Here is a 139145-nt window from a genome sequence, read left to right on the forward strand (position 1 = left end):
TTGCCTGCCGTAAACTGGCGCATGTCGCCTCGATATTCAAACGCAGAATTAAAAAAGCGGGGCGTTGTTGGCTACCTTTGGACTTATTTGTGTTTGTAGCTCATCAGGGTTTTGACGCCGACTTCATGTGGCCCATATGTCACAACGTGCGGAAAACCCAGGATAGAAACATCCCAGCCGATGACAGAATCAGAAACTTGGTTACCTCTATAGTCGCCAGCTGCGGAATTTTCCTTCGTCTCCCCTGTTTTCTTTTCCACGAAATATTTTTTTCCCTAATGTAATATTTAATATTATGGGAAGACGGGATGCGCTATGGTCTCCAAAATAAACCATAAAGTGAATGCCTCACAGTACAAAGGCCTAAACCGCCGCGACATCGTATTGCACTTTGCGTTGACTCGGATTTTGATTTAAAACCTTCGTATCTCGAACATAAAAGGACAAGCAGGAAGCAAAGCAAGGGAGAGCCATAGAGTGCGCAGAGGCAAACGTCCGGGAGCTACACAAATAAATATACCGGGTGCTTCAAGAAGCGTCCCCGGCTGAATAATTCGTAAACGGGAGCTGCTTTCGAAAGCTTTCTTTTCAGTAATGTTCATCATTGAAGGCCGCTCTCGACCGACTGGACGGTATTGAGCTTTAAAGGTTGTAAAAGTGTTAGGTGTGTGGTCCTTCAGCAAGAGGGATGCGGTCCTGACTGCGCTTGCGAATTTTATTGCACAGGGTTCGTTGGAATCAGTTTATTAGGTTAGGTTATTGTTGGCGCTGTATCGTATCTTTGCTGTTGCTATTGCGCTGTCGTTGATGTTGCGCACGTGTTATCGCTTTGTATATAATTGTGGTCCCGCGACTGCATTTTGGTGGGTGCGTGTGTGTGACGACACCGTTTCTGTTCTGTTCTATTTCTTTTTCATTATTATTTTTTTTTAATTGCAGAATGGGTCGGGTGCCAAATTCAATGTCTTCATTTTTTTTTTAATTTACTAATCAACTTATCAACCTTTTCTTTACAGTGAGCATCCCTGAGGCAAGAGAGAAACTGAGAAACTTTTCAGTGACTTTCATCTTTCATCCCTGAGACATCGGCCTAGAACTGAGCAGCGAGCGGCGCATTTGCATCGCTAATCAATTAAATAAAGCTTACGATTTGTAAATTTCACTTGGGACGTTTTCCCGATCTGGCCCTTGGCGAAAAATAGAGACCGTGTTTTAGTGCATCGTACGCTATCTCCTTTGCGTACGTAGGGTATAGTGTGGTTGTTCTGCGCACTGTGCGAAGCTCTTTTTATGTTTTGCGCGATCGCGGAACCACCAACGCTATCGCTTACGTACACAAGGAGTGTACGATGCACTAAAACTCTAAAACTCGCAAGTATTTCACAAAAATGTAACGTGTCGACACTAGTAATTAATTGGTTTTGATTTAATAGTGAGCTTTAATATAACGTACGCTGTCGCCTTTGCGTACGTAAGAGATGGCATGGTGGTTCTGCACAATGCAAAGCAAAGCTCTGCTTGTGTCTTATGGGTGCGCCAGCACCAACACGACCCCTTATGTATGTCTTTTCCTTTTCTTTTCTTCTTTGCCTTCCCTTTCTTTTCTTCTTCCCCTTGTCTTCTCTTCTTTTCCTTTTCTTTTCTTCCCCCATTTTCCATTTTTTTTAATTGCAAGCTGACCTCCGTCTGGCTGACATTTCCTTTCTTTTTTCTTAATAAAGATATCCCCCCCCCCCTTATGTATACACAAAGGCTATAGCGTACCATAGCATATCTCGTGCGGAGCAGCGGACCGATGCTCGCTACCATTTAAATGCTCGTCCGCCTGGTACACACACGGAAGAGATGGCGTACAGGATGTCCAAGAAAACGTGTATATTGAGTTATAATAAGGAAACTACGCCACCTAGAATCATGTGCTCAACGGCATTTGTTTTTACTAGGTTTTTGCCACTTCCTCGTGCGAATGTAACCTAACTTGGTTTTATTGCGTCAGTTCTTATTAACTGAACTCGAAGATTTGCCAAGTAAAGGTCGCTTATTTACTCCACCAATGCGAAGCGTGTGACGAAATAATTCAAGTTCATGACAATCGACACGGATATTTAGGAGCTATCCCACCCGAAAAAACAGCCGAACAACATGCTTTTCGGAGTACACAGAGCATGGCGCTGGACGAGCCGTTGCGCGCCTTCGTTTTCAGCCCGACGAAAAAAGGTTATTATGCTCAGCCCACACAGGAATGTGTGGGTTGCCCACACATTGATGCCCCCATTCAGCCCACACAGTGATGGCTTAATGCGTCCGGCTTCCGCTAGAATCATGCTTTCCCTCCCCCAACTTCAAGAACTATCACTTTTCTGCTATTCCTTTGTGGGTTGGGATTAGCAACCTCCTTTCGTCGGACTTCACGAGGGCGCTCCGAAAGTCGTCCAGCGCTATGCTCTGGGGGCCCCGAAAAGAATGATGCTCGTCTATTTTTTCCTATGGCATAGCTCCTCACTGTCCCTGTAATTTACCACGAACTTGAGTAAATTCAGCACGCACTTCAGATTAATGGGGTAAAAAAGTGACCTTTACTTGGGAAATTTTCCAGTTCAGTTCATAAAAATTGATGTGCTAAAATTTAACTTAGATGAAATTCACATCACGAGGTGGCAAAAACCGACTAAGAACAAATGTCGTTGATAGCGTGATTCTAGGTGGCGTACCGTATTTTCCGGTGTATAACGTGCACTCGTATATATATATATATATATATATAGTACTCGGCTGGGAGTGCACGATCAAATTCTAAACATATGCTCGACGTGCAGCCATAGAGCATTAGCTATTTTTCCTTTGTATATGTACTTGCTGGATTGCACTGCGGCCTCCACAGATGGCGCTGTCATCGTGGAACATTGACGTCTCGCCGAGACGCACTGTTAGTGCCGATCCAAGATCGTGTCACTTCCCTACGCCGAGCTGACGAGTCCCAAGTAGGCCGAAACAGCTGTACTCGGCTGGGAGTGCACGATCAAATTGTAAACATATGCTCGACGTGCAGCCAAAGAGCATTAGCTATTTTTCCTTTGTATATGTACTTGCTGGCTTGCACTGCGGCCTCCACAGATGGCGCTGTCATCGTGGAACATTGACGTCTCGCCGAGACGCACTGTTAGTGCCGATCCAAGATCGTGTCACTTCCCTACGCCGAGCTGACGAGTCCCAAGTAGGCCGAAACAGCTGTACTCGGCTGGGAGTGCACGATCAAATTGTAAACATATGCTCGACGTGCAGCCATAGAGCATTAGCTATTTTTCCTTTGTATATGTACTTGCTGGATTGCACTGCGGCCTCCACAGATGGCGCTGTCATCGTGGAACATTGACGTCTCGCCGAGACGCACTGTTAGTGCCGATCCAAGATCGTGTCACTTCCCTACGCCGAGCTGACGAGTCCCAAGTAGGCCGAAACAGCTATACTCGGCTGGGAGTGCACGATCAAATTGTAAACATATGCTCGACGTGCAGCCATAGAGCATTAGCTATTTTTCCTTTGTATATGTACTTGCTGGCTTGCACTGCGGCCTCCACAGATGGCGCTGTCATCGTGGAACATTGACGTCTCGCCGAGACGCACTGTTAGTGCCGATCCAAGATCGTGTCACTTCCCTACGCCGAGCTGACGAGCCCCAAGTAGGCCGAAACAGCTGTACTCGGCTGGGAGTGCACGATCAAATTGTAAACATATGCTCGACGTGCAGCCATAGAGCATTAGCTATTTTTCCTTTGTATATGTACTTGCTGGCTTGCACTGCGGCCTCCACAGATGGCGCTGTCATCGTGGAACATTGACGTCTCGCCGAGACGCACTGTTAGTGCCGATCCAAGATCGTGTCACTTCCCTACGCCGAGCTGACGAGCCCCAAGTAGGCCGAAACAGCTGTACTCGGCTGGGAGTGCACGATCAAATTGTAAACATATGCTCGACGTGCAGCCATAGAGCATTAGCTATTTTTCCTTTGTATATGTACTTGCTGGCTTGCACTGCGGCCTCCACAGATGGCGCTGTCATCGTGGAACATTGACGTCTCGCCGAGACGCACTGTTAGTGCCGATCCAAGATCGTGTCACTTCCCTACGCCGAGCTGACGAGTCCCAAGTAGGCCGAAACAGCTGTACTCGGCTGGGAGTGCACGATCAAATTGTAAACATATGCTCGACGTGCAGCCATGGAGCATTAGCTATTTTTCCTTTGTATATGTACTTGCTGGCTTGCACTGCGGCCTCCACAGATGGCGCTGTCATCGTGGAACATTGACGTCTCGCCGAGACGCACTGTTAGTGCCGATCCAAGATCGTGTCACTTCCCTACGCCGAGCTGACGAGCCCCAAGTAGGCCGAAACAGCTGTACTCGGCTGGGAGTGCACGATCAAATTGTAAACATATGCTCGACGTGCAGCCATAGAGCATTAGCTATTTTTCCTTTGTATATGTACTTGCTGGCTTGCACTGCGGCCTCCACAGATGGCGCTGTCATCGTGGAACATTGACGTCTCGCCGAGACGCACTGTTAGTGCCGATCCAAGATCGTGTCACTTCCCTACGCCGAGCTGACGAGCCCCAAGTAGGCCGAAACAGCTGTACTCGGCTGGGAGTGCACGATCAAATTGTAAACATATGCTCGACGTGCAGCCACAGAGCATTAGCTATTTTTCCTTTGTATATGTACTTGCTGGCTTGCACTGCGGCCTCCACAGATGGCGCTGTCATCGTGGAACATTGACGTCTCGCCGAGACGCACTGTTAGTGCCGATCCAAGATCGTGTCACTTCCCTACGCCGAGCTGACGAGCCCCAAGTAGGCCGAAACAGCTGTACTCGGCTGGGAGTGCACGATCAAATTGTAAACATATGCTCGACGTGCAGCCATAGAGCATTAGCTATTTTTCCTTTGTATATGTACTTGCTGGCTTGCACTGCGGCCTCCACAGATGGCGCTGTCATCGTGGAACATTGACGTCTCGCCGAGACGCACTGTTAGTGCCGACCCAAGATCGTGTCACTTCCCTACGCCAAGCTGACGAGTCCCAAGTAGGACGAAACAGCTGTACTCGGCTGGGAGTGCACGATCAAATTGTAAATATATATACGTATATATATACGTGTATATACAGGGTGTTCAAAATTAAGCTTTCACTAGCACTTTATAAATAGGCGAACAAAAGAAAACTGGTGCTATTTTTTCTCTTCCTTGAGTAAGAAACATGTGCTACATAATTAGCAGCACCTGTTTCTTACACAGGTAGCGTAAAGTTATCATCCAGTTTCCTGTCATCGCTGTGTTTGCGTAGCGCTCGTGAAAGCTTAATTTTGAACACCCTGTATACGCACCCCAAGAAACGGGTCGAATTCGAAAAATGCTCCATGTATAACCCCCACCGGTGCATAAACGCGCACCGCAATGGTGCTACAAACTTCTGTACTGCCACAAGTATACACAATAAACCAAAGCGGTGTATCATTTATGCATATTTGAAACGCATTTATTCAAATCCGGTGCAACATTGTCGGTGTCATTGTATACTTCAGCACGTCTCTGCTTTCCGTTTCGCGTACATTCTCAATCACGCAATTTTTCTGAAATGAATTCAAGATTAACCACTGAATAGCATTCTTAAGCAGCATCATTAATCTTTATGAAGTCCAGTGCCCTTTAGTAGGTTTTCTCAACTGACCCTAAGAGATATGGGAGAAAGCCACAGCACTCTCTGAAAGAAGCTACAATTTGTACGTCACCGACCTGAAAAGGAACCCTGCGGGAAAATATTTCCGCGTATAACGCGCAGGACCTCTTCAGAACACTTTTTTTTACTGTATAACGCGCGCGTTATACGCGGGAAAATACGGTAGTTACGTTAGTATAGTTCCTGGGACCCCCTGTATTACGACAAGCAACAGACGGGCTTTGGCATGCCTGCTCCTTCTCACTACAGTCACTAAATAAGGAGCAGAGTGGCGACACTGAGCCCGCCATCTGGAGTCAGGCGCGGTTGCGTCGCCTAGCAATGGGTCGCCAATCTACCACTTCTCCGGTGGAGAACAACACGCAGTCAAGCCAGATCGTAAACCACGGAACCGGTTTTGGATGGAGGTGACTCAACATGGACAGCGAGTTCTTGGAAAGAGAAACCACGTGACACAATCGGCCCAATCGCGGACACCGAACGGCGGCTCCGGCGCGGAAGAGGAATGCGATACTTTGTACCCCTGGAGTCACTAAATAAGCTACGCTTCAGAGTATCGACACTGAGTTCCAAGAGCGAGCATGCGCCATCTTGTTTCCGCGCCACGCGCACGCGTACTGCGCACTTTAGCGCACGATGCCATCTATCGTGCGCGGGTGAAATGTTTCTTTAGTTCACAAGCAGCAGCTGACGGCACTCGAGCTCACCTTGACATCTTCGGGACGCTCTAGTGGACAACACATGCATTATCGCGCAATAATCATACACGCTCCTCTGTGCCACAGGGAGCATTATGTTAGTCGTCTCTGATCCTCAACAGGGGTGGTACCTTTGTGATGCGGAAACAAGATGACCCTCCTGCTCTCCCTTGGTCCTCAGTGTCGATACTCTGAAGTGACGCTTATTTGGTGACTCATTGTACGCCTAGTTAGTGACTCTACTTCTCATCTGACTAGTACATAGCGTTCGCGGTGCATTCGCCATCATCAAGGCACGCTACCTACGGAACGACACCATCGCGAGCACCGTGGTCCCAGTCTCTCTTCCTCGGTCCATCGAGACCCTAATCCGCCGGTTTCGTCTGAAGGTCCCATACAGCCGTTGCTTTCTCCACATGACCGGAAAAGCTGCCTCCCCAAACTGCTCCATGTGCGGTGTTGTGGAAGATGTTGAGCACATTTTGATGTCCAGCGCACGATACACTGAAGCTCGTTGCCTTCAACAGTCGGAGCTGGCAGCAGTGGACGGCCGTCCGTTCAGCGTTTCAAAAGTATACTTGGGCCCTGGAATCACAGCGTCGGACACCGTGCGTTCTCCGACGTAGTTATATTTTTCCGGGACATTGATGCAGACAACAAGTTTTGAGCCCATGTGGGTTTTGTGGGTTTTGCTGTTCGACTGGTCGCGTGTTGTGTGTTTGCGCGTTCTGTGACATCTCATGTCGGAATCACCACCACCACTAATCATCATCACCATCATCGCCATCGTCATCATCCTCTTCATTGGCACCATCATTACACGAGTTTCCCACCAAACTAACTGGTAAGAAGGGAGAGGGTGCAGGAAAGCTGGTATAGACTCATGGTAAGGGTTTGTTGGTTCATGGTTGGTTCGTGTCTCTCGGTCCCCTACCAAAAGTAACTGGTGCAAGTGATGTGGAGTTGCGGCCCTCACGCTAGTGAAGCCAAAATCTCCATTTTATATTTTCTTAAAACCAACCAACCAACCAACTAGCACCGCGAGCTCTTTGTACAGGCTCATTCACACGCCCGTTTAAAAAATGTCACGCATCTTTTCTCACTCGGCGCAACCTTCAACTTTCAAGAACTGAAGAAATATATTTTGAACGCAGACCTTCGAAACTACTCTTCCCTCGAAGCCCTCTACCTGCAACTTTTTTTTATATATGTTGGTCGAGCGGCATGTTTCGATCAGTTGGCATGGAATGGCCCAGATCACTGCTGCGACAGTACTGCCTATGTATGACGGAAAGCCACCATAACAGGACACCATAACAGGACAAACGATTCTCACCGATAAGTTATTCGATTAAAAATTCGATAAGTTTACAAGTTGATAAGTAAATTTTAAAAGATACGGAGAAATTGAGTTCGACACTGAATGGTTCAACTGCATCTGGGTCTGTGTATTTGATGTGCCACAGAGCGGCAGAGAGCGAATGCCACGGCTGCCCCACAGAACACCGTCAGCAACATTGGAATTGGTATCCCTATAACGGCAGTTGGTATAATGCAATATGCAGCCCCATGTCTTGAAGGTCATGTACTGTAATTCAAAGGCCTGTCTCCAAGTCGTAACACAATTTTTCGGCAATGGCTGTACAGCGCCAATTGTACCAGAAATCAATCCTCACCGAATACGAGATGCCTACACACGCAGGCCATGACATATTAATTCGATAGATTGCTGAACATAAAAGCATAAGGGTCGACGAAGTTGCGGATGAGGTACCGGACTATCGTCAGGGAAACACCTGGCCATCCAAGTCAGACTTGTTGAAATTGCTGACGGATAAGGCGACAGTTATAAGGCCCTCCCCCCTACATCAGACAGACTCAGAGCTAAAACCTGAGCGTCAAGCGTATCATGACCTATTCAGGCACTTTTGCACTGAACGTCCAACAGTGTCGACAGTTGCTCCCTACATTCGCCCAACTTGTTGAACCGTGGGGAACACAGAGCATCTGCTGGTCACCTGTCGACACTTCGACTCTAGGGGGCAAACACTAACGAACGCCATTGCGAAACTTGACAATCGACATTTTAGTGTTCTGAAGGTAATGGGAAGCTGGCCAAAGCAGCACCAACAATCTGCGCTGTGTGCCCTGGCGAACTACCTCAAGGACATACGTGCTGGAATAATCTTTTAAATCACTCTGTATTTTCCCACAACAAGCGTCATGGAATAGCTGGTGCGACCTACGTTCCCTCTTTTTTTTTCCTTTCTTTCTTTCTTTCTTTCTTTCTTTCCTGCTTCTATTCTATTATATTCTCCCTACAGTGGGGAAAGCTGCAACATGGTACATGGGTGGTGGTCCAGTTCCTTTTGTCATGGTGTTACTGTTCTAGCTACACCACATAGCTAAGCATATCCCCCCCCCCATCCCCACCCCAGTTAAGAGAAGAAGAACAGTTTGTACTTGAGTATATGTTCCATCCAGTTCGCTTATCTTGGCCACGTCGGCTCAGTAGGTAGTTCTTGATGACAATACACACGTCGGACGCCGAGGCGCCTACACCTCATCAACCCTGACGTGTGAGACGTGTGGTGTATAGGGAGGTCATGCTAGCCATGCCACCATGTTAGAGACAGGCACCAGTGGTGTTGAAGTGCTTGTAGTCAGCCTTTCATCTGGCTTTACCACGTTGAAGAAAAGTAAATAGCGCACAACTAACAAAAAGAAACCCGTATTTTGCTTGAGAATCCAAACATGAGGAATATCTTTGGGCAGCTGTTGGCCACCCAAATTTAATCAGACCTTTGGCCATTTTGGTCAAAGGAACCGATCCGAACCGGAAATGTGATGTACAGCCAAATTTATTCCACGTATGGCCACTTTCGCTGGCCAAATTTGGGCCAACATCGGGCTACATTTGGCATGTCGCTTGGGAAGCAACTCGCTTTTTTTTTTAAACTGTATTGTAGCTAAAAAAAAAAAAACACCCGGCACGTAGATAAACATAGAACGTCCTAATCTAAACATAATACGAGTACTTGGCGCCTTTCCGACTCGTAAAACATAGGCATCCGCTTTTGCCAAGGACATCGGCGCGCACGCGCGTTCGAAGTCGAACTTGTGCGAACTTTTGCAAAGTCGAACCTTAAAAGGTTCGTGACTTCACTACATAAGAAAACACCTCACATCGGCCACTATGCGAAAGGAACGGGAATAAACACGCAGAGGGGCCCTTCTTTCACAGATATCCTATTCTCGTTCATACGGAAGTATGAGTTCGATAGGAAGGCTGCATGATGTGCAAACAAAACAGAAACTTCATGAAAGCGACGCTCTTGATGGTTTAACGAAATCCGGGCACTTTGAAGCCTTCCTCGACGCATCGATTGGCATCTCAAACGTAGCCTGATCGAGGACCTTTTGTTCGCCTTTCAGACAGAAGGGTCTTCTCACATAAATCGATGATTCCATACCAGGGAGTTTATTTGACAATGGAATGTTTCCATTGAGCAACATTTCCCCAGGAGAAAACAGCGTCAAGGCTCTCAGCGATGTTCCCTTTCGGATTCATTAGAGGCTGAAAATAACATCCTGAAGGCATGGTTCGTTACAACAATCGTTACAACATTCTGCTGTCGAAATAGTCGTAACGCTATCCTCAAACACGCATCCAGTTCCTGCAGAGAAATCCATGGCTATCTCCCTGCGTCGGTGTGATGCGGGAGTGAACCACCAGAAATTTCGCTACCCCTTAGGCAACATTCAGACGCGCCAACTTTCTGCACCAACTCGGACCAGCTTTGAAGTTGGTGGCGTCGGCCGACACCACCAGCCATGACCAACTCGGGATGGTGGGAATCGGTTGCCGGTCGCACAGGGGTGGGATCCAATGTATTGCTCCGTAGACGAATGCATCTTGGGCAGGTCCTGGTCTCACGTCACAGCAAACGTCAACGCACGCATGACCTTAAGGATGGCGGCGTCCGTGGTCGGCGACGAAACCGCTTGTAAACAATGAGGTTGTTGTTTCTGCAGGACGTTTTGGATGTTTTTCGATCACGGTAATTATTCTTATCCGATGATCTCGCAGAAAAACGCGCAGTTTTGCACATAAGGTCTCGTACTGTTGACGACTTCCAAAGATGTGATGACGACCGCGCGTTAAGACCCACTGAGCCGATGCGATGTACCTAAACTTACGAGAAATGGGCTACCGTGTTGAGGAAGAAGCACCGCATAGTTTACGCCGGCGAAATACGTTCATTTCTTGGCTTTATGACGACGGAAATATGTCGGTAAGCGGCAAAACGACATGTAAACAAAGTCTCATGACCTCAAAATGACGTTTTCTATGACGTGCGATCAGGACAAGATGGCAGTATTTTGCCAAAAACACCCTCTCGAGGGCATGGGTCGGCGCAATCATGATCGCAATGCCTTATCAAAGCCTGATGATCGCGATCATGAGTGCGATCACGAAGCACTGGCAAGGCTGCTGCGATCGTGATCGCGCCGACCTATGCTCGAGGGTAGTTACAACAATGGCGGGTTTATGTCACCCCTTTGGTTGGTCGTGCACCGCCGGACAGTAAGAGAGAGGAGCATTGCCACGTGACCGGATCACATCAACATCATAGACCCAAACTGCCGGAAGTCCAGTCTCGATGGCAATGCGATTTCGCCTCGTTGCGACTATGAACACGTGCGTAGCGTTCGGTATGTTTCGTGGCTGTTGCATATGTGATTTGCGAAGAATTGGGTGTAGAGGGGAAGAAGTGCTCTGTCATAGCGAGTATAAGTCGTGGGATGACAATGTGTCGTTATTTTCAGTGGAGGCGGGAGACCCTCGGAAGGGCCGCTTTTCGAGTGCTAAGGATAAAGTCCGCTTACTTCACGTTGAGAAGCGGTCAGCTTCAAAAAAGTAGGCAGGGGTTCACAAAGGCAATGTGTTAGCACGGTCCGTGGTGTTAGCCACCTCAACGACGAGCTGTGCTGTCAAACAACATAGCGCCTATCGCCTTTCCAAACTGCTCCGCACACCTCTCAAAGGCAAGGAAACAAAGGAGATAGCTCGCGGGCCGGAATCTTGTCGATGTGCCTTGAAGAAGGCGAGCGGCCACTGTATAGCTGATCTGCACAAATCGTTTCTGCTCCATCCGAGATGCCGGAGGCAGCCCTAGTGAACCAGCGAAACAGGTACATCATATGTAAAATGCAGATCGTGTACTGTCTCCAGCAGGCATGTGTGTAACAAACCGCTGTATTTTTTGAAAATGACTTCTTATACTTGTGGATGCTCGCGAAAGCGAATAATGCGCTGTATGCAGCATTAAGATGTAGGCTGTTGGGTGCATAAAAGCTTTGTAACAGTGTTAGTACTGATTCGGGGTGACTGAACCGCTATAACCAGACCACAGTGAGTCGCACTTTGAAAGCGGAGATGTATAATAAACGGGTATCTTGGCAGCGTCAAACGCTCACCCATGAAGAGTTGGATCCGGGCAATCGCTCACCACATTTGCAACGGCCTTTTGTCACCCAAGGGACACGTTAGGATAAAATTGGGTCCCTATAGTCCCGGTTTTTACTCTTTTGTTTCGTGTACCCGGCAGTCATTTTTATCGCTCTGACACTAGGTTTAAACTAGCACTGTATATGGGATGACGAAGAACATTTAAAAACAAAATGGTAGAAAATAAATCACGTAAAAACCAACTTTTCAAAAATAACCTGTCTATATTGGCGGCGGCAAGATAACTCGCAGAAAGAAAGTTGACAACTGATGCAGGCTGAAGGAAATATAGCCCGCGGCAAGAATAGGTTTGGGTTAGTCCATTATAACATCAGGCCGCCCCATGCAGGTGGAAAGAAGCAGCCCGGGGGCAGGAATATGTTATTTGGCAATGTTTATTTTGAGGGCGCGGATTCTTAGGCAGTTTACTTCGGAAAGTGGATTTTTTAACGATTTATTTTTAATTTATTTCGGCGTACACCTGATTGATGCAGGCACAGAGCAGTAGCTTTTGTCCGGCTTCAACGCTTCCAGGGTAAGATTTTGTCCGGTGAGTGATTGTCCGATCATCATCTCCCACGCTCCTACACAAAGCTCCAACATTACTTGTTTCTCGGCCTTCTTCCTGTGTGGAGTCACTGAGTTTAGCTCCACAGAACCATCACAATCTTTCGTGTAGTAAGCATTGTGCCAACTTACTTTTCGCGTTTAACCCTTGACACCGTGCGCTAGAGTTCTCTTTGGATGCGAGCGCCCCCTCAAGGGCAAACGCGGCGAAAGCGCCTGGTACCAGCCAGCAGCGTTGTGCCAATTTCGCCATTCGAAAGCAGCGATTCATTTGAAACTATCTGCATGCACAGTAAAATTAGAAGAAAGCTAATTCTTCCGAATATGTGAGAAGATGGCTAGGAGCACATTTATTTTAAAACGAGACTTTCGTGCACAAAGTCTGCACGAAAGTCTCGTTTTAAAACAGAAGCTGCTCCTAACCATATTCTCATTATTGTTGTACTACACCGAAACGTGGAATTTTGATATCGCCTTCAGCGAGTTTGTTGCGATTCCCGGAATGTGGTATGACGTCGCCCACAATGGATAGCGCCTTCCCATTTCTGTTGTTTCTAACTTTGTGCAGTCATTGTCAGTGTCAGGTTGATGATGGTGATGAGGAAAGGGATGTGAGTCCAGTTACCAGTTGAGCATCTGAATGCGGACTTATAGCACAGCAGCTTACATGAAACAATTACAAAGTCCACCGTCCTTTCAGCAGGATGAATGAATATAATAGACTAAAATTAAAGTTTATATGTGTCGGACACCAGCATTTATCGCTTTTACTCGGATCCAAATTTTGCGACTTTTAGACTCCCTTCGGTAATGCAGAGGGAATATTTCTGCCAGGGAACAAACAAAAAACCTTCATGCTGAAAGAGCAACATATGTGTGAATAGAATGCATCAAGCTGGGGAAATAGTGTTGCTATGACCGGTAATCAGAGTACGTGGGCCTTGCTAATCCTAGTGTTGTTGTCTTTTCTTCAACCATTTGACTGATCATCACGTTGCGCCATCGGGTTAACAGAACAGAAAGAAACGAAAAAATATTAATTCCTCAGTGCGATCTTTAGGTACTGGAAGTCTCCGGTCAAATGAGAACTTAACTTGAAACAAATACAAGATAGTTGTCTATGCAAGCTACACAGTTATCTTTCCCCCTGCGAGAACTTCTTCCCTGAGACATTTTACGTGTTTTGCACTGCGGTGGAAGTGCCTTTTCTTCACACCACTCCCACAGAAGTGTTCCCAGCGTTTAATAGAACCAAAACCGACACAGAAAATTCGAAACGCGCAACCGTACGCACCAAAACCCGCCACGCGAAGGCGTAGATACGGCGCGTCAGTACCAGGCCGTTGCGCATGAAATCACCACGGGTGTCGCTGTCGATCAAGCGACCACAGCTCTCTCTGAGTAGCGCACGGTGCCTATACAAGCGAAACTCAGACATCGTGGGCCACACATCAGTGACGAGATAAGTAACACGAGTTAATTCGCGCCACTGAAGCGTTACGAAGTCACAAAGCGGATAACAGAAGTAGTTGCTCCAGTGAGTGATGGAGGGTTTCGTAGCGCCCACTACAAGAGCATTTAAATCCCGCGTTCGCAGGGGCCTCCCCCCTCCGCTCAATCACATCTACACTAGCAGCACAATAGAACACTTGGAGCACTAATTGGACCGACTGAGAGGGGCGGTCTCCTCTCTCTTCTTACAACGTGACACAGACACGTTTTTTTGATGTACATTAAATACAGGGCGATTTCGGTTAAAAATTCTCAGGTGAGAAAAATCATTCTTTCCTTCGGGTGCGAAATCCTCTGCCGCTATAAGTTGTTCGGTCGTCAGACAAACTCATTTGATCTATGGTACAATGTAATCCAACATCTCGACGTATTCAATGAAAATGGCCTAGTGTTCCTCAATGTACTGTGTTCCATCGAAAATATCTCGATTCATACTATTCCAAATCTGACATGGAGAAAGTATCTGGAGCTGCACTGAGTGTCTTCTGTTCTGTGGAACGCAGGAAAATAACTCGTCACCCACCAACTGCGCAACCCCGAACAACACAGGAATGGCGTTTCTTCTAACGAACCAACATCCAACATATAGTGAAACCAGAGAGGCTGCTAAGACGAATTTCCGACACACCTGAGGGAATAAATAAAGAATGCTCCCATCCCGAATTCTCCTCCTTTTTGGCCACAAGATACTTGGGAACAAAAGAAACCGGAGAGGTCCAGGTGCTAGCTTTTGTGCCAATCACCGTTCTGTATAACAACATGGTTGCCGTGTTTGTATGTGTATGTTTTGGCATGGTTGTGCGTCCTTGGGAACCGTTCGGGCGACCAAACCGACATGAATGTAGTGCGAGAATTATCTGTATCCACTCAGTATCGTAGCAGTCACATCAGTTCCCCGTGAAAATACTTAAGAAGTTTCGTGCATGGAGAACAGGAAACAGCACTGCATTGAAAGTAAAATCTGGAAACGTGCTGTGACCAAGCTTCGTCCAAATATCTTAATTAGACAGAGAAGCGCCGAAAAATCACCGAGACTGAAAGACGTGACACGCAACAGGCGCTACTTCAAAAAGCACACTCAAGTATAATGGTGGTGTTTCACGAAGATCCCCTGGCTGAATAATTCATGAGCTTTCATTTTAGTCATCATCCCTGAGGCATAGGACACGAGCTTACGAGATAAAACTTTTTTTTTACTTCGGAGGCTTTCGGGACTGTGATTTACTGACCGGACTTTCAGCGAAAAATGTTGCAGAAAGAAACCGGCGGTGACACTTGCGGATTTTTTAGAGTAATTAATCGGTTTCGGATTTACATATTTCTTGAGCCACTGTCTGGCTTTTCGACGACTGCCATATTTGGACTTTACCCGGACATGTACGACGACGGGCGTTTCTCTTTTGTATCGCAAAATTCCGAAGGAAGTTTGCAGCGTCCTTTTAGCATTTCAGTTTGGGTTGCTAAAAAATTATACCATGTACTAGGGAGCCACGATCTTTCCTAAGAAGGCAATTTGTACTTCATCATTTCCTAGAAATGCAGCTTTTATTGTTATTGCTCTTCTCGTCTCGGATGGTTCAGTAGCCAGGCTTCTCATGTGGCTTGATAACTGAAGCACTTGACATGGGGCCTTGTACGGGAGTCGTCCTTAAGTTGTGCTGCCCCAAGTGCGGCAACACACTTCAGACCTACAGACTATCATATGCAAAGCAGCTCGTCCGTGCCTCTGTCTAAAAGCATTTCACTCGAAAGGCAAAACGCCCGTTCAAGTCCGCTATACGAAGATTTCGAGAGCAGAACGGAAACAAGTTCTGAGAACGCCGCGCTTCCGTTCCATGCCGGAAATTGTGATGTCATGTGCGACACATTGCCTTAGCAGACGACGGCATGCGGACCATATTCGTCTTTCGTCATTTTTTTTCCAAAAGGACGCAAGTAGACAAATCAACCATCATAATTCACGAGAGAATCCCACGGGAGCTGTACTATCGCAATTTATTTAAGTTATACCCTATGTAGATCAAGAGCCGCGTCAAACCATTTCATTTGAAACGCATGAATTCTTTCTTGGTTTTGAGAAAACGAGGAACCAACTTCAACTTCTTCTTAAGCTTCTTGGACTTTGCATCGCCGTCCGCTTGAACATGTGGCATCCTTGTGGCCACTTCTCCAACCAACCTTATCGCTCCAGCTTCCAGTTTTCCTTTAGAACCCGGAGGACTTGCCATCGGGGTCTCCCAAGCTTCAGTCTCCTATATCACAACAAATGACGGTTATATAGAAATTTGTGTCAGCGAAGAACGGCGGAGAACGTGAGTCTACTAATACTAAGCGTGTCGAGACGTTTAAGAGTCCAGAGTTGTTCATTTTATGATGACACTAGTATACTTTGTTACAGTTATCAGGAATTAGGCACACGTTCTCATGACCCGTTGACTAGAACGAATGTCTTGGCCCCAGTATAGTACCAATACACACATTGCCGCTCGTACCACTATTCACAATAGATGGCTCATATCACGGAGACACGGATTGGTGATAAACCTCACCTCAACTCACCCAAGAGTTGAAGTGAGGTATATATTTGGATGCAAAGACAGTCAAATGTTGAGGAATTTTCAAGAACTACGGCTTCTAAGGTTGCGAATTTTCTTAAATTTTTCTAAAGGGATGCCTCCATGTTACCTGGAACCGATAAAATCCTTGACTGGAGCTCGCTTCCATGCTCCAGAAGGAAGATCCTGAAGCTAGAATCGCGGCATCTTCTTCCGTTGTCGAAGGGCTTGGAACGTCTCTTTTTACTCTGGACGCCTTGCTTTGCAATGAAGTTGATGACAACAACGGCGTCGCTGTCACCACCGAACTCTCGGGTCTTGACTCGTTGTCTTCGTAGATGGCTTCATTCCAGAAACAAGGAATGCTCGGCGCCTCGTTAGTTGGTGAACCTTCACAAATTATGGCCATATTACAACGCCAGCCTTGGTAGTAGCAGGGAACCTCCACAAAGATTTTAGGAACACACATTAACCCCAGTGGAGATATCCGATAGTGAAAACAACATCGCTTCGGTGTTACTGAGTTGCAAAAGCAGAATACAGAAACCGACACTGAAGATTTTTGTTTAAGTTTAATTTGTACAAGGTTTCGCGTGGAGGTCCACACTTCCTCAGGTACGCTTCCTCAGGTACCTGAGGAAGCGTGGACCTCCACGCGAAAGCTTGTACAAATTAAACTTAAACAAAAATCTTCAGTGTCGGTTTCTGTATTTTGTTTATGTGATCTACAGGACTTGACTCCCTCTTCGTATACGCTTGTGTTGCAAAAGCAGAGAAAGAATGTCCCCATCTTTTCATTGACGTAGACAATCCCATTGGCTCTCGGATTATAAAAAAGAGGAAGTAGCCACCCGGACACCGGGATGACATCCGCGAGGACCCTTGCAAATATGCTGTATAGCAGATAGTCCTTCAATTTGCACTTTTTTTTTTTGGACGGAGTGACATTATGGCCAGACGCCAAGCATGGTTAATTTGTCGTGCTTTGCTCAATTCAAAATGATGAATGTTTTTATAATGTCGTATAAATGAACTAATTCAAATAAACTGTTTTGAACGAAAGAACCATTCTAGGCTAGAATATCGCTGGGACGCTTAAAGTACTGGCTCGGAACCAGTATACGTCTAGCGGAGGTAGTCGCCATAAGCTTATTAGCGTTGTTCACTGTTGGCATACAGCTGTGGTATAAATTTTACCACCCTCCGAAACCTTGCAAAAGTGGATAGCAGAATACCCATGACATCTTGAGGTACGTGAAAAAGCACTCTGGTTTCATATTCTTGGCCTGGTGTATGACGCGTGTTGGTGAACGAGACGACTGGAGTCTCTTGGACGAGATTAAGGCTCATCCGGGGTGTGGAGAAGGATCTCTTCAGATCCATCACCTTCACTGGGGTGTTCAGGCAAGAAGAAGATCGCTTCAGACTCCCAAGCTTGATCCCACTGCTGAGGCGCGTTTCCGTAACGTCATCGCACCCACGCTCTGCCTGCACAGGCAGAGAGGAGTTACCGATATGTAGGGGGAGCAGCTCTGCCGCACATTAGGAAAGATAGTCACTAAGGTCTTAAAATGTAAAGGCAGTGAACAAATACTGAAACTGAAGCAGCGATACTTTGAGGGAAAACGGAGCAAACGGAGGTGCTCCGTGACCTCCCTATACTCTCGAAAGCAACGAGAAATAAGATACCTTCGACAGCATATACACTTGCTCATGCACGCTCTTCGTCTTCCCGGCCAAACTCAATTTCGATCTGCACAGCATTTAGCCATCAGCTCATAATTTGAACATGTCGGAAAGAAAGGCTTCATCGAGGGAAGAGCATGCCAGGAAAAGCGCTGATGAACGCCAAAGCGATACGTTCAGTTTTTGTTTCTACTGGATGCGAATTGTCATGCTGGCGCCACTTAGTCACGCCAGCCCGTTTTTCATTTTCGTCCATGTTTGGAGACCTTCCTGCTCACAGGGCTGGACATCCTAAGACTAGGATCCTAAGAGAATCCTAAGGGCAAACTTCTCGGTAAGTATCTGCTTTCCTCCCTCTCTTTGTTGCACGAAACCCCTCATTGGAGATTCCACTTATTTTCTAGGAAGACCGTGCAAGGAAGAAAACAACATTCTATCGACCATTTGGTGGCGAATTTCGCGTGACACTGTTTTGAGACGTTCGAGTACCTGAGCAACGCTGTCGACTGTCTGCAGGTAGCGTCGATGAATAGGAGCAATGTCCGTGACGAAGGAGCTCAGGTGGCGGTCACTGAGCAGCTCATGCGTGGAGCCAGCACGACGACGACGACTTTCATTTACATACAAGTTGGCGGAGGCCGTGGAAGCTATGAAACCCGGGATGATTAAGAATGAGTAGAACGGGCTCACAGCGGCAGACAGTGCGACGGCAACGGAAAAGAACACCAGAAAGACGCCAGACCAGATGGAGATGGTGATCAGCATGGTTCTCTTGCTGAAGGCGAATAGGAAGTCAAAGGGCATGCTGGACAGATTTACGGAGACCTTTCCAAAGGACCACTGGGAAGCTTCACGAGACAGCGGGCAATATCACACTATAGCGTCTTCTTTTTTTTCATTTGAAAATAATGGTTATGCCGTTGCGGCTTACAGGTCCCTTCCAGGTCACACCGTGAGTAGCCGCAGCGGGGCCGCTTGCAGAACCGAGGATTGCAGAAAATTACCTTCGTCTTACCTGCCATCTATAATATCGGTATTAGGTTACGGAAGGACGCACACCGAGCCAAGGCGAAACTTACTTTTCGCGCGTCAGACTGAGAAGGAACCTGGTTTGGTCCGGCTGTGGTGGAATTCTCGTATGAAAAAAAAAAAAAAATACTTGTCCATGCTATAGACTCTCTAGAGAGAAAAGTTAAATTACCTGAACAAAGACATCTTAATGGAATTCTATAAAATTTAGGTAGATCTTTTCGAATTGCTTTGTACAACATATGGTTATTCGGGACAGACTTCCCTTTGACATTTTTCACAAGGATTTCAATATACATTTCGCTCCGGACCTCCTTTTGAAAGTGAACATACTTTGCTGTGAACATCGATCGACAGTCACCGGGCTTTTTTTTATTACTCCCCCCCCCCCCCACTGCACCCACTTTACGTAGACATCCCGTTCAAAAGAAAATTTATTCAACATTTATCTTTTGTCTCTCCATAGAAATGTCTTAATATAGGGGACATACTTTAGAGCTGCACCTCGCGGCTTTCTTCCCCGGCCCTGAATGGGCGCTGAATGGAAAATAAAACCATTGAATTAAACTGAATATTTTCTGTTGGAAAGCATTACATTTTATATTGCCGGAGCTTTGGCAAATTATTGACAGATGTTGAAAATTGGCCACCGCGTACCTCTTCGAGTTCTGTTGAGTTCCTGTTGTGTGAAAGTTTATCGATGTTTTTTAAACCTGCGCTGAGAAAGGAGTTGAAGGGTGCTGACTAGTTGGTGCATTACTGCGAAGAGGACGAAACTCGAGAAAGGGAGGAAAGACGGGTTTCGTCCTCTTCGCTTTGTTCAGAAGCAATACGTGGCCGTCACTGGCACACGTTTAGGATCGTCGAGGATGATCATTAGTGTCAATTGCAATCGCATAATTGTCCAGTGCTTTCAGGACGTCCACCTCTGAGCGCGTAGCTCGTGCAGTTAGAAAGGCATATACGAACTTTTTTAAGGAAAAAAACCTTCCCGAGAACAGCACCGCAAAGGATACTGCCCGGACGACCGTTTTGTAGGCCGAGCATCCAAAGACACAGCCCACAAGGGGCCGGACCGAGTTATCGAGGGGCCCTTCTCCAATATATGAAGCACCGGAACCCCTTTTCCGCTTTCCACCACGTACGCGCAATTGAAGCGGCACCTTCCATCCAAAAGAGAAAACAGATACCATATATTGCTTGTCTGGCGAGCTTCTGCAAATTCTAGTGTCCTGCTTGCCTCTGAGTCAGAACGGAGGGTAAGGTACCCCAGCTTAATTCAGTTACAAATACATCCAACACTGAAGTGAGGAACTGCTTGGAGTCAGAGCCGTAGCGGGGCAAGTCTGCGCCCAGGGAAGGGTAAACGCCCCCCCCCCCCCTCCGTCTTCGTCACTGCCGTCAGAAGCTCTGTAAACAAAGGAAGGAGAACACTTATTCGTACTGCCGAGATCGTAAATTCAAATTCTCTTAATTCCCGCTTTATACTGCCCAACCAACCTCCCAGGGCCTGCGAAAACCAGGGCCTGCCTCGGCGAAAATAGTAGAGAAACTACAATGCGATTGTGATCGGCGGCATGTTTTGTGGCTGGGTGTCCAGTTGTCGATGTGCAGTGCAAAGGGATCATCACGTTGTATACCTTCATAAACAACTTGGTCTTGTAGCGGCACTTGTCTTGTCTGGTTCCTTCAGAGCTATAAATTATTCGGGCCCTGCAGGAGGGCAAACGCAGTCCACAGACCGACCGCTGTGATGTCGCTCATGATCTCTGTTGTCTCGCGACGTAAACTCCCAATTCTTTTATCTATTTATTTATTTATTTATGATACTGTTGGTCCACAAGTGGGCCGTTAGAAACGGCTGGACTGCAAAACAGGTTCTAGAGTTGCAACAAAATTATACGTATCAACTTGGTTCACAATTATGGACGTTTGTAAACAAGTAAAGCGGTCTATAGTATCGGCGTCGATGGTGAGGTCTGGCTAAAGGGTGTAAAAACGGCTGAGGGCGTCGGATTGTTGGTTAAGCGAGCCTTTCGCATAGAGCCCATCTGTAGTGAACTCCCGGGGAGAGTACTTCTGGCTAGACGACGTGAAAGCGGCTAGAAGTTCTTTCTCGACAGTGACGATCCCCAGGAATCCTCGCATTTGTTGCACTATAGATGGAAGCACGAAGGTGCTGACAACCTGGACTTTAGATGGAAGCGGCCGAATGCCCTCCGGTGAAACCTGTATAGTATCCGAGAAACTCGAGGATCGAGACGCCGTATTCACGTTTCTCCAGGTTGATTAAAGTGCCGTGCTGATGTAGTCTATCGAAAACCGCGCGGAGATGCGTAACAAGTTCTTGCCGAGAGGAGCTGGAAATGAGGAGATCATCAATAGAAGTCATTACGCAGGGGAGGCTCCGCAAAGCGCTTGTCAATAAATCTTTGGAAATTTTTGGGCTCCGTTATGGAGGCCAAACGACATTCGTACGAATTCAAAAAGGCACGAAATGCCACGCGACTACTGACGGTTCTTCTCTTTTTCTTTATTACAGCGACCGTGAACTTTTATATGCACCACGGCTCTGGGGCTCTGGCCCCACAGTTCCCATGGCGCCATCTGCCGTCTGAGGCACGAGCTGAGTTTTCGGCGCAGAGAGGCAGGAATTTCTGAGGTGTTGGGGCAACAACGCCATCGCATTAAAACGGGGGCCATTGGTGCGCTTCTTAGAACTGAGTGCAATCCCATGAAGGTCGAGATTGTAACCCAGATAGGGAAGTCCACCTCGCGTTATTGATTACATTGAGACGAGAAAGGAGTAAGCCGTGTTTCTTTACATTTATATTTTTGTTCTCATCAAAAGGGGCAATGGTTTCGTGTGCAAAGGGTGTCATTATTGTTGCAGTAAAAATGCTCTGTCGAGTGTTCTGGCCATGGCTCATGCAAAGACAGCAGATATGACACGAGTCATCAAACTTATCGGCGAACTGCTTTGACGCCTCGCCGCAGGATAAGAGCTTGCCTTTCTAGCCAGGAACGCTCCCCTGCGTTGATGAAAAACGAGGAGACGTCCTTTTGCTGGAATGCGAATCTCGTTTTCCTGTACCGCCTAAGCAAGGCTAGTGGATAGTGTGTCGCTACTCAGTACCCTTCGCGCAGCAGATCATGCCTCGGGACGACCAAGTTTTCATAAAGCAATCATCTGATGCAGTGCAGCAAACTTCGTGCGGACGCTGTTCCGATACTATCACTCTCCAAGCTCTCACTTTTAAAAATGACGAAAGAACACGAAGGAAAAAAGCTAAGCAGCACATTAGATGAAGTTCACCATGAGCCGACTACTTTTTGCGCTGTTTGAAACTGCTCTCGACGGCCAAGACCACTGATATACCCAGACCCCCTCCAGCTGTTTGGCGACACGCCCCTTGTGCAACCGCTACATGGGGGCCTTTGTTATTTCTACTTGAGACACCTGTTGATAATGGCACGTCACACTCTTAAGACGTAACTGTAATAATGACCCCAGCCCATCCCACTCCCAGTTTTTCGCAACATCTCCAGTGCCTGCGATTCTGTACAAGTCGCTGGTCAAGACTCGATCACTCTGGAACCGCCCATCCCACAGTTTCGTACAAATTGGTGCTGATGGTGACGACCAGGACCAGTACATGAGGTGCATCACGTCCTGAGCTTCCTGTTCTGCAAAACACTAGCACAAACGCTGCTGAGATGAGTTTCCTGCTCATCTTCTCGTATCTACATTGTGCACCGGCTGTCAGTTCGGCTTCTTTCCTCTGGACAAGTTAATTGTTATCAATGTTATATTATGGATAACCCTGTAAATATTTCCTTCCGTATAGCTATATTACGTGATCACTTATGCTTCGCAGAATCAAGCTGAGGAGCAGAATGGCCGTGCATTTCTCCGCTGTGAGCGTCGAAAGTAAAGTACTACAAACAACCAAACGAAAGAAAAGTCTTTCCTGTCGGGCATTCTAGCCGCTGATAAGGAAGAATTACCAAAAACGCTCGACCTTCTCGGACGATAGGCGTGACATGATTGTAAGAGAACACTTGGCTATGAACGCTGTGGAGCCCAAGGCCCCTTACATGGCATAGGGTGTCTGCTGCATGCTCTCGAGCGTCGCAGGCGAACGGCGAGCAGACGACGGAACCGGAACACGAGCGACCACGATGTCCCTAGCGTGACACATTCTTGGCACCTACTTACTGGAGTGACAACTGTCACGTGGCTGCACCGGTCAGTCAACCTGCGGTTGCCACGTTGGACAATGCACCGTAATTAAAAAGCTTAATTGTATAGCCCCGCCTTTGTAGCGAGTACTTCAAATCGGTACGAAGCAACTACTTTATGTGCTCGTTGGCGGGCGGGGGGTCCCCGAAGTGCCACAGCTAAAGGGTTTGCGACAGGTCATCGTTTATCCCAGATAAACGTAACAGACGGCACACTGCACCGATTTTTTGCTGGGGTGACGTGGGGTCTGCCTGCCTAGACTGGCGGCACGTTGCTCCGGGAAGGGATAAAAGGGGAACCCTCGCATGTCTCATTCCGCAGCTTCCTGCACTATACAGCCGACCATGAGGGTACAATTTCCTATTTGGACCTGCATTGAAAGTTTCACAGCGAAGAGGATAAAATAGGCACCGCGAATACCAAAACTCACCATTGCATTGCACTCAGCATTGACGTCACAGCGTCCGCCAGTGAGGCTGCGCATGAGAAGTCACGTGCTTATGGCTGCCAATGGCAACCCTGAGGTCTCTGGTGTCTGTGCTTGCTCGGGGGTGTGTCCGAGGGCTTGTATCTCCTTAAGTACGACACGTAGAAGAATAATTTTGTTTCCTCAGTATTCTGGCGTGCAATACAATGCGTCCGTGATGTAATGAACCCCATGTATGAAAGTGTCCCAACCTCTTGAAGAATGAACCGGTTCGAAACCCCAACCTCTCACAGTCTAACGCCTGGCCAAGAAGCCGCCCAGAACACCCGTCGAGACCTGTATGGTAAGCAAAATTTGAAGTAATAGCCTACTTGGGGGCGCCCACGGCGGCGTCAAGCAGAGCCGTTTATACGGAGAGTTTGGCCATTAGGAGGAGCCTAACTTGAAGCGCGTCGTGCGACGTCACGGCTAAGCCACCTCCCTCGCCGTGCACTATTGTTGTCCCGTTGTCAGCCGGTCGCCGACGCCATATTGTTGCTGATCGTTGTTTACGATGCAAGGAGGGAAGACACGTCCGTACATTGTCCTTCGAAAGCCCTTCGTCCTTGAACTCTTTCAGTTTGGCAACAAAACCCCCCTTATCAGAGGCGGCTGTGATTCATAAGCCGGTTATTCCTGTAGATTGCATTCATTGCGACAACAAAGCTGACGGACAGCATTAATATGGCGCGCATCAGATGGCTGATAAGCGGATTCTGCTTGGATTCAGGCTTTTTGGGCGGAGCAACGACGACTCTGACGTCAAAATAGGCTCCACCCACGAGGCGGCAAAAGATCAGAGAATGGCCAAACTCTCCCTATAAACGGCTCTTGCGTCAAGGGCGTGCTTGACCGAGGGCATATCTTTCTCAAGCGTCGCGCTGTACACGACTGACCGCGTGCGGCGGCGCGGGACCGCAATAAGCCCCGCAGGTCCGAACCAGGCTTTACTGCAAGGTCTCACGTGACCACAATCCAACCAAAGTCGCTTCGTTTCGTGTTACTTCAGCGCGTCCGGCCCGCTATGCCAAACCGTCGCTAGAATGTGCATTTCATTCGCTAAAACGACTTCAATGAACATCGGAAACACGCAAAGCTAGCATTGCTCAGTGATACCCTACTTTGAAACACTGTCATTCTCAGACCTCGCAGCTTTGCGAGCATTGATTTTGCGATTTGGAATTTCGGTATTGTGGATTTTCGGGTCTCGGATTCTGCATGCTAGGATATCGTGGCGTACCCCGTACAGTTCGAGAAACATCAAACAGGCTACTTACCGCGTCCCTGCAGTAACGCAACATAAAATCCCAACGGTGCACCAAAACATTCACACAAACACAGCACACACTGAGAACACCTCAACATGGCAACATGAAATCCCGTGTCATCGTCTCTGAGCGAGACAACACAAAAACGTATTTGTCGAGCACGCAGAGAAACCGCAAAAGGAATGTGTTCCTTATCTTGGCCAGCAGCCACAATGACATTGGCACGTTTCTCCTTTCGAAGCTTGCTATCAATGCGTCAAAGAAGGCACATTCTTATCTTATGTGAATCACACGAGAGTATGCCTGGTTCACGCTGTTGCCTTTCACGCGTTACGGATGCGGCGCGGCAGGGTTGTTATGGTAACGAAGTATGGCGAACCAAAAAGCGTACGCACTGCAAGAGTTGGGCTCGACCGAACTCCATGCGGTACGGATTACTTCCGCCTACGCAGCTGACCAATGAGCGAAGGCGCACTGGAGATCAGACAGACAGACACAGATAGATTAGAGAGATAGAGATACATAGATAGAGACAGACAGAGAGATAGATAGAGAGGTAGATAGAGACTTAGAAAGAGTGGAGGCATGATTGGTCGAACACAGGCGCTTTCCGTATCAAGGGCGCATGTGTCTGCAGCGTGTCATAAGACAACCGCATCCGCGCTCGATCTGCACCGTACCCGCAACGGAGAGAAGTGACAGCGAACCAGGCCAAAGCCTCCTCCATCCACTTTGGCATCCACTCGTCTCTTTTTAGGGCAGCTAGCCACTTTTCTCGCACAGTCGCATCCACCGGCACCTCGTGGAATGATACGCCAGGCACCTTGAATTTTTCCATCTGACCGGCATCGCGGCACGCAGCAGTATGCCATTGAAGTTTGAAAATCCCGCTGCACGAAACAGCCTACACTGTGTTAGTCCGAATATACCGTACACAGCGTGCTGTTGTCACAGTCTGTCGCAGTTTCATTAAACGGAAACGTCTCCAGAAGAAAACAACAGAAAGACCTGAAAACGCACACGAAGAGAAAACCATCTAAAGCAAACGCTCAGTTCAGTCTATGGTCTTTGGTTCAGTACATCCCTACGATCCCTACGTGGCTGTCGACCTCTCGCGGCAGGCGGCGGCGTAACAAGTGCCGGGGCGAGGAGGAGCGAACGACCGGGCGAAACAGGATATCTGACAGGCACAGAGAGTATAGAGGAGGCTTTGACCAGGCATTAGATACATCCCACGCACAGCAATACGGTTTGCAACTTCAGCTGTCCTTTTCGTTTCAAGTCCTGTATCTAAACTTTGTCTTCTGGGTTCAATGGGGTGGGAAGCCACCCGTGAGGAATGAAGTAGATTTAAAGATAGCGTTGTCGATACTTCCCCATCAAGTACTCATGGTCCAACAAAACGCCCCTCATAAAGGGTACTCCCAACTTTCTCTTTCATGTGTTTATCGGAGTCCCCACTTTTCCACGAAAAAGGGCCCCAATCTTTGCGGTTCATCAACTGACAACAACACACACGGAGGCTCTATAACGTTTTTACTATAATTTTTTAAACTAAAAATGAGCACATGTAACTTGGTTATGCAGCTGTTTTTCTTTTCTTTTTTACCTGGCTGCAGACTCACATAGGACTTTTATTTGATTGTTTATAAAGAGCGGTGGTACAAAAGTCCCATCCGCTACTACATCAGAACACATTTCATCGCGTTGCCGTTTATGTACAGAAAACTATGACCACTGCAGTTACGAAATACTCTATTGCTCGATCGTGGATATTGGATTTGCTATACAGTTTACTCATCATGACGCAACAATATGCCTAAGAAGATTACACAGCAGCTAGCAGTACCAACTGGATGACGACTGGCAGCTCTTGAGCACGTACAAGAGGAACAGGTTGGCTAGTACTATACCCATGGAAAAGATGGTCAGCCTCCATATCTGGTCGACGCGCTTCGACAAGACGGTGACCTGGGTGCACACGCCGTTCAACTGCAAAATACAGCAAGTCGATAATTCAAAACATGTCTGCTGCTGCTTACGGTCAGTTACGATACGTGTGTAGAAAACATGTTTTATATACACGTTGCGTTTTGCATGAGATAAAATGATTGAGATATAAAAAAAATATGGAGATGTGTGTTTGGCAAATTTCAATGTTGGACATAGAGTTCTTGCAAATCAATCGAACTGTTGGTTGTATCTGTTGTAATCTTCAATGGAAGCTGACTTCCATTGAAGATTCTAAGCCTTACAATTTGTAATGCCTTGTAGCGTTACGGAAGGCACTCTTTTACAAAGCATTCGAGTGCTGCCACGAAGATGTTCTCGACGAATTAAAACCTCGATACTGAAGGACCCGACACGACACAAGCCTCGTGTCCTTTGTGTGTCTCACGTTTTAAGGTTTTCATTATGACTCGATGTCTGTCATCACCAGCCCGAGTTGATTCCTTGCCATCTTGTCCAAATCCAAGTTGCGATTACACTTTGTAGTACGTAATCATGTGGCGTGTATTGTGTGAGTCACTATATAAGCTAATAGTAGTGTCAACCTGTCAAGCAGCCTTCGAATTCAATGCCCGTTTAGAAGTTGGTACATATTAAGCTTTCTGGTGCTATACGTGCGTTTTTCAAGGCAGCTGGTTCCATCGGTCGTTGAATGCTGCCCGCGGAACAGAGGTATAGGGGGGGCTATATATAGTCAAGCTGGCTAACCCGTATAGAACAACTCTACAACGCACCTCCGAGAACAGTTCGCTTATACTGAAAGTTTTGTCGCCGTCTACTATTTCTAATTGCTCTAACTGCCATCGCTCTGTGTGTTTTTAGGGTGGAGGGGTGACTTACCTGCGTCTGAAGCTCCCCTGTCGTATCCTGAGATGTGTTACCCAACCGAATCAGCTCTTTCGAATCACCCAGCGCCTGCTGGGCCGCTGACTTGAGCATCGATCGTTCCCCCGTTGAGTCCAACTGAACTTCTTGAACTCCGTTATGATACCGACAGCGAAGCCTGCGTTGCAGAATGCATAAAGACCCAGGCACATATCTCTTGAATAGCGCGACAGCAATCCGTTCGATAAAATTCAAATTTCTATACCCAGGGTGACTATTAATTCTGTATAAAATGTGTAATTGCAACGCATTCTTCGCAGCTATGTCCTGCTACCAAGCCGGGAATACTAAACACACGATTCTTTAACAATGCTATAAGGTTGTTTTTTATAATAAGCCCAATATGGCCTGCTCGACAAAGCACACCCGCTTTCCAACACTTCTTACCAGTGGTGTACCCTATCGCTTCTCTCGCTGTCCTTTGCTGTTCTCGTCTTTTTTGACGGCTTTTTGAGTCGCGAGTTCATTAGTGATCCCAGCAAACGTGATATTATATCACAGTATCGATGCACCATGATACATAATTACTTTGTTGCACAAAATTCTTACGCTGTTCTTGTGTGTTTCTTTTATCTCTCTCTCTCTCTCTCTCTCTGTGTGTATTTATTTATTTTTATTTATTTATTTATTTCCTGGGAGGTTACGACGTTGCAGTTTTAACACTGCTCAGTAGCGGGGGAGGACTTTTGCCATGCCTAAGCAACAGCTTCTTCTGCCCGGTCTCCGCACTTGATCCTAACTGATTTTTTCTTTCCTTCTTGTTTTTCTTTCTTTTTCTTTTCTTTTTCTCTTTTATTTCTTTATTATTATTTCTATTTATTTTTTTTGTACAGCCGTTTCTTAGTGAAATGTGCTTCCAAATTGCCGAGTAAGATGCTGGAATTATTTCAGACGCGGTGGGAGTTGAAAATTGCCGTAAAGAGGAAAATAGCATAAAACATAGAAGGCGATTCATTTCGTTATACCTCGTTGGCAGGAGCAAGTATGTAGAACTCTGTAACGTTGTAGTACCCGCCGGCCGAGGCAATGAAACAAGGCAAGACCGGCAAGTACGAATAGAATAGCTTAAGTTGATGCCTTTTCATCGACAACCATCATTGGTTTCTACCTGTGTTCCTTGATGGCTTCCTTGGAGACCTTCTTCCAGTGATCGATCAGTTCTCGGGGGCTGAACTCCAAAGTATCGATTCCAGTTGTCATTATGAGCAGCTTGTCGGTTGGATGTAATTCCGAACCTGTACATACCATTCATGACCATCATTTTCGCAGACTGGAGGCCACCATTGTTATCTCAAAGATTGGTTGGAACAACCGAAGATTGACACTCTTCGGTTGTTCAGCTACCGGCTCGCCCAAATTTCCATTCTGACTGACAATGAACCATTTCAAGAACATTACGGACGGAATGGACGCTGTTGACGACAGCAGCTCCTTCGTAATCATTTCGACCATTTAAAGGGATGTCCAGGAACCCATCTACGAAACAAATACCTTAAACACCGGCCGACAATCTACTTGACATTTTTTTTTTTTTTCGTCCGAAAAGTACTTCGTTATGTTAAAACAGTACAAATGCAAAAACAAAGCTTTCGGTGGTTACATTTATTCGACTTTTTTTTTCTTAGAAGGTAACTGTAGAGTAAGTAAGGCAGGCTAACTATAACTGTAATTTAGTTACTTTTTTGTAATAACATACCCATGACTTGTAAGCAGAGGAAGTGGGCGACCAAGATAAATACCTCAAATTTGGTAAAACTAGGACAAAACGTTTTGTCTCGAATCGGTGGGCGGGCAAAACCCGGAATCGGCTGACAGTGACGTCACTGCCAATTTAATAATTGGTCCAGTCTGTCCAAATGTTTCCTCCCGCACTCATAAACCGTGCCCGGGAAGACAGGTACAAAATAGCGCGCAAAAGAATTTAAAATAAAATGCTAAATACTCCACGTAAAAGGTATTTAAAATGCAGTACAAAATACTCAAAACTGGAAGTGATTTGAGTAGACTACTAAACACTCTAAGAATTATATAAGATACTCTTTAAAGTACCTTAGTATTAGCAGTAAGCGAAACGCGTTTTCTGAACATACAAATGAAAGGGATAAACTTCGTGAATTCAACCAACTCAGAGAAGAACTCGTTAACGTCGGATAAACTTCATCCGCCATACTTAAGCATATCTTTTATTTGCAAGGCCTTGGTTTCAAGTAACGTTTGGTAAACTTTGGTGATATGTTCTGACCCAAAGGTTCGTAATACCTCCTGTATGTCAGCTCGGGTCCTTCAACGTGTGGCGCTTGTTTATTGGTTTTGGTGAACAAAGGAAATAAATGCCCGGGATTCTCTTGTACCTAATCTTCTCTTCTATACACGTCGTACCAGCACTCCCAAACATCAACGTTACTCATATACCTAATCTCCTGGGATTCACCTGGCAATAGGAATAGGAACCGTTTTCTGACGAAGTGGTCGGGCTATTGACAAGCGAGGCCAAGCGTATGGGACCAGCCCATTCTAATGAAAGATGAAGGAAGTACCCAAGGGAATTTAGGCTTCTTAGGCACTTGAGGCTTGGTATGTATTTGTCCTTTCTATGTGTTCTAGCATCAGAACATCAGTTCCCATCATGTTCATCCTATTGTAAACAAGGATAAATGACACGAATTCGCCCCCTCCCCCAAAGAAAAAAAAAAAAGAAAGAAAACTACACTCTTAAAAATGAACTTCACCGCATGGCACGCTCCTAGCCAACCATAACCCCGAATGATATCGTTATCTGCCCTGATTTGTTGAAAACGAGAGGCGTACGCCTTATTTGTGACAATTATGAACAGCATAAGTGTCACAAAAAAGGCGTACTCCTCCCGTTTTCATCAAATCAGGGCGGCTAACGATATCATTCGAGGTTATGGTTGGCTAGGAGCGTGCTATGCGGTGAAGTTCGTTTTTAAGAGTGTAGGGCAAAGCGGGAAAGTGTGCTGGATACGGCTTGACGAGGAAGGAAAGTATTTTCAGTACAGAGTAGCAAGTACTGAAAAAAGTATTTTAAATACTTTAAAAATACTTGTCGCAAGAAACTATTGAGTACAGTACCGAAGTTCCTACCACCGGCTGTGTTGTCTGAGGTTTTCCCTGGGTTTTCCGAAGACCTTCCAGACGAATGTCGGCACAGTTCCCCCTGAAGTCGGCCCAGGACGCATACTAACCCCCTGTCCCCCACTCCTTCCTGCTGTCCTCTCTCCATCTGTCCACGTCTGTACGGCGCTCATAGCCACAGTTGTTTCGCGGCGTTAATACGAAAAAAAACAATACCGAAGTACCGAAAAAAGCATTTAAAATACTGTATTTTGAGTACGTACTCCACGTTCGTACAAGCCTAACCGTGCGGCAGCATTTTTCTTTATTCTTTCTTTTTTTCTTTTGGACTACGATCTATACAGTCCAGTCTGTACATGCCTGACTTACCAGGATTCAGCGCCACGTTAACCTGAACGCTGTCGTTTGTGGGCACGATTCCAAAAAATGGTTTCACCTTGTACGCATCTATATTATTTGTTTTGATCTGAAATAAAGTAAAGATTGCGATGATGGAAAAAATACGCTCATGACAGCGTTACCTTAAAAGTCACGTGGCTTTTGGACGTGTTAGTGATGGTCAGAGTGGCGACGTTGCCTCCTAAATCGTCTCCGCCGAAAACTAAGTCCACTTCTGGTCTGTAAAAAAAAGTCATCTTATCGGGTCGAATATCTATCACAAATCCAGGGGGTGAACACAGTGCTATTAACACTGGTACTGTTTTTGTTTTGGTCTTTATCATCGGTCCCTATCCAATTTCTTATTCTTGTTTTTTTTTAATATTGTTAGTCGCAAAATCGCTCACATTCTAGCCGATCCACGTAACTTATGTAACAACATGTAAGTTATGCATTCCGTTGGTTAAAGTAGAAGGAATGCAAAGCCCCGCCCTTAAGGGAGCGTGGAAAGGCCGGAAAAAAATATCGATTAAGATCACAAGCCCTGAAACACACATGAAATCCTTCAATCCGACCTAGATAGCCTATACGGCTGAGCCTCAAAATGTCTGTCCTTCACCACTGGAACCTATCTGACTACACCACCCCTCATTCTTCCCTATATTAGTAGAATATATCAATACACGTACCTTGGTAGACATGTCTCATTAACTCAAGCTAATAAGTCCCTATAGGCTTCATCAGGCGTAACCTTCCTCAGAAACGACATTAATTCGACCACAACTGGAATATGCATCCATAATCACTTTTTCCAGCGTGTATTTCATCAAAGACTCGATCACCCACACAAAGTACTTGCTCCTCCCGGACGACCGCATCAGCTGGAACCATCATGTCTCAGAACCAAAATTTTATCCCTGTGCAGTGATATGTTTCATAGTAATTCAATTGTGTTCTATTTCTACCGTCTTTATATAACGTGTGCTCCCTCCTATATGTTGCAGGCCATCGGCATCGTTCACTGCCACTGGCATCCTGTCTGCGAGCGTTCGAGTTTTCATTCTTGCGACCATCGCCAGTAACTTCAGGATCCTGCCATGACCCCGGAGCTCCACCACCCTACTTCATCAGCATAAGTTATTGTTACAGTACAGCCCGCGAGTGGAAGTCTGACGCACCTTGTTGCTACCATGGTATCCGCTCGTCTACCGGCGCATGATACTTCTCTCCCAAGCTCCCCGGAGTCTAGAGTATGGCATCGATCACGACCCGATAAAATTGACCAGCCCTCCGCCTTTGCTGGTACCATTTGCAGTTTTGTTGCAGCAACACCCAACTATGCACAGCCTTGTCCCTGGACGAGAAACGCCAGTCCCGATAACTAAATGACGGCAAGTTTAGTCGGGGCATTTCAAAGCAGTCTATTCTACGTTGCCGATGCCATTTCTGGTCTACGTTTCCTCGTAGACACGGGAGCTGTGGTCAGCATCATTCCCCCACACCTGCCGACCGTAGACTGACTTCCTCCACCAGCGACCTCAAAGCCGCCAATTCCTCTGCCAGTGCATGTTTTGGACAATTCCCTTGGCTTTTCATCGTTGCCGGCGTCGTTCACCCCATACACGGTGGCGATGTTCTTCAGCATTTTGACCTTCTCGTCGATACCCAAAGAAAATGCATACTTAAAACTCCACTGATCTGGCCTGCTCTCCAAGTTGCGCTCTACTGGACTTTGTGTCGCAAAACCAGCAGTCCTCTCCCGTTTTGCCCCATGCTGCATCCGAAGCTCACTCACACACCTCCCATCGGCCCTCCTGTCCACGCGCTCCTACGATGGCTTCCTCCGGATGGCTTGGTCATCGCGAAGAGAGAATTTGAGTACGTACTCGAACTCTGCATTACCCGTCAGACATCAAGGCTTCGCCACTTCACATGGTCCCCAAGAATGCACCAGGGGTTGGCGTTCATGCGGTGACCACGGCGCGCTCAACAACATCACTGCACCGGACCGCTGTCACATACCCAGGACTTCACTTCCCTGCTACACTGTGCCACACTATTCTCTACGATCGACCTCGTAAAAGCATATCACCAGATACCCGTCGAGCCTTCCGACATACCGACGACGGCCATTAATACGTACTTCGGTCTCTCGGAATACATCCGTGTACACTTGGGCTCCGGAATGCTGCCCAAACTTCCAAGCGTTTCATAGATGCGGTGCTTTTATGCAGACATCTTCACGCCATGCAACCGTCTTCACAACAAACAGCTCCCAAGACGTCTGTTACAAGTTTCCATTTCAATTGCTCTTACAAGGAGAAGTCTTCACAACGTCGTTGATCTTCGGTAGACTTCCGTGAACGGTAGAACTCCTGAACTGCCTTCGTGTGAGGAATCCGTTCGTCGATTATCTGTCATCCAGGAGGATCAACATTAGATTCGTAGTCGTCTCTTCCAACTTTACTACAGGTTCAAACTAAGCTGACGTGTCCTCCGTCTGTGCACTGCATGACCAGACAACAGGGAGCAGCATCAGCGAGCGACCAGTGTAGCGCTCCAAAGTTGCTTTTCACTGTTCAGTGGCTGCTCCAGGTGTGTCTCCCCGATTTGAGTGCGTCAAAACAGGGGCGCTCACTTAACGCACTCGCTCATTTCACATGACCATCGCCAGTATATGATTGATTATCATTGCTGGCAGTCAGTCTGGTCTTTGACATATAGCTTTGATATAAATAAAAAAATGAAAGTAAATGAAACGAAATATCCGCAATAAAAAGAAAAAAAAAACGTTGTCAGAACGCATTCAAATGGCATTTTGTCTTTTGTGAAGCTGTCAAGGTCAGAAGCACGCTTCTGACCTTGCACCTATAGTTCACCTATAGTGCACCTATAGTTCTCGTTTCATAGACTGCGCCATACGTCGGACCACGTACACGGTACATTGGACTGTCGACTGCGCCATGTCAGGCATAAAAGGGATGACGACGTGGCCCCGCTGGTCGCTGATGGCCGGTTATGGCGAAAACGGTGGCCCAGATGATGTAACCCGTTTAGCCACCTCCTGTTTATTAAACTTATATATACCCCCCCCCCCCCCGTTTAGCCAGACGAGATGTTGAGAAATTAGGGCTTTAGGGTGGTAAATGGCCGAATTGGGAGTTCATGGAAGATGTTTAGTAGTCGACGATGCCCGATGAACACCCGTGGCGCTCGTTTTGTACCCACCTGTCGTTTGCCACGCTGCTAATGATGATGGGTCTGCGGAGGTGATGCTGATGACGTTGTCGCTCACAACGTGCAACGTAACGCCAGTCTGTGATATCATGTCTCCTCCTGCGCTATAGCGAGAAATCTTTTTTCTTCTTTTTTTTTTTCTTCTTCTTCTTTCGTAATGCGGTTGTACATGGCAGTGCCCGTCCCGTGTCTGAACTCTGAAGCATAGCAGTTCACAGGTTGCGTCGCTAGCAGTCGATTCTCGGCAACCAATAAAAAGTGCTCGACTGAGTTGCTGGGAGAGGTCGCCGCGCATTCCTGTAAAGCAATTCTTCTCAAGTGCCTTCAATGCTGCTTTAACGCAAATGACGTAATGGGTATACTGCAAAGTTGTCGGCTCGACCAACTTCCAGATATATGAACGCACCATGGGCTGAAAGAGTTTATTTTTAAGTTGCAGGTTTCACACGCGAAGAGTTTTTTTTTTTTTTTTCCCCTCAGATTATTATCGACAGAACCATTTCTACCACAAGTGTGGAATTTCCGAGAGTTGAACCCCGGCCTTTCGTGAAGTTCGTGTTCCTGCAGAACAAAACTGCAAGGGGAAAACCCATGTGTATGACGCAAACATTGAGTGATAAGTGCATGTCATACACAATTGTGAAGAAGTGGTGTGACAACTTTCAGCGTGGGAATTTTGACCGGCAAAACATGTTTTAAAACACGTGTGTATAACCAGTGTGACCGTGCCGTCATACAAGCAAGCGCTCTGACTATGTTTGACAACATGTTGTCAAACACACGACGATGTATTTGGGCACTGCCGAAAAATGGTGATGGACAAGTTGGATAACCGGGCGTATTCGCCACGACAGTTTTCGTTCGCACGAGTCAGTGTCAACAACATCGTGATGCCCGTGAGTTATTTTACACGAGTAAGTTGTAAGTCAGTGTTCGCGACATTGTGTTGCACGTACGTTCAAAATGGCGACCTCTTTGCCTGCGCACATGGAGCATGAAACAATCGAAAAGCAGCCAGTGCAGCCCCGTCTTCGTCGTCTTCGTGCATTTTGAATAGCGATGTCCGCGAATGGAAGCTATATAAACTTCTCGGTTGGTTACTGTGACACTGACGTGTGCCATACATCACGGTTTAAGCCACTCCCACTGTTCCTCCAGTCAAGTTGTATAACCAGTGTGACCGATGTTTGAACAACATATGTTCGGGACTATGTATAATCATACACGCGTTTGGACCAAACGATGTTGTCAAACAAGAATTGTATAACCAGTGTGACTGAGCATTATACATGCTCCATACATGTTTGAAGCACGTGTATAACCAGTGTGACTCCGGCCTTAATCGTCTTCGACGGGCCGCCACAAAGGATACGGCCCTCGATTTTTGTCGCATACAATCATTACGTCGTCATGCATATGGCAACTGACCGGAGTGCGCTCACCACCTGAGCAGACGACAGAAGCGTTTGTTTGCACATGTCCAATTCACTATCAATCAGAAAGCACTGAAACTTGTTCGTCGCCTTGGAACAGGCAATACTGAACTAGCGAAACGTCAAAGTGAGAGCAAAAGGAAGAACTTACTGAATCTTGACAAATGACGCAACGCCGGTGTGGCGCTGCGAGAACATCTTGAAGCGTGAACGGTAGAACTCCTGAACTGCCTTCGTGTGAGGAATCCGTTCGTCGATTATCTGTCATCCAGGAGGATCAACATTAGATGGATGATCCCTTATCGCTACTTGACGGATTACTGGGATTTAGCTCTGTGATTGCAAACTCTTTTCAGATAAGACTTTGTTGGGGAAAATTGGCGCCGATGATATATTCGAGAAGAAAAAAAGAAAAACAAGTACCGTACTCTGCGGTTTTGTTTTGCTTTTCATCTGTTTGCTTTTCTTCATTTGGTTTCTCTACAAGGATTCCTTTGTAGCAGCACAAGCGCGATTCTGTACCAGAGTAACGTATTTTAGGTGTTCAACGCGCGCGTTATATAGATAAAAAGTATCGTGAGGAGACAGTGTGTGTGTTATGTACCGCATTCTACATTGGCGCAGGAATTTCCCCAAACAGGCCCTGACAGGAATATTTCACGAGAATATACGTAACATCGGGGGCGTGATACACCCTTAAAATGAAAACCAGAGGTGGGGAAAACGAGTACACAAAGAGCCGGCATCGTACGCCTTGGGATGTTGAGGGAGATGAGGTGATCCTTAATTCATTCGAGAATTAATGAAACACCGACTCCGCCGTGAAAAATATTGATAGAGCCTCGCGGCTGTTGCTCCTACTACCCCCGTAGGATACGTTATGATACCTTCAATATATCCACGTGCGTAATAAAACCAAGACTAGAAGCAAAGCTCAATAACGTGTTTCAGGAGGACCCCAAGGACGATTCAGTGAAAAAATGACAGACACCGGGGACCGATATGAACGTCATTCCAACCCTTCCCCTACGGAGACCTCCTTAGGGGGTGAAAAACACGACGTACACAAGGTTCGGATGTACATGTCTAGTTTTGCTCCAGCCCAAAACAGCTACATTCGTCTTACTTGGAGGATATCTTACCTGTCGGTTGTAAGCGTTCTGAAGAAGGAAGTCGACGTCTTCGTGACTGTATTCCAGGAAAGGAAGCTTTTGCTGCAAGCGACACGACACCATTAGAATTTGGACGGCAAACCGCTTCTTCTTCTTCTTCACCTTCTTGTCGGAAAGTGATTTTGCTCGAACGGTTGATATACCAAGGTTGATGGCAGTTGACACGATAACCGCACTTGACGCAGAGATCAGATTGCTTTCCCCAAGTGTCAGCAAGTATAGATGCATCCAGAGACCGACAACTGTGACTTCGCTCATGACCATAGTTTTCTCACCAAGTACAACTTGTATATTTGAAAAACCTAACCGCAATTTATCAACTTTGTTACCAGCGTGGTTCCACTATCCCGTTGCAGCCAATCGAAAGCGGTGAAGCCACAAGGGGCAGAACACGTGGAAACACTCCATCACACAAGCACGTTACTGTTTTCGTAACGCTCAAATATGACGTGGTAGTGGGTTCGGCCCAAGTCAATGCGTGCTCATTGCCTTCTCTCCCTCCTTCGCTACGTGGACATTAAGAGTCAGAATTGGTCTCCTACTTCGATTCGCCGTTCTGCGAATTGAAGGACTCTCAAATGACTCGATAAAAAAGATAGGGCGCAGACTAACTGGTGCATGATGATGAAGGAACGAATAACCGTCTTGTGCTTGTCTTCGTGTCCCGTGTCTCTCGGTTATTCGTTCCTTCATCTCAAATGACTGCAGCTCACCTGGAACTCGCAGACCTAAATATTTAGACAAAAAGTGCAAGATGCGTTCCAGAAAATCAGTTTTGAGAAAGATTGAGACCATTTTGCGCTTTACTTTCAAGTTTTCTCATTTAGTACGCGGGGACGTTCAATCACAACTCGCAGACGACGGTGGTTCGTCTTCATAGACATGACCGCTGAAGGCACGTTCGTGATTGGCTGCCGCCTTTGAAAACACGATCCTGATTGGTCGACTCGTAATTGTTACGTCACGTCGACGAGCGCGCAGGCTTTCTGGATCTAAGTGGTGTCGCTCCAGTCAGCACAGCTCCCCTCAAGTGAGACCTCCATCCTTGCTTCGTGCGCGCAGCCAATGTTGATTCGCGGTGCTAACAGAGAAAGGCACGTCGTCTATAAGCGTTTATTGTGCTGAAATTCGACGACAAAGGGGATCGAGGCCAAGGTACTCAGGCAAAACTACTTTTCACGTATTTGGCTTTTCTTTCTTTTTCTTTTTTTTTTTTAGAGTGAGAGGATACTACATATTTCTAAAGTTAACAAAACAATGCAGTGTAAGATGTATTCCAATGGCTCGGCTATGGAGAAACATTATGGAAACGTTGTGTTTACCGTTCCTCCCATGTACGAAGGTAGGTTATCCCTATCGACGTAATTCAGGATAGTGTTTTTGTCCACGAATTTTATCCTTTCCACTCCTTCAGCCGGGAGCCAAGATTTGATCACTTTCCAAGCGGCTGCAAAAAGAAATCATCGCTATATACTAACAACGTACTATGGAAATTTCTTTTTCAAACAGTGAAAGCATGGTTAGGTAGAAAGCGAGCTGGTGATAAGTATCCATAATAGCAAAACCCCGTGACAAGGGGCGCACAAACAACGGCTCAATAAACGACGCTTCTCGTATCGCCTCAAATGTCACGGCGCTTGAGACGTCGTGTGTGTATGTCCCTGCTTGTCCCTCGTCTCGGGATTTGGCTATCATGGATGCATTTTGTCGGAGGAAAGCTAGAAACACTACTTAGCCGGTTCTTGGTCAGCTCATCAAATAAATTTGTGCTTGTACTGCGTAGCACCTTATCGGGCTTCTTATTATCTGTTGAGTCTGCAGTAGCGTTAAAGGTTTGTTTCAACCTACACGGGACAAACCCGTAAACTTATACTCCCGCAATAAAGTTTTACAGGGCATAACGAGAGGGGAGGGGCATTTGAATGAGAAGCGAACCTATAGAAAGAGAAAAATGTTTTCGGAGGGGAGGAAGATTCCCCCCCCCCCATTCCCCAAATGTACCACTAAAAAGGGTTCGAACCCACGAAACCTCCTCAGACCAAAAAGGGATCATTCTCATTGCTGTAGTACGATGGAATTAACTATGGATGAGCAAACCAAATCCTCGAATCCTACGTAGGGATTCGAGATTCGGGAATCCGAATCCCAGTGCCCAAAAAAGCGAATCGAATCTTTCGAATCCACCAACCACATGTTTGTTTCCTTCATCGTAACTAAGCAGCACAAGAACGCGGATAAAAAACGAAGACAGGACGACTGCTAACTCTCAACTGACAGCCTTTACTAATCGAAACATATATATATATATATATATATATATAAAAAGGGGGGGGGGGGAGACGGTTCCTAACAAATTGACATCGTCGGATTGAACTGCAACGTGTTCTCGAGATAATTTATCTCCACGGGGGAGAGGTTTAGTGACGGATCGCTTACGCATTGATCATCCTCGTGTTTAGCAATGAAAAAAGGCTTCTACTATCTCCATGGTAAGCTGCTTATTGTGTACTGATAGCACGTGTGTTCGCGTGAGGTCTGGTTTGCACCCACAATCACGGCAGTGCAAAGCGAGGCGCCCGGATGGTGTTCGCTTAATGGATGCACCATGTTCCCGAAGTCTGACATTAATACATGTTCCGGTTTGTCCTATATATACAAACGCATCCGCACTGCAGCGGGATATGGTAGACCACACGTGCAGTGCGGACGCGTTCACATAGGACAGACCGGAAGATGTATTAATGTCAGACTTCAGGAACATGGTGCATCCGGGCACTTCGCTTTGCACTGCCGTGACTGTGGGTGCAAACCAGACCTCACGCGAACACACGTGTTATCAGTACACAATAAGCAGTTCCGGATTGGTCCCATCTCTAGAATTAACCACTCCTTGGAAAGTGTCCAACTAAACAAGTTTGTGTATGCTTTTACCGTTTATGTTCCATACAGTTACGTGTCATGAATACGGTTTCACGAGCGTTGTTTTTCGCGTGCTTCTTCTCCGTATCAAGACGAGCTAGAAAAGACGATTGGTCGATCACGTGATTTTCTCGTCCTTTACTATTTCAGTGACCTACTCACTGTTGTAAAGCCATGGCATGTCATAGACCAGGATGAACCCTGAAAGAAATGTCTCGATATAGTCCACGTGAGCGAAAGTAAAACGTAATAGTTGCTCACCCAGCGCCCATGGATAGTACGACTTGAAGAGGTTTATTAAGAAGCCGATTTGTTCCATGTCCTGCGGAGAAAAAATGGACTGTTATTGAAGAGCTTCAGTGAACCGAACGCGTTCGCTTCAAGCAAGTTCGTGCGCATGCGCAGTGTTAGCGAACACTATAAACGGGAGCGCTAAATCCTGGCCAGCGTCGGCTACACCTTGCACTTGAACGTCTCATTCGATTCATTCGAAAGCAAATTACACTGAACGTGCAACATAACGTAAAACATTCGAAAAGTAATCTTATATACTGTTTCACCTAAAGTTATAAAAAAAATTGTAACTGGCGACATACTCACCGGAGGATTGTGGAACTTTCGGCAATTACCTTCCGTGAACTTTTGCCGCCATTTAGGAACGCTTTGGACAACTTTTAATTGAAGGAAATTTATTTTTGCAATCCAACTTTGAAAATTGCCAAGCCAACCTCACTTTATTTACAGCAATACGAAGTCTTCCACCGATAGCCGCAGACCGAACAAAAACTATGCACAGTATAGCAACAGAAATAGTCGAAAAAACTTAGTATCCATCAGACGCTGCCTCTATAACGACACGCACTTGGGATATATAAAATTATGCTCCAAATTATTTGACCACGTGCGAGAAGATCTTAAGCAGGCAGAAATCTTGGTGTGTGTGTCACACGAGCAACATGCAATGCTTTCAATGTCTTACCAGATTGGCGTATCCGGAGCCTGCACAGTCGAAGACGAAACTCAACCGCACACAGTCCAACTCGTACAGGAGTTTTTCCACCCAGAAGACGAGGAAACGCTTCATTTGTTTGGACATTCTTTCGTTCTTGCGATGCAGTTTCACCCGGGAGATAACTGAAAGATAATTTACACGCTTTCATCCCTTTACGATGGATCCAACTCTTAAAGGGAACGCTTTGCCGTTTCACGAAAGTTCCCCAGAAACTATCCAAGAACTTTCTTTTTGGCAAACCTCCTCGAGGCATCGCATCATTTACACACACTCGTTAGTTGAAAAAGAAATCCGGGTTTTCCTGCAGACGCACCGGCGCAAAATGAAGCCGAAAAATCCCTCAGAAATGTGCTCTCTTGCTCAGCTATCCGCCTGGTTCCCATACGGGAGTGATGGAAGATAAGAAACAGTCTCAAGGGACGTTTCAGTATTCCTTCTCTTTTACTCGATTGACTGATAAACAGCGTTTATATCCAGCAACAGCACTCGAGTGCCATGTGACAGTCGGGTAAAACGGCGCTGGTCGAGTAGAGAAAGGGAGGAACACCTCGTTGGGCCTGTAGGTAGTTCATAACAGAGCAAAATACACAGAACACATACAAACAGCGCACACAAAACCACTCTTCAGAAGATTCGTAAGGAAAGAGGACGAGAGTCGCCGATATATTCTTATGGGCACCGTCCTCATCATTGGCACGGTATATAAAGGTACGGTAAAGCAGCAGACACGTAGATCTGGCTGCGCTGTCTGGGGTTTTCCTCAGATGCTTTCAGACATATTTCTATCGACAGATTTTTCCGTCATCCTAACGACACCGGTGGCTGCCTCAACGTCTGCAGTATACACAGTTTTGTCCAGAGTTTGAAGACAGAAATCCACCAAGACTGGCCCCGTCCACCGGAGGTTATGGACCTCGACTTTACTCTAATCCAGCTGAAGAGTGCGTTGAAACATCCGAATGTGCGATCGTCCCCAGGACCAGATAAAATCACCTATGCCGCACTGCGAAACCTTGACGAGCAGTCACTCCAAGCTCTCCTTCATGTTTATAATACGTCTTGGCGACAGGAATCCGTACCATCTACCTGGAAGGAGGCATTAGTTGTTCCCATCCTGAACCAAGACAAACCCTCAAATGCCCTATCCTACTTTCGCCGTCTGAGCCTGACAAGCTGTATGGGAAAACTGATGGAGAAAATGGTTGTGCATCGCCTCGACTGGTGCCTCGAAAAACAAGGTGCGTTCCCTCAGGAAATGGCTGGATTTCGTCGCCCAAGAAGCACCATCGATCCAGTTCTCGACGTCTCCACAGTCCAACATGCTCGTGCTCATCGGCGGATCGTTGTATCGGTCTTCCTGGACATTAAGCGCGCGTATGATACCGTCTCGCACATCTGTGTGCTCCACGGCTTGCGGTCTTTTGGAGTATCTGGTCGACTCTTCAGCTAGCTTCACGATTTCCTTACGGACGGAACTGTAGCTTTCCGCACTTCCCACTGCCAAAGCCCTAAGATTTTGTTCACGGTGTTCTTACGTCGGTCGGAAACGCCGTTGGAAGTGTCAAGTATGACGTTGGAGTAGATGAGGCAATTAAACATAGAAGGGCAAAACAAGCCCCTCAACGCCCAGGTACCATAAAGCGTGTGCCTTTCCTAGATATTGTTCAGGGTGTCCTTACGTCGGTCGGAAACGCCGTTGGAAGTGTCAAGTATGACGTTGGAGTAGATGAGGCAATTAAACACAGAAGGGCAAAACAAGCCCCTCAACGCCCAGGTACGATAAAGCGTGTGCCTTTCCTAGATATTGTTCAGGGTGTCCTTACGTCGGTCGGAAACGCCGTTGGAAGTGTCAAGTATGACGTTGGAGTAGATGAGGCAATTAAACATAGAAGGGCAAAACAAGCCCCTCAACGCCCAGGTACCATAAAGCGTGTGCCTTTCCTAGATATTGTTCAGGGTGTCCTTACGTCGGTCGGAAACGCCGTTGGAAGTGTCAAGTATGACGTTGGAGTAGATGAGGCAATTAAACATAGAAGGGCAAAACAAGCCCCTCAACGCCCAGGTACCATAAAGCGTGTGCCTTTCCTAGATATTGTTCAGGGTGTTCTTACGTCGGTCGGAAACTCCGGTCGGAAACGCCGTTGGAAGTGTCAAGTATGACGTTGGAGTAGATGAGGCAATTAAACATAGAAGGGCAAAACAAGTCCCTCAACGCCCAGGTACCATAAAGCGTGTGCCTTTCCTAGATATTGTTCAGGGTGTCCTTACGTCGGTCGGAAACGCCGTTGGAAGTGTCAAGTATGACGTTGGAGTAGATGAGGCAATTAAACATAGAAGGGCAAAACAAGCCCCTCAACGCCCAGGTACCATAAAGCGTGTGCCTTTCCTAGATATTGTTCAGGGTGTCCTTACGTCGGTCGGAAACGCCGTTGGAAGTGTCAAGTATGACGTTGGAGTAGATGAGGCAATTAAACATAGAAGGGCAAAACAAGCCCCTCAACGCCCAGGTACCATAAAGCGTGTGCCTTTCCTAGATATTGTTCAGGGTGTTCTTACGTCGGTCGGAAACTCCGGTCGGAAACGCCGTTGGAAGTGTCAAGTATGACGTTGGAGTAGATGAGGCAATTAAACATAGAAGGGCAAAACAAGCCCCTCAACGCCCAGGTACCATAAAGCGTGTGCCTTTCCTAGATATTGTTCAGGGTGTCCTTACGTCGGTCGGAAACGCCGTTGGAAGTGTCAAGTATGACGTTGGAGTAGATGAGGCAATTAAACATAGAAGGGCAAAACAAGCCCCTCAACGCCCAGGTACCATAAAGCGTGTGCCTTTTCCTAGATATTGTTCAGGGTGTCCTTACGTCGGTCGGAAACGCCGTTGGAAGTGTCAAGTATGACGTTGGAGTAGATGAGGCAATTAAACATAGAAGGGCAAAACAAGCCCCTCAACGCCCAGGTACCATAAAGCGTGTGCCTTTCCTAGATATTGTTCAGGGTGTTCTTACGTCGGTCGGAAACTCCGGTCGGAAACGCCGTTGGAAGTGTCAAGTATGACGTTGGAGTAGATGAGGCAATTAAACATAGAAGGGCAAAACAAGCCCCTCAACGCCCAGGTACCATAAAGCGTGTGCCTTTCCTAGATATTGTTCAGGGTGTCCTTACGTCGGTCGGAAACGCCGTTGGAAGTGTCAAGTATGACGTTGGAGTAGATGAGGCAATTAAACATAGAAGGGCAAAACAAGCCCCTCAACGCCCAGGTACCATAAAGCGTGTGCCTTTCCTAGATATTGTTCAGGGTGTCCTTACGTCGGTCGGAAACGCCTTTGGAAGTGTCAAGTATGACGTTGGAGTAGATGAGGCAATTAAACATAGAAGGGCAAAACAAGCCCCTCAACGCCCAGGTACCATAAAGCGTGTGCCTTTCCTAGATATTCTTCAGGGTGTCCTTACGTCGGTCGGAAACGCCGTTGGAAGTGTCAAGTATGACGTTGGAGTAGATGAGGCAATTAAACATAGAAGGGCAAAACAAGCCCCTCAACGCCCAGGTACCATAAAGCATGTGCCTTTCCTAGATATTGTTCAGGGTGTCCTTACGTCGGTCGGAAACACCATTGGAAGTGTCAAGTATGACGTTGGAGTAGATGAGGCAATTAAACATAGAAGGGCAAAACAAGCCCCTCAACGCCCAGGTACCATAAAGCGTGTGCCTTTCCTAGATATTCTTCAGGGTGTCCTTACGTCGGTCGGAAACGCCGTTGGAAGTGTCAAGTATGACGTTGGAGTAGATGAGGCAATTAAACATAGAAGGGCAAAACAAGCCCCTCAACGCCCAGGTACCATAAAGCGCGTGCCTTTCCTAGATATTGTTCAGGGTGTCCTTACGTCGGTCGGAAACACCGTTGGAAGTGTCAAGTATGACGTTGGAGTAGATGAGGCAATTAAACATAGAAGGGCAAAACAAGCCCCTCAACGCCCAGGTACCATAAAGCGCGTGCCTTTCCTAGATATTGTTCAGGGTGTCCTTACGTCGGTCGGAAACACCGTTGGAAGTGTCAAGTATGACGTTGGAGTAGATGAGGCAATTAAACATAGAAGGGCAAAACAAGCCCCTCAACGCCCAGGTACCATAAAGCGTGTGCCTTTCCTAGATATTCTTCAGGGTGGCCTTACGTCGGTCGGAAACGCCGTTGGAAGTGTCAAGTATGACGTTGGAGTAGATGAGGCAATTGAACATAGAAGGGCAAAACAAGCCCCTCAACGCCCAGGTACCATAAAGCGCGTGCCTTTCCTAGATATTGTTCAGGGTGGCCTTACGTCGGTCGGAAACACCGTTGGAAGTGTCAAGTATGACGTTGGAGTAGATGAGGCAATTAAACATAGAAGGGCAAAACAAGCCCCTCAACGCCCAGGTACCATAAAGCGTGTGCCTTTCCTAGATATTGTTCAGGGTGTCCTTACGTCGGTCGGAAACACCGTTGGAAGTGTCAAGTATGACGTTGGAGTAGATGAGGCAATTAAACATAGAAGGGCAAAACAAGCCCCTCAACGCCCAGGTACCATAAAGCGTGTGCCTTTCCTAGATATTGTTCAGGGTGTCCTTACGTCGGTCGGAAACGCCGTTGGAAGTGTCAAGTATGACGTTGGAGTAGATGAGGCAATTAAACATAGAAGGGCAAAACAAGCCCCTCAACGCCCAGGTACCATAAAGCGTGTGCCTTCCCTACATATTGTTCAGGGTGTCCTTACGTCGGTCGGAAACACCGTTGGAAGTGTCAAGTATGACGTTGGAGTAGATGAGGCAATTAAACATAGAAGGGCAAAACAAGCCCCTCAACGCCAAGGTACCATAAAGCGTGTGCCTTTCCTAGATATTGTTCAGGGTGTCCTTACGTCGGTCGGAAACGCCGTTGGAAGTGTCAAGTATGACGTTGGAGTAGATGAGGCAATTAAACATAGAAGGGCAAAACAAGCCCCTCAACGCCCAGGTACCATAAAGCGTGTGCCTTCCCTAGATATTGTTCAGGGTGTCCTTACGTCGGTCGGAAACACCGTTGGAAGTGTCAAGTATGACGTTGGAGTAGATGAGGCAATTAAGCACAGAAGGGCAAAACAAGCCCCACAACGCCCAGGTACCATAAAGCCTGTGCCTTTCCTAGATATTGTTCAGGGTGTCCTTACGTCGGTCGGAAAGAAATGTTGGAAGTGTCAAGTATGACGTTGGAGTAGATGAGGCAATTAAGCACAGAAGGGCAAAACAAGCCCCTCAACGCCCAGGTACCATAAAGCGTGTGCCTTTCCTAGATATTGTTCAGGGTGTCCTTACGTCGGTCGGAAACACCGTTGGAAGTGTCAAGTATGACGTTGGAGTAGATGAGGCAATTAAGCATAGAAGGGCAAAACAAGCCCCTCAACGCCCTAGGTACCATAAAGCGTGTGCCTTTCCTAGATATTGTTCAGGGTGTCCTTACGTCGGTCGGAAACGCCGTTGGAAGTGTCAAGTATGACGTTGGAGTAGATGAGGCAATTAAACATAGAAGGGCAAAACAAGCCCCTCAACGCCCAGGTACCATAAAGCGTGTGCATTTCCTAGGTATTGTTCAGGGTGTCCTTACGTCGGTCGGAAAGAACGTTGGAAGTGTCAAGTATGACGTTGGAGTAGATGAGGCAATTATACATAGAAGGGCAAAACAAGCCCCACAACGTCCAGGTACCATAAAGCGTGTGCCTTTCCTAGGTATTGTTCAGGGTGTCCTTACGTCGGTCGGAAACACCGTTGGAAGTGTCAAGTATGACGTTGGAGTAGATGAGGCAATTAAACATAGAAGGGCAAAACAAGCCCCTCAACGCCCAGGTACCATAAAGCGTGTGCCTTTCCTGGATATTGTTCAGGGTGTCCTTACGTCGGTCGGAAACACCGTTGGAAGTGTCAAGTATGACGTTGGAGTAGATGAGGCAATTAAACATAGAAGGGCAAAACAAGCCCCTCAACGCCCAGGTACCATAAAGCGTGTGCCTTTCCTAGATATTGTTCAGGGTGTCCTTACGTCGGTCGGAAACACCGTTGGAAGTGTAAAGTATGACGTTGGAGTAGATGAGGCAATTAAACATAGAAGGGCAAAACAAGCCCCTCAACGCCCAGGTACCATAAAGCGTGTGCATTTCCTAGGTATTGTTCAGGGTGTCCTTACGTCGGTCGGAAAGAACGTTGGAAGTGTCAAGTATGACGTTGGAGTAGATGAGGCAATTATACATAGAAGGGCAAAACAAGCCCCACAACGTCCAGGTACCATAAAGCGTGTGCCTTTCCTAGGTATTGTTCAGGGTGTCCTTACGTCGGTCGGAAACACCGTTGGAAGTGTCAAGTATGACGTTGGAGTAGATGAGGCAATTAAACATAGAAGGGCAAAACAAGCCCCTCAACGCCCAGGTACCATAAAGCGTGTGCCTTTCCTGGATATTGTTCAGGGTGTCCTTACGTCGGTCAGAAACGCCGTTGGAAGTGCCAAGTATGACGTTGGAGTAGATGAGGCAATTAAACATAGAAGGGCAAAACAAGCCCCTCAACGCCCAGGTACCATAAAGCGTGTGCCTTTCCTAGATATTGTTCAGGGTGTCCTTACGTCGGTCGGAAACACCGTTGGAAGTGTCAAGTATGACGTTGGAGTATATGAGGCAATTAAGCACAGAAGGGCAAAACAAGCCCCACAACGCCCAGGTACCATAAAGCGTGTGCATTTCCTAGATATTGTTCAGGGTGTCCTTACGTCGGTCGGAAAGAACGTTGGAAGTGTCAAGTATGACGTTGGAGTAGATGAGGCAATTAAACATAGAAGGGCAAAACAAGCCCCACAACGTCCAGGTACCATAAAGCGTGTGCCTTTCCTAGATATTGTTCAGGGTGTCCTTACGTCGGTCGGAAACACCGTTGGAAGTGTCAAGTATGACGTTGGAGTAGAGGAGGCAATTAAACATAGAAGGGCAAAACAAGGCTCACAACGCCCAACTGCATACTTCAGCTGAAGAAAGGGCATCAGAAGTGGAATTCGAACCCACACCCACAGCTTGCCGGTCAGAGATGTTAGCAATTACACCATGCTAGCTACCCTCTCTGGTGTAATTATGGTAGCATCTCTGATCGGCAATCAGAGATGGGTATCGTCATCAAGTAGAAGGACTACATGTGGAGAAAGTCCCCTTTACACTGACAGAAACTCTATCTCACGTACAAGGTAACAACGCAATCAGAGGGTGTGGGTTTAAATCCCACTGTTGTGGAATTTTCATCAACTGCAATCGTTCAATGTCAAGTACGGCGTCCCATACGTCCCGTACGGGTATGCTTATTTTCTGAGTGTCTATTTTTGCTGTCAAAACTTCGCATGCGCTCAAGTTCACGTCCGTCGAAATTGGTGTCTTATCACAGTCCTACAATGTCGAGCTTCCAGAAGAAATCTTACCTTGCAGAAACTTAAATAGAAACTTACTCATTTGGCTTCCATACTTGTCCTTCCCCAACGGAAACATGGCACCGAAAGCAAACCATTCTAACGGCACGTTAGATTCTGTGATGTCTGAAATGCAATGCGGTACTTTCAACAGCTTCCGACTGTGCCGGACTATAAACGTGAAAAGCAAGGGGGAGCTACGGTGGGTGATTACATGGGCATGGGATAAGAGCTTCCACACCTTATTCGGCAGCACGTTTTAGGCTGGTGTCCTTTTAGAAAAGCGGCACTCCAAGTGAGTAGCATAAAGTGATTTTCCTGCAAAGACATCTTGCTTACCATTCACTTCGAACTTGTTTCTCCACATGAGTGCCATCTTGGCCATCTGAACAGCCTCCTCCACGCGCAGGAATTTTTGCCTGATAAACCTCCGGCACAATTCCGCGCTGTCCCACATTTTTTGTAAATCTGCCGGATGGTACGCATCTGGAAAAAGATTACAACGATGAGCGAGAAACAAAATTTATTTCGTTCATTTTGGAAATCTTTTTTGACGGAGTCCTTTATGAAATGAACAAAACGGAGCCCCCCCCCCCCCGAAAATGCTTTACATTTCCAACATACTTTTTTCTTCCTGTATTCTCGTTGTGCGGATGGCGAAATGCATACGGAGCGCAGATGAGCGTGTTTATTACATCAATATTTGTTATCTGTCGTCGTTTTGAAAATAGTTTGTCCGTTGCCACCTGGGATCTCCAAAGCGGGCCCTACCGCGTATCTGAACGCATTCTCACGAAGACGGCTTTTTCCTCCGTGACATTGAAATCATGCTATCAGTGAATTCTGTCCAGGGTCGCTCCACAATGTGCATTACTATTTTGTGGTCTGTTCCCAAGCGCTTTCTCGAACAGATGAGGATTTGACAAAGCTGCTATTCAAACGACCTGTAAAAATTTGCAAGGTCCTCGGATGACCCCAAATTTTCGACGCGCTCAGAGAATGTCATTTCCCTTTTAATTACGCGCGTTCTCCTTTGAGATGGGATGTTGTCGAAAACAATAATAGGGAGAGATTGAATTCATCGCACGTCACTAGATGACAACTGGGTCATACTACACCAAATGATCCAAACATGATATGTGTCATGAATCGATTTTATGGAAATACTGCTGCGTCACATAGTGTCATAAAGTGTTTTATGGAAACCTGCTTTGCATGAGGTATACAGGGTAGAATGTCGCATCATGAGATTTTATGATTATTTTCATGATATGTGCCATGAATTGATTTTATGGGACTACCGCTGCTTCTAAACGTGTCATATAGTGTTTTATGATTGCCGACGATCGTTATGACATTTCATGACTATTTTCGTGATATGTGACACGAATCGATTTTATGGGAATACTGCTGCGTCACATAGTGTCAAAGTGTTTTATTGAAACCTGCTTTGCATGAGGTACACAGGGCAGAATGTCGCATAATGACATTTTATGATTATTTTCATGAATGTGCCATGAATTGATTTAATGAGACTACCGCTGCTTCTAAACGTGCCATATAGTGTTTTATGACTACCGATGGTCATTATGACACTCCGTGACTATTTTCATGATATGTGTCATGAATCGATTTTATGGGAATACTGCTACGTCACATAGTGTCAAAGTGTCACTGAAACCTGCTTTGCATGAGGTATACAGGGCAGAATGTCGCACCATGACATTTTATGATTATTTTCATGAATGTGCCATGAATTGATTTAATGAGACTACCGCTGCTTCTAAACGTGCCATATAGTGTTTTATGACTACCGATGGTCATTATGACACTCCGTGACTATTTTCATGATATGTGTCATGAATCGATTTTATGGGAATACTGCTACGTCACATAGTGTCAAAGTGTCACTGAAACCTGCTTTGCATGAGGTATACAGGGCAGAATGTCGCATAATGACATTTTATGATTATTTTCATGAATGTGCCATGAATTGATTTAATGAGACTACCGCTGCTTCTAAACGTGCCATATAGTGTTTTATGACTACCGATGGTCATTATGACACTCCGTGACTATTTTCATGATATGTGTCATGAATCGATTTTATGGGAATACTGCTACGTCACATAGTGTCAAAGTGTCACTGAAACCTGCTTTGCATGAGGTATACAGGGCAGAATGTCGCATAATGACATTTTATGATTATTTTCATGAATGTGCCATGAATTGATTTAATGAGACTACCGCTGCTTCTAAACGTGCCATATAGTGTTTTATGACTACCGATGGTCATTATGACACTCCGTGACTATTTTCATGATATGTGTCATGAATCGATTTTATGGGAATACTGCTACGTCACATAGTGTCAAAGTGTCACTGAAACCTGCTTTGCATGAGGTATACAGGGCAGAATGTCGCATAATGACATTTTATGATTATTTTCATGAATGTGCCATGAATTGATTTAATGAGACTACCGCTGCTTCTAAACGTGCCATATAGTGTTTTATGACTACCGATGGTCATTATGACACTCCGTGACTATTTTCATGATATGTGTCATGAATCGATTTTATGGGAATACTGCTACGTCACATAGTGTCAAAGTGTCACTGAAACCTGCTTTGCATGAGGTATACAGGGCAGAATGTCGCATAATGACATTTTATGATTATTTTCATGAATGTGCCATGAATTGATTTAATGAGACTACCGCTGCTTCTAAACGTGCCATATAGTGTTTTATGACTACCGATGGTCATTATGACACTCCGTGACTATTTTCATGATATGTGTCATGAATCGATTTTATGGGAATACTGCTACGTCACATAGTGTCAAAGTGTCACTGAAACCTGCTTTGCATGAGGTATACAGGGCAGAATGTCGCACCATGACATTTTATGATTATTTTCATGAATGTGCCATGAATTGATTTAATGAGACTACCGCTGCTTCTAAACGTGCCATATAGTGTTTTATGACTACCGATGGTCATTATGACACTCCGTGACTATTTTCATGATATGTGTCATGAATCGATTTTATGGGAATACTGCTACGTCACATAGTGTCAAAGTGTCACTGAAACCTGCTTTGCATGAGGTATACCGGGCAGAATGTCTCACCATGACATTTTATGATTATTTTCATGAATGTGCCATGAATTGATTTAATGAGACTACCGCTGCTTCTAAACGTGCCATATAGTGTTTTATGACTACCGATGGTCATTATGACACTCCGTGACTATTTTCATGATATGTGTCATGAATCGATTTTATGGGAATACTGCTACGTCACATAGTGTCAAAGTGTCACTGAAACCTGCTTTGCATGAGGTATACAGGGCAGAATGTCGCACCATGACATTTTATGATTATTTTCATGAATGTGCCATGAATTGATTTAATGAGACTACCGCTGCTTCTAAACGTGCCATATAGTGTTTTATGACTACCGATGGTCATTATGACACTCCGTGACTATTTTCATGATATGTGTCATGAATCGATTTTATGGGAATACTGCTACGTCACATAGTGTCAAAGTGTCACTGAAACCTGCTTTGCATGAGGTATACAGGGCAGAATGTCGCATAATGACATTTTATGATTATTTTCATGAATGTGCCATGAATTGATTTAATGAGACTACCGCTGCTTCTAAACGTGCCATATAGTGTTTTATGACTACCGATGGTCATTATGACACTCCGTGACTATTTTCATGATATGTGTCATGAATCGATTTTATGGGAATACTGCTACGTCACATAGTGTCAAAGTGTCACTGAAACCTGCTTTGCATGAGGTATACAGGGCAGAATGTCGCATAATGACATTTTATGATTATTTTCATGAATGTGCCATGAATTGATTTAATGAGACTACCGCTGCTTCTAAACGTGCCATATAGTGTTTTATGACTACCGATGGTCATTATGACACTCCGTGACTATTTTCATGATATGTGTCATGAATCGATTTTATGGGAATACTGCTACGTCACATAGTGTCAAAGTGTCACTGAAACCTGCTTTGCATGAGGTATACAGGGCAGAATGTCGCACCATGACATTTTATGATTATTTTCATGAATGTGCCATGAATTGATTTTATGGCACTACAGCTGCTTCTAAACGTGTCATATAGTGTTTTATGACTACCGACAATCATGACATTCTATGACTATTTTTATTATATATGACTTGAGTCGATTTTTTGGGACTACTGCTGCTTCATATGGTGGCATACAGTGTATTATGACTACCGACGCCCATTATCACATTCCGCGACTATTTGCATCATATGTGCCATGAGCCGATTTTGGAACTACTGCGCTTCAAACAATATCATACAGTGTTTTATGACTACCGATGGTCAGCATGACATTTTATGATTATTTTCAGGATATGTGCCACGAATTGATTTTATGGGACTACAGCTGCTTCTAAACGTGTCATATAGTGTTTTATGACTGCTGACGGTCGTTATGACATTCCATGACTATTTTCATGATATGGATCATGAATCGATTTATGGGAATAGTACTGCTGCGTCACATAGCGTCATAAAGTGTTTTATGGAAATCTGCTTTGCATGACGTATACAGGGTAGAATGTCGCATCTTCAAATGACATTTATAAAAATCACATTTGGAAAGTTATAGAACAAAGCCCGAACCAATTACTCGCAAAAATGTAAATACACTTTTCTCACTCGTCGCAACCTTTCGAGCACCTTCAAATATTGAAGAAAACTTATTTTGAAGCGACTCTTCCTTCGAAGTCCTCTCTGCACAACCTAAAAAAAATCGGTCATTGTCGAGCGGTATGTTTGGATCATTTGGCGTGAAATGGCCAACTGGGTTTCCAAGTTTTCGAGTTGACCGAAAAACGCCGAAAAACACTCGCCCATAATTTTTTGGAGATTCGGCATATTCCGAGAAACTGATAATTATACCAAATGACGTTATATACCGAAAGTGTCGGTACCCGATTGCACTTTTTTCCTCCGGAGCATCAAACTTATGTTTCTCCTTTCCAGGTGAAATGCGGGAAATACCAACCTGCGCAGCCGCCTCTAGTTCAGCGAATATCCAAACAAATAAAATATTTTCTCTCATAATTTAAGTAATTATGTTTCGTGTGGCTCTTAGGGAAATAGCACCACCCCGTTTAACTAGTGATTATAACTGCCGATTTTTCGCAATTTTTGGTGCAAATGCTTTAAAATGCCGGAAATAACCGAATTTGGAAAACCACACAAATGCGGAATAACACCCACTGAATCTCCCGAGGAATAAAAACCGAAATTGCGGAATGATAACCGAGGCAAACGGACAACTAACAGTTGTGCTGCCGTCTTTTCGTGCCGTTCCTCGTCCACACGAGGAAATGCTTTTCGTCAACTTTCCCCCATCATGAGGAAGGCAATTCACAAAGAGAATTATTTTCTATTCCACTTTGTCTAGCCTAGATAGGAGGTATTTTGAGTGGATGCGAAAAAATGCCTATTGTTTGGCGTCCTTGGCAATTTTAAATGAACGTATTGTTCCCCACCCGAAAGCGCAATTGTAGTTGGATAACTCTCCTCCTCTAATGTATCTCGCAGTTGACGCGAAGGTTCCTCCTTTACGCTTTGTAAAGCAGGGTACCCGCATCTTCATTCCCCGCGTCACCACCAGCAATGAGGTAGAGAAAGTCCCCATTCCTCATCTCACAATAAACTTGTGAAACGTTGCAAAATCATTTTCACTTTTTCGGTGCACTGGTGAATGCGTTCCCTATCCCGTGGAGCTTCAGGGATCAGTGCGCGTGCACAAAAGCTGCACGAAAAAAAAAACGTGCATGTGTTAGTAATTTGATGCAGCAGGTCCTAATCTGTAGAGGAATAGATTGCCCGTCTTATCGTATAAACGTCACCACAGCAAACAGTTAATAGACCACTGACTTTTATTTGGAAATCTAAAGGGCAATCCCCTTTCGCCCAACACTTACTCACCCACAGCTTTAATTGGATAAGACGGATTAAGCGAAATGGGACGTAATCGATTAGAGAGAGTTGGATATGTACCCGAACAGGAAGCGTCAAAGCACTGTTGCAGAAAAAGAGGAAGCAATTCCTACGTGAATCGAAAGAAAGGAGTCAACAACCGCGGCCTACATATGCGAAACTTGTTGTCTGAGTCGACACAATTATCTCCTAACGGCGTTACTCTTTCTGTAGCGATCCATGCAGAGAACCTACCTTCACTGAGGAAGTCACTGACCTTCGTAACGATCGAAGCGTCATGAGAGCGGTAAACAACCCTCGCATTCGGTGTGGAAAATAAAGCCTTAATGAATGGTCAGCTGGAGTGGACCGATTTGGGCGGCACGAGACACGTATGGCCTTTGGACGGTTGTATATCAGTGGAGCGGGTTGAAAACCGTGTGTCCTAGATTAAATAGAGAGCTTTAGTACATCGTACGCAAAGGCGATAGCGCACGTAACAGATAGCGTTGGTCGTTCTGCGCGAAGCTCTCTTCCTGATATGGGCTTGCGCAGAACCGTCAACGCTATCCCTTACGTAGGCAAATGCGATAGCGTACGATGTACTAAAACTCTCTAATGTCAACAATAGCGAATAATCCAATCTTATAATGGTCCAGTCCCACCGCGGGCAGCGTCATTAACAGACCGGGGATTTATACGCACTAAAAATTATCGAAATATGCACGTAATTATATGCGACGAAAAAAACATTAAGTGAAATATCAGTTTGGAGGCACGTTTATTTTGGCGCGACTGCGACATCTCCAATATATTGGCTATTGGCCCATAATAACCAATTAGCCAATAACCAGACCGTGGATTTGCGTGTATTGATTGTGTGTGTTTCTTTTTTCTTTTGTTGTTGTTGTTTGTTTCAGGTATGTCGACATCCAACGCAGGTTACCTACATGACTCGGGCGGGGGGGGGGGCTACTGGCTGGTTATTGGCTAACACATTGGCTACTGTCTCGTCGACGCGAATAAGGAGTGGCTTGGAAAGAAAAAGGAACACACTGTCAGTTCTTATCTGAGGTTGCGAATTCAATACCCTGCGTTACAGTGTTCAATGTTCTCGTTTCGACGTTTATCTGACAGGATCGGCTTGTGTAAGGAGCTTAGCGCAATTGGCCCAACTTGCGCAGAAGAAAAGCGTATACCAATCCTGTAAACCTGTAGGGTTCGCCAATAACGGACACTTGGAATGCTTACCTCACGTATATAGATTTGTATTCGGATGGGCCCAGAATACACGTGTCTTACTCTCTGCCACTCCTGTGCTCTATCGCTACGATGCTCCCACGTCGCCTAATAGATTTTATCAGGGGTACATTAGGTTTCTTACGGCCGCTTCCACGCTAGCCCGGGTCCTGCACTAACATCGTCTCCCTCTGACGTCACTGTCCTCTTGTCGTATACCGCCCGTTGCAATATTCTGAGCATCAGATGCGCTGCCACTAGCAGGCAAGGCTTTCTACAGGGGGTCGAATTATGCATTTATGCAAAAACATGAAACATAAATTGAATAATATATTAACCTGCAAAATATACAATGTCACGCGCCTAAAACTGGCACTATGGCATTCATACGCCCCCCCCCCCCCCCCCCCCGAGTCATGTAGATAACCTGCATTAGATGTCGGCATACCTGAAACAAACAACAACAAAAAAACAATCAATACACGCAAATCCACGGTGTGGTTATTACGGTGCCCCGTGACAGTTAGGATGGTCTTGCACATTCGAGACCTTTTGCAGTCTGATTGGGAAGTTTCCTACGACTACGCTGACGCTTTTTATGTAGTATCGAATAACCTAGTTACATGTTTTCGCAAGAATATCCCTCCGCGGGATGCGTGCTCTGTAGAACTGAGCTCTCACGTCCGTGAATACACTACATTACACACCTGGATCATTCTTCACTTCCTCTTGTAGCCTCTTCCGAAACTCCAGGATGTCATCATCCGTGACAACGAAGTCTCGCTCACCGAACACGTCATGATCGCCGTTTTGAATCTCTTGAACCATGCTCGTTTCACACTCTTCCTTCCCTATGCCAGGCCCGATGTCATGCCAGAAAATGTCCGCTACAACATGCCAGACGGTCGTCTTCGTTCAAAATGCTCCGCTTCCTCACTGTGAACCTGTTGCGTGACGTCACCTACTTCTCTCGCCCTCAACTTGACCTTTTTTTCCGTATGAGCCGCTTTCTATTCCTTCTGCTGCAGTTTTGAATTGCATGAAATGTCAGGCAACTTTCTCTTTTCCATCTTTCGTTATTCTACGAGAGTGGGGTCGTACTTCCCATGCCCCGCAATATCTTGAAAGTCGAGGTGCGTGGATATCTTATCATTGCAGTGCTTTGCGGTTCAAAGCTGCACAGAAGTACCAGCGTTGTTCCAGAAGGGAAGCGTCTTTTCGGGAATCAAAGTTAGGGGACATCGGTCTTTTCAACACCTATGTGACAAGAATTGACAGCGTCACGGAAGTCTTCAATAGGTGACGTAAGGGAAGGTCCCGTCGATTTACGCTTCTCCCAGAAGGTGTAGAGCAAACTGGAACGCACAGAAGACCAGTCAGCGTGTTTTCAACGGGCGGATGTTAACTGCATCAGTTCTGCGGAACATGGACAAAAAAATGGATCGCGTACCATGGAATCCTGCACCTTTGGAAAACTGTCATCGGCGTGAAACAAAATTCAACTAACGGGTGTAGGCACCAAATGTCGTGCTGTGTGCTTAACATGTTGAACTGTGCTTGGCTGTGACAACATAATAAACTCATAATGTGAAAAGAATTTCATTAAAGTCACAACTTGGTCTCAAACTAAAAGGAAACGACTACATGCGTATGATCCTCAGAGTGAAGAAGATTGCTGTATAAAATAGTGCCTGTACATGTTGTGGTACCATACCTCAAGTTAAGTCATTATATAAGCTTATATAGTGACCGCACCTCGAGTCTTTTTGTGCATGTTGAGTAGGACCATTTTAAAAGAAGAAAATGCAGCGTTGACTTGCTCTTGAAATGTTGATATGCAAGAACAACTACTACTACGTTAATCCGTCATGAAACAAGCCTGAGCATGGGTTTACATGACGAACATACACAACGGACCGTATTTCGTGTAGCCCCCCTGCTCAGGCTTGTTTCATCATGGATTTCGTCCACCAGCTAGATTGCGTTTACACTATTTTATCAGCTGCTGTACCTTAATCTGCTGTAACGGTTCAATGTTGGGAACACGAAAACGCGCACACCACTGAGATAGGCAGCACAGACCTGTCTTTGTCTTGTCAGTCTGGTCATTGTCTTTGTAAATTTCCCGAAATATGCCAATCACTGCCGTGTCCATACCTGCGTTGTCAAACACCTTCCACGATATGTTGTGGTACACCGAATCATACGCGCCCTTAATGTCCAAAAAGCCCAACCACAGGGCTTCTTTCTCCGTTATTTCGATATCTGTATGTACAAAGATGTTGTCATCCAGCCGCCTCCCTTTTCGGAAACCATTCTGTAGTTCGCCCAGGCTACCTTCCATCCAGTTTTGTATTCTTCCTTTTAGCACCTGTATTGCTATTCTGTAGATTACCGGCGTGACAGTAATTCGTCGATATGCCCCAGTAGAACTTTGCCCCTGTATATCATGCTGACTCTGCTGTTTCACCATTGTGCCGAAATGTCACCAGTAATGATCGAGCACTAATTGTTGTCTGTATAAGAGACGTATACTTCGTGGTCCCAGTGCCCGTATTAGCGATATTGGTATTCCATCTAATCCCATAGCCGTGTTCGTGGCTATATACTTTTCACCGCCCTGTTCCATTCCCTATCGGATACGATGTATTCCCCTGAACCCATGGGGTACCCTATGTCTGGCATGCTTCCCTGTCGTTCAAGCGGTTTTTCTTTGTTTGTTTGTTCTTTTTTTTTCATTCTGTCTCGAAGGTAGCTCACCGCCTGCTCCTCACTAAGTTTGGTTCCTTCGTCCGTAATCAAGTACTGTTGCGTCCTTTCTGTCTGCTTTCCCAGCCGTTGTACATGAGCCCAAAACTTCCGTGGGCCCTATCTTTTCCACTTATTTCTTTGAGCCACACATCCCTCCTTTTGGATTTTCTCTTGTACTATAGTTTGGCTGCTCGCCTTTTGACTTCCAGGTATTCTTCCCCCTTCATTTCGACCATCGCCGAATTAGTCCGCTTCGCTTTTCTATATTCCTTTACTGCCCGTTTTCTTTTCTGAATGGTATCCCGTACTTCCTCGTACCACCACTTCTTTCTGGATCCCCCCCCTTTATGTTTGCGTTTCCTTCCACTAATTATGTGTATTTTCTCTCTCAGCGTACCCATGAACTCTTCATAAGTTATTTCGGTGTCTCCTTACCCCGCTATTTCTTTTTTCAATTAGTTGCGCAATCTCGTCCCAGTCCACGTCACTTAATTGTATACAAAATTTCTCTCCCCTTCTTGTGAAACCCGGCCTCACATTGAAATAGAGCATCACTCGCTTGTGGTCGCTTCCGAAGTTTGTCGTTCCTTCTTCCTCCACTTCCATTCTTGTCAATTAATCACATATGCGTGGAGCCCGATCGAGCAACATATCGTTATCCCTATAACGCGCGTTACGTGCATCACTTGACCCGTGATCCGCCACGAGCTCTTGTGCGAGCCTACCGAAACGATTTCATAGCGCGCGAACTTTAAATATAACGATAACGCTTGGTATGTCGGAGTTGAAGATTGGGGCCCAGAAGTCATTCGACAGTAATCGACAGAAGAATGGGAGTTGCCTACTTCCCACGTGATTTCGCCTTCGCATTTTGAGGAGGTATTTACTGTACACAGCCCGTGTCTACTACGAAACTCCAAAAGCAGTCTGCCTGCGTTGTCAGTGCGACCATCGAGCTCCTTGACGTGTGCATTCATACCATGAGCCATACCATGTGCATTCATGACCAGCATGACCAGACATATAAGACTTACAAGATTTATATAAGATTTTTTCTTAGAAGATTTATAATACAGCGCCATCTTTAAAAGACGCAGTGAACTAAGCAGTGCCGCGCGTTCACCTCGCCACACGGGGTGGCGCCACAAAACTACTGACGACTCGGTTATGGCCTCGTCATACTTTTGCATACTGAGTCCAGGGGACGTCGTGATCCCCCCTCAACTTCTTTCGTTGCATAGAGTTTCCTTCCCTAGAGTTACCAAGTTGACCTTGGTAGTGCAATAGCAAGCTGTCCAAGTCTGGACACCCCCCCCACCCCCCCCCCCCACCCCACCCCCACCCCAAAGATCCTGGATCCGCCTCTGACGCTGACATTGTGCAGTGGTAGCGCTCCGAAGCTATTTCTAACTGCAAGGTGCCTGGCCCTGTAAAACGGCCACAGCTTGCACGCCCGCTTGCACGAAACTCACTCAACGAGTGTTGCGCTCAAGCCCATTGTTTGTCAATGGGCTTGAGTTAAACACTCGAATGCTGCACTCAAAGAGCTTCGCGGCGTGCAAGCGTGTATACCTCCGTACTGCGGAAAATGAACCTCGGCAGATGGTGACGCTCTTCAAAGACAGAACAGAAGTGTCACAGGCGATGTAATATTTGAGCAAATACGGCAATCAATACATAGCTGCGGACATAGAGTAGGAGGGCACTTCCCTTGGACTGAGGCACATAAATGCTAACCGCTTTGCAAAGAGATGTCCGCCTTCCCTCTGCTCTGCAACACAGATACACGAGGAGATACGGAAACATTTCCTCAAAACATATTAAAAGCAGAGGAAGCAAATTTTCCATGGTCACTGACAGCCGGCGTATAATTTTACACGCCCATGTTTGGCTTTCTTCTTCATCCTTGCACGAGGCCGTTGCATAACGAAAAGCCATCCCTGTCATGAAATAAACTCAAGCAGCACGCAATATTGGCCCAATATTGGCACTATCACGGTTTCATTGGGCCTAAGTAGGCCCAATCGAGTCAATGATGAGCCAATAAATGGCGGTTTGTTGGCTCTATTGGTGTTATCTTTGCTCAACGGCAAGTATGCAAAACTGAACAAACGTAGCGCATCATGTTAGGAAATGACCAGAACACCATTGTTATGGACGTTTGAAACCATGTCGCCCACATAATTACACACATAACTTTTCACATAATTTTTCAATAAACGATGGCGCTTCATTGGCGTTACATTGGTTTGCCATCAAACCAAAGTGCCAATGTAGGCAGCTTTCAACCAATGCGCCTTCATTTGGTACTCCATTGGTAATCCTGGGTGAAGCACGGCTGTACTTTAATATTCCCAAAATGTGTTATGTGAGGGAAAAAACAGAATAGTATTGATAAAATTTAATTTGTGGTCCCCCGAAATATTCTGGCAACAAATATTTCTTATGTCTACGATCCATATGCTTCTAATTTTGAAATTACTCGGGTGACACACTTACGCACAAAAATTATCGGTTTTATGGGCGGCGAAGCAGATAACGACAGTGGAAGCGGCAGTTCAAATGAAAAGCTCAATGCTTGATAGCTGATACACAATAGGGATGACACTGCTGTTGTGCGTTAAGCGCCTTGAATTAATTACAGAATCATTGTACGTTGCTAAGACGCATGCCCCTCACCGTTACAGGAACAACAACAACAACAACTTTATTTTTGACCTCGGAGAGTGGGGAGTTTCATCGGCACAGGCGATACTCTACACCATTGCTGGTTGGAATGTGGGGAATAAAATAACGAGCCCCTTCACAATAACGATCGAAGTCCGATGGTGTCCAGAAATGTCAGAAGAGCTTTGAGCGCAGAGCGTTTCTGGGCTGGATTGGGCCAGGGACCAAGCAATTTCGATAGGGAGAAAGGGCGAGAGTCCAGCTGACGAAGAGACTCGAGTGTGGTTCGGGAAGGTTGGTATATAGTGAGGGCAATGAAGAAGAATATGCTCCAGATCCTCAAGAGCACCACAGTGGCAGCAGGTGGGAGAGTCAACTTGTCTCAAGCGGTAACGCCACTGAGCTGTACAGGCCACATCGAGGCGCATTCGGTGGATTAATGCAGCCTTTCAATTCCGTTCAGCCGTTCAATTCTGCGACGCCTGGTGACACCCCTGGCTTCCCGCCAACGGACAACCGACATTCTTCCCCCCTCTATGTTGAGCAGAGTTGATCCAACGCTCGCTTTCCGCATGCCACGAAACACCGTTACAGGAGAGTTTGCTCCAGGTGCGGGTTTTGTGTACAATTTGCTAACTTTGCCAACGATTCTGGCTGTTACCGCGAAGCTTCCCAATGGAGTCTACTGAGGAATGCTCGCATATGTTTTTTACGATGGGTAGTTCTGCGGGACTACCAGGATCTCAGACCAAGTGGGGTCTTACGATCCCACTTGGCGCAAAAGGACGCTCTTTCACTCCCTTATCCATCAATGAATTTTGTCCTTACAACAATGAATTACACCAATGAAATACGCCCTTTTGCGCTTCGCCGCGACCAGCCGCGACAAAAATACGTAAACCGAAACCAATTAATTACTGCTACAAATGACCCGCTTCGGTGGCAGATTTTTCTCTAAAAGGTGTCCACCGAAGGTCCCAAAAGGGGTAGTACCCAGTTTAATGCCGACAGCGCCCTGCTTTAGAAGTTACGCTTTTTTACGAAACTCATTTGCATTTTTATTTTAATAATGAGCGCCTCCCACTCATTCACACGGTGTGCAGCTTGTAGGTGGTATCGGACAGATACTTGTAAAAAAAAGAAAGTTCGTGGATTGGTGCACCCGTTCGCGAATTAGTTAGCCCGGGGATTTAACTGAAACACCCGGTATATTAAAACCAATTGAAATTAGACTGCCGTGTGAGTTACGCGCGATAGCTACAGATCAGGGGCGCCAGGGGCTTGCAACATTGTACCAATATTGGCAGTTTGATTTACGCAATATCGGACCGAGTTGCACGGCCAATATTGGACCAATGTAACTTGGCTACCAACGTTGGACCGATATTGGACCAGTGGTGGTGTGCTGCCAGTGGCAATTTTTTCCATCGTTTTATGCTTATCTTTAACTCCTATAACTGGTGCTTATTCGTTGGACTGCGTCCATCCAATTTTCTACTGAGTTTATCCGCCTTTGCACACACACACACAAAAAGAGGGGGACGCTTTACCAAATTTGCGCCCCTCACATGACAAATAATTTGTTTATTTATATATTTACAGATACTGCTAACGTCCTCTGGACGTCGATTGTAGGATTGGATACATTGAGAAGCAACATGTATCAGCTTACAAAACAGAAACAAACACACCACATCAAAATACACACATTATACTGGGGTAAAAGAGTCATTCATAGATTACACAAATATGATTGGAGGTTCGAAACAGTGGCGTAGCCAGAGAGTGGAGGTTCAAACTTCTCCCGAAACCGTACTATTGGTAGTGCATTTGGGAGAGGGAAATCCTCTTCCCCCACGTAAAGTTTCCATCCAACCTCTCCCGAAATATTGTTCTGGCTACGCTACTTCGAAACCCTTCTCGACGTGACAATACTGTCGTCCCATTCTTTAATGGGTCGTACGAGAATGCTTGAATTGCGATAACTTCGTGTAATATGCCTGATGGAATGTTCGTTTCTTTGAAACACATTCGGAGGAAATGTGTATAGTATTTCCTCCCAACAACACGAAAAAGAACTTTAATCAAGAAATTTTCGATCTCTCCGACAGAAGTTGCGAGCGCTCCAAAAGTGTTGTTGTTCCCTGATGACGGTTGTATAGTTATTGCGAATAAACCTGACGGCGCGCTTCTGTACCTGTTCCCAGAGCCGTTCCGCCTGTTCCAACTTATAACTAGTGCTGTTGCACATTTCAAATGCGTATTTTGATGCAAATAAAGGCGTCGCACCGTTTTTATGTGTCACAAAAGCGTCACCGTTCTTAGAGTACAAAATCCACGCACCCGGGCAGTATAGACGTTCACATGTAGAGGTTCAAAGGCCACGAGAAGCGCTTTCTGAACACGACGACGCTGAGCTTGGAGCAAAATCAGTTCCTCAGTTTTTCGATGCAAAGTTTTCAGCCAAACGTTCTGCCCTAACGTCCCTGACCCGCTTGCTTTTCCCAGAAATAATAAAATACCACGAAATATACGAAATTTAGGAAAATCATATCATTCGTTCGTCTGCAGCCATATGTACGTGTGATGGTCCACTTCCATCCAGGATACGTTTGAAGATAACGTGGTACGTTGTGCGCATGCTCCAAGTCAGATTTCATTACTACGAAAATTGAGCTTGCTAGTGGTCGTTTGCTGCACCATGGCAATAGCAGGACGCTGTCCTTTACCACGGGTCCCAATAATCCTGCCTCCGAGTCCACCTGCGTGGTTTTTCCAACAAACAGAGGGCTCTTGAAGTGGACGAACGCCTTCTTCCTGCTCTTTTTATATATACTTACGTGGAATAGCGGTTTCACTATTCGAAAAATTAAGTTTTGCTATCGTCGTGGCAAGATCATTGGCCACGTTCGCGCGGCACTGTGCCAGGACTTTGAAATTGAGATAATCTTCTCGATTTGCTGCAACGTTATTCAGAATGTCAATAAGGTGTCGCGACGGCCAGAACGCTCTGCGATAGTCGTCACGTTGCATTTCCCACCAACCGCATTTTGGCCACAGCAGGGTTCTTGTAAAGTAACTGAGTAAAAGCTACCTTGAGTGAAACATCAGATTCATTTTCATTGAGGTATATTTTATATGCAACTCAGTTTCAGTAACTTTTACTCTTTTTAGAGATTTTTTTTTAATTAAAAAATACACGAGCGACAAACGTCATCATTCGGCTATAGGCAACCAGACCTGCAGTGAATGGCAATCATTCCAAGTACTGAAGCCTGTATATTTCTCATATATAACACTGGGCTGCAAAGCAGTGCCGCGGTGAAGCGGTTATTTAGTTTTGTGGGGTCTCGTCAGCACCGAACCTTCGAACCCGCATGACGGAGAAGAATTTTGAAATGACTCCTTCGTGCAAACGGAAGATAATGAAAGTGAAGAGAAATATATATATAAGAAAGAATGAAAAACATTACGTGAACAAAGGTAGTGTGCTTCATTAATCGTAATGCAACTAATAACAGCTCGCTAAATCAACCCGATCAATTTGTATTTGTTTCGTAGTCTCAACTGTACATTCTTGGAAGTATCTCCGTGTCAGTGTATTTTCTCGCACGCGGTATCCGTATAACTGTAACTCGGATACTTTTGAACATTTATCCGTGACTGGAACTCGGACAACTTTTTAAAAGTAACTTTACCCTCCCTGCTGAGCAGGCCAGACCTTTTCGTAAAACCCTCTTGGCATAGTTTGATCCTCCCACGTAATATTTGGCGGCATCCACCCCCGGTCGATGGGAGGTTACCTCTCTCCCTCCCTCCCTCACTTGGGAACAGTGCTTGGGGAACATCCCACCATGCTGATCGTTGCGGGGAACCCGGACCGACACTCTCCCGTGTAAAACGTATTTGTTGAATGACGCTCCGTGTTTGTCATCTCGCAAAGGTCTTCCCAACGTGACAAACAATGAGAGTTATTCAACCAGGGTGTCTGAGGGGTCCGCGAAATACAAATTTAGAACTGAGTTTTATACGAATACGCCTTTCCTATTTATTCAGTTCGAATTTGTCTGTGGGGCTCCGAAGAACAAAACATCCGCGCGACAGAATAAATTACCAGTCATACGTGTGTATAGCTAAACATGTACAACACATTGCCAAATTCTACGCCTAATTTGTTTCCTGCGTAATATGAAATATCTAGACCGTCAGTTCCGGGAGGGGGGAGCCTCGCGATCATCCTGCCCGAGACGAAAGCTGGCATAGCTTCTTATACCCCGAGGAATGGAATATTCTCGTAGGATCATCCGCGAAATACTGTATGGGACACCCATTGCAGATGCCCTATAGTATAATCCTTGCAGTATACCAACGGAGAGTTTGTGTTTTCTTGTTTCTCGGGTTAGTTAAATAACCTGTCTCGAAAAATTGCGAAAATGAGCAAGCGCAGCGGGAATAGGCGTTACAGCTGCCTTAAATCACTTAACAATTTATTCGTTTTTTTTTTTAATTTATGGACTACCGAACCGCCCGATTTTTAACCCTATTTGATATAGTCTGAAATTTACGTGATTTCTCGAGAAACAAAATGCGGAGATTGGTGAGCCCACTCTCAACGTGCACAATCCAGTCGCACACGGAAGGTACATACGACACGCTCACGTTCCAGCAGACTCTCGAATAACTAGCTCGAATTTGAACCGAGTCTGTGTTGCTTCCGTGCCGTTGCAAAAGTCGATTGATTTGGGCGAAACTCTCTCTCCCGAAAAGCAGCTCTGCAGGGAGCACGATCTTGAAGTCGTCCCACTTTTGAGCCAACTCCGCCCGTCTGCTCCACGTAATAAATGAACCAACTACCACAGCAACAAGAGGGTGGCATCCAATCTTCCCCACCCTCTTTCGCCGGGAAAAAAGAAGCCTTTTTGATCGATACCTTGCCTCGGAGGATAGAACGCTTCAACCGCCGAGGCTGGAAGGTCCCAAAAAGGGGTTAACTGCACAAGGAAAGAACACATCCGAGTCACATACAAAAAAAAAAAAAAAAAAAAAACGGAGAAGACTAATGATAATCAAACACTAAAATCGACGAATATAGCAACCTTTGCAGCGGGTTCTAACTTGCGAATACTCCAGTGTCCACCAACACACGTTCGTGAACAGATGCACAACGAAGTCTGCAAGCAACCAGCAACTATATATAGAACATGTTCCGTGAACGTCTATTCGCTGAATACAAACAGGTTTGTTCTGTTCTTTTTTCTTTCTCCTTTTTGCTGTGATATACACATGTGTGCTACACTAATCCAATCAATGCATCCAACAGCTATAACGAGAAGGGGAACAGAAAAAAAGACAGTCTATTTCTGCATTTCTTAACGTAACGTAACAGCAAGTTCATGTGTGTGTGGTCAAGTGTGGTTTTTGGTGGCGTCCGAAGTTCGGACCATGGGCGGTGTTGTAAAATTGAAGCGGTCCATTGTCCCGCCTGTGAGGAACGCCTCCGCCCAACAGTTGCCGCCATATTCAACCCGCCTTTGATCCAACGTGTATCAGCCCGCCAGCTTCCTTTTTTAGTAGCACCAGCTCAAAGGCCTGTTTGCAATTAGGAAGTGATGGACTTGGTCAACGGTTTCGCAAAAATGTATATTACGCATATTGTTTAGGATACAACTGTCGTAAAAAGTGCAGAAAATGCGAGCAGACGACGTACTACTTTTTGCCAACCTCCTCGGCGGAGTAATTGATCACCTCCGCAAGCAGTTAACCGGAGTTCCTCTATGAAAATTACGGGCCTTATGGATGGCAGCCGACGTAAAATACGCGGGACTCCTCGAGTCCCAGATGTCCCCTGAGTGCCCGGCAACTGTGGCCGTGGCCCAGGATGACATCACCGGCAACGCCAAGTCAGGAATCTGAATACGTTGTGCCAGCGTCCAACTCGCAGGTAAGATGGCGCCCAGAGCACCACCCCGGCCGACAATATGGCCGGCGCCTCCCAGCTTGACCCCGCCTTGTTTTCAGGAAGCCCAGCCGTCCCCGCTCGCCCTACTCGCTGCTACGTGCAGCAAGATCGGCTCACCGATCACAACGGCGTCGGAAGACGCGGGTACGGCCGGCGGCGAGCATTCGCCGCCGGCCCCCAAAGTGGTCGTCCCTGGACAAACAGTCCTTTCAGCCGGTGAAGTCGTCGCAGCGCAGTACGTCCAACCCCAGACGGTCGGTCTGCTCAACCTTGACGGAACCGTGACGCAAGTGACGACAACCACGTCGCCCACCGTGAAAGCATCGCCTCAACAACAGGCGCAGCAACATGTGTTTTCGCCGGGAACTCAAATTGTGGCACAGATGACTCCGAGTGGTCAGATTGCGTACAACGCGATACCGCAGATTCAAAACATTCAGATCGACGGTCAGGAGGCGATCTTTATTCCGGCCTCCTTCACTGGTGGTCAGCAAGCCATCCAGTTTGCGGGAGGGCAAGCGCTTCTCGCCAATCAAAGTTTCCTGCGACCGCAGGCAAACGCCTTCGCTCAGAATGTTGCAATTCGACAAGGAAACGTGGTTCAAACACTGCAGTTGCCCATCGCAGCTCCCATGCAACAGACGTTACCAGTGCAGGTGCCCATCTCGACGGCTAATGGACAAACCGTGTTCCAGACAATTCATGTGCCTGTACAAACTGTGCAAACAGTGGCTGCACCTCAAGGCAATATGCTCGCGGCACCTGGACAACCTATTACTGCACAAGTTGTGCAACAGCTAGCGCACATGCAACCGCAGGTAGCTCAGGTAAGCAAAGTCGTTTGAGATGCAAATGAGCAGGTTTCAAAGTTTCCCATCCATTGACTCATATTGTTTTGTTACAACGGAGGCTACCAAAGTTACGTTCATATTACTAAAATACCACCCTTATAGATGTTTTGCTTTGGAAAAAAGGAATTGGATGCTAAAGATGTAGGGAATTGTGAAGGAACCCTTTTTTATCCCTTTACATATATATATATATATATATATATAGGTGTCAGAAAGAGATTATTTTGTCAAATATGCGTAAATGTGGATTTCCAGCTCACGCAGGGTCAGCTCCAACAGATCCAAGTGGCAGCCTCGTCCGCTTCCCAGCAGGGCAACACTGCATGGTCCTCCACTGTGGCCTCAACGGCTGAAAATAGCACCATCACTACCACCGCACAGCAAAATGCCCAGCAGCAGCAGCAATCAAATTGTGCCGCAGCACATCAACAGCAAGCAGCAGTAGCTGCGCAACAAGCTGCCGTCCAGCAAGCAGCTCAAGTAGCCCAGGTGAAGCTTTAAGATTGTGCCGAGACAAGTAACGTGCTGCGATTTGGCTTTTTTTTTTCAAAGTATTCCCGAGAAATAAAATACGACTCTCGCGTTATCTAGGTTGCATCCAATGTCTTTTCTCCGTCTTTAGCAAGCTGTGGCAGTGCAGCTCCCTTCTGGGCAAGTGGTGCAGGGCCAGATTGGTCAGATGCTGGCCGGTGGTGCTACCTGGTGGCCAATGGGGATTAACATGTCTGGACTGGCTGGACTTAGATCACCTAATATTATACAGGTGAGCGCGGAAGCACTCGAAATACGGTAGTCTCTGGAAGAGCCAGAGAACTGTTACTTCCCGCAGAAGCGCTCGTTATTTTCTGATAATGTAACTCGCGTCGAAAAAATGCAGGTTCAGAGCTTGCCCGCAGCCGTAGCATCTGGTCTCCAAGTGCAGGGTGCTCCCGGGGCCGCGGCTCAGCAGCAGTTATTGGGTGGTGCCATTCAAGCGCTGGGTATCACACCGCAGGGTAACGTGATTGCTTCGCCACTGCAGGGGCCCCTCAGTCCATTGCAGACGGTGCAGGCGGCGCTCGCGAATGGACAGCTCGTAGGTGGGTGTTTCGACCTCTTCCTATCGTCATGTTCGTAGTCGCATCGTACAACCGTGTGTCGATATAAGTACGCCCTCAAACAAGCTCAAACACCGTGTCTTTCTCAGCCCAACAGTTCCAACAGGACCCGAACGACCCCAACAAGTGGCAAGTCGTGAACGCGACACAGCAGACAGTTGCGGCTGTGCCCAGTCAAGCTACTCAGTTGGTTCAGGCTAATCAGCAGCAGCAGCAAGTTCAACAGGGATCACTCGGGGGCACACAGACCCCAACGAGTGACGGGATGGATGGGGGTGCTGGCAGCTCGGAAGAAGGTGCCATCACCCCGCAAGTACCAGGACAGTTCAGGAGGCTTAGGCGTGTCGCCTGCACCTGTCCAAACTGCCGAGAAGGAGAAGGAAGGTCAGTACGATTTCCGTATATGTATGTATCCTGACAGAATCGGCACTTTCATTATCACGACCGTCACCGTCGGTTTCGGCACGCGAGCATTTGAGCCATTGAAATTCCTTTCTTCTTTTATCGTAAACAGTACCTTCCGCCGCATCTCTCCCGCTGTAATATTTAATCTTGGTTTCATACTTAATCGAATACTTACTTCATACTTGGCCGAATCGAGCTGGCTATCAAAAACCCGCTTAGTTCAGGTTTCGAGAGCGACCAGGAAAAAAGTACTTTTGTTCAACAGTGTCTCTCGCGCTACAACTGCAAAAAAAAAAGCCACAAAGAATGTGCAAAGTGGCCAAGTTCAGTAAGCCTCTCATTTTGTATTGAAAACTTGTTTGTGTAGAGGCATGGTGGCGTTGTTTGGGCTGGCGGGGGGGCTTGAAGAAAATGTGCGTTTTTGTTTCAGGAGCAGCGAAAGCAAGCGTAGGCAGCACGTCTGCCACATCGTGGGCTGTGGAAAAGTGTACGGAAAAACATCCCACCTGCGGGCCCACCTGCGCTGGCACACCGGCGAACGCCCCTTCGTCTGCGAGTGGCTCTTCTGTGGAAAGCGGTTCACGCGCTCCGACGAGTTACAACGACACAAGCGAACCCATACGGGTACGTTTCTATACTCTCACATTCATTAAGAATAGGGCCCTTCTTTTTCCGCGATTCCGCAAACAATCGCGGAATTGTGGGTCTGCCGCGGAATGCGAGGTTTTGCGCAGAATTTTGCGGGAAACCGAGTGCTTAACTCAGTTTATGCGCAAGATCAACGGACTTTGCTCGCACCGGGTCGGCTTGCGTTCCGGGGTGGATGTGCCAATCTGATAAGGACCACCAGGCCGTGATATGGCACCATCTGTGTGCGGGAACACAACACTCTAACTCCTCTCTCTAACCCTCAGCTCTCTGGGATTCTGGAGTGGAATGCAAACGCTCACCCCTGCTTTAGTGTCCACAGCTGTCAAGTACCTCTGTGTGACGGTAAACTCTGTACATGCGGAGAGGTCACTTAGCAAGTACTATTTGATAGTCTGTGACAAACGTCACTCCCTCTCAGAAGAAAGTACGATGTATCTTGTTATGCCGAGTCACAAAAGTTTTTGGAGTTGTAACCGTGTTCTTCCACACCAAGAGCTAACAGAGAGTATTTTCTGTCCGAAGTTGGGCAATTTTCCTTTTACCGCGGAAAAATGCGGAATTCATAGTTCCCTGCTGCGGAATTCGGGATTTGCCGCGGCAGAAAAAGAAGCGCCTTAATTAAGGAATTAAGAACGTACGGTAGCTAGAGGACTGCAGATAACCAGGCACCTTCAAACACTTTTTTATCCAAATATCTGAACATCACCCAACAGTTCAATACTGACTGCTGGTAAAGCGCCTGCAAGACCCACAAATGCCAACCCTTTTAGTGCCCAGCTGAAATATGGCAGTCGTCGAAAAAGCCAGACAGCGACAGGGTTTTAACGACGCATACCTCGATTACCACTGTCTTTTTCTACGGCTGCCATGTTTCAACCGCTCACGTTCTTTGGTACTTTGAGGCTCGTGTTGTGTTGTTGTGCGTTTCAGTCTCAGAACCGTAACTTTACGTTTAGCGCATGTTGCTGGCTTGTAAGCGATCAGATATTACTGTATCTCCATTGTGGCTTAGCTAATCTGCAGAGAGACGTGATCTCAGTTGATATTCCACGTTGATGGTGCGCAGGTGAAAAACGCTTCCAGTGTGCGGAGTGCCTGAAGCGCTTCATGCGCAGCGACCATCTGTCCAAGCATCTGAAGACGCATCTCAGCAAGAAGGGGGGGCCGCTCTCCGGCGGGAGTGCAGACCCCACACAGGATGGCACTGGATCGGACTTTGCCCCAGATTCGTGCGACCTGGAAATGTCTGTCGACGTATCGGACCATGACTTGTCCATCAACGAGTCAGCTGTCGTCGAGGGAGCTGTCCTGGCGCAAAACTAACGCTGTCGTCCCACCTCAATTCGCGGAGGAAAAAAGGCGCGGAGGGGGGCGTACTGATTATACTGGCACACAAACTGTGCCATCGGATATTGTACCGGGCGTTATAGCTGAGTTTGCGGTTTCAGTGACTAATATAACGCAGATCTGTGGTTCTGCCGAGAGTTAATTTTTTTAAAAATTCATCGGGGTTGCATAATTATTTTTTGCACAAAGTTCAAATTTCGTCTGATGTATAGAGTCCAATGAGATGAGTCAGCTGATCACTGCTAATCATACCACACAGTTCGACGCAACCCAGTGGAATTTTAAGTATTTTTCATAGGCAAATTAAATGCAACAATTGGACAGTGGATCTGTTACATATGAGCATCTCTGTAGGGAGAGGCTATCCTATCAGAATACAGCTGTGCTATCGTGACCGTAAGAACCCGGTACGATTTTTCTAGGAGTGCACACGACATATAGTAATTATGAAACTTTTGTTTTAGCCAAAGCAGAGCATTGTAACTCAGTTAGACAATCAATACTGTCTCGATGTCATAGGTGTTCTTTCGTTTTTAACGACATAAGGTAGACCTGTTCTGAGAAAGCGAGGAAATTCTAAGCAATTGGATTGCATTGGTCAGAACAGGGCTTTGATGAATTGTGTCTGTACGAATGTACAAAAGAATGTTCTTCTGTATGGTACCAAGGTTATCGACAGCTCTACTGTCAAAACACATTTCCTAGATTGATACAAAGGCTGTCATCAATGAGGAAGACACATAATAGTGTGAGCACTATCACATTTCACCACTCATAAAATTGTACAACTCTGAGCAAACATGTCATTTCACACTGGTCATGTGCATACATGTGTTTCTGAATGCACTTATGAGGCAGGTTACATATGTACAAAGAATGTGTACAAAGGCGTACAGATGGTACTCGAATTATTCATTCTTTTTTTACTGCTGCGTTGTATCGAGTGGTAAATGAGAGGAAATATATTTGCACGCAGAAATGTTTCATGAACGTGTATCGAATCACGGGCACAAAATGTGCACCGCGTGTGTACAGTATGTTTGTGAGTTACTCGTTTGAGATGTTCACACGCATATTAAAAAAGTGGAGACTGCACTGTAATATATCAAAATGGCTCATTACTTAATGTAGAAGAGACAATACAGGAATCAAACGTTATATGATCTCATCAAATAATGAGGACATTTTGCTGTTGCATTGTAATGTAAATGTTCCCACACATTTGAAACATGGAAGTTTGTATGTGTCTAAAGCACTCAAATGAGCATCTTCACATAGTTGTAACTTGTAATACAGCATACTGTGTCATCATTTGAAATAAAATGCCCTACAAGTATTCTGTTTGCGTTTCTGTTAGGTACATTCTGTCGCAGTAGAAAGGAGCATGTGCATATTTCTTAAAGAAGCAGGGTTGTGGCGATGGCTGGTAATGCGCATGCGCACGGGAAAAAAATATGGCTGCGGGGTAGGTCACGTGACGACTACAACCGAGAACAAGATGGACGCCTATTGACGCCAACAGCTAGTTACGACGAGGGATTTGCGTTTCTGTTAGGTACATTCTGTCGCAGTAGAAAGGAGCATGTGCATCTTTTATAAAGGTGCAGGTTTGTGGCGATGACTGGTAATGCGCATGCGCACGGGAAAAAAATATGGCTGCGGGGTAGGTCACGTGACGTCCACAGCCGAGAACAAGATGGATGCCTATTGACGCCAACAGACGAGGGATTCGGAGGTCATATTTGTTTGCAAAATTCGATAATGAGCTGTGAAAGATGGTGAAGAGATGCTACATACACGGATGCACGAGCGTGGACTCTGGTGAGGACACGAAATTGTTTCCTTTCCCCGACTCTGCCGCAAAGAGAAAATTGTGGCTGAACAAAATTGTGGGCAGACGCTCCCCGACCAAGTCCCCCACGGATAATGACTGTGTGTGTTCCCTACACTTCCGCTCGGAGTGTTTCACGGAAAGTAAGCGAGGCATAGAATTGAAAGACGATGCGTTCCCTACTGAACGCCTACTTCCAGTTCCAGGGCCGCTATGGCGTTTTACTGCACTGGAAGACGTACCCAGCGATTCCTACTCCTGTCTGGTTTGCAATGGCAACATCAAACACATGTACGAACTTCTCAAAGAAGTTCACATTCATCGAGAAAACCGTTGTCTCGTATGTGGACACTGTCGAGATATCTTCGACTCGTACAGCAAATACATGGCACACGTCACTGAACTTGGCGTCGCCAAACCGTTCGTGCCGTCTCGGAATCCTGGACCAGCCAAAGATGTCCCAGTTCAATTCGAGTGCGCCGAGTGTTGTGCGCTGTTCGAAACGAACATCGCAAGAAATGTTCACGTGTCGATGACACACAACTTGAAACACACTATGGAATTTGCGAGGCGTGAGGAACGGGAACGAGAAAAAGCTGCAAGACCGAAGAAAGGGAGGTGCAGGAAGATATTGGCGGATGACTTCGAAGAGACGGAGGTCACGCTCCGAAGAAGTAGCAGAACTCGGAAACGGAAAGTTTTGGCAGACAGAAACGGTAAATCCGCGAGAACAAAAAAGTGCTCAGCCAGGCACAAAGGGCGCGCCATAAATGTTAAGACGAGGATTGAAAAGTTGGAAAGAGCTACGCAAGACGCCATGGAAAGGCTTCACAAAATCATGAAGCAGACTCCGACAAAGCAAAAGGTTTGCAATCGTGCTGAAAGCTTAACAAACGAAAGGATTGAGGAGGCCGATGAAAAAACTATAGAGGGTATCGGGGAACAAGAAAACAGTACAGAAAGACACCATCCAGTGCACTGGTACACTGCACAACCTTTCAGCTGTGGCTTCTGCTGCAGAGAATTTGTCAGTCAGAGAAATCTGGACAGACACTGCATTCTCAAACATCCGGACCGAGACGTCGCGTTGGAGTTGATGTGTGAGGTGGACAGCAGCTACAACCTGAACACGGGAGACTTCTGCAAGGCGTGCCTCAGGAAAAACTTGTGCCTAGAAATATTGCAGGAGCTGCTGGATGATACAGACAGTACGGACTGTAGCAACACCAAGGTGGCCATAATTGCGTCATCCGAAAACTGTGATGACTTAGTGTGTTCCGAATGAGATCATCTTTTGTTGGACTTGTTAAGACAAGCATAACGTACGTGTTGTGTGCTTTGAATAGCTTGGATATTATGCGAAGCCTCTTAGGAAGCAATAATATCGAAGGTGTGCTTACAAAGCAACATCTGGGGCACTAAAAAGATCACAATACGTGTGTTCGACCTGACGATGACAGGAATTCTGCAGTGCCACCCATATGATGCCCCCAGGTTTATTTCATTCCATCCATATGCTCTTGCATGTATTTGCTAATTCTCAAAGCACGCTACTATGCGATGTAGAGCCAGTTACTGCAACCAGTGGGAACAAGTTTCGTGGCCACGATTTATGTTAATGTTACCCTCCAATTTAATTTAATTGAATTTGTGCTGAACCTAAGAGCGTGTTCACCTACTCTTACCTCACACTAAAGTGGCATAAAGAGATGTTTGCAACGAGCACCTAGAGCTGTCATTCTTGGGTTGAACACGGCAATCAGTATTAGAGATCATTGTGGTTATTCACAGATCCCCGAGTGGTTTTTACAAACTGCGGATAGAAGTTCGGTGGTGCTGCAGGTAAAATGTGCGTCCGCAGGTGATGCAGATAGACCTGCATTATCCGCGCAGACTAAAGCTTTACCCAGCCCGTTGCAGGCTTACCCATTAATTTCAGCATTTCCTCCAGCCTTCGTTGCAAAAAATGCCTGTAAATGTGTGAAACTATTTTTTGCGGGCTACCTATAACCATGAACTTGACTACCCATGTCAGTTGATGACACACTTCATCAAGTGCTGTAAACATCTTGGTTGTTTTCCCATGGGGATTTGGAGGTTTTTGTTTGTAACTTTGGATTGCAATGCCGGTTTGTAATTTATCACGACGAAACACACCAATTAAAGTTCCACGTGGACACAGGAATTTTCCATCTGGATTGAGTAATTAGGGAGTACAGCGTCCCCAGTATATATTGCTCCAGGAAAAACGAACAAACATTTTTTTAAATTTTTAGCGCTTTCGTGCAGAACGTGGACTTTCTTTAGGACTTTGTGCTTCTTTAGCCTGGTATGGATAGCAGACTCTCGGACCTTGTTGTTCTATTAGAAATTGGACAACTCTTGCAAATGCCATGGTGGTGGTGATGGTGAAAGGACTCACAGAGGTGGGCAACGTCACAACACCCTGGGAAATGTGCGTCCTGGGCAGACTTCTAAGGGAACTCTGCAGACATACGTCTGAAAGCGTCTGAGGAAAACCCCCACACAGCACAGCTGGCCAGCTGACATGGCCAGCAAGCTAACCACTGAGCTGTTGACATGTTTCCATATAAGCGAATCAGAATGACACTGTCTCTGAAACATTGTTTCCAGTACCTTGGTTTGAATATGGATAACCAATTCGGGATAACCAGATAGAAAGTTGGTTCCTGAGTTTTTTGTATAAGTAAATGATGGGTAAGACAGACAACTGTATATACTATGCCATGCATTGCAGACATTGCTTTTAATAACGTTTACAATGGCGTCCACACACAGACCCAACTAATGTACATATAATGCGCTTTTGATGCCCTTCCAACATGTTTCGCAAACTTTGAGGCAATCCTGGCCCAAAATGTGAAAATATTTTCTACACACACACACACAAAAGAATAAAATATTTGGCCCGACCTTTCACCAGAGTACCTGTGGCTTTCACATACATAACTGACAAACACATCAGAATCAAAACAGCACTCACGTGGAAATTCCTCTCGCACCTTTCACTTTTCCACATACTTCGCAAACATTGTGGATCCGCGGACACTCTGCTGAAAAAGCAGCTTGTCTGCCCGTTCCAATAACTGCAGATGCCTCCCCACTGTAAATACTATGTGAGCTAATTTTACTCTTTGCGGGTAGAAATTTGGCGTGCTGCAACGTCGGTATAACATGGGACAGAGAACAGCAGGATTGTTAGACTTGGTGGCTCGCTGTGGCTTTGCCGCTCTGATATGGAACTCCTTGGTTGGCCCACCTACTTTTACCATGAGGGTGATGGTCATAGCAGATTTTAGTTCGGAGCACTGTCTTAGGCATTTTTGGTTATCATTGTCTTTCCCAGGCCAATGTTCAACTGATGAATGCTGGATTACTTCCACTGCACGGAGTGTTTCCGAGAGACAGGGGAATATCGGATGGATAAAACAGTGCCCATATTGGTGGCTCCATTTGCACAACAAAAAATTTGGGGGTTTTGCAGATTCTGAGAGGGTTCACCCAAAAACACGAGGCATCAAGTATTACCAGTCATCAAGTAGCGTGCCATGTCTGGAAATCACGAGTACTAGAAGAAACAGGTGGTTCAATCCATCTTGATTGAGCATCACAGCACAAACTGCAGTGCCCTAGGTCTGATGTCAAGCAAATGAAGGAAGCAAGCCAAGTAAGGAAAGCCTCAATTTTTACTCTGGTGTGTAAATAAATGTACGATCTTTGGTGAGATGGCCCTTTTAGAAGAGACCCACTTTTTTCTTCATTTCGAGCTTCTTCCAGCCAGGAAGTTTGTCGAAGCTTTCGTAGGGCATTTTGAAAAGCCGCTCAAAGTCGGCATCTGCCAGGTACACCTGCAAATTGTTTTGTGCTTTAGCAAAACTGCAGAATAAGAGAATTTCTTGCGGGCCACATCTGGGAGTTGTCCCTCAAATGTCTGAGGGAAAAGTTCACCTCCTTGTTGGCGGGGTCCACATACGGCGGGAGTTCCTCCGGGTTCTTCACCTGCAATGCAGCCAACGGGTACTTCTCCACCTCTGCCCGGACGTTTCGCATCTTCGCTGCTTCTTGCTGTAAACAAGTTCCATTACAGCTTAGGCTCTCTTGACATTCTCAAACAAACCTGTATTGCAATCAGGTTCTGGTTGCTCTGCCAGATTTCGTTCTTGATGCCCTCGTACGTGGGGAGTTTCTGGACAGAAAACATTCCTGTAACACTGGAGATTGGGCAACATTGAACACGCCGGACCAACCTGCCAGTACTGTTCGTCCCAAATGTCAAAGAACCCCGTAAAAATGGGTGGTTCCAGCCCCTGCTTGATCCAGACAAGGGGTAGCGTTGGCTCTCGTGCACTGGCGTCACTTTTTAGGTACTCCTGGAAAGAAATGTAGCGTGCCATGCCCATTTTGGCGAGTACCTCTGCTATGTTAATATATACAGGGTGGTCCACCAACCATGATAGAAATTCATAGTAAAAATGCAGGCCCCAGAGAGACATGCGGTCAAAGGATTTTTTCTGCCAATAACTTTTGCCACATATTGGTAACATTTTTATTTCATTTCAGTTCATGGAAAGTTAATTTCTTCAATTGAACTCCAAATTTTTCCCAAGGCTACCTAACATTTTCTTTGCGGAAATGGGTTCCCCGTGGTCATTTTACTCAATATAGCACATAATCCCACTCGTAATGCAATGGAAATTGCCGAAACAAATTTGCCATAAATCCGTGGGAATGAGCCCTTGGCTCCGCCTCTTTTTTGACAGCTCCTAGTTGGAGCTCAAAGCTGTGAAGAAAGGAGGTTACACTGGCACCCCACACGAGGGGGGAAAGGGGGCCATGGTTGGTGGACCACCCTGTTTATATATGTTATATATATATATATGAGTTATACCTCTGCATATTTGAAGCTGTTTTTACGGTCCTCCCTGGAGGCCTTGCTTCCAATCCAAAGGAAGAGCGTCGTCCAGGCATCCAGCAGCATGATGTCATCCTCCATAAGATCGCTCTGATCAAAGCTCACTATCTCGTCCACACAGAGTCTCCCAGAACGGGACAGGCACTGGAACAGCCTCACTGCACGAGGATGCTCTTCCATCTGTGACATCCACCATTTGTGTTACCAAGCTGAGAGGTCAGGCTCACCATTTAGGTCACCTACTTGCATATACTTTGTAGTGTTTATGTTTAGCTTCCCACCAATGGCAGTCCAGAAATCATCCTTTTCCTGACCTTCTGTAACCAGGATCATCTCTCTGAAAATAGCGTTATTCGGTTTGGTGGTACTTTTGGGTGCTCTCTGGTCTAAGGACTTTTTAGGCATTGTCATCCACAAGGGGAGTAAACAGAACTACATCAATCTCCATTGAAACAGACTTCGGGTTTTGTGTTCTTCGAAAATTACTTGGGGGGGGGGGGGGGGGGGGGGGGTACAAATTGGTTTTCAGAAACTGTCAAATCAGGCGACATAAGATGGAAAATAATTGTTGCATTTCAAGTGAACACGACAAGCAAAGCGGCTTTGATGAATGCCAGAGTGCCGGAATTCGTAGCAAGTGGCAATGGTGCAAAATTGGGGTAAAAATGTCTCAGTCACCCCCCTCAACACACTCCCAAGAACTCACTTTCCCGAATCTGTGGCAACCTTCTTTGCCATCTCTCGTTCGTCCCCGGTGCTTCCACGACCAGCCCACAGGTGCACAGTTGAAGGGCCAAAGAGAAGGAACACGTCACCAGAGTTGAGTGATGCTGCTGAGCATGGAACCTGTACAGCTTTGGTGTTCCTCTCGTTTGTGCCGTGAACTCTAAGCAGATAGCAGTCTTCTGGTTGGGAAGTGAACCGGCCATTTCGGATTCCTCGTAATTTGTTGCCCTGCGTGCCAAATTTGCTCTAATGCAAGGAAACCCACCCCTCAACCTGCAAAACTAAGTGGAAAAAGAACACAGACTGTTCTGCACACACACATACAGTGCAATCCAGTCAATTCGAACTTCCAGATAATTTGAACTCTTGCTCTGGTCCCATCAAAGTTGTGTGTATTTCAAAGGGGGAAAACACGCTGTAATTCCAACATATCAACGTGTGCGACATTTTATTCCCACAAGATCGCCCATCGAAACAGACTTCGGACTATGTATCGGCCGAAAACGTCCGGCTGGGTGCTACTGGTGTGTCAGGGACACATTTACTAGTTGATAGCGTGTCTGCCTGCTGATCCCAAGGTTGCAGGTTTCATCCAGAGCGCCTGCAATGCGATTGCGGGGTACAAGTTGCTTAGAGTCCGTGCATTTTCCGCGAGTGACGTTAAATACGGTGTGTCGTGTGGTGAGTTATCACCGAACGTACCATCAGGTGGGCAAAATCAATGCACAGACTGACCACCGTGTATTAACAAGGAACAAAGTAATGGACGATACTGTTTACTAGTGGCCTTCAAAGCAAAAAGCCTCGCTGTTTTAAGGGGATCAAGACCCTTCCTGTTGACAACAGAGCCAACAAAAAAGCAGAGATGACAGCAGATATTTTCTCAAATTGGGTTGGCCATTTTGTGTTCTGGTTCGAGATTGGGATGAGCTCAACATCACAAATAATATACATTGAGTCACGGCTGAAGAAACGAAGACAAGCGCATATAACATATTTTCTATCGAGATGTTTCATACTGGCCTTATTACCGGCACAACATGACCGCAAACGCCATTATGCCAACGCACCATTCGGAACAGCTCCCAAATTTCTGGTCCACTTTAAGTTCTAAATACCGAGATTGCACTACCAACTATTTGTTGCCCTTGCAAACAACACATTGTGGAACACGATGGAAATTGATGTTCTGAACCTGGAACACAGAAGAAAGGACACTTCTGTGTTCCAGCCTGAGAACATAAATTTCCATCGCATTCGACAGATGCTGCTTGCATCGCCCTGTCGTATAAATGCATGTGTGAGAAAACGTGCAAGAGTGAAAGTGCAATGAGTGAGTGAGTGGGTGTGGTTTGTCCCTTCAGATGATGCAACCTGGAAGTCACTGGAGAGGTGTGTTAGCTTAGTCCTGCAGCTGGCTAACCTTTAAGTTTTCAGCTAACTTACTTCTTTCTTCAAACATATTGTGGGCTGTTTTGATGAAGCATAAATCCATGCTTAATACATAGCGCAGTATAAACAGTATAACCAGCATGAAATTCCACATAATACAATATACACTCGCAACAACTTTTACATTTTGGACGTTGAGTGATGTGTTGGCAGCCGAAAAAGGTTGCCAACGATACAGTTGTTCAGTCAAGCTTTCATTCTCCAACCAGCTGTTAACCAATCCTAAACTTTCCCCCCAAATCCGCAGTCTCACTTGACTGGCTGATAGCAGTACAGTGCTCGTAGTGATGGACGTACAAGTACGCCAGTTATGAGCGCTCCGTAACACTGGATGGCAGGTATTGGAATTATGGAGACCCATTTGAAGAACTCCCGGCCCCCACAGAACCAAATTTGAGAACCGCCGATCTAATGCAACAGCAGGGCACACCTGTCACTCTTCTAATACTGATATGTGATAGTGTACCCAATGCCTTTCTGTTTGACACTGACAATTACACTGATAACTGTGGAGATGGAAGGGGACAAATTAACCCAGTATTATTGTGAAAACGTAGTACATACACACATACGCAGCATTTAAAGGGACAGTCACATCTGGAAGCCAGTCTACGAAACTGACACCACTATTTTTGGCATTTGCCAACAATTCACTCTGCACAACAATCCAACTATTAAATAAATGAATTTTAAAGAGCAGTGTGAGAAGTGTGAGGGAAAGGAGACGCCCACACGGCTGCCCTCATTAGTTCTTAGGGAGGGACTCATTTTTCAATTCTCGCATACTCTCAACATCTGGCGTCTGCGCTTGTCCTTTATTCTATCGAATAACAGTCTAACTATGCCAGTATTTCGATACAGAGGTACGTGGCTATAGTTTTGAAATAGACTGGAACGAATGTGACCACGTCCCTTTAAGTAGGCATTTGTCGTACGTCATAGCTAGGCGTAGCAACCAAATGAAGAAAAGGGGCAACGTAGAATGAATGAGCTCGAACCACATGTTCGGAATCCTCCCCAAAAAACTTTTTTTACTCACCCCCAAAACTATCATCTTCCCAGCAAAGATGGTCATGAAATGGGGAGTTTCCTGGCCTTGAATGAGTCGAATCTGTGAACAGGAAGGCCTTGCAAGGAGCACTTATAGGACATGACATAGTGTTACCTGGACTGCTTGTCCATGCAATCTATCATCCAGCTCTATAGCTTTCACACCGGCTGCTGCCTGGTCCTCTAGAGAAGATTCTTCACCCTAATACAAAGAAAAATTCACAGCCTCTGCTTCTTTACAAATTCTGAAACCGAGATTGGCATGGAAGCTTCTGGAAAATTAGCCGTTATTATCGACTCTTGTATTTCTGTATACATCCTTTAATACTTTGGTGGGTTACGAGTATGGAATACACATAAACCACACCACAGACTCTGTTCCTCCCTTCTAGGCTGCCTCCTGGTTCCAGTGTTGTCTGCGCTGTGCACTACATTCCTCCCCATCTTTAGAATGTTACCTATGGAAATACTTTCCCTGGGATGCCAACAGGATATCTAAAATCGCCTGCAGTGGCACCCGATTCGTCTGCGGCGCTCTTTGCTTGTTTATCTGTGTGGTCCAGGTGATTTCACCCAGGAGTGTCACCATAGAAGAACCCTTTGTTGCGACAATCCCACCAGGAAACCTAGTGCATGCCCTTTTAGGAGTGTGGTGTACACCGCAGACAATACCGGAACCGGGAGGCAGTCGAGAAGGGAGGTACAGTGAGTTAGTGTGTAACGTACACTATAGAAATACAGCACCAACCTTTCCCAGGCTCAGCTTTATTTGCAGTTACATCTACTGTGTACTTGCATGATATGGTTTTGGGTATAGCCTAGTGCTTAAGCCTGAACCAATATTTGCCTGGTTTAGAATTGACCTAACTTCCTGAACAAACCAAGAAAATCGATGTATAAGCGTCCAGCATTTTGAATGGTTCATGGTGCGGGACATCAAAATGAAATGTGGCTATTGTTGCCTGGTCATCGCAGAGCGAGGCATCCATGCCTGAATGAATTTGCAATTTGACATTAATCCAATTAAAGTACCAAAGTGATGCCAAAATAATGTCATTCGTATCCTAGCAGCATTTCAGAAGTGGCAGAAAACATACCAGCCAATAGTAGATAAGACAATGTTCTTTCCCGTCAGTTTCATAAATGTAGACAACCACGTAGCAGTCCTTGGAGTAAAATTTGCCCTGTTCCTTGGGATCTACAGGATGTAGGTCCGCATTGTGCACCCTGAACAGCTCTTTCTTTCCTTTGCCGTCGTCCACCAGTTGCATTTGGGCTGCCAAGTTTGGGTTGGAATGGAGCGTTGCGGCATCAAATTTTGTCTGGATCGTTTTGCCCGGTGCAACTGCAAAAGACTGGATGCTATATACCTGGGTAGAAATTACTCGTGAGAATCTTCACCTTGCGCCCGACTCTTTGCTGAAGAGATTGCTGCAGGAACACTTGACTCTGCCTTATGCCAGTTATGGAAAAGGCATTTGAACTCCGTGGGTTCCCCTCCTTCGACAACACGCGTCACTTGAGTGCAATGAGGATAGCCCTTTTTTTTAATGAAGCCCTGCAGAAGGATCCCACTGTGGGTTACCACAGAGTGGTACGCAAGCATTGCAACTGCTAAGCACCTACTCGGGTCAAGTCTTAATGGGATGAGCTTTCTTTAGCTAGATTTATTCATCATGAAGAGTGAAAAGAATTTCACACTGCAGTAAACACACTATTATAGTGCATCAGTCTGTAGTATTTCTTTATGCAAATAATGTGTATGGCCATGGATCAACCACCCTGCACAATTAGAGCTCTCATAAATAATTTAAGACATTCTCCCGATAACCCTCGCAGATCAGGATTGCGCTGACAATTTCTGCTGCCACATTGATGTACCTGAGCATTTCTCATGGCTTCCACTCGTTCCTTCTGGCTGGCTTTTTTCCCGACCCACACCCAAATGCCAGCTTCTGCATTGTCCACTATGAAGGAATCCTGCATATGGAACAAGACGTCCACACATTCACTCCACTCTCTCTATAATATGCATGCAAAATATTTCTTTGGATCTTGGAGATCCAAGCAGTCCATCTCACCTCTCAAAAGTGAAGAAATTGCACCACCACCACCAACCTATAAGCATTCTTCGTAGCACACTAGTTTCTGCGCGTATACTTAAAAGAAACTTGAAACAAAAATTACCTCGTTACGTAATTTGCTTTCATCACCATAACAATACAGTGAATCTACAAAACCATGCAAAGAGGCGCTATAGCCATACCCCGGAATAAACACTGCATTCAAGCTTTTAGCAATTCTAAAATAAAATACTGTACTTTTAAATGCCCACAATTTTTTCTGGCAAGACTACAAGTGGCAAGTGAGCAGAGGAGGCTGGCCTGACCTGAGAAACCAAGTCCTGTTGATCGAGGGGACCAGTCTTCACTTCAGTTACCCTCAAAGTGCCATTTTCGTCGGAACACCTGGAAAAAGAACGCTTTATTTCAATGATCATGACCGAGGTCTCATCGCGACCCATTCTTAGTTTGTGGATCCGACATGTCATTGCTGATGCTAGCTGTACACTGCCACCAGGAGAACAAATGCAAGTTTCATCCTTATCATTACAGCTGCCCATTCTCAGGGAGACTGGATAGGTAGGAGCCTAAGCTCACTTTCAAGTGCAAGTCAGAGAAGTTTCGAACGGAATTTTTTTCCAGTTTCCAAACAGATCAATTAAGCGCAGTTCCTAAATACGCTCATGCCTGCATAGATGTAGTGTTTCAAACATGTAAACAATGGGAATTAGCCAATGATCATTTCTCAAACACGACCCACCTGTACAGCTTTATTTCAAAATGTGGGTTCCTCTCAAAGCCTTGGTTTTGAAGGACATCACGATGGCTCTTGACGTACCTCTCGTCAAATGGGAGCACGTGGGCAAAGTACTGCGGATAGCAATATTTTTTGTTTGTATCGCAGAAGCTACCATTATATAACTTATATAACATTGCTTATATAACATTGTCCAGTCACCTCCTTCTCTGGGGACCCCAGCTGCTTTTCGGTGCCCTCGTCAACAATGATGATCGTGCCTTCGCCATTTTCTGCCTTTAGCTGTTGCGCCGCAATGGCTCCCTAACAGTAAATTTAAAAAGCGTGATACAATCTAAGACAGGCACCGAAGATATTCACCTGAATCTTTTCCACATAATTTGAGAACTTTCCATTCCAGACAAAGATGATGTGGTAGAGGTAGATGACAAAAACGTCTCCATCGTTCATGTGGGTCCACGAAACGGATGGCAGCTGCCAAAGATTAGGAGCTCTGTGAAACATTATTTCAGTTATTCCATTCATACCTCCTGAACGATGGGCTTGCGTTTTCCTTTGATATGGTACATTCGGGGAGGATAGACGTCATCAGCTGCTGTGTAGACACCATCCGCTTTCCCGCTTTGAACGCTGAAAAACATTTCAACGGCGCAAAGGGATTTTTACGACCACAAATACCAGAAAGTAACAGACACGCTAATCGTTCGCACCCACAAAAAACTGGTGCGTACTTTGCACAGGCGCGTTTCCCCGGCTGCTCTACTAAACAGACACTGTTAGAACCTTTCCATCATTCGAAGGGCAATGAAATGTTTTGCCGCTGAAAACCAATAGAGGTGCTTCGTTGTCACAGGGTCCCTCTTTCTCAGGTACAGCAAGCTTCAGGTGCGTTAAACCAGATATTTTATTATTTTTAATGCACAGAAATACATCCGCATGCGCGTACCCACTATTGTAGCAAATGCATTTTACGTGACCACCGTCTCAGTAACAACTAGTAATTCAAAGAACACCTAGTATATTTCAGGGCTTGGTGCTTACCGGATGCCTCGTGAGAAATAAGAGATGAACCGTCGGGACTCAAAACCTTGGACCTCCCGGTGCTGCACTGATGTGGCCCCGAGAAAGTTATCCAGCTCCACAGTTTTGTATGCTGCTACACCTGCTTCTTCCTATGTAAAGAAGGATATTGTCCCAATACTCCCAATATTTGCACATAACACGACATTACAGCAACCTTCATACCTGTGAGGTCTGAGTTCCTAGCCAAAAGTGAATGTGAATTTCGAGTGGCCCTGTCGCACGTTTACCCTTGAAACAACATTCACGCATTCAGTTGAGAAATGACAAAAGTTGTTCCTGTTCTCACCTTCATGAAGCTATGTGCCCGCTCAGTTGAGTCTGACACCTGAACAAAAGCAAATGTTACCAACGCAAGACATCCTCTTCAATTGCTGCATTATTGCCACATACTCACAGCAGCAACAATGTAGGAATCTCCAGTATAAAAGTAGCCATACTGCTCTTTCGGAACAAGCACAAGTTGCGTTTTCTGCAAATTTTTTAAATCATGACAGTATATAAAAGCTGTACAATATTGTATCGTAAATACTCACATCAACACGCCATGTTGCAAACAATGTTGAATTTTTGGGCAGCGACTTAAAAGCAGGATCAACTGCGGCCATCTTGCTAGAAAGGTCATGATATCGATTCGCAGCTTCAATATACAATGCTGATCATCACAGTATAACACTATCAATGGTGCAGTTTGTAAGGGCCCTTCAATGTTACACATCATGTGCACGAATCAGAGTCACTAGTTTTGTTTACAACTTTTTGGGAGTATGAAACCAGTTTTCCTCCCTGTATGGCTCCACATTTCCATTTGTTCTGTCTGGTTAACTGAGACGAAAAGGGAGAGGAGGAGCAGTTGATTGGGCAAGGGAAGTGCAGTAAGAAAAATAGGGAAAAAGAGGTAGAAAAGGATGAAAGATAGAAAGGGCAATCATTCAGAGTGCACACAATACGTTGCTGGTTGGTCTGTTTGGACAGTTCGTGCTACATTGAAAGTACATAGAGAACAAGACTGCGTACTAAGGACAAAATAGTGTAAAAGTATAATGACGAATCATTTATTTTCAAATATACCTTGCATACTTCTCGAGAGAATGCCTGCTGATGTAAAATACTGGGAAAATGCTGTCGGTGTCCTTTCAACCGACAATGAATGTGCCTGATTCTTCTCGAAATAAGATTTCCAAAACGTAGTGGAGCCACTGAAACTCGCCGTTTTGCAAGCCGGTAACCACTTCAGATTTATTTCTGCAGTTCCAGTTCGGTTGGGTAGAATAAATAATTTTGGTTCAGTTCAGCGGTGTTAGGTTCTGCTCACAGGTCATCATAATTTATACTCGCGTGTTGTCATAATAATCTGAACCTTGCCTGTTACACATGAGAGGTTTCCATTGTCTAGTGTATATATAGTAGCTATATGCATGCAATATCAGCTCGGTTCAGTTCCAGTACTGCTGGAAAATATTTTGGGGGGTTCGACACTTTGGGTTTGAACGCTGTAATGTGAAGGGAGGGGTATTCCTTCTGTTTCCATGAAGGGTTCTTGAAGTTTCTTGTCTGTTTACCAACAAGCCCTAATTTTCTGCCGTGATCAAAGGTTCCTGGTTATCATATTTGTTCCACATATTCCACGAGCGTAATTTAACCAATCAAATAACTAACTAATCAGTCAATCGCTGCCGCAATTGCCCCAGCATATCTAACTGGGGTTTATAAGCGGCGTGAAGGGGACCGACAGGACGTTGCCGGAACAAAAGTGGACAGGAACTGGCCGGTCTGCGAACTACAACCGTCGACGATGATACGCATCACTGCACCTCAAAGCGTCCCGGTTCCGGTGCCCGAAGGATGGGAGCTTCCCAGAGGTAAGCAATCAAAGCAAAATCATCCAATCTCCGAAGGATAGTACGATTACGGAATCAAGGTAATAAACGTTGTGATTGACGAGCCAGTACCTTCAAGTTCACTAAGCAGTCATCCTTCAATGTGATTTTACGCATTTGAACGAAATAAACGGAGAAATTCTTGATGCGAGAGGTTGTTTTGTCAGGTTGTCGTGAAATGGCCCCTTCTAGTCGATACAGAAATAACGGTAGATCCTTGGGTTGTTGTAGGGAGCTACTAAAGTGTTCAAGAAACACAGACTGACAGCTCGACGGGAGACAGACGCAAGGGTGCTATCGGGACACCAGTACTGGGCTGAGCAAATTTAGAGTCAATGAGCGACTAACAAAGTATTCTTGTGTGTATACTTTGCTGGCGTCACACACGCGTCTCTCGTACACAACTCACGACAGAAGACTCAAGCCATTAGAACGGCAGGTGCGAACTACATGGCACATAGCAGACGACAGCGTCAGAATTTAGGCCTAGAGCAGCGCAAAAAGACCACGTCGAGCTGAGAAACCCATATGTTTTTTGCTCCCGTCATATAAGGACCGCTAACACAAACCCAGGAGTAACGACGACTACTTACCAGATGGATGCCTGCAAAGACGCGCAGCGATAGGCCACCAATCGAGATCCTTCGCTCACACCGTTCTGTCGTTTCGCTTTGGAACACGCACGGTCGTTAACTCATACGCGCGCAATGCAAAGTAGTGCGCTGTACACGCACAAAAAAATAAATATTTGCAAACTAAAGCGTACTCTCACTCACTAAATTAACCTTGATCGCTCAAGTAACGCCAATTTAATGGCGTATTGAAAGTTATGATATTACTCTAAACGAATTTCATTTTAGTACGGAACGGACACCTGCCATGTTGGATCACACCGCAGCGCTCGAGCAAAAGTGAAACCTGTTGCGCGAGCGACGCTTTTGATCTTGTCTTGTTGTTTCCAAAACGACGTGCGCTCCCGTGACAATGCGAGTTCTCAAGTAGTAATTTTGGTCTCCAGATTCATTCACCGCCCACAACGGTATTTTCTTGTTCTTAGTTTTTGTTTGAAAGAAGGGCGCGGCACAGAAAAGACATCCCAAACGAACAACTAAAAGTAAAGTATGTGCGTCTGCCGCATTATTCGTCCGCACAATGGAAAAAATAAAAAGGAGAAATGTGCGTAGCATATAAGTTTGTTTCGTTCTTGCGCACCTTGGGTCGTTGCACTTGTTCTGCGAGACAAAAAGGTCAAATGTTAAAGGACCTCGCAGGAAATATGTGCGGGAAAACGCTGTTTTGTTCAATGAACGGCTTTTGAAGAGGACGATGTGTATTTTGTGTAGCAACCATCATAAAAATACATTAAAAGCAAAATGTGTGGGAGCATTTCACTTGTCTGCACGAGTACTGCAGATATCTGAGGATGCGTTTGGCGCTCTCCACTCCGTACTCGAAGCAGTAAACCGATCGATCGCCATTAGCGTTTTGTTCGTTTTTGTTCTGAAAGGTATACGAAAGTAGTGATTGACACGGGCAGCTATTTTTCAGCCCGGCCCTTCCGAAATGAGGTCCGCCCACCCGCCCCATAGGAGCTGCCAAAAAAACCACCGCAGAATATCCAGGGACACCGCCCAAGCACACGCAGACCAACACACAACGATGTTTATTGGCTGTTTAAAGATTGTTATGCGAGAAAAGTGTGTCGTCCACGCTTTTCAATATTCACAGTGCTGAAAATGGTCCAAACGCTGGGGCAGGACATTCATTATTCCGAAAACAAGAGGCACACCCGGCACAACAACGAATAAACAGTTTAAAACATTGTTGCACTCCGGACTGCTATGCCCTTCTCTATCGTAAATAACCGAATGGCTGACTGCCAGACTTTTTCGTTCCTAATGATGGGTCCCTAAATGTCGTGTTTTTTAACTGTCCCTAAACCATTACATTTGTTGTGCTGTCAGTATGCCTCTTTTTGTTTTTTGAGTAACGAATTCACAATGCAGGCCCGCATCAATCTCTATACGAAGGTATGGATACGAAGGTGCATGACTATGTACACGGTTCCTTTCAAGTTGTTATTTCTAGTTCTAAAGGTAAGGGCCGTCCCGCTCCATAATCTAGGCCACAAGAGTCTCGCTCTCGTGCACGGAGATCAGGCAGGACGTCTCTTACTCAAGTCTTACAGGGCACATTCTGTCAGGATTTATATGGTCACCCGTGTGAATTTCTTTCTAAGCAGCGAAGAAAATCTGTTATTTCGCGTAAACCTATGTCCGCCATTCGTGCCACTCCATTCCTAAAGCTATCTGTTATTAAGACTGGGAGGTCCCCAGGTTCGAATCCCAGTGCCGGCTGCGCTGTCTGCGTTTTTTCCTGGGTTTCCTCAGACGCCGTCAGACATGTGTCAGCACAGTTCCCTTAGAAGTTGGCCCAGGACCCACATTCCCCCAGAGCATTAGTCGTGACGTTGCCCAGCTCTGTGAGGCAGACAGCAACTAGCTCTTTCATCACCACCACCACCACTACCACCCGGTGCATGACTATGAAAGATACAGTATTTGGAAAAAAGGTAACACATTTACATGGACGACATGCACATTATGCTTGTTTCACGTTTTACAATATAGCAGCATACATGCAATCCTGAACACGACTCCTACGTGAAAAGTCCTTCCGATTGTATCAGTCAATTTTCCGTCCGCTTTTTGAAACCAAACAGCAGTTTAGCTTTTCTTTCTTTCTTTTTTGCTTGGATCACCTTCTTGAGCTTCTTTTTCCTCTGAAGTCTTTCAGCTCTAGCCCCGTGGAAGTCTGTCAATCCTTCAGCATCCTGCGTCTTTTTCTTTCCTTTTCCCACTTTGTTTACTCTTGATTTCTTCTTTTCCACTGGCATCACACGTATATGCCTTTCTGCAATCTCTGTCCCATTCATTTCCAGTGCGAGGGCCACAGCATCCAGCCCATTGAAACTGACGAAACCAAATCCTTTTCCCATACCAGTGTTGCTGTCCCGAACAATCCGAACAGAACGCACTTTCCCACACTGAGAAAAACATTCCCAAAGTTCTTCGTCCGTCGTGTGCAGTGGCAAGTTTCCGATGAAGACTGACTTGCTGCTGTCCACTTGTCGTTTTCCATCTACTTTATCGACACAGATGTGATTTGTGGCCACCGTAGTTGCATTTGCCTCTAGAGCATCGTTTGCAGATTTTGTTTCTTTGAAAACAATGTACGCGTTCACCGTTTTCTTATTTTCGTTAATTAGCTTACGATTTATCGCGGCGACTTTCTTGCTAAACTTCTCGCGAGCTGGAGCAATTGAACGAAATCGCAGCCCTTCGATAGCTCCGTATTTTGAGAACAAGCGTTTTAGCTCTTTCTTAGAAGTTGCTGCTGGTAAATTACCGACGAAGATGGTCCTAGCTCGCCTCTCTGGGGTATCCTGGACATGTACTTCGTCGTCTACATTCCGAGTCGGTTTCCTTGGTCGCCGCGTAGGAACGTCGTCCGAATCGTTTTCATCTCCTTTCAGCTCTTGAACGCTTTCCGAGACATCATGACCACAGGAATCTTCATATTTCTTCTGTTCCAGTTCCGTTTTAGGCTTTTTAGTGTTGAAATGTTCCTTCTCACGTTTTCTCCGCTTACGTGCAGTGGGTTCCGATGGTGTGTAGTCTACGTAGAGTGGAGTCTTCCCTCTTACATCACAACTTTCTGCATTCTTAGAACCAGGTTTTGACCCTCGTTTTACATGCTGTCCTATTATGTCTGCAATAGCTCCAACTCTATACATTGTGAAAGAATCGGCGTTGCCTACAGAACGTCGTGTGCGACTTGTTACAAAGTCAAGAAGGGAGCCATTTTGTCCCAATGTTGCTCATCGTTAGAATGGGAATTCGCTGAGTTGCTGTCAAAGCGCCGAATTACTGAATAGTGAACTATATCTTCTGTGCAAAACAAGGTTGAAGAGATAAGGAGCTGCATGATATATTATTCGGTAAAGATGCACTGCAATTCTCATTGAAATATTGTTATATACAGGGCGTTTCTTAATCCGTTGCAGAATTTTTATTAAAGTGAACAAGCGGGTTGTAGCGGGGTAGTTAGTTGGCCATCGCAGCATATAGATGTCGTTTTTGCAGTTGAATTCTACGGTCAAGCTGACAACCTCTCGATGAAAGTATGCAACTACAACGTTGCACAGCTCTGTGAGGCAGACAGCAACTAACGTGACTAATTACCTAAAATTATTAATTAACTATTTAATTGCGGGCTTCGGGCAAAAGTGGGATAGTAGAATGAGAGACTAATTGAAAGCCATAGTTGAATGAGATTCCTAATTGAAAGCCATTCTACGTTTAAAAGATCCTGAAACACGCACCTGCGTTGAGATATCCATCCCCGAATCTTGATATGCAAATAAGCCGAAACCAGGGACTGAAACCGAAACGAACAGTTCATGTCAGAACTCTGAAAGCGGTTATGGTTACGGGATTCGCATGCAGTTCTAATATTTGCGGTTACTGGTAACCAAGCGATTGAAGCGATATTTTTTCGGTTTTCTCAAGGAGCATCTGCAGAATGCGTGGATGTCGCAAAATGAGTTACAAAGTGCAAACGGGTAAAAATGAACATATTTATGTATTGCGCTCCGAAAGGGTGGTGCATTGCCATCTGCCAGGTCGAAGAAAGAGTGAACACTTCCTCCGACGCGCTCTTGCCATTTGCTACATTCCGCATAAAACTATTCGTTGCGGTCTTTATTATCTCGTGCGCATTCCTTTCGCTCGTGCTGTAACAAGCTACAAGGCACGAACGACTGCGTGCGTTCAGCGGTTGAAAAACACATGACGAAAAGATGTACCTATGGTGAAGTGGGGTAGGGTACGGTGTCTACCATGGGGAAACATCCCATGTCATTATCACTTTGCCATCATACATTGTTGTTTAACAGAAGCACGTATACCATATACCCGTAGTCAAAGTTGTCAAATATGGCATCCAAAGATTATCGCGTTCACGCTTGAACCGATTTATATGAACCTTAACCGAAATCATCTTTCGGTTAATTGCCGATGATGAATTGCGGTTACGCTCCGGTTACCGTTCTTGAAAAAAATTGGGTTCCATAAGCGGTTTTCGGTTCCGTTCCGGTTTCAGTCACTGGTGTAGGGGGGTCTGGATAAATCACTGCTTCCAGGGCAATTCCGTAGCCCAGTGGCGCGGATCGTAGATTGCGCTTTCTTACTGCAAAAAATTCCCCGGTTCCCGGTACATCTTTCCCGATCATGTGGTAGTGATCGAATGCTTCACACTTTGCGGCAATCAAGCCTTTCAGCGATCTCAATAAGCAAATTGCGCTGTTCATGTCAGTCTTTTCACTTTGTAACGTTTCGCTGCTCTCGCGATAATGTCTAAAATAGATCGTCCTAAAACGCAGCATGAATGCCAGTTTCAAGTCTTGACAATGTGTCATCTCGATCGCTAGCAATGACTTCTAGCACTTCTAAGAAAAGACAGTAGTGCTTGACTCTCCCACAGCATCCGCTCTGCAGGATCATTGTGTGCCGGTGTCTCTTTTCGGTGCTGGCACGGGCTGTTTATCTGGGAAGCCGTCGTGATGAGGTCGTTATTAAAACATTGTGTCTGTGCCTGGATGCTGCAAAGAACTCTTATTCCTGCTCGAGGAAATCGAAAGAGGTGCGGGACAGCACTCGTTAGCTGATTTTGACACCAGATTCAGAGAGTGCGCTGAACAAGGAACCCATGTGGCCAGATGATTTTTCTGCCGTGCATATCATGCTCGAAGACATTTGTGTTTTCCACTCGTGAACGTAGTATTGTCGTAATAATGCCCGAGACAGTCCTTGACATTTACAAAAGGGGGGAAGAGGGGGAGTTGGTGATAGTTCATGCCGCTTCAATGCAGCACTGAGACGGGACGAAGGGCGGTTAAAACAAGGAGACAAACGTATCTGCAATACGCTTGCAGATACGTTTGTCTCCTTGTTTTAACCGCCCTTCGTCCCGTCTCAGTGCTGCATTGAAGCGACTTGACATTTACGTCATGCATATGCTTCGAACATGAACATGCCGCGTGTCTGTCCCTTCTGTGTTGCCCACGCTCAGGCTTCGTTCTTCATGGATGACCATGTCCGTGTGTGCCCGGGATCCCGGGATTAGTCGAAAAGTATCCCGTAATCCCGGGACAGCAAAAGTGACCCGGGATTCGCTACTCTAGTTATGACCACAGTAAACCAGAAATATCCCAGGTACGTCCCACAAAGGTCGCACACATCGCACATGTCCGCCACGTCTACGCGATGTTACCTGTACGTCCACAATGCGAGCTCGAAAAGTGTCTTACTTTCTATATCCCTGGGACATCTGGTAGATGTAAAAAGAAAGGAGCAAGCGCACGTTTATTTTTCGGAGACATCTAGGACACGTGACCCTTAGTGGCATGACTTAAGCAAACGGGGAAAATTTTTGGGTTTACTGCTTTATTTACCAAGTACTCACACTATAGCCGGTAGCTTGAGTTAAAAACATATTTGCCAGGGTGGGGTGTCAGGAACGTTCGCAGGTATACGTCGTTTGCAGACTCACAAGTTAATTGCAAAGACGCTGTCACCGTTGCAAACGTGATACGCCACGTGACACTTTATGAACGTACTCCAACAATTTGTATTTCGGTATATGCTCGCTCTGGTAGCTCTTGAAACCTGCGTCCGAAGTCGAGGGGCCAAAAAAAAAAGCCCGTGTCTCATATGAAGAAAGGCGAAAGCACATTTATTAACGCGCGGCCTGCATTGGTCTTGTATTGTGCCCGAAAGGTTGCTGGGCAGCCCCTTGGTGGTGCCCAACGTGGTGCGTACTGGTAAATTTAAACGTGGTTCTTTTGTGACTTATTGATTTTTTTATATAGAAGTTCCAGTCTACCAAGGGCGCTGCTGCACCATCTGATGTCATTCGTTTGTAAACAGGGAGAGGTCTATTGAAGAAAAAAAAAAAAAAACTCCTCTAGATAGGTTGTCCCCGATAAGAGTTGGTGCAGCAAAATACGTATATGTCGAGAGATTTGCTGTCGTCCAAATGCACGGATAACTTGAAAATAATCTTCCATGTCCGGAGTTTTTGCGTGGTTTGCGTGATGCTTCGGCGACTCCGAAAGAAGGCGATGTGTGACGCATCAAAATAATGAAGCTCCCTGTAAATTTTGCCGGTATTTGAGTGTGCTAGTCCTCGATGGAGCAGAAGAAAAAGAAGGCAGAGACACATTGCTTCGCGCCCCGCGTCCGGAGTGCGGACCTGATTGCGGGAGAATTTACAGGGCACCTTTGTACGAAACAAAATCACAAAGTAGCGAAGATATGTTGTCTTCACCATCCACTCTGATTGTGGGACTAAGACAGCAGGTCCTTCAATAACTTATTTATTTATCGTACAGCAACACTGAGAACTTCAATTCCACGAGCGGTTCAATGTTGGCACGTTTTAGTAAGCAGATTACCGACGTGTACGGTGGATATTCACAATGCCAGCAACACGGGTAAACGAAACACCCAAAATAATACTCGCAGCTAATAACTGGTACGAGGGAACACCTTGTTCGTTCCCAGTGACAAGCAATATTCGATTGGCAGTAAACGACCCGCGATTTTGCGATATGTTCTACACGAAAAAGAGTGTAGAGAGATGGAGAAAGAGAGAAAACAAATTTCTCAACGTGAGAAGTTGTGCCCCGCACAAATTTATAATTTATAACACATATACGACGAGCACAACTGGCCTTGTATGAAGACACACTTTCAACTCACGATTAAGCTAACAACGCTCAGTATGGTCATGCAAAACGTGCATTGACAACCATCACAGATTGATTTACAACCTCACGGTCAAGGGTGATGTCAGACGCACTATGATATACCGCCAAGATCTGAACAAGTTCCATTGGGCGTCTGGTAGAAGACAAGTGATGTGTATGTTTGCAGCAAAGTTACTTGCTTCGCGTTTGTCTCTGACAGTGGGAGTGACACAAATGAGTCACATTTTGAAAGTTTATACATGAGGAGTGTATGATGTGCGTAGTAGTTAGGCGAATATCTTGTATGGCACTACAAAGAAATTTCGATGTACTGCAACAATATTTGTCTGCGACAATGACAGTTGAAGCACTTGGTGACAACTATTGAGGTGCATATTAGAAGCAGTATGTGATTGGTCCTAGAAATCCGGTGGTCCGGCGGAACAATCTCTTGTAGTGCTATCGGTACAAGGCGATCATTCCACTCAAAAGACCAAGACTTGTCTGTTACATAGAATGTCACAAAGTCCTATTGCACTTCTGGTTACGTCGTCGCCGTAATCGACGTAGTTGTCGCTGTCGCCCGTCGTTGAATCGTCGAACGAAACTTTTGTCGTTCACTACGAGACGAGATTCTTTGCGCCTGTAGTTTGATTGAAGGTGACCCATAACAACGTACTCGTCCCCGAGGGAGAGTTTGGGACACGGACAAGTCGCATTCGGCGACCACAGGAACTCTCGTTGTTGAAGAGCAAATACGTTCCGGAAGGACTCCAGGACAGCGACATCGTAGCGGACCTCGCCTCGCTCCATTGGTTCCACGCTGAGGATCTTGACGTGCGCCGCTGTTATACACACAATTCTGTTGACACTTTCATTATATGTTGGAAGTCGGGAATATTATCGTTCTTTTGTTGTACATACGCCATCTACATGTCACGCATACTAAAGTCGAAACGCAGATCATGTACATTGCCCAAGTTGAAAGCAGCACATCGGTCTTAGCCACGTGCGGGTCAGCACACAAGCAGTTCGCATGTGCTGGTTTGTAACTCACAGGGCAGGGGAGGATGTTTGCACTGAGAAAAGTGCACTCATTAGCGTACCTGATAAAGGATTAAAAACAGGTTCATGCGTGGGGCCACAATTTAAACAGTGAAAAATTACTGAAGAAATTAATGGCACTCTTACGAAAATTGCGGGAAAAATCAACCAATCTCCGTAGGGTAGGGCTTAAGTTGGTTGCCAGTGTTATCCATGAGAGAAAAATTGTTTTCGTTGAGGAAATAGGTAAGAGTACTGTATCTATAGTTTGTCGGAACATTAAAATCGTTTACCTAAATCACTGCTGCAATAATTCTCCAGCTGATTCTTGATGCGATGACATCTGGGGCAGGACCCTGCTAGCCGAGGATTCAAAGCATTGAAATACAACGACATACGTTACATCAATTCTCACCCGGTCTCTGTTTTCTTGGTTTCTTCCGAGGCTCTGAAAGAAGGTGAAAATACACGAACATCTGCGAAGACGTTACAAAATATCTTCTCGAACGTAATCTCAAAGCGCATTGTCATACGATTTCTAACGTTGTTCTCAACCATATTTTGGAATTATTTTGCTCCACTTTATTCGAATAAAAGCCATCCCTATCTTCACGTGACCTCGTACCCGGCTGATGTAAAGCCAGGCGAATGGCCATGAGGGTGAGAGACCGGATTTGGTGCGGTGGATGATATTTTTCCCGTTGACACTGCAATTTGTTTAATTGGTTCTACACCTCATATTGGTCAGTACATTTAAATTCTAATTGAACATTTTTTAATATTGAACATGGACAGAAAATATAAAAGAACTGATGTTCTGAGGCTGGAACAACATAGAAGGGACAAATACATACAAAGCCTCAATTTGCCTAAGAAATTAATGATGAAAGATGAAAGTCACTGAAAAAGTTGGCCAGCTGGACCGGCAATCCAGAAGATGTGGGTTCGAGTCCTACAGCTGGCCAACCTTTTCAGTGACTTTCATCTTTCATCAGAAAATATAAGTTCCCGGTCATTGAACCCTGTGATCCGTGAAGGACGCGTCGTACGTCACAAGCAATATGTCACGCGCCAGTCTTAATAATAATAATAATAATAAACAGTAGATTTACACGTAAAGTGCGTCAGCCCAGTGTGGCGACATCTTGCACGTGCCACAGGGTAGGACTGCGGAGAATTTCGACCACCTGGTGATCTTTTGCCCGTCTTAGACGAATCACTTATACGTCTAACGAGCTAACGAAGGGCGCGGTATACGACGCGCCCTTCACGCATCACGTGCAATGATTTATCCAGACCCCCTACACACCCTCAAGACCCCCCAAAATTTTTGGAGACAATCCCTAACTATCTACAAGGGGGGCCTTGCTATTTGAGTTTGACACATAACCGCCACAAGCTAAAATGTTATGACGTAACTGTAATAATGACTCCACCCATGGATTTTCTCAGCACCCCCACACTACTCTAACGCCCCCCCAAAATCTTACATCTCCCCAAAACGAAAACACCTGCCAGATATGCCAGAACCCCGAAAACAGCAGATATTGTGAGGAAGATCACGGATCGCAATCATCCCCATCGCTCTGACCATCGCGCGAGACCGCGCCCAATTCATTCTGGCCTCGAATTCCATCCTTTCCGGCTGTCATTAAAAACCCCTCCTCCATTGGCTACACATGTGTCAGCTTTCTGCTTAACCCCCCCCCCCCCCCACCATTTTTGCAACACACCTCCGTGCTTGGGATTCTGGATAAACCACTGATCACGTGCCCTTCTTGATGAGTGCTCCGCCACTCGTTATCTGATTAGACATGACGGCGATTGAAAGGGAACTCACTTTTGGGCTTCTTGCGGTGACGTTTGTCTGGAAGTGACAGCGCGCTGGATGCGCTGTCAGTGCGCATCAGTAGGGGAGTTTGAACCTTGCTTGTTTTCCGCCATTGTTTCTCTTTCCCTAGTGGAGGGAGAGGAATCCGATTGTCTAGCGTCACTCTTCCTGTCGTCACTTCGGGGTCATCTCGAAGAACGTCCGTAGTCACTTTGGTTTCATCGGGATGGGACCGTTCCGTTCGGCTCCAAGACGGTTGCCGTTTCTTGAATCCAGACGTAGCCTTGGTGGTTGTCCTGCCTAGTGTGGCACGACGATTGGTGGTTAGCTCCTTAGGAATCCAGTATTCGTAGAGGATTTCTTGACCTCCGCTTTGGGTCAAAAAAGTCTGCGAGAAAGGTTCTATGGAAGATGCACTGCGTCGTGGGACAGTTCTGTACCATGAGTGTGAGTGGCCCTGTGGTTGGTCCTAAAGCGGAGAAACTTTCGTTGTGGTCCGGTGCCATGCTGTATGTGAAGACTGTGCCTCCAAGTTGAAGCTCCCCTGGGATATGAGGCACAAATCGTGCGTCGCTTGTCAGGTTAAGAGGTGTACGTTCCAGCAGCGCTAGAGAGGAATGACACCACGGTAATATTGAATCATTATTGCGTCAAGTAGGAACAGGTCGGAATTGCGTCGTTCACTTTAACCATGCTATAATGTTGAATGGTTCTCCAGAAAAGTGTCGACGCTGTGGCAGAATGGGAAACGCAGCAATGCTAGAGGGATTCATTCGTGGCGAGGATGTCCTTCTTATGGCTCCTTCTCAAGAGAAACGTACATCACCGCTTGCTACAGTGCTACTTGCAATATGGCTCCGTGGTTCGTGTCTCGCTTTATGGACAGGCATAAGTTTTTATACGGTCCAATGGAGCGCACAGTGAGGGCCTAATTTGCAGTTCCCCTTGCACTTCAACGTCGAGTGTGCCTTTGACACGGTGGCAACAAATGATGCAGGCCCTCGATTCAGCCACCATCGGAAGGAGGTCCGCCGCTTTCATTCATGATTTTCTCAGTGGCCCTACCTTCAGAGTCCACCTTTTTAACCTGATCTTCCCAAGTCCTTACCTAAGTCTATCCTGTAGATGAACTGTTCTGTTTACGCTGGGGGTATCGGGCAAAAACCCTAGTGGGCATCTCAGACAAGCCATCCAAGACGGCATAACTGCGGTTGGCGGTCCGTGGGCTGCGATGGACTTCCCAAGGCGAAGCATGCTTTATGCTCCTGGGACCGGGGGAAGTTTGGACCCACCTTCCCTAAATGGAATACCATTGTTCAGGGCGAAGACTTGCGTCTGTGATAGGCAGCCGCTGTCGTGCGCGCCATTCACAAAAGACAAAAATGTTTGTTCTCGCAGAACCTTGTTCGACGACTACGAGGAGGCCCTATAAGCCTGGAGGCCTTACATCTGGATGCTCGTAACGCACAGTGCTAGCCATTCACCAGGCCACGACCGTAGCCAAGTCATTTTGTGGACTTCCGTTCACTCGCCGCAGTCCCTCCGCCCTCCAAGGCTCGGAGCAGCTCCACAGAAAGGGATTAATGAATGCCCTCGGCATTCCCATCTTTGCAGCTAACGAGGCTGCGTACAAGGATGACCCAGTCTTTCCCCTTCTCTGGCTGGTCACTCAACGACTGCTCAAGCACCATACACGACTCCGCAAAACTGTCCCTGGTAAAGCCCTGATCGCCAGAGTGCAGAGAAACTCCCTGGATTTATACTGAAATGCGTAGCGAAGTACGCTTAGCTGGTGTCAAGAGGAAGAGCGAACTCTTTGGACACCGTCGTTCAACGCCTCGATGCGGAGTGCCTCCACAACAACTGTAATCAACCCACGCACATTTACACTGCTGTCAGTGTGGATAAACACACCAGGACTAAGCGCCACCGCATTGCTCAAGATTAACTGAGCAGAAAGTCTACTGGTGTACATCGGCAGACGCGGAATTGCGGACAATAACAGAAGCGCTTAAGGCTGCCGAGGACACGAACTTCACCAACATTGTCATAATCAGGGACTCACGGACCCCTATTTCGCGTATCAAATATCACTACGAAACATGTTTCGCGCAGGAAAGGCACGGCTGCAAATAGCACGGCTTGAATCCCAGGGCACAGCGGTATCGCTACACTGGATGACTTCCCATAAGGGCAAGCCAAGCAGGCAAGATGACTTCCCAAGCAGGCAATGACCACATTGATGATTTGGCTAAAACAGCTGCGAAAACCAGACCGAAAGTCAAAGCTCCCCCAAGCAATTTCTGCTGCTCGAATTCAACCAGGGGGCATGTGTGGAGGCTACACCCTGACATGCAAACGTGAGACGGATCTGCACCACCACTCTGTGCAACAAGTGGGCTTTTTGGGGTCGAGGCTTCCCTCCTCCTTCGCAGTGCATACACACGAGCCCACGTTTTCAAGCTCGGCCGTACTGCTTGCGACACACTTTTCTGAAAGCGGCATCCCGTGATTTATCCAACCTCGAATCCCCAGGTGTTGCAAGATAATTTATTTCGAGTAATAAACACGCGCAGCATATGGCCCACCTTTGAATACAATATTGTCACAACATTTTCGAGGGCAACCTAGGAGATATCAGCTGCAGAAGTACTGACAGACGATTTCAGGCAAGAGTGTCGCGAATAGTACATCGAACCGTGGATGCCTCCACTGCGGGGAAACAGAAACAGAGGAGCACGTTATAATGAAATGTCCAGCCACTGGGTGCAAGACGTAGGCTTCTGCAAGCTGTGCACATCTGAACCCCAGCTCGAGGAGATCTCGTCGGAAGCTCGTCCAAAGAGCTCCGCTGAACTTTTTCAAGGGCGGCTACAGACCATGCTGCCTACCAGCAAATATTTAACCTCCGCTTCCTCCCACTACTCTCCCCCCGAGCAACAGGCCGACCTCTCGTCGACCCAACGTTATCCCCCCTCCTCGCACATTCATCTGTATATGCCACGGATGAATCCTTCTGCATTGGCCTCAAGGTGCCTTTCATTCTGCGAGTTTGAGTTTATGATTTAGAATTTTCTTGCGCAAAGATTTCTGGGATCACCTTTCATTCTGCGAGGACACATTTTTGCGCTCAACTTGTGCCATGTGGGGGAGTCCGCGGCGATGGCAGCACAACTTGGAGGAACCTTCAACTAAACGACAGATGACGATAGCTGCTTGGTCTACTCTTCACAACGAGCGTCAGTCTGCGACGACGACCGCAACGATGAGATGTCGGTGGGATACTCTACGATTTAGACTATGACTATAGGTGGCGGTATATAGGGGGATATAGGGGCATATATAGCGTTAAATCCTAACTGATCTATAGTAGCCTGCCAGGGCATGGGCTAAAAATAGTTTTAACATCGCGCAAAAACGGTGACGTAGCAGCCGCGAGCGACGCTCTCACGACAGTCACCTCGTAAGACCTGTCTTCTTGTCAACTAGGATCTCTTCTGTAAAAACACACAATATTTGTCGGTCCTACAATCAACTGCTATCAAATACAAAAATATCCAGGCGTCTTTCACGCTAGTTCTTTAAAAAGATGCTTGCCTAAGAAATTCTTGGTGTGTTCCTGGACGCGAACATTGGTGGCTCCCGCTGGAATGACCGTGACAGGGTTATAGTCATGGAAGTTACCTGAAAGAAAGTGAACAAGTTAAAGGAGGAACACGTTCTTAACGAGAACCCTCTCACCGTTCGTGGATGAATACATCTGCTGAACTTGAACGCAGGATAGGTTGCGTCCGCCACAGATAGCGCACATGTCCCTGCTCGTCTGAGAACCCAGAATGTCGTCGCAGCCCAACTTCTACATAAACAGGGGGGACAACATAACGCTTCTGTCCATAAATATCTAGTTTTTTTTTAGCAAATACTGACACCAAATATAAAACCCTACGAGAGTAGCACAGACGATGTATTTGTAGGTGGGTTGTACGGCAGGGCAGACATGCTGCGCAAGGCTGTACGTAAACGTAAGACTCGTTCACTTTTGAACGAGAGGTTTTTGGACAAACGTGGGACAGTCATTACTTAAAGCCATTTCAATTTCTAAATAAGAAGACTGTCTGTTTGCAAACAATTTACGCCACAAGGCCAAATGTCGCGGCAGAAGAAAGCCACGTGCCTTGTTTTGATGGCTTTTTTTCGATTATGGATGCCATTACGACGGAAAGCTTCATGTGCGAGGCAGACACTAAACCCTGACCTGACCTCACGAAACGGCGAAGTTACGTGACGGCAACATCAACGTGCGCTTGTTTAGTCAACAATTTCCCAGTCCCACGCGGCGGATGGTCTGCCTGCTATACCTCACATTTATCTCTTACGACTGTCTCGCAACAAATGTCAGCCATGTCGTACTCGCAAAAACGCCATATATGTGCTTCTCTCAAAGCACTTGCAGCTTATAAAATGAAAACCTGTATTGTACGATACAAAAAAATCTTAGGTGACGAAAGAAGTCACTGAAAAGGTTAGCCAGCTGTAGGACTCGAACCCACATCTTCTGGATTACCAATTGAGCTAAGCTAACGCGCCTCCCCAGCGACTTCTAAGAGTGCGTCATCTGAATTTCATCATTTTTTCTTTCGAATTTTCATTCGAATTTCATCATTAATTTCTTCGGCACTTGAGGCTTTGTATGTATTTGTCCTTTCTATGTGTTCCAGCCTCAGAACATCAATTGCCATAATGTTCTTGATCTCAGATGGCACTGGGCACGCCGAAATGGTGACTTTCGATAGCTCCGAGTCTGGATCTCTACAGAAAAAAATAAAAAAAAATCAAATAAAACGCGTTCTCTGTGTTACATGTGTTATGTGCGTGATATATGCGGCCGACTTGGCGAGAAAATCGACAGTGATGATCAATGAAGGGGGGCGTACAGTACATCTTCCTCGGAAGCAGACACCATCAGCCATACAGGCCGTCCCGTTGGCCATTTTTCCGAAGCTGTACGACAGGGATGAATCTTCCGAACGGCATCGCAATTCGCACGCGTTCTTCTCTGGAAAACAATATCAATAGGCATCAATGGGGCGACCTTTTGAGCAGCACGAGTGGCGTTTACTTACTGTGATTGTTGTCAGGCACCCAATGCCTAACGCTATGCCCGAATACGTCTTTATTATTGTACTGCGAACACTGCGCCTCCGCGGAGTTGACACTCCCTGTTGGACACTTCTGAAACACAAGTTTTTGACGTTTAGTGTTCCGGATAATTGAAATTAGAGTTTCGGCGACTGGGAGCGGGGTGTTGCATTGTGCGAATCATTTGATCCATTATAAACTTCATGGTGAGAACCCGCGGATATCTTACAGAAAAATTTAATTGATCAAACTTTTTTCGCTCGTACAGCTTGCTTCAACGTTAACTTTAACACAACGATGGTTGCTGGAGCAGTTAGAGAGCCACCCTATGGGCGCTAAGTAGAACTATAGGGAGAGAGAGAGAGAGTGGTGCTATCCTACTGGTGTTTGAGGATGTTGTCGAGAAGCACCCTCCACCTCCTCACGATAACCCTCCTCTGCGGGAGCGGAGCGTCTCTTCTCGACAAACACCCCCAGGCGTGAGTGTGATAGAGAACAGATATAGTTCTACTTAGCGCGGATAGTGTGGCTCTCCAACTGCTGGGCTATCCGTCGCTGCGTTCAAGTTAACGTTGAAGCAAGCTGTACATCAGAGCTGATAAAATATCTCAAATACTTTTTTTTTTTTTTTTAATCTTTCCGGGAAAAGCACCGGAGAGGTCGGTTGTGAACAGCATGAGAAACTGACTTCAGAGCTCGTGTGAGACGCATATATGTGTAATCCATATAGCTCTGTCTTTTGTGACGGCGCCTTGCAGCAATCTTGCGTCCTTGTTCTAACCCTGTGCAGCACCGTCAATGACTGCACTCATTCTATGTGTTCTTGACGTCTACTATAGCCTGCTTCAACTCCTCTGACCTCAGAGCCTTTGCCGTGAATGCGGAAATGTTATCTTCACAGCATTACATCTCCGGTGGCCGGCCGGATGTACTACTATCCTCATCAGTTACGACGCCTACGCGTGTGTGATATCTCATTTGCGTGTGTCATGTGTGTGTGTCCCTCATCGTTTTCATCGTCATCCCACTCATATCGTAACCCACATGCACTGAGGTATGGTACCGCAATTGTTGCGGTGAATCACCTCATCCCATGCTATTCATGTAGTTGTTGTTGTGACGGCGTTTAGCCAGATGCGGTCTCAGAATAGATGACTTCAGAAAATCCCAGTGCTCTTTGCGCACGCATTGCATCCTGGGCGCTTGCTGAGCGGGGCAACGAAGAATAATCCTTCGCATTTCGCTTTCGCTGACCTTGACACGTCGTGGACAATGGACCGGTAGGGGAGAAATCGGAACAGTTTGGAGGCCACCGGTTTCTTTCGTATTAGTAAACTCCCACAGTTCAAAGCGGCGCTAAGCACTCTGGGATTTTCTGAACTCGTCTATTGGCGGTTTCATGTAACAAGGGGAGAGTGACGATGATGATGGCACAGGAGGGCAGCGCGATCCCTCTGAGGTTCGTGTGCATCCCATAAGGATGCAGTATAACCGGCAGGATTGATTTCCTAAGTGAGTGACGTCACGGTTCTGTAAGAGTGCGTCAGTACCTGTTTGTTACACAGCTTGTGTTGCACAAAATTTCCGGAGCACCTTGAGCCTTCGTGTCCCCTGAAATATTGGAAACATTTAAATTGGAAAACAAAAATAAAGGATGCACTCCTCGCAAAGAGAGTCTACATCATTTAACAGTATAATGCACACTGCAGTAGGACATACCAAGCAGGTAACGAACAGATCGGTGCTATAAGAACAAACTACAACTGCGTAACGGTGATGTTATAACGACAGCGGTATTTCTCCATTGGAATCAGTTTACTACAAGTGCCGCAGAAGGTGTTTCGATTCTACGAGCGGGGCTCTATACTAAATTGTATGCTAAGACGTCCAATACCGGGCGGAGCCTCTTTCTGTTCGCTTTTCATTCTAGAACAGTGCGACAGCTGAGAAAGAAAAAAGAAAAAAGGCGGAAAGGGGGCGTAAAAGTCTCTGAAACCAAAGAACCTCTACCGACAGCCTCTATTATTATGGGCCTGACAGCGATGCAGTCAGACAAACATCAAACATCATCATTAAAATAGTTTGTCTCGTTTTTTAACCATCCCATGGAGAGAACGGAGTCTTCATTTGGAGTTTCGCGTGCTCTAATCTCAGCTTAAGAACTCAAATGAAAACTCTTCCCGCAGGAGATAAACAAACCTGAGTAGTTTTACCATTCTACGGGTAGAACTCTTCTTTCGCTTTGTCTGGAACTCAGTAAAACGAGTGCCATCTTAAGAGACACTAACCCTGGTTGGCACGTCCTTGTCCTGGAAGATATTCCTCCACCGCAGGTCCGACTGCATGGTGCCCACGAACTCCACAAGGACCAACGAGCATACCCAAAGCTTGTGCTTTCTCCCTAAAAAAGACCTCGATAAGTGTGTACAGGTTCTAAATGAAAGTCACAAGGCACTTGCATGCACTGTGAGCGAGACGCCCTTCAACTCCCTCTGTGGGACATCGTGTGAAAGACACACAAGGTTCTGTTTCTTTCCAGCCATATCGCGTTTCGCTTCATCGTTAGCTTTGTCAGTTTCATGCACTGATTGTGGTCCTGAGGCGCATTGTTTTGGTTCATCCGGCGATGGCCATTTCAACGTACGTTCCAGGATACAAAAAAAAAAATTAATAGAAGCGAGGATTGTCTTTGTCTTGTCATTCTGCTATCTCACTTTTCCCCCTGAAGCCGCTAACTAAATAGTTAGTTTTTTTTCTTTTTTGGTAGTAAGTCACGTAGTAGTTGTATACTCTCTTTGAGAGTGTCCACCTGGCCCTTGTACTGAATTTCAAAAATGGCACGAATGCTGCTCTCATAGCTTTTTCGAAGTCCGGTGCACCCGGAAAACGCCCGATTCTCTTCATTATTAGCGCGCCGCGGAATTTTTACCTCTATGGTGGTTATCCACCGGGAGGTACGGTATATGTCGGGCTCTTTTTTTTTTTTTATTGTTGTTGTTGTTAAACCCCCCCCCCCCATTTCTTTGCGAATACCAAGCACGTACAGTATTTAGTAGAAATATATGCGCTCATGTCCGATGTAAATATAATTTGAGTTGTGCTTGTGATTTCAATTTGAGTTTGAATGTAACAAAAGGGGGAGAAATTGAATTCGTCAACCCGACGAATTCCGCTATTCCCATAATAAACCCCACATGACATGAAAAGGAAAAATAAAAAGGCAAAAAAAAAAACATGGCCCCTCCCTCTCCTCGAACTGCGTATGCACATGTATATCTGCATCCATATGATTACAATCGTGAATTTAATGAAAGGAATCGCGACAACCTAAAACTGGAACAAGGAACTCGACGACACACGCCTAGCACGCGCTCCTAAAGTACAGTCTTGATATCTATAAAGTTTAAAAGCAACGCTGCATATCTTTTTGGTGCTGGTAACTAATTCGCGAAGAAGGTATGTTTAAGCAATATGTGCACCTTAAGCCGCATGCTATTTGCTAGACAGAAAGACAAAATGACCCGATAACAGCCGAATATGTACCCATCCAACCCGACATAACCCGACAAAAAGTCGAAGGACTGACGCGCGGCCGAGTGCTGCGAAGAGTCTCGCCGAAATTGTTCTGCGCCACGTAGGTGGTTGCTTTTGTCGTGTTGGCGCTTATATATTCGCATGTAGGCCCTGGCCCTTGAGTGCGATCGTTCAGAGAGACATCCAAATTCTGCCGACCGTTAACGAGACAAATGGGACCCATGTCGCAATAAAAGCTGCTGCCGATATGACACCCATCTCGCATGCAGATGATATGTGCTCCCTTCGGAGATAAAATTTGATTGGCTGTGGAGAGAGCTCCATGTGCTCGTATAAAGAGTGCTTCTATAATTGGGGGGTTACTTGGTGCATTGCGTACGTATCAGCTTCTACGGCGATTCCTAAAACATTTTACGAGAACGCGTCTGTGTCACCGACTAACTCTTGTAACGCGACGTCCGTGGAGTGTGGGTAATACTTCTTTAAGTTTCCCACAACAAACGCGCACCTATAATGTTTGTACGATGTTTCGTGTATGATACAAACAAGGCACACATTTACGGAGAACGAAATTTGCCGGAATTACGTAGTTTAATTAGTTATTTGAAGGTAGGCGGCGACGTTAACGGCAGTATATACTTCCAATGGTTCCCGCCGGGAAATGTCCTCGGTAAAATACGCTGCTTCATTATACTGGTTATTTTGTGTGCATATAAGTTAGCCGAGTTTTCCCGGAAACATTCTTACGTTCGGTTGGTCTTTTTCTCCGTTATACTTACCAGACGAAAAAGTAGCCCCATGGCGAAGGAAGACAAGATCATTAGGGACGTTAGTCGACGCCACATGTCTGCAAGGACAAAAAAGAAAGCCATTTAGTTTGGACCGATTTTGTTCCGCTACCATCATCGACGTCACCCACCTATCCAATACGTTCAGCCTTAAGCGCGGTTCTACGACACCCATCTCTTTTATCGTCCATGCGAAACAGAGGGGTTTAAACCGTAAGAGCAGCACTGGTACGATTTATGTAACTACTGGAAGACTAATTACGTAAAATTTATTAACGAACTTTTTCGTTAGGTGTTTTCGGGAAAATGCGAGACGGCTGAATTATTTGAACCCGCTCACTTTTTTAAAAATCCTCAAACGAGCACGTACTTTGAGATTTGATTCGCCAAATTTTCGTACGCGAATGAGCCGAAACTAGTCACTACACACTTGAGAGCACAATGAGCCACACACACAAACAGAACTACACACTTGTCGAGCGCTGAAACCACACGACCTTCAGCCTATCCGGGCCGGAAACAGTAAATAGGTAATTGGAATTGATTTACACGTAAGGTGCGTGTTAGCCTATTCGTGTGGCGACGTGCTACACGTGCCCTGCGGCAGGGTAGGACTGCGAATAATTTCGACCACCTGGGTTTCTTTCGACGTGCTCTGGAAATCTCAGACACACGGTGCTAGCGTCTTCGACCCGCATCAAACTCGCAACCTCGAGCTCAGCAAGCCAACACGTTTGAGCTACTGAGGCCGGCGTCTCAAGTCTATCTGGCCATCAGACAGGCTTGTACAGTAAAAGGAGTTGTATCTCCAAATACTTTCAAAGGCCGGTAATCTAACTTGAACACTTTTTTCAATAACTTGTACCGAAAGGTGCTTTGAAGATACTACTCTGTGCGTGACACCCAGAGGTCGAGCGAAATATTCTCTTTCGTCCCGACAATGCGCTTTGTGCAGTACATGTGCTTTAACGTCTGAAATTCTGTAAGCCCCTTTTATTTCGCGAATCGAGAAAATTATCCATGCACGCGAAAATTTGAAAACAAAGAAGGAGGAACTCCGAGATTGAGGAGCTCGCGAAAATTTAGGGCCGCGAAATTAAAGGGCTTTACAGTATTCGGGACACCTACGTCCCTCTGCGGGCCCCCTTACCGGATAGATATGCACCACTATTTAAGTGAAAAGTGGACGCCGGGGATGAGGCCCGTATAGGCCTCGAAACGTCAATTTTAATATTGTTTTTAACCTGTTGCGCTGCCGGTGTGGGACTCTTCAAATAAAATGCTTGTTCCCGGCACTTGGAGTGTTATTAATTGATTACTCCAACAATCGCTAAAAGCATCTGCCATGTATGTGTATATCGTAGTATTTCATTATTTTTGCACAATTTCACGCAAGTATTTTTGAAGAAGCACACGACTTCGTTCGTGTTCTGCCTTGACACGTGCGACCTGACCACGGAAAGGCGAAAGCGTCCATCTCCATCTGGGCTATCCACGCCAGTTTCTTCACTCATCAGTGTGTCAGTTTTCTACACTTTGAATTGTGTATCGGTTTACAAACGCCTTCGTTTAAAATCCACGCTATTTATTTATCTATTTTTTATTTTTTTCTGCGGCCTATACCGGCCCTGGCATGCATGTAAGCGCACTTGCTGATCTGTTTGTTGAATGAGGCAAGTCGTCGTAAGCCGGGCCCGTGATGAAGGGCACCATTTTCCGTGAAAATGCAGAAAGGCTTCGCGTCGTCTATGAACACGGAAAAATGAACTACGAAGTATCTGATGCCATTCAGCGGTGTAACTACTTAACATATACGTAGCATGCGTCTGGATGTTTGCATCGTTGTTGTCTCGCGCGCGTTAAAGACGAAGACAAAATTCAGTGTATATGGTTAGTGCACTTTGCCGGCAATCAAGAGGTGCATCGTCTCATATTCCTGCCGCCGTCTGGCTTTTTCGGAGACTGCAATATTTCACGTTCTTAGGCACTCGAAGCTTGTGACGTGTTTGTGTGTTACTTTCCATCGGGAACCTGTCGTTGTAAATTGTATAGCGCTTTTGTCTAACGTCGTTTTATAATGCGACGAAGACACTCGAGGTAGAAAAGAAGCGGGGCCTCTAAAATAGGGACGCATCAGCGATTGTTTGTATGTACAAGTAAAAAGCATAGACAGGAGCGGAAGAAAAACGACCGGAGGACTTTATCGTCCAACGACTTTGGTGGTCCATCAGTACCCGGGGAACGAACGGGATAAAAACAAGTACGAGATAGATTCCAAGTGAAAGCAATAGAGCAGACCCGGGAGTTATCTACTGCTGTGTCTACAGAAAAAGGAGCAAAAGCGTGGCTTTGCGCTTATTGGACGCTACATTATTGCGCACACCGAGAAACAACAAATGGGACAGTTGATCACGAGGACAATGGTTGAGAATCTCTCGTGGAACATCTTCTATGACGCTAACATGATGGTGAAAAAAGATGATTTTCCAAACAAAATAAAACCTCATTCCACGCAGCTGTATCATAGCGGACAACCCAGTAAAAAAAAAAAAAGAAAAAAAAAAGAAAGGGTGTTCAATTCCTGAATCAACTCCTGGCCGAGTGAGAATTTGATCTCGGGATATCCGTGAGGGCGAATCACAGCCTCGTTAGAGAGCGTGATATGTGCAACATCTTAACTTTTAACAGTACCTGGTTTTAACCTTAGGCGTTAACTGCCACCATAAAGTTGTTCAGTCCGACGCTCGCGACCAAAGTCGTCCGCTATTTTGTTAACTGTTACGTCAGATGTTATATCGCAGTACGATACGGAAATATAGGAAAATCTGCGTTGTGTGCAATTTATAGCGCTCTACTGCGGAAATATGATTTGTCGCGAACCGCAAAGCAATGGCGCGTGGCGGCGTGTATGCCGTCTGGAGACCAGGGATCGGAACCTAAAACCGCTAAAACCCGTATTTTTCACTGAACAGGAAATGAACCGAACCAAATGATTTATATCCCGTTGAACCGAACCGGAACTGAAAAAAATAAACGTAAAAATAAGGAATAGCGGTTACCGGTTAGCGAAACGGTTCAATGTGCGTTGTGGGAGATCGGAACTAGGATTTACACACCGGATTGAGCCGCGTTGCGAAACAAATTCGAAATCGAAACTGAACAAAACTGCAACCCAAGTGCGCCAAGTATTTCCTCCTCGCAGCTATTGCGTTCATTCAGTTGTCTTAGTTTTGAGGTCGGGCGGTGCATTATTTCACCAGGTAAGGTAACACCTATCATTTATCGGGTAGCGAGTCAAATTTCTAGCTCCCAAAGGAGAAAAAGTAGCGCCTGATTGAACACACGAATATATGTGGTCAGGAACGACAAGACACGCCATTTGTCGTGTGTTATCTATTTTTTTCTTCCTTGTGGTTGTTGTATGCTTTCTTGCACGCAATTTTGTCGTCCAGCAACCCCAAGTTTTCATTTTGAGCTATGAAAGTAACGACCCATTCCTGCGCCAGATATGTACATAACAGGTTGTATTCGATGAGTGAACGTAGAGAGTACAGCATATGCTTCTGTAACGTTACACCCGAAATGCAGATCTGTAACACGCTGTGAACCACTCGGGAACCCGTGTCGGCAACAACAACAACAACAAAAGTATATTTGCGTTATTTGAAAATCGTACGGATATGCTTGCTTTTGACCCATATGGCAATCACTCAAAATTCACTTTCCTGAATCGAATCGATATTCCGCGCCTCTGTGGAGCTGAACCCGATAGGAACCATGCCTGAACCCGAACCGAACCAAAAATTAAAAAAATAACAGTTCCGATCCCTGCTGGAAACATCACATTTTATCTGATCATGAACACTACCATGGGAAATATCGTTATTAAGAAGATTCTCTAGAATTCAGCACTGCATCAGAACACGTTTCAGTAAGACCGTTCAATCGAATTTTAATCCATATATTATGTTCTTTTGTGTGCTGCAGACTGTTGCAGTCCAGAAGCACGGACATGCAATGATGATGTTTGATATTTTGCACACCAATTATTAGACGAATCACAAAGCTTTCTGTTCGACACTTTCCAATAAGCTCATTCGCGTCAAATAAAATCCCTTAGCGCCGCTTTGAAGTATACGGGAACTTGCTTATTAAGAAGGAGAAGGTATGGAGAAGGTCTCCAAACTGTTTTCATTTCTCCTCCGACGGCTTTTTTCACGAGCTGTCAAGGTCAGCGAAAACGAAACATGAACTGTTCTCCCTTCCTGATGACAATCTCCCAGGATGCAAATGCAACGCCTGCTTTCTGCTTAGGGTCGATTCATATGATGCAACTCTGTTCCCGCTACAGTTGCGCGCTACCGAAGTTGCACCAAAAATAGGTCCCTTTCATACGGCGAGCAACTTGGAACGTCGTAGTGGTCACCGAGCGCGCCAGATGGCGCGAAAAAACATTAGCATCATTTTCGTCAAATCGTACTACGAGTTCCGCTCATTTCGACTTCAGTCCGTTGCGACTTCCATAATTTTTTATAATTTCCACTGGGCAGTGATAATTTCATCGCCCCGCGTAATGCCGCTGCAATAACTGACACATCGAAGTCTTCCTGATTGGTCGCGCTTGCATTGGTTGCACGGTTGCTGAACAACAACCGAGGCCGACAACGGCAAGCCCTTTCACCACCCACCACCACCACCACCACGCTGAACAACAACGAATCCCGGTGCCGGCTGTGGTGTCTGGGGTTTTTCCTGGGTTTTCCTCAGACGCTTTCAGACATGTCGGCACAGTTCCCTTAGAAGTCGGCCCAGGACGCACATTCCCCCAGGGCGTCAGTCATGACGTTGCCCACATACGTGAGGCCGACAACGGCAAGCCCTATCACCACCACCACCACCGCTGAACAACAACAAGTTTATTGAATGACGATGACTTTCATCGACTAGGAGCGATACTCTAAACAAACGGTTGCTGAATGTGCTCCTGGAAGTATTGTTAGTTGCGATTTCTGCTACGTCAGCGAAAAAAATAAAAAAGAGAAACTTATATCCAGACCCAGACGAAAATTATTCTGGTGGAATTCAGTTTTACTGGAAAAAATGAGGCCCCTCTAATATATCGCCTAACACGGAACACCCGAATCCAATAAGCGCGGTGGCGTGCCCCGTAAATTGCGTACACACCGAAATGATCAGAAACGAGCGAACTAAGTTTTTCTTCACATGGTTGCACGTTGAAAAATTGGATCACTCCGAAGCACACGCCTCAATTGGTGAAAATTGGATCCAGTGGAGGCCCATCTCAACGACCAGCAGTTCAGTTCGCGCTCAACATGTATTGAATCTGACGGAGACGAGCGCAAAGAACCAGTCTAGTAATTGCGAAGGCTTCTCGAGTTATATAGTACTCAACAACGAGAAACTTTTGACAAAATGAAATAGTATTTCACGAAGATAGTTATTTGACTGCTTCAGACGGGACAGCCCTTGCAAAAGTTGGCTTTCCCTCTCTATAGAATTATTCATTTTATAGACTATCTAGTACCTATCCACTTAATCTAGAGAAACCGTATTGAATTCCTATTGACAAGCTATGCTTTTTCTAACCAGTGCTGCTTTCTACTTTCTATACATGAGCATTCTATACATGTGTCTGTAGAATGTGTATAGAAATACACAATGTCTATACATGGACCATTTATTGCGAGTGAGAGAGGTAAATGCGCGAATGTGTGGCACTGCGCATGCGTCACTTTTATGTACCTAGTGAATGCATCAAACCAAAACAACAGACGTTATGTTCATGGTGAAATAATACCCCAAGCAAACTTCACCGTTCTTTCTATGTGTAACTGAATTTGTCTTGGACATCTCACCCTTCAATTTGGCTCAGAGGCGAGCAGGACTCTCGGATTCGCGGAAGCTCTTAGTCTTAGGACAAGCACTATATCGTATATTTTCCCCTGGGAACAACATGGCGATGAAGTGAAAGCGTCACTGCCTTTCTACGTGCGCTTGTTTTAACTAGGGGTCCTGGTACCTTTTTTTTTTCTGCATTTCTAAAACTCATTGTCCGTTACTGGAAGTCCGGGAAACCCACCAAATAGAAAAGCAGCAGGAGAAAATGAAATGTGTAGTGGCAGAGGGTAAAAATAAAAAAGGGGGCTTATTTCTACCGAAAACTGTGGTTTATTTATAGTTTATTGGCTCTGATGGATATTTCAATCAGACGAATACCGATTCTTAAGTATTTCTTGCTACTTTGAACACATTCCTGCTGTCAACTACATATGCACTGTCTAAAGTAAATGTATACATTTTGTATAGAATGTCTATTTGCTAGTTGAATAGAATTTCTATAGAATGTGGACGGCCAATTTTGTATAGAATGTCAATTCAAAATTTTTTTGCAAGTAGTTAGGATCTCTATGCACATTTTATCGACACCTTCGATAGACGTTGTATGGACAGTAGATAATGGTGCTTTTTTGTGTGTGTGTTTGTGTGTGTAAGGGAGCCTTGATGGCGTGCGGGGGAAAAAGTTAAATGAGAGGTGGATGGCAAACGACCTTCCTAAACCTTCGTGTGCAGTTAATGACATCAATCGAGGCAAGTTTGGAATTCCTCTACGGACGGCCGGCTATATAGAAGATGAACAACGCCATTTATTATGGTACATACTTTTGTCTTCGTTAGCCACGACGCCATGTTTTAGAGCGCGTAAAAAAGAAAATCAGCCGAAAAATAAGAGACCGGTTTTTGGTCAAAAACGACAAATATTCCGAGCAAAGCCCACCAGAACATCTTATGTCGTGTAAAAACGGAATTTGTTGTTGTAGGAAAATTTGTTAAACATTATGACGACACTCGCTCAGACACACTCGTACGACATATGCACTTCTCACCAAAGATTATGTACAATGTATACTACGGTCATTCCCGGGAATATTAAAGATGGGATGGGCGGGATGAAATTCATGGAGGTGAACCGATTATGCTTACAACAACAAGAGAAGCTATGCGTCCTCCTCTCCGAAGACGAACAGTTCCTCGAAAATAGAAAAAGGCGTGTGCCACAGCTGTGCAACGAGCAGTCAGTAGAACACGAATGGCCGGGCGTCGTTGATTGAACTGCACTGGGAACATGTGTGTGTAGAACGCCTGACCAGGTTCCAAAACGAACATGGCAGCCGAATAAGACTGGCTGCAGTAAGGACAGTTGAGGTGATGCCCCACGAACATAGGCTGGATGGCCCACGCAAAGGACCACAAAACGTCACGGAGTGTTCCACACACAGACAGTTGTCGTCCAGAAGATGTCCGACGCAGGGTCGGTATAGCTCTGCACAATTGCTTTTGGCATCAGAGAAGGAAAGGCGGGAACGATAGCTCAACTTTTGCATCGTTGACAATTTCATACCCATGTTGCCAGTAGCAATGTTCCTGATTTAGAAAGCTCTCTTCCCACTTGATCCCGACGTTATCAATTTGCCGACGTCATGCCGATGGCTCTTCTTATAGGAGATGCCCAGGAGTAGAGTCTCACTCAGATGGGTCGCCTTCAGAATGCTGCAAAGAATATTCCTTACCGCCAGAAACAACGTTTAGTCGTAGTCCCTACTTCCGGGGCCTCCGTCCGCCAAAGAATCCGAGGGATTCATCAAAACGCAATATGAGCTCTCTCTGATTGCACAAGCAACGCCTTTGATGACTCGACCTTCTCATTTGACGCGGTGTGCCGCTTCGTTGAGGTCACCATGTTATAGCTCTGAGGCCACCGCCATGTTTGAGAAAGTAGGTAAAACACCGCAACATTGCGGCAACGTTGCTACTTTTAGAGTACCGCTACTAAGTAAGTGCTAGTCAAAGTACATTGCAGGTTTGATTTTAGAACCCCCGTTGGCGTCACCGAACCCCAACCTTTGTGAATAGACAGATTTCTTCCGACCGACTTTTATCACATTATGGGACATGGTTTTCCGACGCCGTACACAGACCTCACATACCGCCTGTCGTCCACTGGACTGCTCCAGACGCTTTAGTTCTCGTATTTTCATCCTTTCTTCATCATCTTCACATAATGTTCCACCTTGAATGGGGTAGGGTACCGCACCGACGCGGTGAAACACCCCATCTCATCGTCATCATTTATTGTTGTTGTTGGCCACAAGTGGCTGTCAGTATATTTACGCCAAAAAGAAATAAAAAGAACGTGACACGCTCATACAGAGAATGCTCAAGCGGGAGCGTCTTTATCCATCACCTAGATTCGATGAAGATGGAAAGCAGTTCGGACACACGTTAATCGATGCTAATAATAATAATTCGTGGCTTTATACGTTACGGGACAAGTATAATCACGAGCAACGTCACTTTGGACGGTCTGCGGAAATCTCTGCACGCAGTATTTAATTAGCGTCCCTAGCGGAAGACGGCGTGTCCAAGCAACTTGTACCCTGCCACAAAGTTGCTGGCGTCCTCGGCCAGGTTCGAACCCGCAACCTTGGGGTCAGTAGGCGGACACGCCTCCACCGAGACCGATCGATGCAAAGGAGCTGGCTTACGCCCTCTCCTCATATCGGGAGAGAGCGATAACGGAGTGACTCAGGTACGCAGCCACCTGTTCTTTTTTTTATGTAAGAGGAGAATCGCTCATAACACGGAGAGGCGCTGTCTTGGTGGTGTGCAATGTTCCGTCAGAGGATCTCAGCTCAACAGCGCCATCGTTACTACGGAAGAGCTCATTGAATATGCATGCAAGACCTCCCTCTGTGGGAACATGCGTGATAAGGAAGCCTCCGAGAAACTCAATGGACCGAATCCGCGTATAATAAATAAGCTGACACCACTTTATGGCAACGTACAGCAATAACGTAAAGAAAGAGGGTGAGAAAACACGTCGTGGGGGAGTACAAACCAAAGGCAACCTTTGACCCCCCGCTTTTAGGCGTTTCCACGAGATAGACGGAACATCTCGGGCGGGATCCTTCGTAAAGAGGAAAGAATGCCTTCCTCTGCGTGCGGAAACCTTCTTTCTTTCGCTTACGGAGGAACACGTCGCAAAAATCTTACTTGTTCTCGAGAAAATCGTTTCATTCAACAAGTGCGCCAGTTATGATTCGCGAATCGGGGCACACTACTGTTCACTGGCTGCACAACACGGCTTTTGTCTGTTTTCCTTGACATTCTAAAGCGAATGTCAGCGTCGTAGTTCCTCATAGAGATGATCCTACCTGGTATGTCAGACAGGCAAAACAACTCGGTACCATCACCTCAAAAGTTTTTTTTTTTTTTTCCTCTCTCTCTCAGACTAATTCAGTTGCCCGGGCCACAGCTTGGAAGGTGGACGGGTAGGCGGAAGGCCTTGAACAGACTCCTGAAACTAAAGAACATTGATAATACACGTACCGTCCACCCCTATTGCACTCGACTTTCAGTACATTGTGCTGCTTGGGCATGTTTCCCGCGGGCACGGAAAAGTAATCACGGAAAGTTATCGTCGGGAAGAAATCTTGATGAAGAATCGCTCTTTACCGAGCGCTGTTGGACAACAGAGAGAGAGAGGGGGGATATGTTTAACGGAGTAAAAAAAAGAAAAAAAGAAAGAAAAACAAAGGGAAAGTTTAACCATACTAGAGGCTTGCTATTCCCCCCCCCCCCCAAAAAAAAAAAAAGAAACAAGAACGAAAGAATTAAACACGAAGCAAAAACATAGCTATTGGTCAACAGAAAATGACAGAAGTGAACCAGCAGCTACGTTTTTGCGTGATACACAAAATTGTCTGCACCAACCCGACCAGGTGGTCAAGGCACTCAAGGCGAGCGTACGTCTTGTGCGCGGGGCAATATTCGTCCGTGTGGACAATCTGATGCGTATTTATTTCACACGACAATCATGTACAGTGGAAAGGGGGGGGGGAAGCTACTATATGTAGCTTGACGTGCCCCTGTCCCGAATAATTCTAACATCACAACTCAGCTGTGTCTGAAAAGGAGAAAGTACATACTTCACGGCAATGATGAGCAATGTACCTCAAAATTGTACTTAAAGTAAGGTACCAGGTACCTGGTATCGTTTGTACTTGAAGTGCGGTACAAAATATCCCCACTGCATACTTCAACTAAAGTAAAAAGTACTTCAAGTACTCATCAAGTGCACGGCCAATTTAATATGCACCATCTTTGCATTTCACTGTTTGGTGACTATATGACTTGCTTTGCTATCAAAACTTTAGACAGTATTCTTTGCTAGTGTTATGAAGCTCGTCAAGTGCTTACCCGTGAATACCAACTGACTCAGATGGCATAATTTGCAGTTCCATGTACGGAGGCAATCAGCCATGCTGTGCAGAACAGTATTATGCCGACTGACTGACCAAAGATGAGTGATCACCCGGCTAGTGTATAGTGTTCTGGTCTAGTGTAGTGTGAGTGTACGAAAAATTTGGAACTGGTTGTCGAACTACAAAATATAAATTAGCTCTACAAATTAAGTCCAATAGCAAATAAATCACTTAACTCCAACTCGTTACACTAATGACTTTACACTGCACATTGCCGTTGAACTGCATGTAGCGACTGTAGCAAATGTAGGAGAGTGTCGGAATAAAGCACCTCGCTGGAATTAATAATATTCGGGTACAACGTGCAAGGAAACTTCAGGGGGCAAAAAGAGCAAAAGCCAACGCACGTTATACAAAAAAACGACGATAAAACCTGAGACAAGGAACAGAAAAATGCCTCGCACTTATACATTTCAGAGCATTCCTTGCTGCTTTCAGAAATGCAACGTTTAAAAAAAAGAATATACAGGAAGTAAAAAAGAATGAAGCGCAATGTAAATATTCATGTTTATATGACTGATCTGTAGCAGAGTAATTCCTGTGATCGATTGGAAAAAAAGAAGAAAGAAACGTGAAATAAAATGAAATAGGAAAGCATGCATGAGTGCCTTTCGGTCTGTTACCTTACTTCATCATGTTATAGTCCATTCATACATTGTGGTACAAAATGATTATTAATTGTCAATGGAGGAAACAATATTTCGAAAAAACACTAGTACCATGCATTGGGAGAACTGAAATGACAAGACATCGTGGTGCTGGTTGCAGTGTCAATGCGTGCGTGTCTTTGCATTCAGTTCCTTTGACATACGCATAAAAGCACTGGCTCTTCGTCAACATTTCAAGCCTCTCAACAATACATTTTCTACCTCGATGTGAAATTTAAAAACAAAAATAATTTTTGGTACTTTTTATGATTTTGGTCTGGAGTTCAGTTTTGGTGCCCGAGTACCTGATGGAAAGTTACTACGGAAACTAGGTACTTTAAGTACATGTACACGATTTGAAATGTACCTAGAGTAAAGTACAAGTACTCAGAAATGTGCTTAAAGTACTACATGAGTACTTGGTACTTCAGTTACCTCCCCTCACTACTTCAGAGCCATCATTGTTACAGACAAATAAATTGCTAAAGAAGACAGGACGTGATAGAATTTTGATATATAGATTTTTACCACATAATCCCAGTAAATACAGATTCAGTCATCAGAAGCAAGGAAGAGGGATCTGATGGTTCGTAGATTTATGGTCAGAAACTTGTATGATTGCTAGGGTTGGTAAAGTGTATGACAAAAGCTGTGTGCCAGGTGGGGACCGTGCGCAAACAGCGTGCTTTTATCATTCTTTACCAAGGGTAGGTCCTCCGGTGGAAGCCGGGAAAAATCTGCTATAGGCACAACGATGGTACTTTATAGATGAGGTCACACTGGATGTATAGATGTGCGACGATGACCGTACGATGATGTTTAACCCTGGTTTCAAATTTGCTTTGCCCCTATACTTCTGCATAAGGCTCATCATTGTCATCACTTAATTTAGGCCCCCTAGCTATGGGGCAGCGTTCCACTCCTATAGACTGGAAAGCCTCACTTCATAGTCAGAATATAATTGTTATTGTTGTTGCATAACGGACCTCGCATATATGAATCTATACGTGAACCCGTCCTTCAGAAGCCTTCATCTCGGCTGTGGAGGCGATCACCAGTCACCAATATTATCGGGGCACCAATGAAGATGTAGAGCAGCACACCCGACTACATGGCTGCTGTATTATTTATCGAGCCCGGTAGTGAAACCGGAGAAACCTGAGAGGGGAAATCTGAGAGGAAGCTTTATTCTCCGCAACCGTGAACAGTCACGCCCGCATTGAGGCTCCACGATGGGGCTTCCGTTCATTCCATGTTCACAGGATTGTACGTCCAAACAACATCATCCGCGTTACCAAACAAACTACCGTGTAAAGAACGGATTTGTTAAGCCGCCTTGCTAAGCCTAACGGCCGTTAAAATGCGGTTTTCATTCACGAAAACGACCACGAAAACTGATGAAGCTGAAAAGATAAACAGTAATGTCGGATTTTTAAGCGCGTTATATCGTGATTGATTGATTGTAAAAACAAGAAATGGACAAAATTGACTCCACGTACATATAGAGACGAGCTACTCCGCATGGCACGTATACTCACTATCGTGTGTACGGGTTTCTTTGTTTCGAGATCGCTAATTTCGCAATTGGGACTATATGAGGCCCTCCCCCACCGACTCTCTCAGAGTCTTAGCAAATAAATTTAGAATAACACTATGAATAAAGAATAACACAACACAATACGCTTGTGAAGAACATTTTCAAATTTTCAAAGGATTAACTAAGAAATGATATGCAGTTGAAACCAACCAACCAACCAACAACAACATATATATTGTGATGATGAAGTGATGATAGTACAAACCAAGAGCAAAAATATATATAGATCTCAGACGCTTTAAGATAAGTGTCGGTGCAGTTCCCTGTGAAGTCTGCCCTGGATGCACGATCCCCCAACTGCGATAGTCGTGACGTTGCCACTCTGAACGAAACCGACTACGGCACCACCATTGGCGGCAATCTCAGAAATTTCATGGGGGGGGGGGGGGAGGGATATTCCAGGGGTCAACAGCTTGTCGTTGCTCGGCAATGAAGGAGACATTGTAAGGCAAATTGATTTTACCGAGCTAATTGCGCTTTCTTTTTCTTTTTTTCAGTTGGAAAATCTCGGAGGGTTCCAATCCATGTTCCACGTGCTGTGTAGTTTGAAATAGCCAAAATACCGCATTGAGATTATTCGAGAATGTGTGTTTTAGATAAGAGGACATTAATACGACGAACCAACGAATGTATACTCGTACGTTCCAATGGGCCTTTGAGTAAAGCCACAATAATGGGTGGTACGGCAAAAGCAAAGAAAAAAAAAAGGAATGCGCAGTAAAAACCTCATCTTCCATCCATGTGACCACCATACACCCTTGTACAGTGCTTACTGTGTAAATGAGCCCCCAGCACCGTAAATCCGGCACTGCACGTACGCTTCGAAATGCAGGAGACTCACATTGATGGTTGTTACATGAGACATTGAGGTATAGGCGGGCGCAAGAGTTAATTCATGTGGCAATAAAAAGGAAGCACCGAGAAAAACCTCATAGAAATAACGACGGAATGTTCAGTAAAGGAAACAAGGGGCACCGGTTCACTGACACCCTTGTGCTAATAACAGTGTCGCATAAAACCTTAAATATACGTCATCATTTAGGACGAAACCCAGTACCATACAATGAAAGAACTGATGAGTAGGATCAACACAACTCTAACCGAGTGTAATGTATACATGTTGTTCGAAACCTGCCTAAACGGAAGCATTGTCACTGCGAACATGGCTGTCATACCAGAGAACGCCAGCATGCACAACATGGAAGTGGATGGTAACCAGACTACGCCGAGTTGTTCTGCCAGTGGGTCAAAATACTATACGAGAAAAGTCGCTCAATAAACAGATCAGTTGACAAGCATATGTTGGACTTGGCCTTCCCCCGATGGAAAACACAACAACCATCCTGTGGCTGACGTGCGTATGCAGACAGACAGCAAAGACAATGATTGCTCAAGGTTGCTAGACAGAATGACGTACGTCTTCAGAGGGGGGTGACCGGCAGGACGGGGTCATCGTATCCATCCCCAGCAATAAAGACGTTCGCAATGGGGGCTCCACTTTAATTAGGCTTAACGAGGTGGATTGCAGGAATGACGTCACGACGGTACAACGTTCTACTAATGTTTTACATCGTGGCCAGACGTGTAAAAATTTGTTTTCAAACGTAATTAAATTAACAAGTACAAAATGAGAATTGTAATTGAGTTGTACACTCTATTACATCCATTTCGACGCATATATGCCTGCTGTATATAACTTTATTGCGAATTTAATGAAAAGACAGACCATATAGTGTCCCAGACTAAAGACAGGAAAAAGAATATGATTAGAACTGTACAATGTTAGAATTGCTGGGGAAATCTTATCATAGCAGAAAGATCGGAATATTGACATTGAAAAAGGACCCTTTTAGTACGTAATGCCAGACACAAGGGAAATTTCTTCTCCATGTGGTGAGGCAATGCTGCTCATGCGTCAGCTCTAGAGTCACTAAATAAGCTACGCTTCAGAGTATCGACACTGAGTTCCAAGAGCGAGCATGCGCCATCTTGTTTCCGCGCTACCCTACCCACGCGCACGCGCATTGGGCACGTTAGCGCACGATGCCATCTATCGTGCGCGGGTGAAATGTTCCTTTCGTTTACAAGCAGCAGTTGACGGCCTTGAGCTCACCTCGACATCTTCGGGACGCTCAGGTGGATAATACATGGATTATCGCACAACAATCATACACGCTTCTCTATTCCGGAGCGAGCATTACGTTAGCCGTCTTTGATCCTCAACTGGGGATGCTAAGCGGGGATGAGCGGAAGGGATGCTAAGGGATGAGCGGAAACAAGATGGCTCTCGTGCTCTCCCTTGGACCTCAGTGTCGATACTCTGAAGCGAAGCTTATTTAGTGACTCTAGTCAGCTCAGGTCCGTTGGCGTTCGGAACCAAGGTATTTTCGTTCGTTATATCGCCACGACTGAGAAAACATGGTCCATTGAGTCATTGCTCGGTAGCCCCACATTATACACTCCATGAACCTTCCAGCGGGTTGACAGGTACCTTTCAATATATTTCCCCCATCGTGCAGCACTTTCATTTTTGCCACACTCAAACAAATGTAAAACTTTCAGTATGGTCCTCATTAGATGACGGTGATGTGACAAAAAAAAGAAAAAATATGTGGAGATGACCTTGCGTTAAAGAAGCTGTAGCTTTCATTGCATTTTTAAAATATGTCATTGCAGATTGTTTTAGCACACGGATAACGACCTGTCTTGTAGCTGAGACACGCGATAGAACCGGTTATGAGATCCAGGATGGTAGCCAGAAAACTATTTCGGGGGGAGGAGGTCTATGGGGACTTCACACGGGGGATGGAAGATTTACCCCTTTTCCCTCTCCCAAATGCACTACCAAAGGCACGATTTCAGGGGCTTCAACCCTCTAACCCCCTGGCTACATCCCTGATGAGGTCGTTGTCTAACATTTGCTCCATTGGTTGCAGGCTAATAGCTAACCATACGTCGACGACGCATTTCAGCAAAAACAGGATTGTCCTGGATTGTCCTGGATGTCCTGCATGATTGTCCAACAAAGATTGTCCTGGCACCGATTGTTGCACACCCGTTGCGTCCGTACGGCGTTCGAGCACCGATAACCTTTGCCCACGAACGTTTGGGCTATTTCTCAGTGCTGCCCTCGGTAGCCTTGCCAGTGCCCTGCGACAGAGAAGCGTCGACGACTGTACCGTGCGCAGAAAGCACTACCAAAGCTACCGAGGGCAACACTGAGGAATAGCCTCAATGTTAGTGAAAGAGTAAAAGTCAGGGTCAGGTCACCGGAAATGAGAAACGTGTAATACCCAAATTCCGCAGGAAACGAAAATAGAAACTGAAACAAAGCTATTTTCGTTACCTTTACCTAAAACAGAAACGGAAACAAAAATCCCCCGATGAAACGGGAACCGAAACCGCTACCGAAAATTGTCTGGAAACGCGTAATGGAAGCGGAAACGAAAAACGGAAAATTCTTAGTATGCTTAGGTAGGCGTCGCGGACCATTTTCACCAGTGGGGGAAATTGGAGGTTGGGACCATCAATTCGAGTACAAAAACTATTTGATTTGACTGGCACGCAGAAAGAAGTCCTAACCGATTACGCAAACTTTTTTTTTTATTATTATGAAATACTATGTTGTCGGGAACGTGACATTGTTTTTAAACCTTTCACCACAACCACAGGGTTCTAGTAATGGACCAAATAGTATCTTCGCAAATACTATCCTTGGTTGACTCGGAACGTGTTTGCATCTTCATACTTCCGTAGCACGGCTCCTTTGATGACATGTTTTGAGAGTTTGTGAAATCGGTGTAAATTTTTGCATGAGCAAGCAGCGCAAACAGCTTGAGTGTTGCTCGCCGAGTCTATAGTTGTCAAGCGTCATGCGTGGAATAAAAGGAGTAAAAGCCAAGCGCTATTTGAACAACGGCCAAAAATTTCGCCATTCAAAAAATAGACGCAATATGGGCCGATGTTTGTTTCTTCGGGGTAGGACCTTATTTTCGCTCTCTGCGGGTAAACAGGACGAAGGCTCCAAGCAACGCATTCTTCCACGCTGCTCGAAAAGGCTCATTTGGCGAACACCTAAAATATTATTCAGCGAAAATTTTGCCGTAACTAATGCCGTTCACAGACACCAAGATTTGGAATAAAGCTCAACGCATGATCTATTATTTTGCGATATCGCTGGATAAAAGCAAGCTACGCAGAGTATTCATGACATAACCCAATACCTGGCACATGTGACCTTAGAGGACGTGGATCGCTTTGTGGAGGGACGCGCGATACGAAAATTAAATTCCAATCAAATATGTACACAGTTTTCAAAAAAGATTAGAGGGTTATCCGGTACGCGATTGATTGATTTAAAAAAGTGGAGATGTTAGTCCCAAAACTCTACTCGGGACTGGCTACTCAGGTATGCGAAACTTCATCCACCAGATATCTGGCATAGTAAACCAATAATGGCAGATATTGTAGATAAATATAAATCTGTCACGGATGTCTAAATGCATGACGAAAAAGGTGCCGCGCCGAGTCAAAAGGATGATAGAAAACATCTAAAAGCGGACGCCATCACGGACGAACAAACATACAGGGTTGTGTTTATTAGGCATACCTTTTTCAGCCGCCTGGAACGTCGCCTGGAATGTGTGACAGGCACCGTCGCCTCTTACAGACGCACCAACAAGGACGTGGAATAAGAGTAGAGAGGAAAAAATTTTAGAGTCCATTTGGAAGCGTGTTAAGAGCGGTTCAGACGGACCAATCGAAACTCCACTTATTAACAAGAACACTCATGGTCATGATCCAAACCAGATTTGGAAAAGATATTCTCGAAAAGGGGAATTATTGTATCAGGAGGCTAAAATAAAGGGCACGAAAACCCTCTATTCGAAAAATACATTTATTCGAGTGAGGGAAATTGATAACTGCGCAGTAACCCTGCGCAGGAAAGCAAATGTCGTTTTAACTATTCATTTTTTTAAATTCCGCGTTAGCGCCGCGAAGCAACTGTGGCTATGAGCGGCGTACAGACGTGGACAGATGGAGAGACGACAGAAGGAAGGAGTGGGGGAGGTTAGTGTGCGTCCTGGGCCGACTTCAGGGGGAACTGTGCCGACATTCGTCTGGACAGTCTTCGGAAGACCCAGGGAAAACCTCAGACAGCACAGCAGGTGACAGGATTCGAACCCGTGTCACCTCCCAGTCCCGCCGTGGAAAGCGACCATCCTAACCACTATGCCACGGAAGCTGGTTTTAACTACACTTAACTATATTCAGACGTTCGAAATGTGCCCCATATGAACAAAGAGCCACTTCCAAGGAAAGTAAACATGGTGAAAGAACGGATGGACGGCGTTCACGGCTAGCAACACGTTTATTGAAGACGACTTTCGTAGCAAAAGAGTTGCCTTCAAAAAACGTGTTGATAGCAGATGTCGTCAGCCTTCTTTCATCGTGAGTTCTAAGGCTGCCCGAAAAGTGAAATGCTTTATCAGCGGCAGTTATAAATGGCACATTTTCCCCACCGGCTGGGCGTATAATATACGTAGACAGCACACGTGTTGCACATTTATGACGATTGAATGCGAATCATCTAAAATGCGTACACAGCTGTCGTCCACAATAAAATGCTCTCTCCAATAAGAGAGCGTCGTGTTTGTTGAACAATTTCTTGGATAGCGAATGCAGATTTCCGCGAAAAAAATTCCTGATCGCCATAATGGCTATATGCGTAATAGTTTTGTTCAACACAAAGCGGCACGGCCACTAGGTGGTGCGTTTGAGCGGTTGTGGAATGGTTACAACTAAACGTACAGCAAAAATTTCAAGAGGAACTTTCTTGGACAAGGATAAGACTAATTGCAGCCGCATCCACGCCTTGCCTGAGTAACCCGTTGAACGGCTTTTGCCGAGTGAAAGACTCGCGAACTGCCAAGTTCGGCATTTTTGTTCTCGTAGCGTGTAAATGCAGAAATCTAGAAACATTATCTATTCTGTTTGGGAGTACATGAGAGTACTGATGTTCTGAGGCTGTAACAGCATAGAAGGGACAAATACATACAAAGCCTCAAATTGCCTAAGAATCCGTTAAATCATCAGAAGAATCAGTTAAAAATTAATCAATTAAAAATCAAAGAATCAGTTAAAACCATCACCACTGTTTGGGAGGACCCATGTACTGCATTAAAAAAGTTTGAGGTCGAAGCGGTATTTAGGCAATAAAAAAAATAAAAGAAATATGCGAATGAGGGTTTCATGTGGAATTTCCTTAGTTTGCTAAAAACGGGCACACCAGCCCTTTAAAGTGCACCCTGCCGGTAGGTGGGTCGCTGGAACCATATCATGAAATAATCAGTCAGCTCAGGAGGCTTTGTTGTGTTCCAAGCGCGACGTAGACGAAATTGCTAAAAACGTGCACTCGGGCCCCTTAAAGTGCACCATGCCTGTAGTTGGGTCGCTGGAACCATATCACCAAGTAATCAGTCAACTCAGGACACGTGGGTGTGTTCCCAGCGCGACGTAGACGAAATTGCTAAAAACGGGCACACCAGCCCTTTAAAGTGCACCATGCCGGTAGTTGGGTGGCTGGTACCATGTCACCAAGTAATCAGTCAGCCAAGACGCTTTGCTCTGTTCTCAGCGCGACATATACGAAACTGCTAAAAACGGGCACGCCAGCCCTTTAAAGTGCACTCTGCGTGTAGGTCGATGGAACCATATCACCAATTAATCCGTCAGTTCAGGGCGCTTGGCTGTGTTCCCAGCGCGACGTAGACGAAATTGCTAAAAACGGGAACACCAGCCCTTTAAAGTGCACTCTGCCGGTAGCTGGATCGCTGGATCGCTGGAACCATATCACTAGTGCCTTCATAATTTGCCCACGTCTCGTAAGCGTCATTTAACCTTATTTCTGAATGCACTCATACTGACCTCACACCCCTCAGGCCTCACCAGTGACTTCACTCACACAGACCTGGCGCCCCTCAGACCTCATGAGTGCACTCACAGGAGGTCTCATGAGGGGCAAAACCTCATGAGTGCACTCACAGGAGACCTCATGAGGGTAAAGACCTCATGAGTGCACTCACGGATGGCCTGATCGCGGGCTTGCCCTCACTCACCCTCACCTCAAAGGCGTGAGGTGAGGGTGAGGGGCACTCATGAGGGCCCTCATGAGTGAGTTCGCCCAGCTATGGCCATATGTCGGCACACTTCCCTTAGAAGTCGGCCCAGGACGCAGTCGCGACGTTGCACACCTCTATGAGGCTGACCACGGCGAGCCCTTGCACCGCCACTACTACCGTTCCGTATTCAATACGTTGTATGACTCACCCAAGTTTTACCGGATTCGGTTGGTCATGCGTTCGTCCAAGGTCGTGGGTCGCAAAGTTAATCCACAGTGGCGTCGATCGTAGCGACACGCATTATAATTTATTAGCTCAAATAAAGAAAAGGATGTTCACAGCAATGACACCCTTTGTGAACGTGACATAACTGAGATTACAATCAGTTGGGCGTCCCAATTGTTTTGAGTTGTAAGTATAACACCGTGGAATCCTGCCTGATTGATTGATCGGCCTATACTTCACAAAATGAATAGTTTACGCTAAGGACTGCCGGCAATACACCATGTAGAGATGAGAGAGAGAGAAAAGAAACTGTGGCAATGTTGCCTTACTTTGTAACTAAGTGAAGTGAAGTGAATATTATATGCCGTTTAAAGACAAGGCACAAAATATCTTGCAGCGGTCACTGGTACGCGCTCGCTCTAGAACAAACAAAATGACGTCTCGACCTTTCATTATTACCCGTATTTCGACCGTGCCAAATGGCGAAATCATTAACTCTCCGCATGACCAATTGCTTTACGTGTGGTCTGGTCATGGAGTAGGTAGGTTCTTTAATGCACGACCGCGATTCACGTGCGGCCTAGCATTGTAGGCCCTTTGCTGAAGGAAGTCGCATTTGGAACAGCTCAATCATCATCACTATAAAGATTGCGATCACGGCTGCACTTGTGACCCACAACATCACATGTGACTCACAAGGTCACGTCCGTGTCCTTTCTATACAGCAAAATAAAAGCTCAGAAAGCGCTTAATGACGCACTGCTGTCAAGTGTGAATAAATAAGGCTGCCTATGTTCAGCATAGAGATATAAAAAAAAGTATCGAAGCACGACAAGAAAATTACCAAAGAAAAAAATATGAGAGCTTCGACATGTCCTACTGAAAGCGGTCATGAAAGCAACCGTTGGGAAAACATTTACGAGGGAGGCACAATTAGAAAGATTGGGAATTTTGCTGAGCGGAGAAGACTCCATATAACGTTGAGCCACTCTGTATACCTGACACAGTCAGGGGTAAAGAATTCGGAGAGACAAAATTCTTGGTCGTTGTGCCCAGCTCAGACAGAATTCGCACAGAAAGCAGAATACTTGGTGTAGAACTAAAACATGATCAGGTCCTGGAAGACGGGTAGGGGAGGTACAAATCATGTGTTGGGCATTTTATTTGGAGTTTCTGGCGCAAGGATATCGAAGGGCATTTTATTTAAATCTAGAATCAAATCCACTTGAAAGAGTTATTTGCACAGTGATATAGCTTCGCACTGAATCAATTCGGGATTGGTGTTTGGTGCTTTATGGCACAAGACCGACGAAGGCCAAATAGTGCCAAGACACATGATTTATTTTTCGCGCTGTGTTGGCATGTTCTGTGCTGGTTTGAGACAAGAGTCTTATGTGTCATTGATTTAAAAAAAAAAAAACGGTGACTGCTTTTGTGAAGAACTTTACATGTACTACGGTTGCTAAGAAAGAAGACATAGGTGCGTTGTTAAATTTGAAGCAAGGCAAGGAAATGTATGTGGGATTATGGGATATAGCCACGGCAATAACTGCCACTAATACCCTCCGGTCTCCCTTCTGTGATCGCCGCATCCATGGCGCCCACTGCACTGCGAGGGCTCAGAAGCTTTGGGGAAAAAGCCTCTGGCGAGGGAGTCACCGACTTTCCTCAGTCTAAAAGACTTCGAGACATATTTCGGGATTGAACCATGTTTTCTACAGAGAAACTTGGGTTAAATTGCGCGGTCCAGGCTATTAAAATAATAATTCACCAAAGCCCAAAAACTGGATGCACACCTGCATGTGACAAACATGACTTTAGTGACGTTCTGTCCAGTACGCAAAAAAAAAAAAAAAGCTTATTTCCGTATCACGTGCTTTGTTTCCTTGCTCTTTCCAGCGAGAATCATTCTTCCAGTACACCACGTAATGTGTGAATCCTTCCTTATTTGTGGAAATGTGCGCATTCACGACCTACCTCAAGGACATACGTGTTGATATAATCTTTTAATTCATTCAGTGCTTCCACACGTCAAGCGTCCTGGAACAGCTAGTCGCACCAGTGCGACCTACGTTTCCATTTTTTTCTTTCTATTTCTATTCTATTCTATTCTATGTGGAAATGAAGATACTCATTTTCAACATTAAGGGTTGTTCGGTGTGTTGCACTTCGTGAGGAAAACATACATTATTAAGGCAGCACACTTTATGCGGACTCATCGGTCTTCCGAGCTGAACATTAACATTGTCGGCAGCAACCACCGTGAACGATTACGTCCCATTTCGCCTAATCCAAGCTATCGGATTAAAGAGGAGGGATGGGGATAGGCGAAACGGGACTGAAACCAAATGATTGACGCCTGTAAGAAACACACTTTACGTATAGTCTTAAACAAGGACTCCTTGCATCTCTAAATCAAGGTGTGTGCTATCACATCAAATGAAACTAGTCAATTATTATCGATTAAAACGTTTTCGTTACTTATGAGTGGATGGATAGATGAATGTTTAAAATGGATACACTGATTGCCCTACAGACTGGGACCTAGCTGCTATAACTACATAAAATCGCTAGCACCTGCGCCTCTTTCGTGCAACCCGGGGAACTGCATTTAAAAACATTTCATTGTAGTGCTTAAATGGCGTCTCGAGGTCTTTTCAAAACATAGGAGGCATCTTTTAGATGAAGGTGTACAGATAAAAAGTCTGAGTAGGAAGTACAATGAGACATAAACATATGTCTCAAATTATGGGCTGCATTGGAAGAAACACCCCAATGTGACATCCAACAACAACAACATATATGTTCTGATGATGAAGTGGGGAGGTTTTCCACTCTAGGAGTGGAACGCTACCCCATAGCTAGGGGGTCTAATGTGAGTGGTGACAATGATGAGCGATGACGATGAGAGATGACAGGAATGATCGGAGCGGCGATGGCGATGCTGAAGGTGATCGTGATGGTGGGAATGTCCGAGTGCGCTTCTGGGGTCATAATGAGTCCTTTAGGCCATCCAGACCCGCAATCTAACACTTGAATGAAACGTCCAACTAGAATGTTCATCAATGAGGTTTCCTACAATATATAGGTGGTTGGCCATCTGGTATAGTATACGCTCTTGCAAGTACTGTCGGCTTGCAAAAGCGCCATTTGTGCTGCCCTGGTAGGTTTTCAAAAAATAATTTGTTCCGAATAAAAGCAGACATCAGTGTAATGAAGTGGGTCACATGTTCCCCAGTAAAATAACGATAAACCGCAATAACTTTCATTTGCTTCCATATTTTAAGCACATGTATCTCACGCGACACCATTAGGTAATAATTCCAGTTTTGCTATCTGTGTTGTCCAATCACATAATTGTTGATCGTTGCTCTGAGCGCCAGATGCCTGTTACAGTGTCGCTATTATCCGAGATACACGCCGTAGTTGCCATTTTCACACAGACGTCCCTAAGCTTTGCAGTGTTTCAAAGAGTCAGCTTTCCGGATCAAGTGCCGCATTTACGAAATCCTGATTTATAAACTATTTGATTTGGCGTGGGAAGTACAGATATCCGGGTCTTGATTTGCAAAAATTTATTTACGTCAGTAAAATGAAGATTTCATTTGTGTTCTCATTTGTATAGTCAAATCCAAATTACTGGTGCAAATACCACGCGTTCTTCCACAGGAACACATACATGAGGTATTTGATCTGAAACTCCTCAACTCCCTCAGAAAGCCCGTAAGAGAATGAGTGAGAATGACGAGACACGATGAGAGAGGGTGTCACGCCGCTGAACAAAAGGCTTCGGGCCCATTGTATTGTGAATTGCCCTGTTCAGGAATAATCTCCGACAGACAGATGGATAAATTAAGCGGACAATCCTCGACTACCCTCGAAGCTTAATTGCTAACTGAGTTCTTTTCTCTCTCTCTCTCTCTCTGTAAAGAATTGCAAGCAGCCTTTTTCTGACTGACTTTTCGTGCCCAATAAACAGATTTCCGTCCTAAGTGTTTATGAGGAGCAAATCACCCGATATCCCCGATCGAAAATTTCAATTCCATTGATGTACAGCAGACTGAGACCATCGCGATAACTGCAAGGGATAAAAGCTTTGTGATCGACACAGCCCCGTCCAGGGACGCAATGCTCAACATAACCGTCTCAACAACAAACGTTACGCACGTGGCTGAGTAATGCGCACATCACGGAAGTCATCTCGGTTCGGGGTTGCTTCGAGAAAAATATGGCTGTTGCCAAGTTTCCGGTAATATGTCGCTGATGAGGCGAATAAGCATTTTATGTGACAAGACGTCCCCAGACGTCTAGGCAGCCCCGCCATCCTGCTGGGACGGCGTTTTGCCCCGCGCTTTTGACTGGAACGAACCTCGAATGGACGCGGCTAAACAAGGGTTTTCGACTTCAATGTCGCCCTGTCCCATCTTGCCACGATCGATCTATCCAACGGAACATTCAACAAAGTTGGCTAGCAAGCCATTTACAGAGTCAATAATTGCGGAAGCAAAAATTGCCCTTTGGTCATCAAGCTGCCTCGGTGGGGTCTTCACAATAATCAATCATGGTGGCGATGACGAACAACAGCAGCAGCAAATGGAAGTTCAAGTTTAGCGAGTTCATATCTACACGTATGAAGATAGAATGCGTCAAAGTATTTCATGTGAGCGTTACGCAGCACGTAATAAATAAATAAATAAATAAAAAGCGTACAAAGTAACAACCAAATAAAAACTAACGGCATTGGGTCAAGTGAAATGTATTTGATTTTCTGACTGACAGCAGACTTGGGGTCGGATGGATATGGTCACATTGCAGTGTAACTGCACAGCGATAGTAAGTGCATAGACTGTAATTGCGGTAAAAAGCTTGGTCACAAGATCAACAATATTGGACTGCATAATCCAATGAACAGCGTACTTCTCCATTTCCAGTGGCGTGCAATTTCAGACGAGTTCCTGCCATGTGCTGCGCAAGGGTTACTCAGAACTAGTCCTCTTAGTTTAATTAGTGGACAAAACAGGAGGGCGATGACCTTGGTAACTTTTGAGGGGGATCTTTGTACACCCGAATACGGTGGAGGATTGCAACGTTCATCGACAACGCTCAAAATAAAAAGTCACGCCCAAAAGCGAAAAGATAAACGAACGGTGATAAACTTTCACCACCCATTACTAGAATGAAAGTGGCGCGGTCGTTTATTTTGCGGAGCACGTTTTCTTTCCTGTGGGCGGGATACACGTTCGTCACCGACCTCCGTAGCTTTGGAAAGTACGCTGCTTGGAGATATCACGTCCGTCAGTCGTGTACTAATGCTATTTTTACCAAAGGCATCGACGGTCGTATAGCATGTGTCCGAGACCACAAAAATATGTCTGGATACCGGGACTAGACAAATCAACATCCACTAGAAAAGCTAAGAAACCGAATATTCTACAACAGACGTCACGAGAGCTGTGAAACCTTCACCTGCGCACAAAAGGAGCAACTAATTTTTATTTTCATAAGTCCAGGTATTATAGAGAGCACTACATTTCTATCCCCGAAACGCTGAGATGAACATCCAAAATATTGCGAAGGAGACTTGCGAATCCTAGAAAAAGTAGTCTGGTGTAGTCGATAATGAAGTTTGGATTCAAATTCCACCACTGCCATATTTTCAACGCAAGTTAACTTTGGGTACCCACCCAAAACCCTGCTATTCACTTGGGTTACAGTCTAAAATTCCCCAGTGGTGGTGAAAGGGTTCACTGAGGTGGGCAACGTCACGACTTACGGGGAATGTGCGTCTTGGGCCGACTTGGAAATTCCCCAGTGACTCTGTTGAACACGAAACAAAAGCCAACGGGGAATATGTTTCCTTTCTTGATAGTATGAAATGTTCGGACGTATTTGCTGCCTTATAAACGTTATACGCCTTCATAGATCTGCTTGAAAGTACATACCGCGGAAAACCTTTATACGTCCCCGCCTTACCCGCTCCTTCCTACGTGACTATTTTCCTCCCCTATTTAGTTATTAGTTGGTAATAATTGTACAGCTGTTTAGTGATAACATTAACGTACAAGGTGGGGACAACGAAGGGTAACGTATAGAAAACAGTCCCTGTAATTTTGTTTCATCTCAGGACGTCGCGATAAATATTTGAACGTGCGAACACAATTGCTCGTTATGTACATAATTAGCGATTAGATAACTGCGGTAAGACTACAAAAACGGTGGATTACGACATTGCCTTTATTCACATACCTTCGATGTATAAGCAAGGAGTCCAACGATACCAGGAACTACATTACAGTTATGCGTAACTTTTGTGTTACTCACCTGGCTCTACTGTTAACGTATTATCCCGGAGGAAGTTCTCGTTACAAGTTATAAGTTGACGGCATTATCTCGTCAGCTAGTAAACAGCCGTTCCGAGAGACCCATTACGCACAAGGGTGGATGGCATGTTTTTCCCATTGTTTCAGCGTTTAATTTAAACCCTAGAATATAGTTTGCTTTTCACGACTTCACTTTTACTACCTTAAAGTATACCAAAGTGCTGAACACGTATGCAACAAAATACGTTGGTTACATTTTGTGTGCATGTTAATACAGAGTCATCTTAATTTTTCCTCAAACATAAATATGGTGAGCGCACGCGTAAACTCCTGGCATATGTTTTGTCTTCTTACTGTTGTTGCGCAACCCTTTCTAGTGAGAGCTTGGATGGGACCCTAACCCACGCTCCAGCTCAACTATCCAACGTCCACGCTAAGTCAGCGCTCTAGATGTTAAAAAGTGAATGGAATTTGTCGGTCCGAAAACTCGGTACTTATTCGTTACTAAGTGACTACCCATAGCTACAGACAGACACTACGAAGGGAAGTGCCTCAGGACCAGTGCCGCCGATATTTCCAACAGAGACTGTTCTTCCGTCTACAATATTCACACGAGTACTACTAATAGAACTAGGCAAAAAAGTACTAGTGTAAATATTAATAATAATAATAATTGGAAAAATAAATTATTATTGAATATTGACACGCTAGTACTTCCTTGCCAAACATACCGGGTCGGCACTCTTGGCTATACGGACGGCGGTTTACGGTTACAGTGGCGACATAAGACATGAATGAGGGTTGTCATACCCCAAAGTGCGATGCTTGTTTCGATTGTTTAAAGCGGAGAAACAAAACCAGCTTCTTTCAAAGTAAGTCTCCCTTTTAATGTCCCCATAAATAAACGCAGGATAATTAAGATGGAGTGTGCTTTTTATCCAAGGGAAACACAGCTGGTTCAATCCCGCGATGTTCATTTCTGCAGAGAGGAATAATGATAATTAGGACTAGATTTACACCATTTCCATTTAGCGATACTATGCTATTACACGCAAAGTAAATAAAATTTCCGCGCAGTGAACTTGAGCACCGCGCAGCGATTGACAGGCGTTATACTTTTTCGAGAGTCAAAGAATTAAACGATACTGCAAGTCGCACTAGATTTAAAAAACAAAGAAAAACGAAAGAAAAAGGTAAGTAATCTCCCTGTGGTCACTTTGAAATGGGGCTGCGCTCATAGCCGGTTAGATGGGTCGGACATCGATCTCCGGACAAAACATCGGTGCGCGGGACATTTTCTCACCCGGTGTGTTCCACAGTGTAGATGCGATACATTTTTGCTTATCACATCAATAATGACCATACTACACTACGTTTATGCAATTCAGGTAGCAGGAAAATAAAAGTCAATATACAAAATAAAAGTTTGCTTTTGGGCCTCAGCTCATTATGTCATTAAGGAATTTAATACAAATAATGTTGCACAAAACAAGTAAAAAGAACGTTGAAAACAACGGTCACGTATTTTATAAATCTTGCTTTACCGTACACTCTCCCCCATGTACAGGAAAAGCAGATTTATCTCTGCTGGTATCAATAGTGAGAGCAGGTTTGAGATAACCTTTGCCCTTGACTTCATTTGATCAATCGCTAATTCATATTTTCCAAAACAACTCAGACTCAGCAGAATATTGCCATGTATCCTCCAGCATGGAAGAAGGGGGGAAATGCACGGAATTTTCCCACAAGAAGAAGGAAAAGCAAGATACGACATTCGTCAATTGACAAGACACGATCCCCACCGGAAATCTCACCTAATACATTACGTGATCCAGAATACTAAAAAGCGTGCTTGTCGCGGACATGGATTCCGCGGCAGCCTTTTCGTATTAGTCGAGTCAAAGCGTGGTCGTGCCTAAAAATAATCCCTGTGGTGGAAATATTTCAATCGACCAACAACAAATGCAATAAAAAAAATTGAATTCGCGTTACGCAATAAAGAAAAAAACGTCCGAAAGACTCACCTGATTTACTTTCCCGCAGTCGCATCCATTCGTTCAAAAAAGGACTAGACCGACTTCAAATATTGCCGCTTTCGATACAAAATTTAAAAAAAATCCCACAAAAGCATCCCGCGAAGAACAGCACGTGATTCACCGCAGTCACACTCGAAGCCACTACCGCGAAAGAAGTCTAGCAGAGAACGCCCCTTCGCGCGCGGCTCCGTGCTGTGAACGAGTCACGTTGCGGACGCTGGTGGCGCTGGCGTCGTTAGCGCATGCGTACACACGACCACTGTCTGGTGGCCGCGTGGGCTTGTCAAAAGTGCCTCGTTAGAAGTTTACTCGAAGGCCTTTGATTGATGTGAGCCGACGTCCCGATTCAGGCGGGATAAATCGCGCTTTTACGGTCACTCTGCCCCACCAGCCTGACGACGTTTTGTCCAGCACTTTCGACTGGAACGAACTTCGAATAAAACAAAAAAAAACGGCTAAACAAGAGTGTTCGACTTCCATGTCGCCCTGTCCCGGCTCGCATCTTGCCACGATCTGCCCAAAGGAACATCAATGTTGGCTAACAAGCCATTCCCAGGGTCAATGCTTTGTGGAAAGCAAAGATCGCGCTTTGCTCATGAAGCTGCTTTGGTGGATCTTCGTATCATGGTTCAATAATAATCAATGGTTCATCGTCAATTATCGTGGCGATGACGAACAACAAGGCGCGTAGAGAGGAGGAAATCCCCCTCTCCGTTTTAAAGTCTCCATAACCCCTACTCCACCCCGAAATATTTTTTGGCCACCATCGTACGAACAACAGCAGCAAGTGGAAGTGCGAGTTTAGAGATTTCATACAGGGTGTCCCAGAAAACGTGTCATTGAATTATAATAAAAAAACTACGCCACCTAGAATCATGCGGTCAACGGCATTTGTTCTTACTAGGTTTTTGCCAACTACTGGTGTGAATGCCATGTATGGTAAGTTTAATTATGTAAATATTTGCGAACTGAACTCGGAAATTTGCCAAGTAAATGACACTTTTTTACCCCACCAACATGAAGAGCGTGGCGAGTTCACTCAAGTTCATGATAATTGACAGTGATATTCACGAGCTATCCCATCAGAAAAATAGCCGAACATCATGATTTTCGTAGCACCGAACCATAACGCGCGACGAATTTTTGAGCGCAACCGCTCTCAGTCCGATGAAAGGAGGTTCGAAACCCAGCCCACAGAGTGATAGTAGAAAAAGTGACAGTTCCTGAAATTGGGAGAGTGAAAGCATTATCCCAGCGAAAGTCGGACGCGATAAGCCATACCTGTGTTATCTCTTTCTGCGTTACTGGTGTGGGCTGGGTTTCCAACCTCCTTTCGTCGGACTGACAAGGATTGCGCTGAAAAATTTCTCGCGCGCTAGCTCCGTAGAGCATGGCGGCTATTTTTTCCGATGGGATAGCCGCTGAATATACCTGTCAATTATCATTAATTTGAGTAAATTAGACACGCTCTTCACATTGGCGGGGTAAAAAAGTAACCTTTACTTGGCAAATTTCCGACTTCATTTCGCAAACATTTACATAATTAAACTTACGTTACACGACATTCACGTCAGGAGGTGGCAAAACCTAGTAAGAACAAATGCCGTTGACCGCATGATTCTAGCTGGAGTAGTTTTTTTATTATAATTCAATGACACGTTTTCTGGGACACCCTGTATATATGAGCATGAAGACAGAATGCATTCTGGTCGAAGCCTTTGATGTGATCGTTACGCAGCACGTTATAGATAAATAAAAAGAATACAAAGTGAAGGTCAAATAAAAACTAACAGAATTGGGTCAAGAGGTCAAGAGAAATGCACAAACCTCCCAATGTCCCGCCTTTGGGGTTGGATGAATATGGTCACGTTACCTTTGATCAATCTCGTGACGTCACGTTGTGTTTTGTTCTACTTTCATATTTTATTAGTGACTTTTAGTGCATCGTACGCTGTCGCTCTTGTGTACGTACCGGATAGAGTGGTGATTCTGCGCACTGCGCGAAACCATGTTTTATGTTTTGCGTGTGCGCTGGACCATCAACACTACCCCTATCTACAGGAGCTACCCCAGTACATCTACACTCAGTTTGTTAAAAAAGGAAAAAAATGCGCATACACAAAAGAGAAGAGGCAAAAAGAAATAGAGCGGGAAAGGAAGTAGCACGTATCAGGGCAGCAACAACAACAGGTAAATCTTGACAACGAGACGGGGTGATTCACCGCTGGAGGACAGTACACTACCCCATGACATGCCATACATTACATATGAGGTAGTATGATAATGCAGTTAAATAAGCTATTGAGTTAGTTAAATTAACAGAGTTTTCGGAAACAATTGAGCTGTCCTCTGCTGGCCGTGCTATACGCTGATCAAAAGGAAGATGAAGGGGAAAAAAATGAAAGAAGCACCGATGGTCATTGGGATACAGAGTGTGATGCTACAGTGCACGAGAGGCCCATATGCCTCCGTCCACTTTAGGAGAGACTTCGGAAAAACAAGTTGACATCTGACGGTACAAGAGAGTTCCAGAGGCACATTCATGCACGTTGGATGAAAGCAAAGTCAACTTGAATGGCATCTATAGTGCGTTGCCTCTACTCTGCTCAACAAAGCACGAGAGGCCCATATACCTCCGTCCACTTTAGGAGAGACTTTGGAAAAATAATTTGACATCTGACGGTACAATATAGTTCCAGGGGCACATTCATGCACGTTGGATGAAAGCAAAGTCAACTTGAATGGCATCTATAGTGCGTTGCCTCTACTCTGCTCAACAAAGCACGAGAGGCCCATATACCTCCGTCCACTTTAGGAGAGACTTTGGAAAAATAATTTGACATCTGACGGTACAATATAGTTCCAGGGGCACATTCATGCACGTTGGATGAAAGCAAAGTCAACTTGAATGGCATCTATAGTGCGTTGCCTCTACTCTGCTCAACAAAGCACGAGAGGCCCATATACCTCATTCCACTTTAGGAGAGACTTCGGAAAAAATTTTTGACATCTGACGGTACAAGATAGTTCCAGAGGCACATTCATGCACGTTGGATGAAAGCAAAGTCAACTTGAATGGCATCTATAGTGCGTTGCCTCTACTCTGCTCAACAAAGCA

The 139145-nt window shown here is 45.6% G+C and overlaps 7 protein-coding genes and 1 long non-coding RNA gene across 14 annotated transcripts; 2 read left to right on the forward strand and 6 right to left on the reverse strand.

The window, feature by feature from the left end:
- Positions 1-15977: 15977 nt before the first annotated feature.
- Positions 15978-25476, reverse strand: LOC135389133 (uncharacterized). Of its 2 annotated transcripts, none has more exons than XM_064619143.1 (4): positions 25277-25476; positions 17811-18063; positions 16706-16965; positions 15978-16272 (listed from the first exon to the last, which is right to left on the reverse strand). In XM_064619143.1, exons 1-4 carry the CDS (start codon positions 25298-25300, stop codon positions 16063-16065), a joined length of 747 nt encoding a protein of 248 aa, XP_064475213.1. In that variant the 5' UTR covers positions 25301-25476; the 3' UTR covers positions 15978-16062. The 2 variants fall into 2 exon arrangements, with proteins under 2 accessions (XP_064475213.1, XP_064475212.1); XM_064619142.1 differs by lacking the exon at positions 25277-25476 and adding an exon at positions 18751-19130.
- Positions 25477-26786: 1310 nt separating this feature from the next.
- Positions 26787-57074, reverse strand: LOC135389134 (motile sperm domain-containing protein 2-like). The gene is made up of 14 exons (XM_064619144.1): positions 56800-57074; positions 49191-49337; positions 48891-48977; positions 41377-41531; positions 40659-40719; positions 40560-40598; positions 38801-38925; positions 37449-37520; positions 36458-36567; positions 31780-31876; positions 31628-31724; positions 29271-29397; positions 28118-28280; positions 26787-27259 (listed from the first exon to the last, which is right to left on the reverse strand). The coding sequence occupies exons 1-14, from the start codon at positions 56918-56920 to the stop codon at positions 27107-27109; spliced, it is 1554 nt and encodes a 517-aa protein (XP_064475214.1). The 5' UTR covers positions 56921-57074; the 3' UTR covers positions 26787-27106.
- Positions 57075-65996: 8922 nt separating this feature from the next.
- LOC135389136 (uncharacterized) lies at positions 65997-66705 on the reverse strand. The gene is made up of 2 exons (XR_010421574.1): positions 66607-66705; positions 65997-66501 (listed from the first exon to the last, which is right to left on the reverse strand). It is a non-coding gene; the product is annotated as an uncharacterized LOC135389136 (long non-coding RNA).
- Positions 66706-67226: 521 nt separating this feature from the next.
- On the forward strand, positions 67227-73159 carry LOC135389138 (specificity protein transcription factor 3-like). Its single transcript, XM_064619146.1, has 8 exons — positions 67227-67451; positions 67529-68296; positions 68576-68809; positions 68943-69083; positions 69198-69399; positions 69507-69801; positions 70253-70446; positions 71540-73159. Exons 1-8 carry the CDS (start codon positions 67389-67391, stop codon positions 71794-71796), a joined length of 2154 nt encoding a protein of 717 aa, XP_064475216.1. The 5' UTR covers positions 67227-67388; the 3' UTR covers positions 71797-73159.
- Positions 73160-73481: 322 nt separating this feature from the next.
- On the forward strand, positions 73482-76591 carry LOC135389139 (uncharacterized). The gene has a single exon (XM_064619148.1). It carries the CDS (start codon positions 73596-73598, stop codon positions 74934-74936), a length of 1341 nt encoding a protein of 446 aa, XP_064475218.1. The 5' UTR covers positions 73482-73595; the 3' UTR covers positions 74937-76591.
- A 749-nt stretch (positions 76592-77340) lies between these two features.
- On the reverse strand, positions 77341-88294 carry LOC135389137 (advillin-like). Its single transcript, XM_064619145.1, has 23 exons — positions 88186-88294; positions 86249-86324; positions 86110-86184; positions 86002-86040; positions 85878-85943; positions 85674-85804; positions 85160-85262; positions 84993-85106; positions 84834-84935; positions 84636-84745; positions 84202-84280; positions 83694-83792; positions 83214-83370; positions 82910-83157; positions 81928-82014; positions 81802-81873; positions 79291-79538; positions 78828-78921; positions 78561-78764; positions 77920-78042; positions 77790-77858; positions 77621-77737; positions 77341-77520 (listed from the first exon to the last, which is right to left on the reverse strand). Exons 2-23 carry the CDS (start codon positions 86318-86320, stop codon positions 77407-77409), a joined length of 2523 nt encoding a protein of 840 aa, XP_064475215.1. The 5' UTR covers positions 86321-86324; positions 88186-88294; the 3' UTR covers positions 77341-77406.
- Positions 88295-89240: 946 nt separating this feature from the next.
- Positions 89241-91483, reverse strand: LOC135389140 (RNA-binding protein 34-like). The gene has a single exon (XM_064619149.1). It carries the CDS (start codon positions 91386-91388, stop codon positions 90282-90284), a length of 1107 nt encoding a protein of 368 aa, XP_064475219.1. The 5' UTR covers positions 91389-91483; the 3' UTR covers positions 89241-90281.
- Positions 91484-95014: 3531 nt separating this feature from the next.
- On the reverse strand, positions 95015-136248 carry LOC135389141 (ADAMTS-like protein 5). Of its 6 annotated transcripts, none has more exons than XM_064619152.1 (13): positions 136016-136248; positions 107730-107797; positions 105705-105817; positions 104967-105027; positions 103401-103509; positions 103212-103333; positions 102019-102133; positions 101875-101961; positions 98718-98821; positions 98287-98665; positions 96862-96894; positions 96740-96805; positions 95015-96247 (listed from the first exon to the last, which is right to left on the reverse strand). In XM_064619152.1, exons 1-13 carry the CDS (start codon positions 136038-136040, stop codon positions 95922-95924), a joined length of 1608 nt encoding a protein of 535 aa, XP_064475222.1. In that variant the 5' UTR covers positions 136041-136248; the 3' UTR covers positions 95015-95921. The 6 variants fall into 6 exon arrangements, with proteins under 6 accessions (XP_064475222.1, XP_064475221.1, XP_064475220.1 ...); XM_064619151.1 differs by having other exon boundaries at positions 96740-96802; positions 98718-98884; positions 136016-136246; XM_064619150.1 differs by having other exon boundaries at positions 98718-98884; positions 136016-136246.
- Between the last annotated feature and the right edge of the window lie 2897 nt (positions 136249-139145).

The sequence above is a fragment of the Ornithodoros turicata genome, chromosome 3 (assembly GCF_037126465.1).
Source record: "Ornithodoros turicata isolate Travis chromosome 3, ASM3712646v1, whole genome shotgun sequence".
In the NCBI taxonomy this organism is placed as follows: domain Eukaryota; kingdom Metazoa; phylum Arthropoda; class Arachnida; order Ixodida; family Argasidae; genus Ornithodoros; species Ornithodoros turicata.

Coding starts and splice junctions, on each gene's coding strand:
- LOC135389141 (XM_064619150.1), bottom strand. CDS start 136,040: ATGCGACTGCGGGAAAGTAAATCAG. Junction 105,818..107,729: donor TGGGGCTACTTTTTCGTCTG/GTAAGTATAACG, acceptor GGTCTTTTTTAG/GGAGAAAGCACAAGCTTTGG. Junction 98,666..98,717: donor CAGGGCCACTCACACTCATG/GTACAGAACTGT, acceptor CCTTTCTCGCAG/ACTTTTTTGACCCAAAGCGG.
- LOC135389139 (XM_064619148.1), top strand. CDS start 73,596: ATGGTGAAGAGATGCTACATACACGGATGCACGAGCGTGGACTCTGGT.
- LOC135389140 (XM_064619149.1), bottom strand. CDS start 91,388: ATGTATAGAGTTGGAGCTATTGCAGACATAATAGGACAGCATGTAAAA.
- LOC135389133 (XM_064619142.1), bottom strand. CDS start 19,065: ATGCCCTTTGACTTCCTATTCGCCTTCAGCAAGAGAACCATGCTGATC. Junction 18,064..18,750: donor CAGTCGACAGCGTTGCTCAG/GTACTCGAACGT, acceptor CTGCCTGTGCAG/GCAGAGCGTGGGTGCGATGA. Junction 16,966..17,810: donor CGTACCTCAAGATGTCATGG/GTATTCTGCTAT, acceptor TAATTTGTGAAG/GTTCACCAACTAACGAGGCG.
- LOC135389138 (XM_064619146.1), top strand. CDS start 67,389: ATGACATCACCGGCAACGCCAAGTCAGGAATCTGAATACGTTGTGCCA. Junction 67,452..67,528: donor TGCCAGCGTCCAACTCGCAG/GTAAGATGGCGC, acceptor CCTTGTTTTCAG/GAAGCCCAGCCGTCCCCGCT. Junction 69,084..69,197: donor GATCACCTAATATTATACAG/GTGAGCGCGGAA, acceptor GAAAAAATGCAG/GTTCAGAGCTTGCCCGCAGC.
- LOC135389137 (XM_064619145.1), bottom strand. CDS start 86,320: ATGGCCGCAGTTGATCCTGCTTTTAAGTCGCTGCCCAAAAATTCAACA. Junction 86,041..86,109: donor ATTCCTACATTGTTGCTGCT/GTGAGTATGTGG, acceptor GCTTTTGTTCAG/GTGTCAGACTCAACTGAGCG. Junction 77,521..77,620: donor TGGACCCCGCCAACAAGGAG/GTGAACTTTTCC, acceptor AACAATTTGCAG/GTGTACCTGGCAGATGCCGA.
- LOC135389134 (XM_064619144.1), bottom strand. CDS start 56,920: ATGGTTCAAGAGATTCAAAACGGCGATCATGACGTGTTCGGTGAGCGA. Junction 41,532..48,890: donor CAAGTATGGAAGCCAAATGA/GTAAGTTTCTAT, acceptor ATTATCTTTCAG/TTATCTCCCGGGTGAAACTG. Junction 37,521..38,800: donor CTTCGTACATGGGAGGAACG/GTAAACACAACG, acceptor TGTCGCTTGCAG/CAAAAGCTTCCTTTCCTGGA.